General features: G+C 49.3%; 7 protein-coding genes across 8 annotated transcripts; 2 read left to right on the top strand and 5 right to left on the bottom strand.

The window, feature by feature from the left end:
• Nucleotides 1-6,531: 6,531 nt before the first annotated feature.
• Nucleotides 6,532-10,132, bottom strand: LOC128725732 (glutamine synthetase 1, mitochondrial-like). The gene is made up of 2 exons (XM_053819499.1): nucleotides 10,030-10,132; nucleotides 6,532-9,635 (listed from the first exon to the last, which is right to left on the bottom strand). The coding sequence occupies exon 2, from the start codon at nucleotides 9,042-9,044 to the stop codon at nucleotides 7,836-7,838; it is 1,209 nt and encodes a 402-aa protein (XP_053675474.1). The 5' UTR covers nucleotides 9,045-9,635; nucleotides 10,030-10,132; the 3' UTR covers nucleotides 6,532-7,835.
• Nucleotides 10,133-32,986: 22,854 nt separating this feature from the next.
• On the top strand, nucleotides 32,987-41,915 carry LOC128726906 (ras-related and estrogen-regulated growth inhibitor-like protein). The gene is made up of 4 exons (XM_053820752.1): nucleotides 32,987-33,062; nucleotides 38,220-38,533; nucleotides 41,504-41,672; nucleotides 41,779-41,915. The coding sequence occupies exons 1-4, from the start codon at nucleotides 32,987-32,989 to the stop codon at nucleotides 41,913-41,915; spliced, it is 696 nt and encodes a 231-aa protein (XP_053676727.1).
• A 7,904-nt stretch (nucleotides 41,916-49,819) lies between these two features.
• On the bottom strand, nucleotides 49,820-52,143 carry LOC128723178 (phospholipase A2 group XV-like). The gene is made up of 4 exons (XM_053816894.1): nucleotides 51,972-52,143; nucleotides 51,052-51,426; nucleotides 50,458-50,980; nucleotides 49,820-50,390 (listed from the first exon to the last, which is right to left on the bottom strand). The coding sequence occupies exons 1-4, from the start codon at nucleotides 52,141-52,143 to the stop codon at nucleotides 50,159-50,161; spliced, it is 1,302 nt and encodes a 433-aa protein (XP_053672869.1). The 3' UTR covers nucleotides 49,820-50,158.
• A 1,110-nt stretch (nucleotides 52,144-53,253) lies between these two features.
• LOC128726208 (CDK-activating kinase assembly factor MAT1) lies at nucleotides 53,254-54,318 on the top strand. The gene is made up of 2 exons (XM_053820002.1): nucleotides 53,254-54,101; nucleotides 54,222-54,318. The coding sequence occupies exons 1-2, from the start codon at nucleotides 53,254-53,256 to the stop codon at nucleotides 54,316-54,318; spliced, it is 945 nt and encodes a 314-aa protein (XP_053675977.1).
• A 2,954-nt stretch (nucleotides 54,319-57,272) lies between these two features.
• On the bottom strand, nucleotides 57,273-67,322 carry LOC128727154 (prohormone-3). Of its 2 annotated transcripts, none has more exons than XM_053821030.1 (6): nucleotides 67,161-67,322; nucleotides 64,692-64,812; nucleotides 59,841-60,045; nucleotides 59,294-59,342; nucleotides 59,059-59,115; nucleotides 57,273-58,925 (listed from the first exon to the last, which is right to left on the bottom strand). In XM_053821030.1, exons 1-6 carry the CDS (start codon nucleotides 67,320-67,322, stop codon nucleotides 58,866-58,868), a joined length of 654 nt encoding a protein of 217 aa, XP_053677005.1. In that variant the 3' UTR covers nucleotides 57,273-58,865. The 2 variants fall into 2 exon arrangements, with proteins under 2 accessions (XP_053677005.1, XP_053677006.1); XM_053821031.1 differs by having other exon boundaries at nucleotides 59,841-60,030; nucleotides 67,161-67,301.
• Nucleotides 67,323-77,653: 10,331 nt separating this feature from the next.
• Nucleotides 77,654-109,836, bottom strand: LOC128722796 (serine protease filzig). Its single transcript, XM_053816477.1, has 8 exons — nucleotides 109,737-109,836; nucleotides 80,915-84,015; nucleotides 80,641-80,830; nucleotides 80,344-80,530; nucleotides 79,523-79,707; nucleotides 78,991-79,106; nucleotides 78,713-78,832; nucleotides 77,654-77,818 (listed from the first exon to the last, which is right to left on the bottom strand). The coding sequence occupies exons 1-8, from the start codon at nucleotides 109,834-109,836 to the stop codon at nucleotides 77,654-77,656; spliced, it is 4,164 nt and encodes a 1,387-aa protein (XP_053672452.1).
• Nucleotides 109,837-119,168: 9,332 nt separating this feature from the next.
• LOC128723219 (mucin-5AC) lies at nucleotides 119,169-132,899 on the bottom strand. Its single transcript, XM_053816937.1, has 10 exons — nucleotides 132,755-132,899; nucleotides 126,264-126,421; nucleotides 124,892-126,188; nucleotides 124,156-124,782; nucleotides 122,975-123,742; nucleotides 120,016-120,193; nucleotides 119,801-119,953; nucleotides 119,622-119,737; nucleotides 119,399-119,554; nucleotides 119,169-119,329 (listed from the first exon to the last, which is right to left on the bottom strand). Exons 1-10 carry the CDS (start codon nucleotides 132,897-132,899, stop codon nucleotides 119,169-119,171), a joined length of 3,759 nt encoding a protein of 1,252 aa, XP_053672912.1.
• Between the last annotated feature and the right edge of the window lie 9,047 nt (nucleotides 132,900-141,946).

Here is a 141,946-nt window from a genome sequence, read left to right as displayed (position 1 = left end):
ACCGAAGCTTGCACACGAATAAAAGTTCGAACGCCCTGAGGACACGTTTCCCTCAAAGGACCGGAAACGTGCCGTTCACGTTTTGCGGTGTACGCCGTCTTGTGTGTGTGTTTCTGCCGGAGCGTGAACTGAGTCAACCCCGTGGGTCTCGTTTTGTGGGTTTACCTCGGTAACCGTCTCGACCGGCTAACACCGGCGTTTCTTGGCACGCGAGACTGTGCACGAAAGCGCCAATTAAATGGCTGGCGAGGCTCCAACAAATGGATGGGGAGTTTGGGACGGTTGTTCCGACCGCTGTGTTTATCGGCTAATTAGCACCAGTTGGCAGCAAACTAATGGTGTCGATGAACGTCAATCGGGCATCGATTTCATTCTAGCGTTCCGGGTGGCAGGATGTTAATTTATTCTTCATAATGGCTTTCGGTGCGTTGGATGACACGTGATAAGGAAAGCTTCCATGCGACATAACTGCACTACAAATATGATCATAGTTGTGCATTGGATACATATTTTGAGTTTTTTTAAAGTAGCAAACGTGTGAGATATAAAAATTATCTTTAGTAAATTTGAGAAATACAAAAAAATACCATACCATATTTTTGTCGTATAAAATGGGTCTGAAAAACATACTTTCAAACGTCTAGAATACATTTTATGCTATATAATTTGCTACTTTATTATATGCTTAATATTAATTCAGTACGCATTTCTTTTTATCTTTTATTTTATTTATTTCAATCACACTGATATCAAGAACATATCAGTAATTGATGTTATGTAATACATGCTTTTAACAAAAGACACCGCACTTAATTATGTAATTTTTATGTGTTTTTCCTACGGATTTGTGAGATATCCCAAATCAGTGTCAATGCCAGCAAAAATAAAATCACAAAACAAACAAATTTATCAGCCCATTCCTGTTAACGCTTGTTTACACAATGAATGACACAAAACAACCCCCTAGCTGGCGTAGTAATTGATCGATGTAATCGATCAAAATGCAACCCCCAGTAGCCGATCGTGTGCGTTATTAGCCTCACGCTGATTACCACCGTACCGATAAGCGGTTGCATCGACTCTCGAGTGCATTCGCCAATTTGTTTAGAGCTTAACATTCCGCTGCAATCGAAAGCAACGTTCGTCTCGTCACGGGGGAATAGTTAGCCTCGCGCCTTCGGGCCCAACAGACAAGGGGTTTTCTTTCGCTGAATTCAATTTAAATCGCTCCGATCAACACCATCCATCCGATAAGGGATGCCACACGTCCCCGGCAAGGCGACGACACAACGGTGCTCGACGTAAAACCGACCCGACGGCTTCTGACGTGGTCCAGTGGCGTTCTAATCAGCCGTTGACTACGGCCAATTTTGCCAATCCGCCATTTGTTTTACGCTCGAGTGGCCCCGAGAATGGGAAACCGATCGGCCATCGTCATTTGAAGCCTCGTGGCTGATCATCCTTAATCATCACTTCATTTTCCCGCTTACTCATCCAACCACGGTGGTGGTTTGCGTTTACAACCGTACCGTTTCTTCCTTGGCTACTAATCGCTGATTTATCACCGTGAGCAAAATGGTAGAAACTTGCTACTTGCGAGCTCCCGCTTCATCAGCCGTTATCGGTGGCTTGTCAGCTCGCTGCCTGGAGCTAATTGGAGATATTTCTGGTACTAGTGATCGCCGGAGACACCACCAAACGGTGCGTGCGTGCTGTACCCCGTTGTAATCCACGTTTCACTGGTCAAGGGCTTTTGTGGGAGGCGGTGTGGAGCATTCGGGAGACAACGGCTGATAAGGGCGGCTGATGGACACCTATTGGTAAACAATGGGCATTCGACGTGTCGACGGGTGAACGAAAAAAAAAGGGGTAAACCGTAAAACGCTCGACCCAAGGCGACGGAGACAGTGAGTACTTTTGACGGTGGTTTCAAGATCAGGAGATAAATCGCACAAACCCCGGGTATGGTTCCCCATTACGCAACCATTCGATCGGTTCGAGGGAGCAGTTTTCGACGCGCAAAGGGTAGGGCGACAAAATTTACTTTTAGCGCGGCTATTAAGATGTTACCGCTATGCAAATTTGAACTGGCTTTAAAACGTGCTAATTGATTTGCAAATTTGACATTTCATGTTGGCGCGTTGGCTCAGCGCCGCGGCGAGTTTGCGCTTGAGTGGAATAAATAAAAGGGAAACTTGCGCTCTCTAAACGGTGCGTTTAGCAATTGTCACCATCTGTTTTGTATACTTTTTTCAGCGAGACAAAAAAAATCATTTCATCCTCTGCCGATCGTATGTTATTCGTTCGACAGAGTGGCGTGATTTTGGGCGATGAGTTGGGGGTCAATTTTCTGTTTCTTTAAGCCAAAAAAAACAAGTCCCACCACCATCAGTCATTCGACCAGCTGACAGAGTTATTTCTGTCGCGCCTGTGCGTTTCCGTGCGCCACAAAATGCCGTATGGATTGGTAGAAGGTGAAGATGATGATAAAAATGGCTATGATGTCCTCACGGGTCGTGCCTAACCCGTTGACGGGGTGGTTATCTGCGCTGGCAATGTCCATCTCCGTGAGTGTGCCGTACGCTTCCGCAAGGTAGATAGCATCAGAACGATTCGATTCTTCGCCTTTGTACCAATGATTGATTTTCATTTTTAGAAACGTAATAAAACACGCGCCACACAAGCAGCGTGCTTAGCTAGGGGTGGTTATGGGGTGCGCCTTTTTAAGAGTGACCGGGACGGATCAAAACAAATCCAACCGCGCAGTGGAGCGGGATCGCAAGCGTGATTCGCATAATTTACACGACGCGAAGCAGAATCAGTAAATACCTGGTGGGATGTGGTGTGCGAATTTCTTTATTTTTTGAACGGAGCACATACTTTGATCCATTCCGTGCCAGCCGCTTCTGCGGGGGATTAAATTCCGAAAACAAACACTCCTGCATGGAACCTGAAATACCGGTTTTTCCACCCCCGAGTCCCGGTGGTTTGGGATGCAAATATTGAAACACAACGCAACAGTGAGTGCGAAAGCGAGAGAGAAGCGAAAAAAATAAGAGTTTTAAGAGCGCATGTTTGAACAACGCTAAAAGTTGGACCCGATCATGGTGCGAATGAGGATCACCAAAGGAGGATGACTGGACTAAAACCACCGACACCACACGTCGGCATTAACACCTTGCGTGCCAAGCGTTTTTTTAGGAAAGTGCACAAAATGCCACGATTCAAGCGATTCTTGCTCATACGTCAGAGCCTCGGTTGCACTGGCTCTAATTCTTAACGTTCTACGTTTGTGATGAATTTTTGGTTTTCTTTGCATTCATTCGTATTTTTATTCGGTCACAAATGCGATAAGTGAGAATAATAGCTGTTCTAAATATTCAAAAATTGCATTTTAAAATGATGCGTTTTTGCCGTAACCCAAAAATGGGTGACATGGCGTTTTGTAAAAATTTACATCACCCACTTTTTGGGTGATGTGGTACTCAAGGTGTTAATCAGAGCACGAATTCGAAAGGATCGAACGGTTCAGGAAGAAGAGCATCTAGTGGGCCGTTTTGCGTGGTGAAAGCGAAAGGCTCCCCGGATTGATTGGTTCGCAATCACTCTCGAGCGTGTATTCGATCGGCCTGCTGCGATACATTCGCTTTAAGCACTGCTGTATCTATTCGCCTGTCAACTCGCCCGTCATTTTTTTTTCAGCTCCAACCGAAAGGACAAAACAAACCACCGAGGGTGGCAGACACGAGGAAACTTCTATTTATGTGGTGTGGGTGGTTCACAATCACGACCATATCAGCCGGCCCGTTTTGCCGCTGGGCAGAGACACGTATAAATATTTCAACCGGCGTAACCTAGATTCGATGACACGCATTTCGCGGCTAATCGCTCCCCCTGACGATGGCGAACCCGCCGTGGGGGTGAGTTTATTATTCGAGCACTCGCCGCGTGCACTTTCGAATGGACGGTAACATTTGTTTTTTCTTGCTCTATTTTTTGGGGGAGCATTTCACGTAGTAGAGCCGGATTCCCCCAAAAAGTCTGCGCTGGTCGACCGTGAACAGTGTGCAGGATTGTCTCAGGTTTGGCGGCATAAAAAAAAGGCCGAGTTATAAATATCGCTTGGCTTCGCGAAATGAAACGCCAAATTCATAGCGTTTTGAGAAGGGTTTCTTTGTGTGTGTTTTTTTGTTTTTAGTTCACCCCTTCGGTACGCCTTCCACGGAAGATTACTTCCAGCTGATAATGAAGAGGGCTTTGTGTTCTCTGCTACGGCTGATACATTCGGCATCGCGATACTATTTGGCAAGAATGGGACCCGATAAAAAAAAGAAAACCACACGCGTCCACATTCGGTCCGGACTTTACCCAGTTTCGATCAGCTGGCGACCGCACGACGATGTGTCCCTATCTTATGCTCGGTTCTTCGTTGTTTCGTGTGTGCTGTTGCTGCCTTCAACATTATCATCGCTTTCCGCGACCCCGCTCAAGTTGGATGTTTTGACTGAACCGCGCAACGCAAACCGAACGTGGTGTGGTGTGCGCAAATGGCCACGCTTCCACCGTACGCGGGTTCGCTCGCGTTCCCTTTCGTTGGGTTGCGGCGCGAAATCATCTGATTGCCGCGTGCTTCGGTAGCGTTGGTCGCGCGCGCGCGTGTTTGCGTTGCGTTGTCGAAATGTGGGGTGGTTGTTTGGGGCGTTTGAAAACCCAGGGTGCGAGCTTTACGCCGCTTCACGGGGATGGTGAGCTCATCCGTGTTGTCGTGTGCCACACCATGCAAGGTACACTTGGTTCGATGCACTGCTTTTCGTTCACTTTCCGTTCCCCTGGACGGACACAAACAAACCGGAAAACGAGCGTTGAGGGTTCTTCAAAACGTTTTCGGTGTCGCTTGATACTTTGTACGATGGATAGCGTGAAAATCAAACGCTTGAAAGTGATTGCGTGCTCAGTGGGTGCAATTTTTTGCCACTACCGCTTACTGGAATACTTCATTCCTGCCCGTGAACCTCTGTTACAGACAGTTTCCATGAACTGAGCAGATTTCGAACAACAGCAAACGATGATGGGACGCTTGTTTTCCCAAACTTCCCAAAAGACGCAGTTTTCGAGGTCAACACAGCCGCACCAGGAAATTCGAGACGCATCCTGGCATGGTTAGATAATAGCTACCGGAAACCGTTGAATGATTTCGTAATTCTTCTTCCAATGCGGCAATGCCATTATGAGGTATTCGGGTCACCATAGCAACGGTGGAACTCAATCCGCTTACAGGCCTACAGGCGGGAAATAATTATGCCTGACACTAACGATCGGATCGCCGTTTATTGCTCCTAAACGCGCGCATAACGAACGCAAACGGCTTTGATTCCCGGGACGCTGTACATCGTGTTACATAATTACTGCCAAAAATGCGTCCCCGTTCGCTGTACACGCTCCCACTAGCGTAGGTCATTGGCCGCGAGGCAATGGACAAAGTGAGAAAACGAACGCCATCATCACCATCAACCCGTCAAGTATCCTGTGGGTATTTTTGTTTGGCGCTTTTTGCCTTCGTTCACTTTCCGTTGAAACCCCCCGTTTCGCATGCAGCTCGCGCAGCATAATGAGCTTACGTAAGTTTGACGAGTTGAATATTTCGCCAACCATCCATCAAACCGCTGGTGAAAGTGCACTTTTTCTTCGCCCAAGCTCAAAACCCTTGCGCGCAAACCTATCAATCGTAGCCCGAAACAAAACCTTGGCCCGTACCGTGCCCTTCCCTTGGCGTTGAACTTTGAAACACGGAACGACGCCTTGACAGGGGTGCACAAGGACAACCCGCTGTGGGCAGGAAGCAGTACAATGGCCACACGAACGCGAAGGGGCGCGCAATCGATTTTGGTGTTTTTCCACGGAACGTAAACAAAGTTTTTCGCGCCGAGTTCGACGACGGTTCCGATGAAACGCGATGACAGTGCACCGGAAAAGGACACCAAGCGATGGGTGAAAAGCAGCACTTGTCTGTCCTGAAGTGTGATCGGATTAGGTAGAAAAAGGCCGACGTGTCACCCGAGCTGTGCAACTCGACCCAGCTGACTAACGGAAGGGCCTCAACAGTGCCGATACCAGGGGGTTTGCTTACGTGTGTTGGCTTGGTGTAGAGAAGCAACGAAAAGAAAAATAATCTCCTCTCGAGCGAATATGACGACCGTGGGGTTGGTTTCGTGATGGCGATCGTCATTAAACCGGTGTCCACCGAGGATGTCACACGAGGTTGTCCCGGTCACCCGGTCGCCGTGGCGGTGGTTTTCCTTCTCCCGTGTGCGGGAGTGTGATGAGTTTTGTTATAAATAGCGCCCGCTTTCCTCCCTTTAAGTAAGACCCGACCAGAAACACATTCCATTTCACGCCGGCTGTATGCAGGCGAATGTTAGAAATTTGCTTCTCGAATGAACCAGATGCCGGTAAGCGATCCACGATCCACGGTTGAATACGATTTGTTCGATTTCGGTCCACATTGAAACACTCGAAGACGGGCAGTTTTCATTCAGTGATGACGTTTTCATTTTATTACCGGACGCCCCCACGCTACTCGCGCTCTGATATAACCTTACACTTGGACTGGACTTACATTCTAAACAACAAGTAATTAAACAGCTACGATAATTTTTATCTTTTTTTCTCTCTCTCTCTCTCTTGCTCTCCGGCGCAAACGCACGTACGCTGCTGTGCTCCTTATGGCTTCCATGGCATTTATGCTTCAAGGTATAAATTTTAAAATCCTTTTCCATTCTTCCTCCGAATGGCAACACACTTCAGTTTGCATCCTGGCACTGCTGCTCGTTGGCTTCGGCTCAATGCACATTGCTGTCGCTCTGTGTTAAATATCCTTCAAGGATGCTGATGTCCTTCCTCTAAAGTGTGCCCGTGTTAGGTGGGTAAAATATATCTTTCCCTTTTGCAAGCAAATCGTTTTAAGATAAAATGAAACGAAAAACAAATCAAAAAATGTACCATCTTTATAAACAGATGAGCTTTTTTTTTTAAAAAAAAACATTCCAACCCGCTCGAAACCTGTCCCGCTATGCGCTTTTGTACGATCGCTTGCTGCTGCTACTGCTGCTGCTCCTGCGCTTGTAAAATTGAAATACCTCTCTGTTGCATTCTTGTAAAAACACGCACACATACACTCATACACGTATCTATATAAAAGCGTCTCTTGTAAAAAAAAAACTGCGTCCCACAAATGTACGCCATTCCCAAAACATGCACCACTGGCATCCGATCGGAACACCATCATCAGTCCATCGAATTTGCATCGAGAAAGTCTTGGCACGCGGCAAACGGCCTTCTCCTACAACAGCCTCCATCGAGTGGGATTTCTTGAGTCATGACCCTTTTCTAACATAACTGCACGATTAGCGAAATGACCTTCGGCAACGTAAAACGGCTTTTATACACAAAAAAAATAGCAAACGTATACATAACAAATTTTCCATCTTCACATCCTTATCGTGCTGCGTTTCCCTATCTATCTGTTTCACTTTTACTATCTTTCTTTCTCTCTTCTAGCGATAGGCAAGGCTATCGATACCTAACTCGGCTTGGGAAATCCGTCTCAAGGACTCGTTTTTTCCTATCTTCTTATCTCGCTCTCTCTCGCTCTCTCTCTCGTGCGTTCGTGATCTCTGTGCTGATGTCTTCTAGTCTTCCATCTTCTGAGTGGCTGTGAGTGGGTTTGTGGGCAGGGATACAGCGGTTCCAGGGGAAAAGGGGGGAGGCAAAAAGGAGGCGTACGCGAAGCAGAAGTGTCTTTTGTTTCAACCCCGTGACCCACCCAAAAAGGGCGCCTACTCATCCAACAAGCAGGTCGTGAGAATGGCGTTACACACGCTGTAAGGATCGCAATTCGAGCTCGGGCGACGATCCTCCAGATAGCCCTTCTTAGCATCGGCAACACCGCGTGGAATACGCACCGAAGTGCCCCGATCGGCAACACCCCAGCTAAACTTATCGATCGAGGACGTCTCGAGCCGACCAACCAACCGACGCTCGTTGTCCTTTCCACCACGCGGATCGTACGCCTTAATGTGCTTGTCGTGCTTCTTCGACAGCTTCTCGATCGCGTGCTCGATCGCTTTGATGCCGTTCTCAGCGCGCATCGGCTTGGTGGAGAAGTTGCAGTGCCCACCGGCTCCGTTCCAGTTGCCCTCCATCGGTTTCGGGTCGAACGTCACCACGACACCGTAGTCCTCGGCGATGCGCCACAGGATGTACCGCGAAAGCCACAGATCGTCGGCACACTTCATGCCAAGAGCCGGTCCGACCTGGTACTCCCACTGAGCCGGCATCACCTCGGCGTTGGTGCCTGCGAACTGAACGCCCGCGTATAAACAGGCAACGGCGTGCGCTTCAGCGATGTCCCGAGCGACGACGTTCTGCGCTCCGGTGGCACAATAATACGGACCCTGAGGTCCTGGGAATCCTGCAACGGGCCAGCCAAGTGGACGACCATCCACATCGAGGAAGGTGTACTCCTGCTCAATACCGAACCACGGCTCGAGGTCCTTCGTGCGGTTGTACGCGTCCTGCATGGCAGCGCGGTGGTTCGAAGCGGTCGGCTTACCGTCCGGTTGGTACGTGTCACACAGCACGATCACGTCATTTGCGCCCGCCTTGAACGGGTCCTTGTAGAGCGCGCGCGGAACCAGCTTCATGTCGGAGTTGCCACCAAGCGCCTGGTACGTGGAGCTACCATCGTACTGCCAGGATGGCACGTCTTCCGGCGTCTTCGGTACGTAATCGAGCACGCGATCCTTCAGCCGGACGTTCTCACCCGTACCGTCGATCCAGACGTACGTGACCTGCACGTACTTGGGGTCGTACTTTAGGCGCGTGTACCGGTCCAACAGCGTCTTGTTGAGGTGCGCATTCGGTGAGTGCTCCAGGATGCGGGCACAGTTCGGTCCACGGCTCGTGCTGATCATGCGCACCGATGGCTTGCTGGCCAGCCCAGCCAGCTCCTGGCGGATCATCATACCAACCACTCGGAGGGCCATTTTGCACTTGCACTTGCACGGAACGGGGGTTTTGCAAAACGAAACTCACGAACGAGAAAACGGCTTTGCGGCGGGCGATTGTTCCCTTTCTTTGTCCTCGTTTAGCTGTCGCCTCTGCTTCCCGGCGTGAACACAATGAATTTTTGTTAGCTTTGCTGCTGCACTCTGAACGCAAAAAGGGGCGAGCTTCCACGGCGAAACAATTTGGCTACCGACCGCGACGAAATTCTATCACAAAATGAAGTCGCGAACTATCGCTGCTCGGCGGGCTACTTCGATTCCACAGAGCGGGCTACTGTCGAGTAGGCGAACGCGCGCACACACCACTAGAGCAGCAGGGCTTTTCTCGTCGTTTTCATGCACGCACACACACACACACACACTCACAAATACGGCACACACAAACGCAATCGGTGGAACTACTCGCTGGAGTGTAGTAGTCGTTGGTTGTGATGTTGTTCTTTTTTTTTCTTCTTCTCTCCTTCTTGTCTGCTCGCAAAGGTCGAGGAGTTTTTCTCGCAGGACTTGGAGCTCGCTGGCCAGGGGATCAACAGTTGCCCGTGTGGTAGCAAATCTCGTTCCGGTGTTATCCTGCGAAACAGATGGTGGGAGCAAAAAAAAAAACGAGAGCCTGTTAGAGCGCGACGGCTAGACACATTTGGATGGGGACGCTAGCTCAATTTCCAGCGTTCACACGCTTGATTTAATAGCGAAACCATAGGGCACGGATATCACTGCAAAATTATGGATGCAGCACAAAAGCATGGGCGATAAACGTCACGCTATCGACGGCTGGGAGGTTACACGACACGAGAAAAAAAGAAAGAAGAAAAACCACACTTTCCTACGCGAGGCTGGCGAGGACACGCAGTGCGGCGAAGCGGAAGGCAATTCGGAAGGACATTTTTAGGGCACGAGATTGCAGCCACCGAAATCACTCGAAGGACACACACACACGAAAAAAGGGAGGGAAAAACTAACTAACCGGCTAAAACTGCTACAGCTCCCTGCTGTTGTTGCCTCGAAGGAAGTTTGCTGCTGCTGCTGCTGCGAAAGCACGCCGCTGCTTCGTAACGTTGCTGTCACTTGAGTGTGTTCGCTTTAAAGCGCGTTTCGTCTACTTAAATCACACCACGCACTGCGGGTGTAGTCGTGCGGCCACCCTATTGGGGAGCCGCTGTTGGGGCCTGTCTTCATAGTGGGCCATCCAGCCGGAGCAGGGATGCGTAGTAGTAGTGGCAGAGCACCCTACACTGTGGGGAATAAGTGTAGTCGCATGCCGTCGTACTGTAGATGGAAAGCTTTTAAATTACTATTTTACAACACTCACTTGATGCACTCACTACACAATTGAGGAAAGAAAAATGAATCTAAGGAATCATTATTGTTTTAAAAGTTTTATATCCATTCTTCTGGACTCAGGTGACAAAATAATTAGTATATTACTAGTAATTCGAAACATATTTTAAAGTCTAACATAAGTGTGCTAATAAGGTTTTGTACGAATAATAAATAGTACTTAACTTACCTTTAACTATTATGTATTATTGTAATAACATAAAAACACCTTAACCTCATATTTAGCACAATATATTAATCTAGTTAACATACATACAATACTTAGCTTTCGGCATGGAAAACATGCAATTCTTCATCATGTTTGGTGCATTTTACCGTTACATTTATTTACACGAGTGTACCCTGCACTTTTCATGCGTGCATCCCTTTTTTCTCTCATATATTTGACTCTCATCGTCTCTCTCGCTCTCTTTTTTCCATTTCACTTTCGTTGCAAGTGCTGCTCCCGCTCTCTTGGATTAAACATCGAATCTCCCCAAACATTGGAGCATACGATATTTAATCTACCCCGAGCTCTCTTTTCACGCTAGTTACTCAGGCTTATGCTACACGTCTCGCTTGCTCTCGCACACATCGCCTAAGAAAGCAACAATAACAATTCGTGAAGCATGTTAAATTATGCAGTTTTGGATGCCATTCGATAGCGTGCACCGATGGGGGCGCAGATGGAGACGCGGTTCGGCGTGGTCTCAGAGCACAAACGTGCGATACTTTAAGGTTTCGCGATAGCAACACGCAGACATGGTTTTGATTTATATTCATGCATGAAACGGAGCACTTGTTTAAAATTTTCTATCTTCCGGATCAACAAACAATGATTTGATGCTACGTGGATGTGCCGAAGATCGTATAGCTGGCAGCATGAGTAGAGCGCATCAGCATTTTCTCAGAAAATTACTTGTCTGCAGGATAACCGGCCAGCGTCAAAAGGAAAAAAAAATCTCAAAGGATAGTGGGACATGTGAGGGATAATGTGGTTAAAAATGAGTTTGAGAAGGTGATCGTTTCGCGATCTGTTGAACTAAAGCATTGGTTTTTTTTAATCAAATTGTTGAAAAAATAATCATCCGCTTTTATCCTTGACAGGAATTAGTACAATTTATCCCGATTGCTTCTTTATTACCCGCTTTAAAATTAAAAGATCACGATTAAACACCTTTATCGTCTGGGACCGATTTGAGGCCATCGCAAGGGTAATTTACCCATAATTCTTAACGAAGGTCATGGCAGTGCGTGGCCCGGCTGTGTTTACCAGAAAGAACAAAAAAAAAAGTCAACCTTTACTGTGTGGGTTACGCTTTCTTTCCCGAAGACCGGCGATCTCTTTTGGTTATCTAGAGATGTTCTGCCTTTTTACACGTTCTCTCCGTTGGGACGCAGCGTTTCTACACACCGGTGCAAGGAAACTGAGTTTCCCGCGAGAGTAAACGCCACGCCAGAGAAATGAGAGCGTACCCGTTGCCGTAGCCAGAGTAGGTGTAATTACTATCTGTCACCGGGAGTCGAACAAAGAAAATCACACCCCCACGAAACCGCGAAACAACGACATCGACGGTGATGGACGCGCGCCACCGGCTGCCATTGGGATGGGGATGGAAAGTGGGTTGTAAGAGCTTTTCCCTGACTTCCATTGATCCTGCCGATACGATCCATGAAGCCGTCGTGGTGTCGTGGTGTCAATTCCAACGCTCCAGTCGGGTTTAATTTCCGGGGAAAGGCGAAAATTCTAGCACGCGTTGGTGTTGTCCCGAGAGGGTGTGCTAGTGTGTGGGAAGCCAGCAAGGCGAGTTAGTAACGTACAAGAATGGGTACATAAAAGCTTCATTTTCTCGCTCGATTCCGCTTTACTCGGTGGACGCGGTATTACAGCGAGAATGCGAGCATGCTAAGGGGTGTTATTTATTGTTTGATGTTTTGCTTAGCCAACCGGTCCCCGCAACAGCTGAACAATCGAGCTCGGGTTGGCCGGTATGCCGGAATGTAAGGCGATAAGCAAGCTATGCGTCTGGGTAGGTGATCAGTATGGTATGAATCCAGAACGTAGCCTTGTGGGTATTGTGGTGTGTTTTTTATCAATTTTTAAACGAAAAAACTCACGATAAACTTGTCGCTAGATACGTTTCTTTTTGATAATAATTTAGAAAAGAAACCATCACATCCAATCCAATTAATTCCATAAAACTCCAAACCCCAGTGGGGCGGCGGATCAGCTGGAGAATCATTTTCTGTGCCCCCGTGAAACTCGACCACCAACCAGCACCGGTACCGGATGCATTTGACAGCCTATAAAATAGCTCATTCCAATGCGAACAATACCAACCCACACTGCACATACGCGTCCCACGTCGCCCCTTGGGGTGAGTTTTAAAGCCACCCACCTCCATTCGCATTTGCTTATCGTGCTGGCATCCATTAGCCTGTGTGCGCCCGCGTTGTTATCGGTGCCAGCAGCATCAAGAACACCACACACTCACACAGTAGAGGCAGCACATCAACGTCGGGTCGGGATAAGCGGCCACTTGCCGTGAAATAGAGCGCCGAGTGGTGATTGGTTGGGTTGGGTGCGGCATTAATTGAATTATTGGTTTTCCAACCGATCGTTGACGGTTTTCCGGTGGTGCGGTTCTGCGCCTCGCACAAGTCGACGGGAGACGAGCGATGATTGACGAGAACCAGCTGACAGCTGACAGGATCCGATGCGTCGCGCGGGAACCAACCGATGCGGTGGTGTTATCACAACGACCGTGCGCTGGAAAAGCGCTCATATTGATAGCATTGTTTCACTGGTGCGCCATTGTGCTGGAGAGCGCTTTAAGATGGGCTTCCTAAGCCGGTAGCTATGGGCTGGCTGCTGGGGTGTGATGGGCCGATCGTCGTTATCAGTAGACATGTAGATTGACTGCAAGCCGTTCGCATGCGTGCCATCGTTTGCCGAGGAATGAAGCCGACGTTTTAATGCTCTCCATACGAGAGATGGAGCACTTTGTTTTGTCGAAAATGTGACATAAAAGTGGCCGTAGAGGAGAAGCAAACAAATTTGAGAGCAATAAAACGAACGATAATCGAGCTATTAAATGGCTGGCAGCGGCTGTTCTGCATGATCATTTCGTGACCTAATTTTCCGTGCATAAAAGTGCTATCAAGTAATAAAATGATGGCATTTTTTTTGCTTCCTTCAAGCACTTCATTTTGCACCGTGCTGCGCAAGACGATCGGACGACGACGATGAATAGGATCGGTGACAAGTTGCAGTAAGATCACCGGGATCGTCGATCGTGCGCTGGAGTTAGCTAATGAAGACAAACAAAAAAAAAAGAACTCATCTCACTAATTAATGGGAGCAGCGCGGCAAATAGTTCAGGTCGTAAATTTCAATATAAAACCCCAAACCGGTCACAAACAGCTGATAGTGGAGGCACAAAGCGCGCCGGCGAAGGCAACCGCAACGAATCCTTTGCAAAAACGTCCCAGTTTCCAGCGGCTTCCGATTGTGCACGCGGGCCACAATCAACGCCTCGGGCCGGGTTTCACGTTCCAATGACGCACATCGGTCTTGCTTGGCCAGCGAGCAGAAATCAAACCGCGGCACAATAAAATGCGGACGATCCAATCCGGCCAGAGATAGATGATAAGCGATGGTTGACCTTTTTTTTTATTCCTGACCAGCACGTCCCGCGAACGTCTCGTGACCGGTGGTGTGAAGTAGTCGTCCGAGAGAAAGATCATCAGCTGAGTAGCTTTGGGTTCACCGGGTGGGGATGGATTTCTCAACATTGCGTTTTTTTACAGCACCCCGAAAAGTTACCACAGCGAGACAGCGAGAAGAATACGGCACGATGGAAAGCCACAGCACGGTACAATCGGTGTGGAACCAATAATTGAACACTCGCTTCCCGGTCCCAGGGCCAGATTACCAGAACGCCAAAGAGCGATCTAACAAATTACCATTACATAAAATTGCCGTTTAGCTGATAAGCCACAGGGCGCGATAGGTGGAGCAAAAAAGAGAACGAAAAAGCTCGAAAAAAAACGGAGTGTATTGGTGGGTTGCCAGGTTGCCAGCAACGAAAGTAGCACGAGCGATCCCTAGCTCGATAGGTATCGGGAATTTGTGTTTAAACTAATCCTCATTTGCAGGCAGTGATTGAATGGGGGGGTAGCCTACCCTTGCGCGAGTGAACCGGAAGCTGCATCCCAGCTGGTGGAATAGTAAATGCAAGCAATAAAACGCCACCAGCCAGCCAGAAGGTCCACTTTGATGGATGTGACCTCCGAGGCTGTGTCACGCGAGGAAGCTAGGAGAGCGGAAAGGCGAGATAGGTGATCGGGTGGGGTTGATGCCTTGCGCGTGGCAAAACTCGACACAAGACACCCGACGCATGGAGGTAGCCTTTTTCTACGTTTACGCTCGGCAAATGGCGCCCAGGGGGAGGACCTTATGTAATGTAGTTCAAGGAAACTGTGTTAATTGATCGGGAATGCAACCGTCAGGGGATTGTGGGAATCGAAAGATCGACTTTCAAACCCTTCCCACCCTTGGGAAAGCTTCATGGTTCCGTGATTACAGGGATCGGTCGGTGGGAAAAGGGTGACAAATAATGGGGGTGTATTTCGACCCCTCGATGGTATCCTTGTGTGCGTTCGCTGGCGGAAGCTCAATTTACGGGTTACCGTCGTTTAACAAATGTGTTCTTCCGAGGGCTGACTTTGCGGCCAAGGAGAAATCCTTCACTCTCCGTGCCGAGAATGGTGCCGATAGTGCCTGATGAAGGGGATGGTTTTCCTCCCAGCAGCTGGAGGGTTTAATTATTTTCCATTTGCGCCTGGCGTTATGCAACACACGTAGCACGAGCGAGCTCCACTTGCAACGCACTTCGATTGCGTTCGAATGCACTTTTATGGAAAATGCAGGAGGGTGTACACTTTGAATGGGGCTCACTAAGCGGGATTTATGATTCAGAGAATGTACGAGAAGGGGTTGCGCACTAAAGCGAAACACTGCCGATGGTTTCTTATAATTTTGCACTGTACGTTTTGTATGGATACAAAATAGATGAAACCGTTAATCGTTCGTTCGTTTGTTGAAAGCCCAAAGAATGGTTAAAATGATATAATTTATTTGGAACATCGCAATTGCAGCTATGCTATTCATACTAGACTTATTGCACCACACAGAACTGCAAAACGAACAGATATGAGGCTTGACATTCTGCGTAATACGTTTGATTATTAGTTCATATTTAGCTCATGAACTGCAGCCAGCAAACCACAAGATGTAAGGCTCGCCTCAGTGAAGTAATAATAAAGGTTATGATGTGAAAAACTTGTGTACGAAGTTTGCTTTTAGCACACCGCACCGTGCTATAAATACAACTTCACTGCGCATAATCATTACGGACATCCTTTTCCGAGCGGTTCTCTTAAAAGTTGTGATTGTTGGTATTTGTAGGACTAATTTCCCGATAATGGGATAGCGTCCTGGGAGTGGCTGTATAACACCCGATACCAGGTAGCTCCATCTGCATGTTATTGCATCAAGAATACCGACCGCCGTGTCTGGCCGGAACGATTTCCCGCAAAAAGGACATGCAGCCTGCACAACTTTCTCACGGTGGCGTACGGTGGCTTACTTAACAGCGGCCGCATGTGCGTCGTAAGGACTCGCCCTCCATAACCGGCGCTCCGAACACCAGAGCGGAAAGGTCACGGAACGGCTAACCCGGTCGTCGTAACGGGTTCGCGCACACCCGGTAGCGATTGAGGCATCGCCTTTCGATGGCGTAATTTACTTACCACGCGGTGTTCCGAGCCCATGGCATAAGCGGCCATGTCTCTGGTGCAATCATACGCTGCGTAAGGACGAGGCATCCGGGGTGATTGGGCCCACCCGTGAGGAAACCCCAACGTGAAGAGTCTCACCGGGAGGGTTTGTCAGTGCAAGACAATTTTCTCAACCCGTCACCGAAAGTGCGTTGCTGGAAAAGCCGGTGCCGCGAAACCTGCCATCCGCAGACGGGCGCGTACCATCAACCACAGCCACGGCTACTCACGCTCGCTACCGACGTCTTTCCGCCGGGTGTCACTGACATAATCCTGTCTGGTGTGCTGCGTTCGGGAGGAGAAATTGGGCAGGACCTCCACGCGCGACGTGAGCCTTTTAATCAGCCCGGTGAAAGAATGTAGCTGTGGTTCGTTAGAAAACTGTCCCTTTTCAAACGCGCTCATTCGATTACGCACTCGATCTAATCGATCGATACCGACGAATCACGCGCGATCTTCGGCACGATCACCTCCCAGCTGGGCAGATTCCTTCCGGTTCAGGGACACCCTCACTAATGGGGATTTTGCGCACCGTGATCGCGCTAGCACGGCTACCAGTGACTGTTTACATCGTTATGAGCTCATCTTTCGATGTGCCACTCTCGGAATTCGAAAGGTCATCCTCCGGCCGATGAAAGCGACTATGGATGAATGGATCGCAGCGACCGCTCGTGTGAGAAGAATGAAAATTTATGCCCCCAGAGCTCTGAAGTCGAACGATCGGATCGACTAGATTCTAATGTAAACTTCGGCAAGGGCAAAGGGCTGATTGGATGCGTATTTTTTTTTCCGTCAACCTTGGTAGGGTTTAGCTAAAACTAGGCCGATTGACTTAGTCTACGATTGTAGGGCAGCGAATGGCTTTGTGCGAACGACGTTATTTTCATTCATCGGTATTTTCCCTTCCATATAGCTCTAAATGGTCTAAATCCGGGGATCCGCTTGACTGCTCTTTTTAGCCAATTTTCACTCCAAGCACGTCCACATCGAGCGGATGTTTCGTTTCGAGGGAATCGCTCGGAAAACATCTCAGTCGACGCCGCTAGTGATCGCGGAAAAGTCATAACATTATGACCACGGGGTGCGCTGAACGGTCACCTAACACGGCGGCACGGATCGGGCAGCTGTGTGATGCATTTGTTTGCATTGCTGCACGTTGCACTCGGAACCGGTGCCATAAGGGTGGACCATCGAATGCAAAAGAAAGGGTGCAAAAAATATAAATGAACTGAGTAAATGCATCTTTCAAAAAGCCATTGCCCAGAGTCGTTTTATGAGCGGTGTACGATTCTTGTTTGAAAGAGAAAAGCCATGTAACGGGTATTGAATAAAAGTAAATACTGCCTATTTTATCAAAATTTGTGCCACTAGGATCAGGATATGCACGAGCATTTTAACATTTTTCTAATGTAAAACGATTCAAAACTTTAAAAATATGTGTCAATTTTTAAAATATTACAAATAAAACCTTCGTTTTCAATCATGGTACAATACCCATTGAAGTTATTTACTATTGCTTCTGTTTTATGAGAACGAATAACAACTGAGCCATTAGGATTCGAATAGCAAAGCAAAAAAAAAAATTCACCTTTTGCAAAAATTTGATCAGCAAACCGCCCGTTGACACTCTTAGGGCGATTCGAGCTTCTCCAGGCAAACATCTTTGGTCGATCTTCGGACCGGAAAATAAAAAGAAACAAGCCGTTACTGCCAACTCACCTTTCACCCCGGGTCCACCGGTGAACTACCGGAGCAAAGTGGTCGACCTCGTTTGTTTACGTTTCGAAACCGATACGTGACTCGGCCGGTTTGTGGTGGGCACCAACATGAAAGGGCATTCGAAAGGAAATGCACCAGAGCGGTAACCTGGACAAGGAGTAAGTAAGGAGCAAAGACTGCTGGATTGGAGGAAGTTCGATGATTTCGACGATGTCTTGACCCTAGCTAACGCCTCCGAGCAAGCGCCGGTTGCGCTGGGAAATGAGCTTTCCGCCTCGTTCGACCATCCACCAGAGTGTTCAGGAAGTGGCGCCGGTTGGTAATGGGTCGCTAAATGCGCACTAAGGCACATGCACGGCACATGAAAACTGTTTGCGGTTCGTACTGCGAATCGGGCGTTCTTTTCCGGTTGGGGATAAGATTCACGTTCGCCTGGTCAAGGCAATTAGCAGCGGATGGAAGAAAGCTGTCAGACGTGTCGGAGCGCTTCATCGTCGAAGTTCATGCACCTGATGGAGTTATTAAATGCAATCCTGGCCGTCCGAGAGGTTTCAGACTAACCAGCGCTTAAATCAACAATGGCGTCAAAGAACAGGATGCTTGTGGATTGGCTTGGTGCGATTTTCCGCCTGGGAACATCGTTGTTTATGCAACCTGGCAAATTGTCCATCAACATATCACATTCGAATGCAGTTAGATACCGATGGATTGCCTTAAATAGCACGGAACAGCTCCAAATGTTGACGGTAATAGCGTCTTGGTCAAGTTCAGTGCCATTTTCCGAGCACATGGAAACAACGCCGAACGATGGAATCGAGCCTGTTTAGAGCAAGACCCATCCAAACCAGATGTCCACCGTGTGTACGAAATACGAAGGGCCATTTGAACTCTACGTTTGGTGTATACATATTTCATTTTGAGTTTTTCCAAAAACGTACACGATGAATGTGTTTTACGATCTATTGCGTTATGGCTTCCGTCTCCGTCGGGTGTAAGCGCGATCGGTTGCTTACAATCAGCCGCTTCTAAAAAGGGGTGATAAAGCGAAGAAAGAGACGTCTCAGTAAGAGAAAACGAAGCGCCGTAAGACACGGGTACGATGTGATTGTAATACCCACTCCACCGTATCAAGGTTAAGCGTTTATCTAAAGAAGACACATTTTGCATTAGACGCTCGGGGCGCGATAAGAAGTTTTAGATATCGGGCCCCAGACCATGATCGTTAGCCATATCGTCTCTTGGTTGTCATCGTTTATCACGTGTACTGCAAACACGGTTGACTGGGACGATGTAAAACGGATTTCTACCTCGAGGTGACATGTTTTGCCGTCAGCTGGACGTTGGTTTGCTATTCGCTGCATTCCTGGATTGATCCCTCACGTGGAGGAAAAAAAACCACCGACTTAAACGCGGTATCTTGTGTAAAGTGCATTCGTAATTCCAATGGAATTTGTGCAGTCTCGCACAAAAAACCTAGATCAAGAACATTCCAATGGGATGAGAACACTCACAAATGTTATAGTGGAAGTATTAAATTACCTAAGTTGGACATAACAATTGAATGGAAATATAATTTTACTTAAAGTTTTGTAAGCAGTTATTATTTGGAAAAACTATTTTAAGGAGCCTTTTGATAAAGATATCATTTGGCATTATGAAACAAAAATGAAATAAATTGCTAATTTTAAAATTCATCAGATAATCTAAGAAAACCTCTTCTTCCAGATTGATTAATTCATTACATTTAAATCTTTCTTTTTCGCGTCGTCTGTTCGGATTTTATAGCATCTGCTATAAAATAAACCGCTCTCGGAATATAAACTCAACGCTGCTTTCTCACCATTTCCCACGGTTCGGCCAGTTCTCGCATTTTCCGGCGTTCGTTTCTCTCGCACTCGGATCATCCTGCCGCGTACAGATTTCTATAAATGAGAGTCCACTTCGCGAACCGGTTTCAGTCGACCAGCATAGTTTTCCCGGTGCGCATATACGCCCACCGTGAACCACGCGCTACCCGACGTCCATCCGTGTGCGAGCGTTGGATGCAAAAGAAAGAGTAAAATAAGAAAAACGTAGCTCGTCTTCAAACCCGCCAGCTACCGCACTGACGTCAGATACGCTCCGCTTATCGTGGAAAGCGTCGTGTTTTGTGGTTTGCCGTTTTCTGAGCAGTTCGTGTGGCAGATATCTTTTTGTGTGTGCTAGCCTGTGCTGACCGTAAAGCAAAGACTCTCCTCGAAATTGATCGTGCAGTGAAACGCGGCATGCAACAAGTTGCCACCGGTGTATGGTAATAGTGGCAGCAAACTCCCAACGCGGCCCAGACGTGCCGTCTCTTTGCGGTGTGAAAAACAGACCTTTCCAGTGGTCAAGCTGGACGGTGGTTTCGGTTGGTGAAAGTGAAACAGCATAAACAGCATAAACAGAACCCCTCGTGGGAGCGTTTTGGTAAAGCGAATGTTTGGCATCTGGTGCCGGTTCGTGTGGTGAAGGTCGATAAAGCACAACAAAAAAAAAATCGCCACAGTGCAATTAAACTGTATCGCTTTTCAGCGGGTGGTTCGCGTGCGAAAATCTGCGTCTCCCAAGGGACATTCATTCAGTGGCGTGTTCCGAGAAGTGAAACGAATTGGCTTGCTATTCTAGTGACTTTCGTGACGTGCAAACGGTTAAGGTGACAGTTGCCATAGTGCCGGTGTGAAGTAAAGAAAAGTAGTAGCGTAACGTTGCCGCAATCTCAGCAACCATTGCCGGCAGGCATCTTGTGGGAACTTGGCCACAACCGGTCGTTTGCAAGCGAAACCTACTCCGAGGCGCGTAGGAGGCTCGAAGAAATAGCAACAAACCCGGCGAAAAAGGACGACTACGGTAAGAATTTTCTTCAGCAAACGAGCTTGTGGTTATTTCAGCACTGTGCCGTGTGGCTTTTTCCCGTCCTTCACGAACGCTTTGCATTGCCCTTCGGGACTTGGAAACAACTGGCAAGAGGTGTTTTCATTTAGTTGTGTTGCTTCTAAATCTCTCGTTGTTGATCAGAATTCATCGTTAGCCCTTGCGTGGGATCTTTCTTCCTTTCCATCGGTTGCAACGAAAACCACAAAAAAGGCACAATGTGATTTTGCTGTTGGAAGCCAACAGTTTTTAATCGCTTAAATGTCACTAGCTCTCCCACGTGGCCATAGTCGCTTGATGTTGCGGGCTTCTCGAATGTTCCGTGACCGGCTGAGCAAAATGATGCTCTTATCAGTGCGCCCACGCACGAAACGGTGAGAGTTTATTTGCTCTAACTTAATATTCACATCCACATGAAGTAGCAGTTTTCGGGCGAGCTTCCACCCACTTTCATAGCGGAGTGGGGGAGTTGAAAACCCGAGCTCACGTCGATGAATGAAATGATGCTCCCATGATTCATTGCACGACCCATCATGCGTCCATCGACCGAGCGAGCTGGACCTAAAGGCGAGTTGTTTTGCGTGCGCAAAATTTTGGCACCGATACGCGGCCAGATTCGTGTGGTTGGGTTCGTGCAGTGGGTGGACGGAAAGTGGGCCACTACGAGTGATGGAGGGAGAGTTAGAAATTTATGGAATGAGCGCGTGTATGGGAGCAGGCAAATTGGCTCTAAACCGGGCGATATTCTATCCCACTGGCGGTGGTTTATCATCCGTGCATGCAACCGAAAACGAATTGCATCTAGCTCGGTTCGGTTGACGCAAAACGGGAGTCATAAAGGTGCATTCCGTGAGCTTACGTCGGCATGCATTTTGCTTCGCTTTGGAAAATGGAAACCTTTCCTTGTAAGGCCATTCAGCGCGTTCTCGCTATGATTAATTCCTATCGAGAATGGATATTGAAAAGCACTGCGTTTGTTCCGTGGATAGATTAAGAAGCAAAGAGCGCTTGTTGAATAATGATTCAAAGAAGCAAAGTGCCATGAATACTTTGTAAATTGTGGGAAATTCTATAAGGGGAACGTTGTTTTTTTCCACTTGACTCACACAATCCCACGCTTTCGACCGTACCGTTTAGAGTCTGAATGCCTGAGAATGTTTCAAATGCCAAGGTCACACCACATCTGGTTCGGATGCAGAGGCGTTCGGTAGCCCGCATGTTGGAAGCATTGCTTTATTTATGCTACATCAAAGAGCGCAACCCACAAAACGCCCAGTAGAAGCAACAAGTTATGAAGCCAGGAGGTTGCACCACTTGTTTGCGGTGGTCGGTTGATTCCGTCCCACAACCAGGCGCCTCCATTACGATTCACCTCATTGATGGTACCGGCGACAGTGTCGTTCTTTGATAAAGCGATGAAAAGCACAGCGCAATGATCATCATTTAAGGTGTGCTGAAGCTTTTTCCGTCATATTGAGCTGACGTTGCAATACCATGTGATAGAAAAGATCAATGAAAAGGTAACTTTTCTTATCGCGCACGCTACAGGTTCTCGTGTCAAAGGAGAGCAATATTTTTCCATTATGCTTGCGGTTCAGGATCGAGTTAATATTTTGACGATTGAATATCGCATGTTACAACACAGGTTTGTATGTTTTTTTTTGTTCGAAACCAAACCAGACCCAACTACGGGTTGATGGATGGGGAAATTGTTGCGGCATTTTCACAGAAGAGAAACAAAAAATCCTCCTCGAGAGAACCCCTTTTAGGCGGCACGCCAGTTAGGCAAGCATGCCCCTCACCAGACCGTCTGGGGGTCAGATTTTCTGGCATTGTCGCAACAAGTAGTGCGCAACGTAAGCCGATACGCTCGTCTTGGGCAAGCACGCAACCGGAGCAACTCGAGCCGGTTCGATGAAGGGTGCTTGTTTTGGGCGCTGCGCGTGACTCACGCGCCTGGTGTTCGGTTCGCTAAGTGAGCCCGTATCGGTAGATAAATAATAATTGCGAAAATCCACATTCCATCGCGAGCGTGCGGGTGGTGCATCCCGGAGCGTTGAACACGGTTCGGTTGCTACAACCGACCAGGCGTCTCCATCGGAAATATTTTCCACCACCACACGCTACTCGGGGAGCGGATTTTCGAACCACGGAATGTTTGTAAACACTCTGGGAAAACTTCAGTGCGTTTGTTCGCTCGCGGGGGCAGCTGAAGACGACTCGCAACGACTATTGGGACTAATGTTTGTGGGGTGGTTTCGTGCCGCGGAGCGGATTTTTTTTTATTCTCGCCTCTTTTCGTTTGTTTCACTGATGGGCTGCCGGCAACCGAGGTGCCTGAAGAAGCGCATATTTTAGCTCGTTTAAGCCGCCCCGGTACGATTGAGTAATCGTACCCGGCTCCTCACGGTTCGGCGCAGCTGCGGCTCGAAGCATGAGTCGTCAGGCATCACTGATTTGAGCTCATTATCGGAGGAAATTTATTGCTTCGACCCAGAATTCGGCTGACCAGCGTGCCCGGTTGAAGCGCGGTGTTTGATTTACTTACGAACGACCGCGCATCGGAGCATTCGAACATTCCTTGGCTGGGTCTGTGTCAGCATTCCAGCCGGTGGTTCTAGATGACCGCACGGACCAGCGAGTCAGGTGATGGACGCGCGAATGGAAAACAGGATTACCCGAGCAACCTCGACGGTCGGGAATTACAGAAATCATCGCACGCGCTATTGCCATCGTGGGTGCCGCTGATGGGTAGCGATTAAACGCGGGTTCGGTTTTCCCTCTTTCCGAGGGCCTTACCAAGCCAGGATTCCATGGCTTAGGGCTCCCTTTTTCTAAAGCGGCTTATCGCGACGTGACGGTTTCTCGCTTCATCAGACTCGTGTTGCTTCTCACCGAAAGACAGCAGCGCGAGCGATGTCCGTGAAACATTCCGTACCGTCAGTCGCGTGAACAAAGCACTGGCTGTCCGTTTGCTGGAATGTTGTTAGTAAAGGGAGGGCTTTTTTCACTCGACTCGATCCGGCATCAATAACCGACGCGCTTCTCAGCCAACTGCTGCCGATTGACGAGTCCTTCGTCGGTGAGGAAAGATCGGGAGCTAAATTCATTCCCGAAGGTTGACAACCCAGCCCTTCCCTTCGATGGTTTCGGGGCCAGAAAGCCCCGGGTGCATTCTTCACAGGGCTGCAGGAAAATTCCTCACCACCGGGTACATGCTTGACAATTGTCACGGATGCATTGTGTGTGTGTGTGTGTGCGTCTCGAGTACGCATTCGTCTGCACGGTGTGCTAAGAGTAGGCCAGCGGTTGTGGGAAAATTATTTAGGAACTAATCAGGGAGAAAGCAGAGAAAGCAAGCAGAGAAAGCGGATGAAATTCTTGTGCGAATCGCCCGCCGGACGAGTCCCGCTTTCCCTGTCGCGCGTACGTGAGCGTTTTTCCTTGAACAAATCCATCGGCTTTCGGATGCACTCGCGGGTGCATTCCGCCGTCAGCGGGAACTGCCCCATGCACACATGCATGCACACACGCGCGTTCACGCACACGTCGAGTGCGAGTTTCGAGCGGAGTTTCGATGCTAGATTTGGATGCTATTTTCGAAAGCAATACAGTGCCGCCGTCAGACGGACGCCACTCGACGACGCATGAGCGCTCAGGATGATCATCATTACGGTGATCATGATGCTGATGATGATGATGATGATGATCTTGTCGCCTGTGTTAGCTGCGATACGGGTTGCATGGCGATTTGCCGCTCACGCTATGCTGCTCTTTGATGCGATGCTCATAAATTCCTTCGCGGGCGTATAAATAGCAGCCGGGTCGCAATCAAATCTCGCACACGCACAGGCACGGCAGCATTCCGTAGCAGCCGGGAGAACAAGGCAAACACGGGGGACTCGTATCGCTCATTGAGAAGGAATCACGGTTCTTGGAAACGTGTCTTTAAGAGAGCTTGAGATCGGCGGGAAAACCACGAAAAAAAAAACATTCTCACATAACGGTGAAGTGCAAGGAAAACTGTTCTAGTACACGGGGATTGTGGGGAAGAGATAAACAACCCACGCTCCTGTGGGTGGTAAGCTGGAAGGGTTGGGAGGGAAAATGTTCATTCATATCTCAGTTGAACCTCGTGCGAAAACGACCACCATCGTTAAAATAGCACCAAATGTAAATTCTATCGCGCGGGAGCACACAGACACAGATGCGTGTTTGTTTATTTCACCAAACGGTAAACGAGTTCTCTCTCCGCCCCCCGAGGAAAACGGGGGAAAATGGGGGGCAATTTTCCACGCGCAATTATCCGGCACCATGTGCGGAAAAGGTGCCCCGTTGGCTGGATGGCACTTCCTGAACGTTTTGCTTCCGATGAAGGAGCGTAGGATAGCGAAATAAAAAAACCGGAGTGCTGGAAAAATCATTCACCCGTGGCATAGCAAGTGGGGCATGATTTACCTTCGGGCTTCAGCTCGCACAATCGAACGCATTTTCTTCAGCTCGAGAGGGCAGAGGTGTTTTTTTATTTGCTTGCCGACTCAATGGGAATGGCGCGCCGTTACTCATAACTGGTTTGAAGCGGCTTTCTCGTCGTAGCGCGGTTTTCTGATGCTCGGAAGCGATTTATGATCCGACATTAGCGATCCGCCTGCCCGGCCGAGTGGAGAACTCTTCCAATTAAGCCATTCTTCATCGCTTTCATCACGCCATTGTGCTTGTTGTTTCTGGTTCGTTTCAGCATAACAACGTTTCTTGCTTTATGTTGTTTGGATACGTATTGCTGCTGCTCCTGCCTGCGGTTGCTGTCTGTAGGGAATGTTTTTCCAACGCACAATTCGATTTCGTCCAATTTATATTCGTTTTGATGACGTGTAATTGTAAGGTGCAAAGCAAACAACTTTACAATTGATTGCTTTACAGGGAAAATTCCGCATCCGAGCACCTGAGAAGCGCGAGGCGTTCGCGAGAAAATAATGCTGCTCATTTTTCGGTTCGCGTTTCATTGATTGAATTGTGGCCCGTCGTACTATCGGCAAACCGATGCGTGTGGGATTGAGGTGGAATTTCGTGGTACAAATGCGAGCGCGTGTCATTGGCGCTCCGTGCCAGGTACTACGCCAGGCGTTCTTTGGCTCCAGCAATGCTCCGGCACCGACAGAAACGATTATTGTCAGTAACTTTCACGCTTACCGCGGATGTTTTGACGAAATAAATCACAAACACCCAGCCCTGCAGCTCTTATGAATGGCTGTTTTTCCGACTTCAGTCTTGGCGCATGGGGCATTTTCCGATCAGACTCGCTTGCCTCTGGGAACCGGTGTTGCCCCATCTGGAGAGTCCCACGTGTAGTAGGACTGCTGGTTGTCATCTTAATTAAGCGTCTTAGCGTGCACGGCGTGCGGCAGCTGCCGGTTGCAAGGGCGTTCGTTTCTCAGCGATGATCCCACTACCCACTAAGAGGCCCGTCCGCTGAAACGATGCAGCGTGTGCCGGGAGTCGCTGATGAGATTATTAGCTTGAGATAGGGGGAGATTCAAGGCAGGAATGCCATCCCCAATAAGTGAGCTTCATCATCCGTGCGAGCACGCAGGAGAATAGTTTTATGGCCGTCGCGATCGTTATACGGCCACGATCCCCTGTGGCATGGTCGGGGAATTGTGGGGAGGATCTAACTGTGGGATCGTTTCTAAAACTTTCAACCAAAACCCGAGCGCGGGCGAGCCGTAAATCCTCGCTCCATCCATCGTCAGCTCAATGACACGGCCCTTTCGTCCAGGGCTGGCCGGCTTCGATGGTCACTGGGGGGGAAGGGGCGAAAAAAGGGCGTGGAAAACCACTCATGGTCACGGTACCAACCCGGGGTGCACTCGACGCGCTGGTCGGAAATTAGGCCACAGCTATAAAACCTTTTATCGGACCAACGAGTCAAATCGAGAGAGAGAGAGAGAGAATCCCTCGCACCTTTGCTGGGTGGATATGGGAGAGTCACACCGGGAGGGAAAAGCGACAAAACATGGCCGATAAACAACAACAACAACAAGGACCACGCAGTTTTACCCCTGTCAGGGTCACCGTTCATGGCATTTTTCGCACCACCCGAGAATCGCCCCGAATAGGCCATGCTGGACATTCCCTTGCCGTTGTGTGACAAGCTAATTCCAACCGCCCTCACGGACAAACATTATGCTTTAATTCGTTCGACCCTGAGCGGTCGGTGGGCCGGACAGTGTGTAGGTGGGCTCGAAATTACAAGCACCACAAACAAACAGATCGATCCCGATCGGCTCATCAAGGTCAGCTCGTGGGAGGGGAGAAAAACAAAAGTGCATCCAAATGGCAAAGGGTTGCATCGGATGCACCGGATGCACCGGATGCACCGGTTGCTACAATGTTCCCTGCAACCCGCGGGAAACCACAGTTACACTTTCAGTGAAGCGCAAAAGGAAAGGAAACTCCCGTCCCGCGATGGGGAACGTGCACGGGGTGCAATTATGCAAGCCTCGGTGGCACGATTCTGCAACGATTAGTCTCCGACAGCTGCAACCCGCTTGGAAAGGTGGGTTGTCTCCAGGCTTTAACGAGGACATCCCGGGGGGGAGCGAATAGTTTATGAATTATTTATGAGGATCTCGACGCGTTGCGCCATCCGCAATGGACGGATGGACGCTTTTAGATTATTGTGGTGTTTATTATCGATATATTACGGTTACGGTTGGTGGGTTGGGTGGTGGGAGGTGATGGGGGAAAATGGCGGGACAGCAACCGTCACACATGGCTGGCCGTCGTCGGCTGGAACTGCGCCAGCGTCGAGAGGTGCAGAGAGAATTAAGCGTCAAGTGGAACGTCAAACACCGACGTCAAAAACATCTTCACTTGCGAAAGGATAGTAAAAACGTACGCTTGGGCGGTGTATGTGTGCGTGTGTGTGTTTACAGCACAACTACGGCCACAGCTTGAATGCATGTTACAGGGGCCGGGTTCAAAACGACGGTACAGGCCCACAAATTGGTCGTTTTTATTGAGACGCGCGCAGCTCGTTACTCACTTCACACGATCACTATGCGAGCGCGCGTACGATCGAGTGAGTGCGTGCGTGTGTACGTGCGTGCGTGTGTGTATGTTAATGTGTCGCCAGTTTGTCGCCACGATGATGTCGTGACGAAATTCCGATCCCGATCCTCACCCGAGGGTCCTCAATTCACACACCTCCGCTTTCTGCAGCGCTTTACCACCACACGATCGCGATCAGGTGAAAATCGGGTAGTGGTCCACCCCGATCGCCGGCTGGCGCCAGTTGAGCACGTCTCAACAAATCGCTTTTCCGTGCGATCCTTCCGACACGCCGTGCGTCGGTTGGGCCGGTGGAAAATCGGCCCCGTGCGGGAACGGAAAATTTACTACCAAAACACAATGCAATAAAGCGCCACGATCCACGGTGGAAAATCGTCACAGCGTTCTGCCTTATCCCAACACCACCCGCTCATAATCCATAAATTCCAACTATTGCCACAGGGTTCGAGCACGGCCGGGGTGGACCAGCCGCGTTGACTCGATGACAAATGAGCCCCATTAGAGAGTGGGTGGAATTTTCTCGCGTCCGAAGTCGTGGTGGTGGGTGCTGGCGCGACACACCGCCTGGGGGTGGTTTCCTGTGGTCGGCAAGGGTTCATATGCACAAAGCCGAGCACGGTGACAAATCGTGTTTGCATTCCTGGTGCAACTGCGGCCTGCGGCCGAATCGAGCGGAATGGGAAAAGTCTAGGCCGGGCGATAGTTGTTAATCATGGTGGCGACTTCCGGTAGGAAGCGTTCATTGGTAATGCATTTGGAGGTGGGATTCCACCCGCGATGGGCAATTAGTCGTGCACCATGTGGGGGTGACACGATGCAGTATTGAAACAACAGTCGTGTTGGAAGGAGTCTCTCTGAGATCCTGAGAGGGATCTTGATCTGTTTGCATTTGCCCAGCCAGCCAGTTGCTTGTATCGCGCAGTTCAGTCACTGCTGCGCAGTGCACATCAAAAATAAGCAAACCCAACCGCGATCGATAGACGCAGTGGCATCCCGTCTCGGGGACGTTGGCAGCTGCGTTGCTGCATTCGTTGGCGTGGGTTGTGTATTTTTAAGTAGCCAGCAGCAACATCGACGAACCAATCGAAACTATCGCAATAAGAGGTGGGAAAATCACGCTCGCAAACAAATGGCTGCAAATGAAAATTTGTCCACCTCCTTTTTGAGGGTGGCATTGATATGAAAACACTAACCGTTGCTCAAACTGAGGGCAACAAACTTGCGCGTTGTTGTGCCGCAGTGATGGAACGCAAGACAAAAGCCAGAAGTAAAACGCTCCGGCTGACGAGCAATAAAACAACACTGCTGGAAAAGCAGCGCAACTGGAAAAACAACCGCATTCCACGGCAGACTCCAAAGCGAGGTGAACAGTTTGCCAAACTGTCGCTTCCAAAACTAGGTTAATGGCTGTGTCATCGAGCTGATGTTTGGCACCGAAGAAGGCGCAAGTGATTTTTTTTTCGCTCTCTCACCCGCGAAGGTCCTTTTTGATGATGAGGAAGCCCGGAAGCAACCCCGGAACACTCACTGGCACTAGTTTGGCCAGCTGCCAAAGCGGTACCCGTGCCGGCTGGGTCAAATTTAATGTGATTGGGTCTTAAAAAATAACGATCCGGTCGTTGACGGGCTGCCCGACATTTGCCAATCAGACGACGCATACTACTTTTCCTTGTGACTGAACTGAACGAAACAAAAAAAACTGTTCCCCAACCGGTCAATTGACTAAAGGAGGTGGCAAAAACATGCCTGATTCGATGCGAATTTATTGGAACGCAGCCCCGTCGCGTCGCTGGTTGCCAAAACTAGATTTCGAGCGGATCGTACGCTTTCATCACCCAATTTGATTGGCCTACGAATTGGCGAGTTGGACACGATCGGAGCTGTCGCTGCGTGCGTGTTTTCGCGTTGTTATTGAGTGTGGATTTGTCGTGTTTTGTTTTGTTTGTTTTTTTTTGCTTTTCTTCTTCTTCATTTCGTCCCAGTCCTGCACATCCTGCCATGTGAGAGGAACATAATGCCAACCAGCCTAGCCCGACAGCCAAGCCGATGAGTCGGAGCGGAAGAACCCTTGTGGAAAATGCTCGAAATCGACACAAAACACGGTTCGGGGGTTTTCCGATTTTTTCCCGCGCTTGGGTTGGGTTTATTTAAAACTACAAGCATACCTCTCATCCCGATCGGTGTGCGCGTGTGCGTGTGTGTGTATGGTTGGGAGGAATTTTTTGTCTGTCTCTTTCTCGCAATCCACTGCTTACCTCCAATGTGCCAACTAAATATAGCTTCATAATCCGAATGAAATGTCACTTGTGGGTCCCCAGTATGCTCGATCCGTTCGTGTGAGAAGCTGTGATCGTGTGTACGTGAGTTGTGTGTTTCACCCTCTCGACGTATTCACGGTTTTTTTTTCACAGGGGGCCCGATCAGGATTGCCCACCTCAGATGGGTGTGCTTGAAGGTGGATTTTTTTTTGTTCCCATCGTTCCTTGTTCCCATGAACAATAACCAAACCGTCACGATGCTGAGGTTTTTCATCTCACCATGCGACAGTTTACGTCCGTTATTCAACTGGGGGATCGCTGTGAAATACAAGCACCCAATACAAAAAAATGCACCACCCCAAAAACAGAGCAGCGGTGCGTTTGTTTACGTTGATGGTATTCGCACATAAATTGCACACCCCAACGGGTGGGAGATTTTTGCATGTTTGAATTAAATCACAGCAAACGATTGAGAAAACAAAAAATGCCACCCAAAAGGACAACTCGAAACTGAATTGCGACGCAGAATCGAGCACGAATTCAGCGTTTTGTCTCGCTTCCGTCGGGAATGCGCTCGCAGGAATGTGGCGTCAGAACATCGTCATTAGCGGCAAAGGATCGGCGGTTAATCATAAGCGTGTAGCAGAAAAGAAAAGACATTTCGCGGAAACAATACGACGCTGGTCAAGCTTCATACCAACAGTTCTCATCACACATCAAAAGGAATGCTCATCCCATCTATTTTTGAACCCTCGAGCATTCCATGTCCGTTCGTCCGTGGACATTTTTATTGCAACGTTTTAACGATGCACCACAAACTGGGGGAAATTCATCCCACAGTGAAGTAAAGTGGACTCTCTCTCTCTCTCTGACTTCCCTTTTATGGAGAGCCAGCTCTCGACACGTCGATCACGCGGTATTTTCATCAAAAGCGACTTCCCGGAAGCACGAACGTATCATGCAACCGTTTAATGACGCCATCACGCTGACCCAACATCGGACTAGATCGGTTTCCAGAGCATTCGAGATACACCCACACGTCCGGCCGGTCGTGGGTGAACCCAATTCGGACCGGGACAATCCGGTCCACGTCCGGATTTGACATGACAAGCCACCTAATCACACGCCGCTATCTATCGCAGAGATTATAGCTAATGAACCAGGCGAACGTAGCAGCCTTCGAATGGGGCCGGTTCGCTTCGAGCCACCGAACACGAGACACGTTTTCGATGCATTTGCCCCGTGCGCTTTTGTTGGTGGCTCGTCCTATTTGAGCATGACGATTGAGCAGCACGGCACGAGGCCCGTTGGTAGCGATGAATCTGGAGCCGGATTCTGATGTGGTTTCGATTGTCTTCTTCCGAACGACACCCGCACGTGACATGGGCGGTGTGGATTTTTGTGTGCGCCCTTCGCATTCATCACTCTTGTGGGCTCTGTTTCGCAATGGGTCCGCCTGCGTGCCACAGTGGACAGTTCTTGAGCTGAGGCTCTGCACCATTAGCTTGGCGTTGAGCGAACTCGTGCATAAATGAGCCCACGATGGAACGTTCTAGCAGCCAACCAGAAGGAATTGGATCGAGTGGCTCTCGGATCGAATGGCAACCGAACAAAAAAGCAACCAGCAGGATTGGAATAAAGGACGCACGTTACAGTTATGACGTCACAGCGCTACGTCACTGACAATGCTGGTGGAGCCGTTGGCGTCTGGTGATGATGGGGGTGGATTTTTGATCCTTGAATCCAACCGTGCTGAAGTCACCTCCAGTGGAGCCCACGCTGTGCCAACCCAAGCGGTGTATGAAGGTTAAAAAATGCCTTCACGGAGCGTTTTTGTTTGCTTAGTGGCTGATGCGACAGAGGGATCCGAGAAGGTTGAAGTGCGGCCCGATTGATGTAAAATTATGAGTTAATACGAAACGAGCTTCTCACAATTGGGACGAATAATTGAGCACGTGTTCGACCCGGCGGCATAGGGCGAACGAGCAGAAGAGATGGGCTGAAAAAAGGGCCACACGAGATGGTTCGTGAAATATAACCCTCAAAAAAAAAAACAGGGGCTTCGGGCAACGCATCTGATCGTAACATTCGGATGTGTGCTATTTTTTTGTTGTTGCTGGCACAGTCACACACCAGGCGCCTCCATTTCGAGCTACTTTCAATGGGGCGCGTTCGGGTGGGGTTGCGTTGGTAGGTAATTGGAATCATTTTCGATTCCCATGTGATTTCTTTCTACTCTCAATCATTGTCCGCACGCTTTCCGTCCACAAGCGAGTGGAAAATGGAACGTTTTTTTTGAGCCTCCCGTGTGGGCGTTGAGTCAGCTTCTTCACTCCATGCATCCCATTGCGTCGTGTATCGTGCTCCTTCTCCTTCTCGATCGAGGGTAGCGTTTGCGTTTCGTGACAATGAAAGAAATTAATTAAACACGTTCAGGGACGCTCACGTTCCGGCCTGGCTCGAGGTAGCCACGTGCGGCTGATAACGATGGCGGCGCGCTTGGAACGCGTTGGGACGTTGATTTACTTCCCATCTTGAGCGTCGATTGAGGGCAAGTGTATAATGAGTGTTTGCCATTTTTTTAATGCATTGTTTCACGAGCAAACCCCAACAAATTTTGGTTTGTGATTGAACGACGAAAAAAATGCCGTGCCAAGTATCCCCTATGAGTTGTTGCTTCTCATTTTCCAACCGAACGTGAGCCAGCAACATATTGCAATCCCATTCTTTGTGCTTTCCCAATTACCATTAAAATAATGTTTTTGTTTTTCTTCAACCATTTCATCCATTTTTCACACAGATTCACCCAGCAGCCGGAGCAGAATGAAAACGGAGGAAAAAACAAACGTACCCCGCGTGCGGATAGCCGTGCTCGGGAACGTCAATGTGGGAAAATCCGGTAAGTGACGGGTGTTGTGTTGTCTTTCCGAAATTCCGGATCCGCTCAAGGGCAAGGTTCTCGGTTACCCTTGAAGCCGCTCCATCTTGTGGTGTTATTATTCAAAACCGGCTTGCCAGCGAGGAGAAGAAACGATTCGCACATGCTGCACATGCTTGGTGGCCACCGCCTTTAAATCCGGCTCGAGTCGCTCTCGATGGTCACTTGGTTAGTTGCGAGCGCAGTCTCTATTGTTTGATAATAAACAATGGCACAAGCTTCCGCGGGAGCCTTGGAAACACGAACCAACTGGCGTGGGGATCGTGGGTGGGCGAGCTTGTGGTCGATCGCACCGTATGGGCGCAAGATGTTGCATTTGCATGGTTACCATCACCGAAAAAGAAGCGCCATCTCACGGCCGGCGTAAAAAGTAACATTTTTGGACGCAACGGACCTTCTCGGGTGCGAGCGATTGTTGGCGGTTTTGCCTGTTTGCTAAACAACAGCGTCGACGGATGGGGCCGTGGGTTGGCTTCGGGGAAAACAGCTTTCCGGCACGTCCTTCGGTGGCCGTGGACTTGAAGATCATAAAATTATGAATCGATTTGTTTTTCTTTCGCTTTCTCTTCGTCCGCGTAATGGCCCCCTGGGAAGGGATGGGCATTTATTGACACGAACGAGCACATATCATGGTGTCGTGCGCGGTTTCCTCGGTGGGTTTTTGATGCTTTTTTCCCTTCATTTTCCAAAGCACGCAAAAAACAACCGAACGTGACCTGAGTCGAAGTGGCCGCCTACGAGCGGCTTGCAGCGAATGAGCGATGGGCGGCTCATTTTAAACTGGCACCGCGGAAAACACTTTCCGCGCGTTCCGAACCCATACCGTTCGCAACACTGACGAAACGCGAGATCGGTGTTTGGTTTCAGCTCGTTCAGCTTGGAGTGATTCATCCACCCGGGGCGAATGGAAACAAAACCTCGCAGCGCCAGTGTCCGTTCGGGCTTGTCGCGAAGGGTGCTCTTTTAAATACACACCACCGGCCCAGGAGCTGGGGTACGTGCTGCTGGGCGAGAATGGACCAAGAGTAGAGCAACAGCAAACAAAAGAAAACAAAAAACAAAATGGCCACAGCAGAAACAACCGCAACCGTTGCGAACTAGTTGGCAAATGTTCAACAATGGTGCGGATGGGAAGGATGTTGGGCCGGAGAGCGCGTAAACTGTCGGAAAAGTCACCATACAAAATGAAGCAAGCAAAAGGTTGGCTTGTGAGAGTATGGTTTGGTTTTTTTTTTTGCTTCTGTGTATTAAAAACCGTATGAAAAACTAGAAAAATCCTCAGCTCAGAAGAGCGAGCAAACAAAGGTCGCGTTTCGCTTCCTTTCGCTTTATCCTCGGCGGCAGAGCTGTCGACAGCCGAACATCTTCCTCTTCGGTGACTGGTTGGCCCTTTGCATTTATATATATTTCCCCCATCGTTTGCTGGTTGGTTTCGTTTCTTTTTGTCGTAATATTCGGGGCTACTTTTTGGCAAGAAACCACCCAAGCCAGCTGGCACGAACTGGGAACCATTTTGTGACAATTATGAAACCGTCACTCATCAGTCACCGCAAGTTCGCGCCGTACGAACGTTGGTGAAACCGTGCCAAAACACGCCCGGGAGCCGCTGCCAAAATGCTGATCGATTTGCTGTCCCTTCCACGGGAGGGGTTTGGGATTTTTCCGTTTCTCTTCCGATATACGAGAAGCGCGGGACGGAATGGGGCACGGGATTTTTATCATGATTCAATATTTGCTTTTCGCCTGTTTTTTTTTGTCACTCGAAACGGAACCGATCGAGGCATTCGTTGAGCCCCGGGCTCGGAGATTATTTTTAACTCAAAAGAGCTCCAAAAACTGTGCCCGATGGCTGCTATCTGTCGCCGGTTCGTTCATGTGGTGTGTTTGTATATTTTCTTCAGCCTTTCAACGGTACTGATTAGTGTGAGTGTTTTTTTCTGGACCGCAGTTTGGTGGACGGAAAACGAGCTAGCATCGATCGCGTGCACTCACCTGCATCCTGCATGCGATCGTTTGAAGTCCATCGCCCTTTGAGGCGGCATCGTTTGCAACGACGTCCCGGGAACGACGAAATGGCCGGCGATCCGGATCCGGATTCGAGGGAAAAGAAAATAAATATGCGCTTCAAAAGCCGGCTTGCGCTGAAATCGAAAACCGAAATATCGTTCATTCGGCTGGGTTTGGTGGTGATGGAAACTTATAACAAAAAAAAAACCAGCAAAGCAACGATGAAGCAGTAAATGCACAGCACTCACCCTCTACACCTTTACGGTCCTAAATCTCCTTAGCCTTAAGCAGTCAGGTGGAAGAGCTGGAACGTGCCCTTGCCTCGCTCGACATCAGTGTTTTCTCGCTCCATCAGCTGGTAAATATTGCACCAAGCCGCGATGTTTACGTTGCATGTGTGCACATTTTATCTCAATGGAGAACTAGCGCCCCTTCGCGGGGGCGAAACAGGGTGGCCACCCCCCAATTCACGGTTTTTGAATGGCGCAATGGCGCATCTTAACGACGGCAATAACGCGATACTTGCGATGCAAATGAAATGCATCGCTCTGCTGCGAGTTGCATCGCGTGTGCATGTGCGCTAAAGCGTGAGATTATTAGTTGCCAGCATCATCTTTCACCCATCGGGTGGGTGATCGTGACGATGGGTTTTACAACAGTGGCAACGGGGAAGCGAAAAAGAAATTAAGTAGTATGCGAGAGAGAGAGAGAGAGAGAGTGCGGAAAAATGGCGCGTTTGAAATTGCGTCTAAATTCGCGAGTAGTGCAATGCAGTTTAGTGTGGGTTTTTGATGCGCGCAGCTCACTACGTGCCGATACGGGGATGTTATTTATTTTCAATCGAATTTCTCTAAACACCACCGCATCGGGAATGATCCTGGGGTCGGATCCTGGTAGAGGCACTTTGATTACACGATGTTCCACCCACGGAGGGTACGTGGCTTCCGATGTCGACGCGTGAAAGGCGCTACAATAGTAAACATTTATCGTTTGCCCACGGGGAGGCGATCACGCTGCGACCGAATGCACATGCACTTGTGGTTGGTTGGGCGAGGTGTCGCAGGTTAGAGATTGGAAAGTTGATTTATAGCCCACCCCGGGAGAGTAGTGTTCACTCCACACGCTCGTTCCGTGCTCGATCAAACCGCAATTCAATCACTCAGCAAGGGGTTCCGCGCTACGGGGTGGCGTGACATTGTGACGACTTACATCGGCGTGGTGGCCTTCCGTGACCATCACACGGACTTCCTGTTTGACGCGGCTGGAAATGAGTGCCACAAAAATGAGGTTAAACTCACCCATTGTCAAGCCCCGGGGTGTGCGCTTTGTTCGCACGATTAGTCGCCGGGTCATCGAACGAGCGTCCGAACGATTAATCGACCATCGGGATCAGAACACGACCCCAGCACGTACGTCTGGGTTGGGAGTTTTCCAAGCATTCGTTTGACAGGTGCGTTGTAACGACGGCGCGATAGTTTTCGTGCCAACAACGTGGCCGAAAACCGATCTGCCAAAAAGGGGAACAATACTTGGCTGTGGTGGCTCAAACGCAACCTCATTTATCACTCGCATCCGGGGGAACGCACGAACTGTCCGGCCTCCCGTTGACAGCTCAATGAGGCCGTTGACCTCAATTATTGTCCACCGAACGCGTTCACCTGCACTGGCCGTCGCAGCCGAACCACGGGCGTCCTGATTGACAGCTCGATTCCGGTGACAGAGCGCTCGGGAACGAAAACAAACCAAAGCAAACCCAAACCGAGCGAAAAGAAAAGCTCGATCTCTGACCGATCGCGGTTAAGATGTCGCTTCCCACACCGGCCCATTTTCTTGCGGTACTTGAGGGTGCGTTTTTTCTTTCCACCCATTTCCACACACATACCACCGCGAGTGTATCACTTTTCACGGGACGCCCGCCCAGAATTGATCGCTCAATCGGTCGCTCCGCGATTGACATGCATTAGCCACCGGTTTGCGGTGCCATTTTGGAGAAAACGGAAACCTTTCTGACGATCTACAACGGGCACGTTGAAATGGCCCCTCTGCAGGGCGCACAACATGAAAGCGAAACTTCACAAGGTCACCGCCGGCAGATGTTTGTCAAATTTATCAATTAGCTCAAACAAACCGACGTGCGCTCGCGCGGTTCATCGGTGGCGGAAGATAAATACGGTCCCGGACGCGGGTTAGCAGCACCGGCTTTGCGGTGGGTGGGTTATCGACGACGCGTCTTTGACCTAGATAGCGAGTCCACCGCATTTTGTCGGTGGTCGATTCGCTCAAAAAACCCACCTCGCTAACGGGGAATGGTCGTAAAATGAGCGGCGCTTCAAGTGCCACCCTAAGTGGTGCCCATTTTCCGCGTGTCCATTGGCGGCAGGAAGTGGGAAAATTTTTCATCACACCCACTGACGCGTACGGCGGTATTATGGCGGCACTTGCCACGGGTTCCACGAACCCGGACGGTGTTGAACGGGTGGCGTTTTTTTTTTTCTGCGTACGCAATTGGGAGTTAATCTGCGGCTTCACCTCGGTGGTCGGTTTTTAATATTCTCGCCCGTTGGCCACGGGCCTAACTGTGGTATGGAAAGTAAGCGAGTGGGAGGTGGAAAACCTCCCGATTTCCCGGGCATACGAGTTATTGAGGTTAAGGAAACACGCGCGTACATACGGCGATTGGCACCGGGCTGACTAATGTGGTGTTGTCGTTTTTTTTTCGTGTGATCCTTGCTGCAGTGGAAATGTGAAAAATGACTCGAAACATTTGCGATTAGCTTACCGATACCGTTGTGGATGTGAGATGCTACAGAAAAGGCGAAAAAACAGCGACGTGTCTTTGAGACGAGCGTTCGTTCACTTTCCAGCACCAGGGCGCCATTTTGTGGGCTCATTCTGCGAAGCTTTCCACGTCCTGCTGAGCGCCCTACGACCCGGCTGAATGTTTCTCGTGTCAGCCACATGTCGTCGCAGGTTGCCATGGTGAAGACACGTGTAGCCGGATCCGACGGGGTCATGGATTGCTGGGGTTTATAAAATTGCTCTCGTACTGACGGTCACCGGCACGGAGACCAACCATATCATTAATCCGATCGTTTGTTTCACTACTTTCAGCCCTCACGGTACGCTACCTGACGCGACGATTCATCGGCGAGTACAGCTCAAACACGGACCTGCTGTACAAGCAGACCGTCACCCTTGACAGTGGCGTGCTGGACGTGGAAATTGTCGACATTTCGGCGGAGAACGACAACGGTTTCCCGGTGGAGCAGATTCAGTGGGCCGACGCGTGTCTCATCGTGTACAGCATCACAGACCGAAGCAGCTACGAGTACGCACAGCGATCACTGGCAGAGCTGCGTCAGCTGCAAAACGCACCCTCGGCATACCTGGTCGGCAATAAGGCCGATCTGGATCACCTGCGAGAGGTACGTTCCCATCTGGGTTGGTGTGCGCGCGTAGAAAGCCAGGAAACCCAAAGAACATGCCCTCGATGTCCTTCGAGTTTGCTTTGCTGTAAAACGAAACGGCATATCATTTGGGGCATCACCCGTCGCAGAATGGCGAACTCTTGAAGAAAAAAGGACTCACACAACCTTCACGGGTGACGTTTCATCCATTACGTCCGCTCTGGTTGGGGTTGAAAATTGATAATTAAGTCAAACGTCGTCGTCGTCGTCGTCGTCTCCGTCTGCAAGTTTCATCTTGCGACGAACGGATGGCATGTGTGCGTGGTTTTTGCTACCGCTACCGATCGCCCACTGGCATGTGGCACTTAACCTTCCACGCTGCGTCTGGATTATGTTGCGAAAAAGTTCATTTTTCACCGCCATCGTGCGCTAGTAATGCCCTGAAATGATGCTAAAGGAAGAACGAGCGAGAGAGAGAGAAAAGCGTCAGTGAGCGAGAAAAATCTGAGACCGAACGTAACATGCGAACGCCAATTAGAGCGTGACGTGAAATTTAATCGAACCACGCGCGAACCACGCTGCCGGCAAATTTTGGAACCCCATTTCTTCTTTTTCTTTCTACTCGTCATCGGTCAGAGCCGGGCATCTGGCAATGGTTGGGGGAGTGCTTTCGTTCGTTTAATTTGCTCTCCTGTCGAAATTCATCCCAAATTTCTGATTGAGCTCTGCTTCGCTACGGTTACGCGAGATCGCTCGAAGTCTTGCTAACGAAACATGTTAAGATCGGTTTTCTTTGTTTCTTTTCTTCGTGCTCTCTTTCTCTCTTTGTCTTTCTCACGTTTACTGTCTTTGGGATTGCCCTCTGGTGGGGCAGATAATGTGCTCCCGCTATCGCATAGTCGCGTCCTGAAGCACCATCGCATTCCGTAATGGTGCCGTGAAGCGCTGTGGGGATAGGAAGGTTGATTTTCCCTTCCATTAACGATGATTGGAGTTTGGATGATACCCACGGTTAGTGTGCTCGAACGTAAAACCACATAAAAAAAATACATCCCATCGAACAGCTATGCTGCTGTTGCCAGGTGAAGCGTCATTAGCGATACCGTGAAAAACACCATGCGCCTCCATCGGGTTCGCGATGCGTTAAACATGAGAGTTTAAAAGTCTCCGTCGATCGTCTGTTTCTCGCTTTGCTCAATTTTTTTTCCTTTGTCACGTGATCACAAGGTGATCTCGAGAAAACCATGTGCATGCTCCCAAGAACTGATGGAAAAAAGGATGGTATAAAATAGCGAGGAGATTCCCGCGTGAAATAAATCACTTATCGATTCGCTACAAAGTGGTCGAAGTGGCGTGAAATGGTACCAACGCTGGCCAACTCATCGATAAGGTGTGAGTTGTTGGGTACGTGTTTCGCCTCTTCTCGCTCGTGCACATTTTATGATCACCATCGCAAATCGGCCGTGTGTGAAACGGTCGAGGTTATGCTTTGCTGTTCGTTGCGGGTTGATGCATTTTGCTCACTTTTCGGCAGCTACACTTTGTTACGCTGAAATGCACACAATGAAGCAAGCTGCAATGGCACTGCATAGAGAGTCTCACATCAGGAGACCGGCGTTTTCACGATCGTATTTACACTACCGCAGCGGTACCCGAACCGAAACACAAAAGAAGCATGCGAATAATTCACACCGACCGTTTGCCGTTTTGTGGCCTACATTTTACGACCCAAACGGACGGAAGCGGACCCGGCGATGGTGATTAATATGCATCGTTTGCATCGCCGGTTTGCATGAAAAATGAACAGCTTAGGGAAACGGGGCCTGATCAGGCGCCGATCGGGGATGGGCATTTAGAATGGAGATAAATATTTAGCAAACCGATACCGCTGGTATGCGCCTGCACTGGAACGTGATTTTGTTTATTCAAAAGGGTTTTCCGCTTCCATTATTTACGTGCTCGAAAAGGACCGTAACACGTGCACGGAGCATGATACGTGGATGAGAGCGTGAGTTGTCCCCGGTTTACGCGATTGTGAGGAAAGCATTTTCATCCCTACCAAGGGGCACCTGTTGTGGCGGCTCTTCGTTCATTCATTAGTCACGGTTGGTTCGTCCACCCGGACCACCCCCCAGCCAAGGTGGCAGCCTTTTGGGTTTGGGATGGTGTATCTGGTGTCCCCACGTTAAGGCCGGCCAGGTCTCATTAACACGTGTAATTTGGCGAAGTGTTTGCCAAACCGACGATGTCAATTCCCGCGCCCGACAGCCAGTGCGCGCTTGTTAGTGGCTAATCGAAATTAATTATGATGCCAATCCGGGTCGAATGTGGGCCGGCCACATTTGGCGGGATACGTCGGCACGTCGCCACAGTGACATTATCCAGAGTGGTATCTCGTTGACCCACTTTTGCGCGCCCGACAGGCGAACACGCGCTCGCGAAGGTTTCTTGCTTTTTGCGGGGTGCTTTTTTTTGCACGCGCGCGCTCGCGCAGACAAACCGATTAAGATGTCACGCGAAGGCTGCTCTGAGCCGGGGGATGGCCCGGGGGACCGGGTCGTTGACCTTGGGTTCACCGCGGGATCCAATTGGTGCCAATTTGTTAGCATGACGGGCCAACGGGCCGGCTCGTTCACGGTGACAGATGCTTTGTTTTGATCCTAATCCTGCCCCGAGCAGGACCCTCATGGTGCTCATTAATTTCACGACGTTTTGGGGGAGGAAATGGAAACATGTTTGGAAAATCACGGAAATCAATGGCCGAGGGAGAGAGAGATAGAGAGAGCGCGAAGAGAGTGAGTGTGGGAATTGCCAAGAGGGAAGAAAAATCACCAACAAATTTCGCGTGTACAGAGAAACCCACTTAACCCAATTTCCGGTGGCCAATGGACCGACCGGGTTAGTGACAACTTCTGTGCAAGAATTCACAAGCCCTCCCACATCTTTACTAACCTCCCACCGTTTTGTTTTTTCTCCCCCCTCAAACAGGTCCAGGAAACAGAAGGCGCATCATTGGCCGCCTCACACGCGATCGGTTTCTGCGAAGTCTCAGTCGCCGATAACACGCCCGCCCTTTACAAAGCCTTCGAGCGGTTGCTGGTCGAATCGCGAGCCCGCCCGGTTAAGCCACGCAAGTTCTCCGTCAGCAAGATGTTCGGTAAGTGGCTGCCTCCGAGGCTTTTGTCTTTGTGAACGGCTTGCACGAAAATGCACCTTAACTGATGGCGTTTGCTGTTGCTTTTTGTATGGTTGGCTTCTTGCAGGAACGCTGATCGGTAATAATGGCACCCGGCAACCCCCAGCGAGCCAGGGTACGGTCGTACCCTGCCACAAGGGTGAGCTGCACAAATCGCGAGTGATGAAGCGACGTCAGGCCTTCACCGCGACCGCTTCCCTATGACCGACGTCGACGACGGCCGAGGACAGCAACTAAGTGGAGCACGTCTCGTACACACACACGCCGATTGGGCTGTATGAACGACGCACGAGCAGACGTTTGGCTGGTAGGAGAATTAACTAAAAACCAAAAAAAAAACACACACACACACACCCACCCAAGATAGTTGGCGGAAAAGATATCGGTAGAAAAAGCCAGCCAAAACAGGATCCCCAGGATGAAGCGCGTGGGGACGCTCGTGTGAGTGGGCGAGTTAGTGGGGCTCAACAAAATTTGTGATGATAGAAATAATATTGGAAGTGATGTCCTGGGCCCCACACACGCCCCCACACCCACCCCACACCAATCCCGGCGAGGTGTTGCCGAGGGAGAGAGTTTTCCGAGATTTTGTTCCGCTAAATTGGCGCGTCGAATCAATCTCGTTTGCTCAATCGATTGGGCCGGCTCGTTGTCTAGCGTCTAGGATTCGTGCTCCCCATCCCCATATACCACCATTTTCATCCTTTGATTTCGTCCTGCCGGAGGAGAGAGACTGAAAGAGAGAGAGAGAGAGAGAGAGAGAGAGAGAGATCGAGAGAAAGCGCTTGCTGCCTTGCGAGCCTTCCGCGCCATGGTACGCCTTTATCGTTTTAGCTAAAGGAAGTGAATCCTTGGCGGCGGTGGGTTGGGCAGTTGGAAGCATTTTCTTTTCGCGGGCGCGTATGTGTGCATATGTGTGTGTGTGCGTGTGCTGTTGTGATCATTTGCAAATCGCCTTAAAAGAGCGCGACGTGGTTCGCGATTCTCGGTACGGATGGGATTATGCGCGCGTGCAGCAGGTTGTTTTTCACGCTGGCTGAGTGGAACGGGGCGTTCCGTTGGTTTTCCACCCAATCGAGCCTCATTAGTGTCGCATTGGAAATCGGCCCGTGACTTCACTACAGACCGTGCAGGGGCAGGGGGCAAGCAATGTGCGGCCATCGAAAATGGGAATCGAACGCGTATGGTTCCGCGTTCACTCGTTCGATTTGATTTGAAGTCGAACTACGCGTGCCGTTCGCATTTTCATTCCCCTGTACGATTGATTGTACGTTTGTTCTCGCGTTACATGCGAGTTTGGTTTTGTTTGTGCGTGTGAGTGTTTCGCTCCTTTTATTCGGTGTATTTTGTTCAATTTTCTTGTGAATTTCAACTGGATAAAACATCGATAACTATGGTGAAAGGCTGACAATTTATGTCTTTCCTAGGGGTGTACAATCGTTCGGGATATGTTCGAGAAAACGATGGTACGGAAAACCATCTTCCATGAAGGATTCTGGATCGGGACAAGAATGAAGAGCGAGCGAACTGAATTCTATTGCTTGGAGTCATGTTAAAGTCCCTTAAAGTTATGAGCCCCGGAGCAGTTGCACTGAAACTGTTGCTAGGTGGGATTAGAAAACCGTGGAAAATCATGCAGGATGGTTGCTCCCTGCTCCAGCTGTTTGAGTGATAACGTGATAACCGTTCCGGTAACGGCACTTCAAGTGGCCGCTTTTCCGGAACCGTTACTGACGAAGGGGCTAGCGCAAACAAACCGAATGCCCGGTCGAGTGACTATGTTTTGCCGGGAAATCCAGGGACTTTTCGTCGGAGAAAATGATTCCCTGAAAAGCCCTGGAACCACTCGAACGCGTTGCCAGGACGAGTGTTTCAGCTTGCACATTAAAATGGTTGCCGGTTGGGTTGTCGTGCGTGCTTATCGGTCGAAATGTGCCATGTGTTATCATTCGGCTGTCAGCAGCCGTTAGCGACGGGTTCAGTGAAACACCATCACCGGCGACCAACCTAGAAGCCGTCATCGTATTCATTGTTCTTCGCTATCTCTGTATTTGGGGGGGTTAGGAACTATAGTTACCCTCGAACCGTTTGGGAACGCCGGCTTGCCCAAATTAGCAGACCATGGGTATTTTTACCTTGAAACTGAAGTATCCTTGAGCTTGCTGGTTTCGTACGGGAACTCCAGTCAACCGTTCAAGTGGATCCATCCGATCGGGTGTCGCAAATCAAACATGACCGCTGGCGAATGCGAGGGTGTGTCCTGTGAGACAGGTGTTCTATTTCCGAAACCGTTGTCGGAAAATCTGTGGTCTTCCATTTGTCCCGGTCGATTGTCTCCTGCGTTGGTTTGCGGCTTGGAAAAATAATAAATAGCTCAACCGATCGAAAGGGTCCTCCAAACATCGACGCGTACGGAGCCAAAGCAAAATGATTTCCCTTCTATCGTAGGGCCATTCCGATTCAACGAACGAAATTAGTATGCAACCGGAAGCGGGTGTGTGTTGCGTCCCGGAGCCGTTTGCTTTCGTTTAGCTCTTTGTGAGCTTGCGGTTTGACGCAAGTGCGCATCCGTAAGACCACCGCAAACGGAACAGCAAAATAGGAACCCCGGGACGGCAGGGAGGCGAGAAAAATACACACGCAAACCGAACTGTCAATGGCAGAAGCGATCGTTCGGTTTTCCCGCGGTTCGCGAAGGGATGGCGCTCCGGCTTTGACTCCGGCTTTGACTAATCGTAAAAATAGATCCCTCCACCTGAGCACCGGGGGTGCGTTTTTCTTGGCTTTTGCGAGCGACCCTGCTTGCGTGTGTGTGTGTCTGTGTATGCCTGTGTGAGAGCGTGTGTTTTGAAACGTTTCCCAGCCTCCTGCGCGAGCGTTTTGTGACAAACGTCAGTAGCGAAGGAAATGGCCCGCCTCCCCAGCACCCAAGCGTTGGCATTTCCGGCTTGATGATAATACACCCGGAACGGCGGTGGAAAATTCGTTCCAGCATCATGGGGCGATCGCGGTCGCACGTCATCACGGCGCATTGTTTCGAACGGGCCTCCTGCCTGTGTGACGGTGTTTAACTATTTTCGAATTCCTCCCATCCTGTCCGGAGATGAGTAAGACATCGCGAGTTGGATGGATGGGTGATGGGTTTTATTTTCTTCTTTTCTTTTTCGGTTCCATTTCCACCCCCACAGTAGCCGGTCGTCGGACGTCATCGTTCGGTGCAGGAGATGGGGATAGGGATATGGGGCAGATGAAAAACGGTCCGTTTGTTTGCAGTTTTCCACCGGTTCGAGCCGATCACGTTCTCTGATGGATGAGTGTACAGAATGTTTGCCGCTTGATCTCTCGTTTGCGTTGGGAGCAAATAATGGCGGATGGTACCGTTTCGTTTCGTTTCGGTTCCGTTTGCCTGTTTTCTGCTTTGGTGAAGATTGGTGAAGATAGCAACAATGAATGAAAGTACGTCCTCTGTTGCTGTACGCTGGCCGGTGTATGGTGCTGATGGGCCATTCATAAAATTAGACAAAAAAATCCTCACCCGAACTTGTGCTTCACGGTATATTTACGTCGACTTAACCAGCCGCTTGAAGTGGTTGTTTTTGTGTTGAGCGAAGTAACGAACAAAAAAACGGGGGAAATCAACCAGGTTACGAAAGCAAGTACCATTTTTCTTTTTGTTACCAAAAGCTTTCGAAGTGGGTAAACGAATGATAAATGATCAAAGAATTAGCATCATTGCTATCGCACTCATTCATACGTTATTACTCACTCTTTCATTATCATTCATTGAGTTGTTAGATTAAATAAACGGATGCGGTTTTGATTCCTCTCCAGCCTCGTATAGTTCTTATACAACTGATGGATTGGAAGAGGTAAAAGGAATAGAAGGTGAAAGAAGGGATAATAATTCAAGTACGGCTGTGAGTAAGGATAAGTTTCGCGCGTGGCATCGATCCTTCGGCATGCTTTTGAATGGAAAACCATTGCGATGGGTGTTGAAGTTCGTGCACATGTTTTTGGTTCGATAACGTTTTGCTCTTGGGAAAGGCTCTCCGAAACACACGTAACAACACGCGCCAACACGCATTTCACCTTATAGTTAACGTTTCCCAACACGCTTCCTTCGTCTCTCTCTCTCTCTCGTGTTCTCTCTCTTTCTCTCTCCTTGTTCCTATCTCGCATGTAACCTGTTTTTCTTGCACAATCACATGAGTTTCCGCGAAGCCAGGGAAACAACATGCTTTCGAACACTCTTGGTGTGAATGTGAAATTAAGCGATACAACAGGAAGTCCCCACTACAGGAAATGTGAAATGTAAGTTAACACGTAGACGGTTTCCAGCGTGAAACCAGGAGCGTATAGGATCTTAAGCTATTAGGAAAGCGGCGGTTACGTGAACGGAAACAATGTGTTAAAATAGGAAATCAATTCTCCCACTGTTTACAGTGGAACACGAGCCTAATATCAAATTATATTTACTGCGAATTAATAGAATAGTTGTTAGCACCGTATAAGAAGCCTATTGGACGAGTCCATTTGTCGGTGCCCAAGGGGAACGCTCGCCTACACTAGCAAGAATTGTTCAACTATTGTTGAGTTAAGAAGCAGCAAGATTAGGAAACGAATCGAGGGCTAATTTGCTAATCGATACCGTTGGGCAGCTTTTCCCCTGTTCGTTGGTTAGGTAAGGCGTAACATTGATAGCATTAGTAGCGAGTAAGAAAGCTGAACGGACACCGAAACCGACGGATTGTCCCGGATAGCCGAGGAACGCATTTTCGCACGATCGATTTGATGTCGTTTTTCTCCGTCTTTCGTTTCCCTTGTTCGGATACGCGCGTATCCTGACCGATATGCATAGTTATCCTTCGGATACAAACCACCCCCGTAAGGGTACCCCACTCTTGTATTATTATCTGGTAAGTGTTTAACGATTGTAAGCGCTGAGAACTGGCTCATCATTTAATGGAGACGCCCAAGGGCTGAGTGTCCTTTTCCGCTCCATGTAACAATTTCTCACGGTTTCGGCGAAATAAAGTTTAGAAATTTGTACTAAATGAAACAAATACGTTTTTTGCTATGTTTGAAATTGAGTTTCACATCCGAAAAGAAAAAACACAGTAAAATTGAACTGGTAGCACAATATCACAACGATATCACAACAAAGTTCTCTGATTTAGGTTCTAATGAAGGTTAGATTTCTTCAGCAGTATATTCTGTTTGGGAATGGAGAAAGTTCTATTTAATGAAAGGAAAATTCTCTTCTACTTGCAGCTATGACGTTCCATCGCTTTGTGTCAAATTTAAGGAACGAAGGTTTTCCTAATCACAACCGAGGCTGTAAAATCACCTCCCGGTTAAGCATCGAGGGCACTGCAAACGTGCATCATAAATCATGGGGCATTTCAAACGCCTCGAGCTCGCCCGTCGTTCAATGCCACCGTAATCCTCGTCACGTTGTGTGCGAATCTGGCCGAGCTGACCCTACCATCGCACAACGCACGACCTCATTATCCACTGCATCGTGGTCAAGTACCACGCTCAAGTACCGCCGCTAATGGCGTCGAAAAATAAATACCTAATGTTGCCCCTGCCGGGCGGATACTTTACGCTAATGTCGACCGATGATGGCCATACGCAACCACGTGACAACGCGGTCAAAATTCACCCTCGAGAGGCACGTGAGGTTGTGGCTGTGTCGCGCGAGATTTAGAGATAATGGGCCTAATTCGATGTTGGAATGCAAATCGTCGCTTTGTCACCGTCTGATGTCCTTTCACTCGGAGCGATTATCGGGGGAAAGGTCGTGGCCTCAGCCTTCGGCCTTTCGGCAGCGAGCTTTTGGCACGTGAGACTCTGGTGGGATTGACACGAGCTGAGGTTACTGTGGAAATATCCTTCGTAGCCTCTTTTCACAGCCATTTAGCGAACAGGTTTTTTATATGAACGCGAAAGGACCTTCCCTACGGGCCATATAGCAGTCTAAGAAGCGGAAGACTTTTTCCTTTGCACTGATTATGGGTTTACCACATTCATAGAATGAGTTGATTACATATCGATCAAACCTCCGAAGCGGCATACGTAAACCCACCTGCCACACGTTGCACTGGAGCGTGCGGTGAAATAGGTGGAAAATCAAACTTCATCGATTACGCGTCCACTGCTTCCTTGCGTTAATTGTGCAGACGTACGAGCGAAAGCAATCGAAGCAGGCTGTAGCTCTGTAGTCATGGAATTGTTTTGATTTCCCAAACCAATCCAATCGAACGAGGCGCATCGCTTTCGACACGTCCCGTTGATGGAAAGTCCAGCACTTTCCGTGGAGTGATAGATGGAGAGAAAGCTCCTGCAGAAGCTCCTGAATCCACATCTCGTAACATCCGGACAAACAAATGCTCGCCGAACGTCGAGGAGCAAGTTTTCCTGCTGCCGACCGTAAAACTTTATCCTTCACCGGAAGCCCGACCTGGCGAGGCGTTATCGTCGCGCTAGGACGCAGCAATGTGGTAACAGCTCTTATTGCGTCGTGCGTTTCACGGGTTATCAAACTCCGGTCTAGGGAAACCCAAGGACCAACGAACACACTCTGGCTTTCGCCACATGGAAAGGACACATTCTACAGGTGTCCCGGTGGTGGTTCGGGAATGGAATCGAGTACACGGCAAATCCATTACGCGCACACGCCATTGAGCCGGTTTCGACACGCGCACACGCTGGGTTCAGTTCGTGGCCACCGTGGCCCCTTGGGTGTGCCGGGGTCGCTTGATGGGGTGCTGTGAAAATTGCGATCCATGCCGCGACTTGCTAGACGAAGGCGCTACGGCCCACGTGAGGTGGCGGCGTGGCAACACATCCTATTCGATCCGGCGGGCTACGAGCACGTGGCTTTGGGTGTTGCCAATGGGCCAAGGCAATGACCGCGAATTATACGCTGTAGGTAGAGGAACGAGAGAAAACAAAAAAAAAAACGCCGGGAAAACTCATAGGTCGCGTGTTTTCCTTGTAAACCTTCCACTGAACTTCCGACGGCATGTTGTGCTGGCATGGATATAAACGGGTTTGGTTGGAGGAAAAACATTACTCCCACCCGTCGTCTCGATTTAAGGATGAAGCTATTTTGTCGCTTTCAAATTTACGCACTACTCGTTATAGTTTGGCAGGTAGAGAATGGGAGATGAAAACAAAACGAAGAAATCACCACAAATAGGTCGTCGCACACGTGCTATTTTAACCATCTTGGCCACGTGTGGGAAGGATTTTTGAGGTCTACAGTCGTTTTGAGGTTTGGTTTCTCTTTTCAGGGATACAGTTTCACGAAGTCGTGAGATAATGACGCTTTTCCACAGGATCCACGCTGTTCGGTTGTAGCGTGTTGTTGATACTCAGTGGCGGATTTATTATCCGTTCAGGTTTTAACAGTAGGAAAGCCTTCGTGGGCCACATCTCACAGGGTTATTTCAAGGTTCAAAAGTGGGTCTGATTAACTATTTTGTTCTGTATATCTATGATTATCTATTTTGCTATTATTTTTCGAGTTTGCGTACCATACCCAAGCGTCAGTTAACGACCACCAGAGTTTTGAAGCACTGATTTTTGTTGCAGACCTGTATTATCATTTATCCGGATGGCCAAGAAGGAACTTCCTGTTGACCGAAACGTTACGTAGCAGCGAAAATTTGACTGAATTCGTCGCCAAAGTACGCACGCATATATCCCCATGGAAATGCCACAACCGTTCTGCATATAACGTCCATCCCGACGGACCGTGCCGTGTTACGTAAAATGCAGTCTTCGTTCTTTTATGCCTGCTATTCCCCCGGCACCCGGCACATTCTACACCCCAGCCTGTTCTGCTGTGTGCGAAATCCTGAAGCGAAAAGGTCACCGCCGGCTGTGGCATTGCAGCGGTCTGGATTTACCTAATATACGCAACTGCGCACCGTTTCCCTGCCGAGTGCCGTAAAAACTTTAACTTTGTCCGGAAAGTTGCGCGCCATTGCCATTTGCGGACTGGCCGCACACGTCACCGTCGCCGGTTGGTGCGGTTGTGCAATCGGTCAACTATTCTTTGCTGCATCGATTTTTAGTCTGTACACCTGGAGAGATTCTATTGCTAACACAGCTACTTTATTGAACTTCTTTAACGAAATGGTGCAATTGAACGGACACACGTACAGCAAATTGACGCGGGCGAGATTCCGTGAGGTTTTGTTTGCGCACGATCAGCACCAGCTGGCTGCCGTGAAAACACAAACTATACACGAATGATATTCGAGCTAAAATCACATACATTATTTCTAGTCTTTGCGTTGGAAGAGTCTTTTCTTACAAATAGGTAGAGTGGAAGGATGGCCGACCTAAGCGAAAAGGAGACTCACGAAAAAGTAAAACCGTAACGCACAGGAATGGCACAACACGTAATGGCATCTGGGGCTCTGTTAGGTGTGCATTTAGTTTAAGAGATCCGATAACAGCAGCTTGACGATGTTTTCGATGACGTTCACGTTCGACAGAATGCTCATGTGATCGGCTCCTGGGAACTCTTTGGCGATGATCGGCTGCTTCTGCTGGGTAGTCCATTGCTTGCAGGCTTCAAGTGACCTCGCGTTCACCGTGCCATCGCCATTGCCCATTTTCAGCACCGGTGTGCCACTGAAATCGTACGATTTCTGGTAGTCCAACCTGAAAAAGGGAGAGAATCGATGACGCGATTTTCTTCATAGGCCACGTGCTGGTAGTAATAGCTTACGATTCGACAGTATTGATGTTGCTACCGTACAGACAGTGCAGCTCGACGCCGGGCGCAGTGAAGTTCATCGTATATGGCAACGAATCCTTGCGCATTTCCCAGCCCTCGCTAAAGTCGAGATCGTCGAAGAAATCAGGCATCTGTTCCATTGTGTACGTGCGAGATTGCGTCCGAGCGAGCACCTCGTTGGGTTTCCAGAACAGTGGCGACGGTAGAAGCCACGCCAGCGAGGGATTGGTGATTTGTTCTGCGCGCATCACCTTACCGCTCAACGCGAACGCACCCAAATCATCTCCGATGGCGTAAACCTTGAGGGCTTTCACACTGCCCGCCCAAGCACCGGCTAGCGAAATTACCCGCCGGACGTATTTAGCCTTCCAGTCGGCGGATTGAAGCTGCAGAAAGTGCAGTGTCATCGGAGCACCCATGCTGTGAACGATAAACGTTACCGGCGTTTCTTGGTTCAGGGCGTATGTTTGTTCGACTAGGTACTTTAGCGCAAGGAAGAAATCCTTGTGTTCATCTGGAAGCAAGCGCAAAGGAATGCAGTTTAAATCGGTCCCTTGTGGACACAGTATACGGTACTGTACTTACGTGGACCCTTTCGAAAATCGTATGGTGCCCCAACGATCGATTTATCCCGCATGTATCCATTCGCGACGAGTGCGTTTGCGATGTTAACGAAGTACGCACCAACCGAGGCATGCGACGGATCAATCCATTCAACCGTTTCCGACTGTCCGAAGCCTGGCACGCGTGTAACGACTCCCGGTGCGTTCCTTGAAGTGCGCGTATTGTTGTCGTATACCAAGCGGATGTTATCGATCCAGCAGTCGATCACCAACGGGAGCAAAAGCTCTTTGTTGAGCCAAATGTTGAAGAACGTCGTAGTGTGCTTCTGACAGAGGATCGATACCTTGTCCGGTTTGTTGATCATTGCATCCATCTGACTTCCGCCATCGCCCGGTACTGCAATACGGAAGCGAATAAAGGACAAAAGTTAATAAAGATACGAGAAAACGAATGAGGTTCCATTGGCATCGGGGACGAACCGTGGCAAAATAGGGTACCCTAGACCAGAGTAGCCCCCTAAAGCGAACAATTTTCGAATTAACAGCAAAATGTAAGAGCAAAATGCTCTCTCTATTCAGATTTGCAAGGACTCGCATGATAGCCATGGAGAGACTGTTTAGCTAATTTAGAAAACAACTCTTTCTAGATGTCGCAATCAACAACGAGCGATATTGTGCGGCATTGACGTATTCCGGTGAACGATCGATGTTACTTTACCCCCGGATGATGCGATCATCGTACGATCATCGTTTACGTTAATTTACTTTGTTTGTTTTGCTTTCAACCGTTGACCGTGATTCACAGGCGGTTGTTCCATTGATAAGCGGTTGTTCCATTCTCGCCACATGCCCCGACAAATGCGTCCCTTTGCCAACAGGATTTGCCAGACAAAGAGCCGAATGATTGACCAAATTTGACAACAATACAACCCGAATACTTACCAAAGACAACGGGAGACAGCTTGTGGTCTGGTTTCAGCAGATGGGAGTACTTCTTGAAAATATGCTTCAGCGAGCCCAAATATGTGCCACCATGGTTTAAAAACACGGCGGATGTGAGAGAACAGCAGCAGAGCAGAAGAAATGGAAATACCAGCAGAAAGCGTGATCGCATTTTGTATCCCGAGTGCCGATGAACAATATTCGGGAAATTTTGCTAATCTAATTTGCTAATTTTTGGGAGGACCCGATCGATTCAGATTACGAATGCAAGCAAAGTCGCAACAAATCAATACTGCGCAGACAAAGTCCAGACCCGTCTTGATGTAGCTAATGCACTAACAAAAAAATTGCGCTCAAAAAGCGCTTAATACGCATAAACTTTAACTAACAGTTACAACGCACGCGAGCTGTTTGTCGACGCTACTCGGGCACAGATTTGATTTTCTGCTTGCTTCGACAAATACCACAGACTGATTGAAACAAAACAGACGCGTCCGCGAAAACGCAGACGAGTGATAAGTGTTCACCGGAGGTCGTAACGCCGCCGACAAACGTGCGGTTTGCTTGATAACAAAAATAACTATTCAATTCGAGCTTATTTTAACAGTGATAAGTTTGATTTTGTTTGTTTTCTATCTGGTTAACAAAACAAAATATTTTCAATTATAAAAACAATGTTATAATACTTCTAAAACGATTTAAATGGTATTCACTGATGCTTTTGCGTCTATATTTAACTGATCTATTGGGAATTATTGATGTTTACCCCTGAGAACCCGTGTTTACCTGTTTGACAGTTGGCACAGTGCCTGTTGTAAAAAGATGTGCACCACATGTGATTTGACAGTTGTGAATATCCTTGCGATAAAACACTTCTCAAATTCTCGTTATTTGATTGCTTTCACGTCATTAAAGTATTCAATGAATACCATCAGTTTGCTCTGCTAATTTTGAAGATTTCAAATATTACTGACGTGTGAGTAAACTGTATTTTATAGTAATTTATTTTAAATATTATTTGGCTGACGCCTGCGAGATTCCGGTGTTCATGTCAAACCCATATGTCAGTTCAGGCGGCAATGTTTATTTATTTCTCGTTGCGCCAGGCGCATTTTGTGCATAAAATTGGAAGTTTCAGAAAGCCGCGTCCTGCGAAAATGTTTGTTTCAGTTCCGCCATAATTATTTTTATAATAACCACCAACAAGATTATAAGAAGCTTTGATTTAGCCGTTTAGTCGATTTTTTTAAGTGTAACATAGCCAACAACGAACCAAGGCATCATGGATGACCAGGTGTGCCCGCGATGCAAAACCACCAAATATCGCAATCCGTCGCTTAAGCTGATGGTGAACGTTTGCGGCCATACGCTATGTGAAAGCTGCGTGGAATTGCTTTTTCTCAAGGGGTCGGGCTCGTGCCCAGAATGTAACGTTGCGCTGCGAAGAAGCAACTTTCGAGTTCAGTTGTTTGAGGATTCGAACGTCGACAAAGAGGTACAGATTCGCAAGCGCATCCTGAAAGATTTCAACAAAAAGGAGGACGATTTTGCAAACCTCGACGAGTACAATGATTATCTGGAAATGATCGAAGAACTCGTGTTCAACCTATGCAACAATATCGACATCATTAACACAAACAAGCGGATCGAGCAGTACAAGCGCGATAACCGAGACATGATCATGAAGAACAAGTTGAAGCTGAGCAAGGACGAGCTAGAACTCGAGCAGATCGTAGAGTACGAGAAAGAGCAGTTTGATCAGCGCCGAAAAGAACAGGCCATGATCGAGGCGGAAAACCGGAAACAGAAGACAAAAAATAAGGAAGAGCTTATCGACTCCCTGATGGCCAGTTACGAGGATGCGAACGCCATCGTGGACAAATTCACGCAGAAAGCTGAACAAGCGCAGATTCAGTTACCTAAACCGGTGGCACCACCGCCCGTCGCTAAACATACGCACTTTTCGTCGGGAATTGCGACTGGATTCCAGGGCCAGCACGGTTTTCTGGCGGTGCCAAAGCTTGAGGAAGGCCCGCTGTACGTGTACGAGTCACAGGAGTTTTCGACGGATGGACCGACGCCACCATCGTTATCAGAAGTCATTAAAGATGGTTACATAAAGCACATACGGTAAGCATTCCAAACCGCACAGCCTAAAAAAACGTACATTACACTAAGTGGTTTCTAAATACGGTCAGGCTGTTCTTAAATAATAATAACCAAGCGGGTGTTTTATTCTATATTTTGTAGGCCTGAGAATCTGGCAGAGAAAGCTGGTGGTTTTCAAACGAATGTATCCTGTCTGCGGGCTATCCACGAGGCGTTGGCGGGATTGTATCATGGTTAAGTTAGGTAGTTGTGTAGAATTTAAAATAAATGCAAGCTATTTTTACAAAACTGAGCGTGGTTTTAGTTCCAATGGTCAAAACATTCCACTCCTATTCTACTCACACATTCGTTCGTTCGTTCGTTGGATGAGTAAACGATTCGAAGAATGGGAAGAACGTTGAGGAACGTTAGTATTTTAAAAAAAGTTTAGACATATGTTTAGACGGAATGGGTTCACACCGGAATAAACAAATTCCATACCAACGATGTCAAACATCGAAGCATGCTGTCTTTGTATCGTTGCCCCTAGTAACAGCTGCTTGAATTTATAATAGCCTTAGTAGCTCTCGTGTGTAACTTGCGCCACTCTGTTTCACGTACGTTCGTATGCACGAAATTCTGTTTGTGTGAAGGTGCTTCGAGAATAATGTTAAGAAATCGAGTTTCGGTTTTGCGAAGAGCGAAGTATTCGGCAAATACAAGCACTCCTCTGACGTTTCCACACACAACGAACGATGGTGGCGCATCGGGTGATGGACCAATCAGCAGTACCACGGTGGAAACACTCCAGCTCGCCGGTTCCAGCCTGCCAAACGAAACCTCGTCAGTTGCGATCGGCTTGAATACGATGGATATCACCAACCTGGAAACCGGTGGAACTTTTCTGCCATTTTCGCTGAACGACAGTGGTGAAATCAAGGAAAACGAGCTGCGAGTGGACGATGATGATGACGACGATCTGACGAAGGATCTCGACTTCAGCCACACTGTCTCACCGGGGTTGTTTTCGTTGCCATCACCTAAAAAGGCGCGGTTGGTTTCGCCACAGGAAGTAACTCAAGAGACGCCCGTTCCCCGTGCTACCTTATCCAGCCGGCGTGCCACACCGCGTGCTCCATCAGTTCAGGTGTCAGCTTCGAGTTCTTTTAAAACGCCGCTACCAGTTCCACCGTCGGTTCAATTTCAGGTCACTGTACCCGAAACACCACAGCAAAACGTAAGTGTGACACCGCGCTACAACCGCCCGGTGTCGCAGCAGGCTGAGAGATTCAACCGCAAATCGATCGCCGTTGCGATTGACGATTTGAACGAGATGACGGAGGAGCTGATAGAATTTATCCGGTTTTTCGAGGAAAAACATCCTCCAAGCGAGTAAATGAACCGATCGGAAGCTTGGAACCCTTCGTCTTTCGGTTTCGGTTTGCATTTTCGGAATGATTCCAAATAAACACCCTAAGAGTTGTTGAAGAGATGTACACATATAGTTTCTATTTGTTTCATTTTTGTTTTGTTTCTTTCATAACTCTATATCTCTTTTAAGGAATGCCAGTGTGCCCGCGCTGTACGCACGAAACATGCCGAAACGATAGCGTTGTTCGTCTTGAAGGCAGAGTTTTTCTTAGATATGCAAGAAGGTACCAAATGAAAGATACCTAACGAATGGCCTGATAGCATCGCGTGGGTAGGAAACTGAGGGTAAACGTGACCCCACAGTATGAGTTATGGATATGATTCAAATTTCCAAACCTAACATCATCGGAACCCTGATAATTCGAAAGAACATTAGATAGGGCATTGAATTGTGCGTAAAGCGCCGGCACAATGTGCCACTGTTAGTACGTCTTTTAGGGATTGTTGCCATTCGTTAGCAGGATTTCTCTATCGAGAATCTGATTCGTGTAAACCGTTTTTTAGTCACGTCTTAGCTTAGCTATTGATATGTATGCACTGTGCTGGTATTTCTCTATTCCTGGATTTTTTGTTCGCGTCCGTTTGCTTGTAAGCCGTTCGAATAGAATCGTAGTTTTGATTTGCATTTTCTTACCGTTATGCTCTGGCCCGTTTGCTCTGCATGTAGGTGTATTGATATGTATCGTGTTTGTTAGGCATATTATCCTTTATTTTTCTTCCTCCCCTTAAAACAGCTTCTTGTAAGTTTTGCAAAAGTCTGGATGCTTGCGTGCGCGTAGTATATTTGTACACTGATATGTCGTTTGATCTCAACCATTGTCTCAATCGAAGGGCTCACTCATGATCATAGTCTAAGGATGCTTCCTTATCGCGGTGCTCGCTGGCCAGGCTCGATCCGGATGCGCCATCCGTTGCGTATCTCCTTCGCTAGCCGGGTCCACGCTTGGTGCCGATTCTGGTGGGAATTTGGTATCGAGATGGGAAATCGATGCCGTTCGAACCGAATGGACTGATCGGGCACGATAACACGTGCCCGGTACCGCGGACGGACGCGTCCAACAAGGGGACGAACGGACGCACGTGTTGACCGGATCGAGCCTGAACGAGAAATAAAGGTCTCCACTCGCTAGCGCGTTTCGGCCTAGAGCCCCCTTAATGGACCGTTTCGTTTCGATTGGGCGGAAATCAGCTCCGGTTGCCCGCGTTTCGTTTTTGCGTCGTTTTCGAATGGAAATATTTGTAATCGATGGCGTAATGCTGGTGTTGTACGAGCTGTCTCAACCGGACACTAGCTGAATGATGTTTAGTAAACGCGTATGCTGATTTTTAGCAGGTTCTTCTTCTCTTTCACTTGAGAACCACATTGGCCAATCGGAAATGAAACCGCCATTAATGGGGTCCCGGTACCAGAACGGGGCGAGGAAGGTGCAACTGTCTTTGGGATGTACCGTCCTCTATCCGGTTGAAAGAGAGTACCGATGGGAAATTTTTCATAAGAATTCTCCTTTGCGACAACGTGTAGAACAGAGGGGTTTTCTTTTTTAGTAGGATATACATAATATGAACAGCGTTTGCTTGCCTTTAACTTTCTTAGCGTCGAATTCAACCATAACTTCTTCGATCGTTCGTTTGTGCAAGTGGAACTTTAAATTTACGTTTTACCCTCCTCCCGGGCGACCCACAGTCTGTGGTCTCCTCGGAGGTCCTCGTCCCTCATCTGTAGGTCTTTTTGCCTGCCTGCCTTCGCGAACTGTAACTCACCGTGGAAACTTTACATTAATTGTGTGTATGTGTAGAAGATTAAAAGTTCAAAATGCCTCAGCCAGTATGAATTTATGTAAAGGTGTTGTGTGTTTTTTTTTCTCAAATAGTTTTCCTTTATTTTGTTCTTTTTTTCTGCTTTTTTTCCTGGGAGTAAGTTTTTCATTCACTTCTACCAACTTACAACACTACTACCAGCGGTTTTTTTGTCTGTTCATTCCCTCAACTTTCTTAAACTAGAGCGGATTGTTTGCAACGTTTTGGATTTGACTTCTTAGCTGATACTCTTTTCCATGATATAACGTTTTGTAATAGTATGTATATATGTATGTGTATATATTTATATATATATATTTATATTCATGTATAACGATATGTATTGTTTGCATAAGAACCGATTATATCAGCAAGGTTATGTTATTGTATTGTTTTCAATCAATATTATGCATTGGTAGTAATTGTTTGTTGTAATGGACGAAAACGGTGAAGCTAGCTTCCTGGTTGTGTATTTTTGGTTTGTTTTTTTTTTCCACTTTTTCTTTCCCTTCGCGATATCACCTCTCAAGCGCTATCATACAAGCCAACGGGTTTGAACAACTAGGACGAATGGAGCATGACACAGCTGCAAATACGCCACGAGCAAAAGTGTGTGGCTAGCGGACTATCGAGAAGAGAAGAGAAGATTACATTTACGTTACGTAACTTGTGTGGACTGTACACTCGGCGCCAAATCACAGTGGAACGTTGAAAGATTGATAAAAACATGTGATATATTTTCGTTAACCACCCTTCCGGCTTAGTTGCTTTTTCAACCCGCAATGGCAGAACTTGCACAATCCTTAACCATCGCTTTCATTCAGTTGTCTCCGTCGGAGAGAGCCAGAGGTTTGGATAGCTTTTACAAGAGCCGAAAGGTGCGTATTGATACTAACTAATCGTGTAACTCATGCCATTGATGTGCTCTGCTTTCCCGTCCGGCTCGCCAGAACGGGGAGCGGAAAATGTTATACGATAAAATTGTAAAATTGCCCTTTGAAGTGCGCATTGATATGTATTCGTTCCGATAGATTTCGTCTGAAATGCACTAGCTGGCTTGCTTGCTGCTGGATATGTGTTTGAATGTTGTTTCATTTCCCTCGCATGTAGGTACTTTTCTCTCGTTCCTCCTGCTCATCGCTACTTACTTAATGCACCCTCACATCGTTCGGCTTGCTACAGTTCAGTTGATATTGTTTGATTAATTTTCTCCCACCTCCCACCGGCAAACCGATAACTCGATTCCAGTGCATGGTTAATTTTCAGCTTCAGTTATGTCGTTATGTTGCTTCATTTCTTTTTGTTTTTTTTTGCTTTCATTAGGGGAAAATCAGTCCTGATGCGGTGGTTTTTTCACCAAACCTAACGCAAAACCAATCACTAATCGCTACAACACAAGAGAGTGGATCACTTTCTGCACGCTTTCAGCATGCGTACGTGGTGCGTGGGATGTGTTGGAAGGATCTTTATTAGCTATTCCAGAGATTACGCGATAACTCCCCCCCTCCCCTCCCACCGCCCATTTCCTTCCGGGGTTTTTCCGGGTCCGGAGTTCGCATGCTTTGTGTTCTGATACGTTTAGTGCTTACTGTAGATGATGCGCTTCTCGCCGGCCGTATGCTCGATCTGGTGCTTCACCTGAGCGTTTGGTGGGAGGAAAGAAAGCAACGGTTCGGGGGGTTAATGGCCACAAGGGCTGTTCCCGGTGGTTGCCGGGTGGGAATAAAATTCTGTTCGTCATCCATACGTCACCGCCAGACGGCACGCTTACCTGATCGGCGGCAACCGTTCCGACGCAGAGCAGTGGGTCTTTGAAGTACGAGCAAACCTTTGGAAGGGCGGGAAAGAACACGAAAAAGAGTTAATGGTTGCATAAGGATGGCAAATATAACAATTAGGGGCGGCTACCCCCTCAGGAGATGTGATCGAGGTTAATTGAAATGGCTCCCAACGGTTCCTTTGGTGAGGAAAATGATTTGATGAGTTGAAAAGAAAACTCCCCTTACCTTGCGAGGCACTTGCCGATGTCTTCTCTGCACCTGACAGCACAATCCCCTGCGGTGTGAGGCCAATGCATGTAGGTGGGCGAGGTGAGCAAAAGAAGAAAAGAAGAAGGATAACGATTCGGATCAGTCGACCGGTTTTTGGGATTGGTTTATCGACGTTTCCATCATTCCTAAACGAGACCATGGTAGCGTTTTCTCGGGTATAGTACAACCAAAGTGATCTGTCGGCTAATCTGTTACTCAAGGGGATTATCCCATCACGGGGCAGGTTGATTACTGGATGTTGTGTCTGATGTTAAAACGTTCATAAGGTGGTTATAATTAATTGTGCTTTAGCTGGCACAGAAGTTCCTTTATTGTTATTCTGCCTTAGTGAGTTTAAGATCTCTTTTTCATATTAATTCGAGCAATGCGTTATTTATTATTCTCTTGCTATTTATACATGAAGGAAGATATAGCTTTCGTGCTCCTTTTGTTATGAAGCTAATTAGTTAACCTTTCTGTTAAAAAAAACCTCATTATTTCAGCTTTCGTTCGGTCCACTTACCGTGTAATATCACAGTCGCTGGAAGTGATGCAATCTTCCCCGTACTGCTTCGCCACGATGGATGGTGGTCGGCACACGTTGGTCCCGCTTAGGGCGGAAATGTCGCACACCAGCCCGGATTCGCAGTCGGAATCGTGCCTACACAGCTCCCCGTACTTGCGCCCGTACATCGGCATGCACGCGCCATTCACTGAAAAAGGTGAAACTTTTTGTGTGTTGTTTTGCGTTCGTTTTCGTTTACAGGGTTAGTAAAACAAGCGGCCAGTTGGCCATGCGAAATGGGCGGTCGAAAAAATATGGGAAGAGAGAAAATGGCTTCGATTAGTTTTTCCTTCATTCTGCGAGGATTTCCGGTGGACAACAACATCGATTCGCGCATCAAACGTTTGCACGATCTAGGCACAACAATTTACACCGAAACAGAGAGAGAGAGAGAGTATTGCAAAAACGGACAGAGAAAGCAAGAGAAAGAGATAGAGAGAGCAGTATGCGATAGCAAAAGGATGTGGCAAACGGAAGGATGTAATTAGAAAAGCAGGTGTACTAGATAGAGACAGATAAGTTCAGATGATGTACGAATGCATGAATCTAATTGGCACTTAATGCATAATCTAATTGGTGCTACGTCCATACAATGTCACTAGCTTACACAAGTAACATGAATATATAATTCTTACGAGACTCATTTACGTCGTAGCATCGTGGCTGGCTCGTAAAATAGATAAGGGGTTCACACGCGAGCCGCATTTTAAATTTGTTTAATCACCGCAATTAAAATTCATTATTCACCTAAAGTGATTAGGGAGTGCTTCGGGCGATTTTTCTCGTAATACAACTTACACGGTCACGCTCAGATCATTTGTAGTACAAGGTTTAACGAGAAATCTGTTTTACTTAGCATCAGAATGAATGACACTGGGAGAATGTTAATTGCATTTGCATTTTGGGTAATACATGAAGGCTAATACACTTCGTATGGCGTTGGAAAGCTCAATTTATGCGAGCCAAATGTTCCGTGATCATCTCGTAACGCCTTAAACGACATTTCATCAAAGCAGAAATAGTTTCGAAGGGAAAAGACAATCAATCATGATGGCGGAAATTAGCGAATGTCAAAGGTACACGCCCACACCGTCAACTGATCTTGGCGATGGAGGCGCCTGGTGCCTGCTGGTGACGAAGGTGAGCTATGATATTTTTAGCCGATTGCGATGCCTACGGATGGACAGCTATCACGCTGGCAATTGATCATTTTCTTGTTGACCGTTCCGGGCAGATAGCAAAACTCCGATCGATTGAATGGCACAGAGAGAGAGAGAGAGGGGGAGAGAAAAAAATAAAATAAAAGAGAACCAAAAAGGTTGCGTCATTCGCTACCACGGTGGAAAATGTGACATCATTCGCATAGGCGTTCGGAGTGAAAACCCATTGCCAGACGTTTGACCGATATTTGACCCTTTCAGTGGGAAGCGAAAGTTTTGAAAATGTTTCAAGAAAGTATAGTAGTGCAATTTATTGATGCCACATTGGTTATGAATAACCTCTGCGTCCAGCCCTTCAGCTGCGTTTGTGATACTCTATAGCGAATACCATTCACGTGCATGCTCAGAAAAGTTATATCGTTCGTTCTCAGCTGCTATCAGGTAATGGAAATGTTCTCCCATACGTAACTGAACCGGAACTGGAAGCAATAAAATTGTCCACACAAACCAATCGATGCTCCACTCAATGTGAATTGTCTTTTTCCGTTACGGTGTCTTTCCTCGCACAATCAAACAAACCCACCATGAGTCTCCTGACCGTAGCGTATAAAATACGTCCCATAACAAGTTATGATCGGGGCCTTCGCGTTGCTGTAAACTCCAAGGCGGGTATGATAGAACTGTTTCCGTCCTCGCGCACCACAAAATAATGCCAAGTGCATTGTTGTTGCCCCCTGCAGGAAACAACACTCGGATGTAAAGGGCAGAACAAAGAAATGGAGCTGGCGTGTGTGTTTTTCTTTGCCTGCTTTTTTCCCGATCGTTGCTTTATTTTTCACGATGGCTCTTGTCGAACGGCACTCTTAAGAGCTGCGGTCCGTAAGGGTTAGCGTGAGTTGACGCCGTGAGATGTTCGTTCGTTCGCCTCGCAAGGGACATGTCGCGTTTGCTGGCACTGCTCATCGATAGGGCCTGTAGGCAGATGGTTGGCGTTCTGACAACAACCACACACGCCGCTGCAAAGCTGCAAAGCGTCCCGTATGATGGCACAATTTTTGATGGGGAGATCGCACAGCTGCGACGTGCAAGCCCCAGAGACGGAGAACGTAAAAAAGGAAACAACAAAAAAAAAATGAAAACCCGAACCTCTCTTCCAGTGGGAGGGATGAGGATGTGGAAAATTAAAAGCCCCTTCGGGGCCTTGTTGCGAGGAGCGGTTGTGACGAGCTCGTCCTACGCCAACGGTCCATAAAACATTCAGCCCAAGCTTCTCACGCTTGGTTCTCGTATGGTTCTCGTACGGCTGCCGTTCGGCTAACCGTTCGTCCTGTCGACAGTAACTGACAGCATGCAAGCGCCAGCAGCGACCACCGCAATACTGGGGTCATGTTTGTGCTTTGTGCCGAATAAACTCACATACGCGTACAAGTACTGCCTACATGAGACGAGCAGGCGTACGAGCAATTTTGGGGGGTGTTTTTTGGCCGTAGAGAAGAAAGATGATTTCGATTTGCCCGCGGAAAAGCGGCGGATCGCATGTTTGTAAATCGAGTGTGTATGTGTATTTCTTTTAGCCGTTGTGTTCTTTCCCTCGCCAGCCCAAAGGCTGGAGATCAAAATCAACTTTACTGCCTCAGCAGTGCCCTCGCTTTGGCGCATAACGTTTATGAAGTCACACATACATGCACTTGCAGGAGCTAGGATGATGAATCGATCGATATTTTTTGTTATCTCATTTCGGTTCTTATTTCATGTAAATATATGCGTAGGTCAGATCACCCAATCGACTGCATCCGTAGGGTATTGTTTCCAAATCCAATTTTACCACATATGAACCCATCAAAGCTACTCGGTACTTGAAGGTTGATTTGGAATGAAAATATGTATTCACCCAATTTACGCATTATTTTCACCTTTCAAAGCTTCTCATTTATTTCCCAGCCACGTACTCAATTCCGTCAACCATTCATCTTCGATGAAATCAATTCCCTTATCCTGATGTACGACCAATTTCTTTACTTTCACCAACCAACGCCGAAGCATTATCGGGTTATCACCTTTCGCAGCGATGATTCTGCGAGCCTCAGCGCGTTACTGCCCACTACGCTGACAGACTACACATGAGTTACAGTCCTTTCTAGGCACCGGTTTGACGGGCAAACAATATTCTAAGACCGGTCTTTCGGTGCCGCAGCTCGATCGGTTCCAATCCCGACACCCCGAGCCCCGGTAAATCACAGTGGGTCTCTCACTAATAGGGTTCTTAAATGATGAAGGCTTAATGCAGGCTGACGTGCATTGGGTGGCAGCTTTCAGGGAAAACGTCTCGTGGTTTGGATGGAACTAAATTCCGACAAAAAAAATGAGAGAACGATGTACAACACATAATACCTAGCTGTCATAACATAGAAGATTGAGGGCGACTCTGAACAAGGTAGGGACACAAAGGAAGCGTATCGTCTGAAAGCACTAGAGCCGCGTTGGAACAACAGAGAAAAAGAAAAACAACAGTGACAAGGGATAAGGGTCAACAACGGAACGTAAATTTATCATCCCATTTTATCCTCCTAAATCCAGCCCATGTGCAACGGAATCGGGCGAGAGAGTGGCGTACTAAATTGATCCAATAATCTAATCGCCAATGTATATAGCAACGGAATTAGCATCACCTAGTTGAGGGTGGTTCTCCCACGCATTCCTTAAATGTGCAAACGCGAATCAAAATTAATATCCAACTTTTCCCACCAGCCCGTTCTTGCGGATAGTCGGAAAAGCTTGTGCCTCGTGAAGGCCTAAAATATGGTCGCAATTTAATTCCGCAGCCTTCCCACGCACCGAACGAGGTGCGCCCGGCTTCCGTGCAGGAAGCCTTCTGTTCAGGGGATTTTAATCAATTCACCCTTCGCGTTCGGTCGCGCGTCGCGAGGCTTCTTCCCAGCTCCAAAGCCAACTTATCCCCATGGTGGATGGAAATTGGCTCCGGCTGCCATGGCAACGCGACGAAGCACGACGATTTCATCCCGCTTTTGTGGAAAAGGTGCTCGCTGGCGTCATTTAGCGTAATGCAATTATGAGCTATTGCTCGGTTCGTGAAAGGCTTCACCAAAGTTGAGCTAACATTTACAATGGTGTGCTGATGAGGCGCATCAGAGATGGGCCAGCAACAATGAAGCCAGCGGCTCCCGTGGGAAATAAAAGTTCGTAAACTGTTCCCCAGGATTTCTGCTCGATAAATGGCTGGAAATAAATTGTATTGAGGCACATTTCTCGTGTGATTATCTGGTTGCTTTGAGTTTCAGTCTTTTGGGAAAGTCAAAGTGTTGTAATGAAGCCATTTTAAAAGTGGGTTAGTATTTTCATTAGCGTTCCGTTTGTTGAAGCCATTCAGGGCTAGTCTTTTCAAAGTTACATCCTTCCGGTTTTCGGATGCTCATTGACCACTACTAGCACGATAGGATTTCTCATGAAGAAAGCTACAGTATAAGATCGGAAAGGCAACATCGACTACACAAGAAGCACACCGAGACAGACAGCGAAGAAAAGAAGTGTGGAAGGACACGGGCGAGAGAGAACAAAAGGATAACAGAAGGAAGGAAGTCGTTTACGACACAAATGCGAACACGTCACGCTTTGTCTTGCCGGCTCTTACCGTTGTCTATGATTATACAGATAAATCCTGGGCAGCAGTACTCGTTGGCGGAGCACGCTCGAGGATAGCACTCGTCCGGTTCGTAGCGTGGGCTCTGCTTTTCTTCATCGAGGATCTCGTTCTGGAAGGAAAAAAACAGACACGGGAGGCCACTTGGCGTTAGGTGATTTTGCTTTCGTCCGTCACGTCGGGTGGCTGATTAGAGCCTGATTGTGTAAACAATTTCGGATGGTATATGACAATTTGAAACCATTCTACACCGGTGCGATTGAGCATGAACCAATTTAGCTTGATTGGTAATGCACATGAAAAAAAAAATAAGTGTGTAATTATTTATTCGCTCAAACGCTCACAAAATGCCTCTGAAGGGGTCCCGCGGAATCGCCTCATTAAACTTGTTCAATAAAAAGAAGTTTCAAAATACCCAAATCGGGGCATTTGAAATTCTTCAAGTGGAATTGGTTGACCTTTGATTCCGATTGAGGTGCCATTTTTTGTTGCCTAACCGCAAGGCTCCGGCATTCGCAAATAAGTAACGAGTAAAGTTTTTCCGTTTGTTAGAATTTGCCGTCCCCATCGCACGAGCTGAAGGGTGTAATGAAATTAAACCTCCAACGTCCGCCTGGACGTCCCTAGCGCTCGGAAAGTGATCGATATTTGCGTTGTAATATGAGGCCCCATGTCGGGTGCCTTTTTTTCCCGAGCCCAATTTTCCCCTGCGCTTCATTTGCATCACGACACTCTCGGCGAGATAATGAAAGTGGCCACGGTGGCTCCGGTTGATGCGGAATTTTTGAAACACCCGAAAATGCGAACCATGAGGCAATCGTTTTTGGGGTCGTGTGTCGGAAAAGCGTTTTCCTGCAGCATCACACGCCGGCAAAAGGCCCCCTAAAAGCTGAGCGAGGACGCTTACGTTAGAGCGAGAGTGGTTGGATGGAGTTCGGTGGTTGATTAAATTACCATGTAAATGTTATTACCCTCCGCGATGCCCTCCTCCCACTTTTGGGTGGGTTGTGGGTCGTAGGTATAGTTTCACCGGTCGGTTGATTCGAAATTCGATATCGTGACGAAAAGTTGAAAATCGTTGCGTGATAGTGTAATTAGTTTTGGGCTCGGGCAACGAACGTGAAACAAAGCGTTTTCCGCTAGCTTTGGTACCACCGCCGGTGCGAGAGATTATGTTCTCCGGTTGGCGGAGCTAATTCGGGGAGCTGGAAAAGTTGCTCTGCTCTCATTTGTCAGTCACGGATGGTAAAGCATGGGTACAACTGATTGCAATATTTGAGCCATGCGTGGCTACTAATTGAAGTTAGAACATTTGTTTCTGAGTAAGGAACTTTTGATTAAAAAACCGATCCAATTTGGACATACGATTTGGTGCTTGCTTTGAAACGTTATATAAATAAGATCAGTTTAACTTAAGCGAACCATTATTTGTATGTTAAAACATTTGCTTATGATTGTACAGGTATAACACATTTTTTTTGTTGAAAAAGGAGAGCGATAAATCATTCAGTTTTTGTTCACATGCCACGATTGTTACGATAGCAATATAAACCGCACCTATTGTGGGAGGAAATCGTTTCATTTGTCTACCTGCGATGGGCAAACAGAGCTCCTACGGCATTCGTTTTTATTGAGCCAATTACAAGTAGGGACCAGTCGGGACGGGAGATATTATTCTACTCTTTTATAACATCCCTCCGGTCGACATAAAAAAAGGTGTTCCGCATAAATAAGGAGCAAAACATGGGCATGGGCACAAAGAAAGAAAGAATGTTACACAAAATGCGCCAAATGGCAATCACATTTTATTGGACGTGCGGTCGATGAGCTCGTTCCCTCGGATCGCGGTTGTTGTTCTGTTGATTCGGTCCCTGTGTAAATGTTTATTCTACCCCACCCGCAATGGTAGTGAGCATGAAAAGCCTGTTGTAATCATATGGAAGAAAACATGATAAAATATCGATTCGGGAACGGTAAACAAATGAAGGAAAAATTAATTCATTGGATGATTGGTTAGCATTTCCCCGATGTGCTTGTGGCACATGTGGCGATATGGCACGTATCGCAACAGATTTGTAGTGATAAGGCCAATCTTGTGACATTTAGATGCTTTTTGCTTTAAATGATGCAGGTAGCGTGGTGCGTGGTTATTTTTACATGAATAAATATTAATAAAACTCTCGATTTATGGAGTGATTGTGTAATTTTACATTGGTTTGCCTATGTGAAAGCCTGAGTTTTTGGTTAATACAATCATTACGTAACGTTGTACAATTGAAGGAAAAAGAATTGAAGTATAAAAATCATTACTTTATACATATTTAACTATTCAGTCGATGTTTGAGGGACATATTTTGCACCTATTTTAATAAGAAGTCACTGGAAACTAGTTTCTTCGATATGAAATGAAATCTGATCATCAGAACAGAAATATCAATATTAATATTTTTTTATACACACCTGGAGGAACGATTGCGGTCGATAAGAGCCTCCGTGGCTACCGTAGCCCATGTTTGCTAGCATTTCCGGCGAGAACCTATTGAATAGTCCACCCCATGCGTTCACACTTCCGCCGAGGAGTAGAATCGCACCGATGGCCATCCACAGGGCAGGAGATTTCATGTTGAAGATAATAACGCTGAAAGAACGAGAGACGAGCGAGAAATCATTAAACAAGGCAAAAGCACTCGAAATATCGGTAAAGTAAACATCAATCGAAGTAACCAGAGCCGTTGCTAATGGAAAGCGCTTGAAAGCTGTTGACCTGAAGTGAAAGCTTACTCGAGAATTTTAAGAAAGCGTCGTTATTTTCGCGATGGAAAGTTTGAAATGGTAAAGGTTAACGAAAGAATAGAGGTGTCATAGCACTCGAAATGCTGTACAGGTTTTGATTTGCTTAGAAAATATGTCACTATAACTGCTAAGTGTTTTTGGATTTCCTATTTAAGGCTAAGTCGTACTATGAGCTTTGAGCTTAGAGTTCATTAGTTTGAAAGAATTTTGAAGAAATCGATACCAGAACACTTCTTAAGAGTTGGTCAGTCTTGAATACTGAAGAATGTTTTGTGCTACCATGAAAACATCACGAGAAGTTGCAACTTTTAGTGAAACTATTCAATTTAAAGAAGAGTTACGTATATAAAGATACGCTTAGTGGAGCTCTATAACCTGTGCTTTGTACTTTATTTTTAAGTTGAAAGAGCTTTTACCATTACTCAGATTCAAGCACCTTTCTGGTGCAATTTTGCGTTCACTTACGGGTGAAACGTTTCAAAACTTTGAAGCGGCTGATTCACGTTACACTAACAAAAATCTACGTCCATCAATCATGATAAGTCACTGTGGCAGTGCAGCACGTACATTCGCGTGGTTTTGCATGGAGAGTCGCTTCGGAATCGCTCTTTTTTTTACCTTCCTTTTCAACACAAAGTTCACGTTGCAAGGACCGTAGATTTATTTCCCCGACACCGCGCAAACGCTTTCCTGAGCCCGTGGCAACGAGTGTCAACCCGTCGTGGCAGGTATTTATGCGGAATGTATGCAAATTACTTGCCCGTTCAAGTGCACACGGCCAACCATAAACTCAGTGAACTTGAATCTCCCAACCAACCCGTAACTTCTGTTCTTTCTTCGCTTTGCCCGTGTTCTCACTCGCACACTCTTTCTCTATCCGAACTGTGCTGCAGTGCTACCAAATGCAAGTGGTGCTGTCGCTTGAAGAAAGGGAAAAAAACGCTAGGACGCTCTTTTTTTTTTGAATAAAATACCAAAAAAAATCAACTTTTGCAACCGACGATAGTACGACCGTACCAACGTAAAGGACCCGCCAGGACTCGAAATGACATTCAAACAAACGAGCCGCACCTTGCACGAAGGCAATGGACGTGTGTTGCTACGTTGACGCGATTCGTAACATTGGCCGATGCATGGCAAGCGATGGGGGAAAATTTTTGCGCACGTCATGCGGAAAAGCGCTCCCGAAACCAACGACGACAAGGATGCTTTACTGCTGGTGGGGAATATGGTTTTATTGTTTTTATTTTGACATGTTGAAAAGTTTTTGCGTTTCTGCGTGCATCATTGCTGGTGTTACCCGTTCGTAGATTTGGGAGAAGCATTTCGGTGGTTTTAGCTCGGAAACAAGCGTGAATAACACCAGAATCTATTGGAAAACTTTTCTCCGCTGAGGGACGAGTTAATGATGCAAGGTGTGTAATTTAGAGATTTATAAAAACAAAATCACACGCACTAGTAGGTGGCTAAATAAGGTACAGCACGTATGAGTTATTGCCCCTGCTGCTGATCGGTGAAGGCTAGAGAACATTGCAATACAAACGCTCATTTCCTGCGGCGTAAGTTTCTCCTAACGACCCGGTGCCCGGTTTCCGAGGCGCAATAAGGAAGTGAATAAAATTGAACGTTCCTCCGGGGAGCTTTCTGGGGGAGGAACCCAACACACGGAAACTAGCACCTTGGGTGAGAAAGCACGGCACGTATAGCTATATGGCAGGACGCATGAGTATTTTAATTACAGCCAACCTCTTTCTTCCACTGACTGATACCCCACCAAACCACCCCATCCATGCAGGATCGTAGTCCTGCTGAGATGATTATTTGTTGACTTCCGTACGAGGAGTGAAATAGAAAATGAATGGCGGCGAAATTAATACCGCACGTTGCTGGCGTCGTATAAGGTTGTGGGAACCGGAAGCTAGCAGCCTTGGAATCGTTTTAGCATGCCTCCTGGTAGTTGTATAGCAATCTTTGCAGTTTTTAATAAACGTCGGAAGGAAGTTATATTCCATGGAAACTTTGCAATCGCTCGGGGTGGTCTGCTGGTAAGACAAAAAAAGGGTAGAGCTGGGAAATAGGTAACGGTGTAAATGGGCGAAAAGATGTAAGTGATTTATTCGGACAATGCTCCTGAAGGAAATGAATTTAAAAAAAACTCATAAACTTCATCATACTGTAGAATGATGTTCTGCTCAATTTTCTAATAAATAAAATGAATGGGTCGAATAGAAACGTTTGCTGAGGGCTAATCTGTTTCTCATAGCGAGAATTCTCAAAAGAAAAATGGGCTCCTCCTGTGTGCCGACTCATCAATCACACTGCGCGTGAAAAAAGAAATGGAGCATAACGACTTTGTGAGTAGGAGGTATGTTAGCATCACAAAAAAAGCATAATCCATATCATCAACAAGTGAGAAGGTGTGTTTTTGATGAATAATGGTGTGTCAACGTAGAGATTTTTCCTCATTCCATTATCATGGCTGGAAAACGAGACTTGCGAGTTTCTTAACGACGCGTGGAAAGGAATGCAAATGGAGAAGAAAAGGAAGAAAAAAGAACTGTCCAGTCATGCTTCGTAGTGGCGGATATTCATTGAAGAGTATCGCGTGTTCAACGTTCAAGCTACTGCAAGATTGGTCAGGTAAACTGCTTTGCAATAATTCATCAGAAGGATGTTTAGCTAAGTTCCTGCAATTTTTTGATAATTATCATCTTTTACGCTGTTGTAACTTCACCTTACAAATCGCTTCAAATGTATCAATTGGCGAAGTTTTTTTTTTCTTTTAAGTAATGCATCGATTATGCTCATGTAACGCTTGAAATCATCTGCAACACTTTACCGTCTCTGAAATATCTATAATTTATTTCCCAACAGCCTTTTTGAACTGTAAAAATTAACATGACCATGCCCTTGCTTTTATCATATTCCACGTACACAGTTTGCTATTTTTTGTGTGTGGATAGGCTTTCGATACAGTTAGCCTCAGTTTGCTCCGGTGGGCTGTAAATGCCAACATTAATTATAAATTTAAACCCAACCATCGACATAAAAAGCCCTAGCGGTGGTGCATTTTTAATTACAAAAGAAAAAAAACACACATACACTGCGGGAACGGAGGTCTCGATTTAAATAATTTAAATACTGCCACCGACGGGTTGCTTGAATGAGTTCATGTGGTCACAAGCATCCACTTCGTGCCTCCTCAAAGCCCCATTGCATAACGCCGTCGCAGATTACCAGCTTCTTTCTCAGTATGGGGCACATTTGTTTCGTGATGTGGGTCATGTTTACTGTGGCCTATGAAGCACAGTAATCTTCAGCCGTCGTGTCTGGTCAGCCACCTGTCTACAGTTTATCCAGACGCAACGCGCAATATCCTGCGTGTCCTTTACCTTCTTGCCAATGTAATGGTGCCGCTTTCCAGTCACGCCAACACGGCTGCCGGAAGGTTGCGCTGGGTTGTTGAGTTTCGCGGAGAAGACGAACAACAACGTTCACCGACTTCCTTGTATTTCTGCCACTAGCTCACTGCCACTGCTTTTCACCTTTGAATCGCGTGTGTTGTTTTTCTAATATTCTTCGAATCACCACCTTTCTCGTGCTTCAACCGCGCTATACGAAAGCTACGACGTACTTGAGCCGGAACAGGCGCTAACAACACGCACTTGCTCCTTGGCGGAATCGACGCACACACTCACGTACTCACAGGCACGCACGCATTCGCACGTGGTCGGCGGCTGCACTCACGACACCACACGCACGCTACAAACACTCGTTCGGCACGAAATAGGATATCCTCCTCCGTCAAGGGCAGCAAAGAGGGCGTTCCGAGGATGCACGAAAAGGGGAGCGTCGTCCTGCCGGAAGCTCGTCCCAGGATGCTAAGGATTAACGGCACTGGCACGGGTTTTACCTTTCACCTTGGGCTTTGGGCCTTTCGGGGCACGTTGCTTTACGAATTTCGCACGGGTCAAACGATCTGGGGTTGTGCGTTAGCTGGCGTTCGCTTGCGGGAACGCGTTCTTCGGTTAGATGGCCTGTTTCTCGGCGCGCTCTGCCAAGCGAGCGTTCCCACGGTCAAGAGTGAACTGGTTGCCGCTGGTAAGGGCTTCCGGAGCTAAATGGTCCGCCGAGGTTGTCCTGAAAGCTCCACCGTCTAACGAATATCGTTGCGGAGAGTGAGCGAGCACCGCGAGAGGGTCAAAATTGCAGGAAACAACCGCGTCGGCCGGAAGCTTACAGCTCAAGGGAGAGAGAGAACGTGAGAGTCGGATTTTATTCGGTGTGTTGGGAGTCCTTTTTTTTCAACAACTATTTCATGATTTTCGTTCTACAACGTTACAATTACTGTAATATGTTTTGATTCTTCATTCTTTTCAAAAATATCTATATCTCAATTTTATTTTTAGAACAAATTTTTAGACCACCATTAGTAGCTTTCCAACACGTAAAGCTTCCAGAACGTGAGACGATTGCAGTTAGCTTCGGGTGGTGTTTGCCATTTCTGTTTAGAATTTACTTTTTTCTGGGCGTAATAGGAATCTTATCCTAGGAATCTCACCAACCTACCCGAAGTGGATTTTGGAAGGTGTTCGCTCTAATGATGAAAGAGAAAATTTGACGAATTCTGAAGATGTCGCAGGTGAGAGCCCTTGAGAAGCGTCTGTACGATCACACTACTGCATGGGTAATCAAATGTTGATTATATACACCCAATAAGAGTAATAGATAAGATGCAGTGGATTACTAAATAAAAGTATATAAGAAGATTGTAAAAATAAAAGTAGATAAGAAATCAAGTGAAGATAAATAAGATTAGACGTCAAAGGCATCCTGCAACTATTTGCTGGAAGGCTTCGGTCTAGAAAAGTATATTTTTCTTGTAACGACCTATCCTAATGAGTCTGGTTTGGTCGAATTCATACGTGAATCTGTGCAAAAAAAAACAATTGCCCCTCGGCACTCAAGCAGCAACCGATGGATGGCCCTCGTTCGGAGGGGCGAAAAAAAATGTATTGGACCGGGTAATTGAAAGGCTTCCCATTTGGACGTTCTTTTCCGGCCAGGCAAGGCTACGGCGAACGTATCATTGCTCTTTCATCTACCGCGGAATAACAGAATTCGGTGTGGCGCTGTTCTGGTGTGCGTTGATGTGAAAGGTTATCATCTCAGACCGAGCTCGTTGTTGCCTAGCGTTGGCCTCCGGATGGTGCGATGTGCGCATACTCCACCGCGACGAAAGCTACCGTTGAGACGAGCTGAAGCTTTTCCGACACAGCAGGCACTGCCGTGATGACTGCTGCGATGGACGAGCACGCTAGCGCTCCGGGAGACAGCCCGCAGCTTCAGTCAGTTGGGAATATGGAATTTGAAATAGGGAAACGGGGTCGATCAAATTATTCGACCGCATTAACTTCCGACCTTTTTTCGTTAAATGTCACAGCACGGTTTATCGTATTATAGTGTCTTTTACGTGCTTATCTCATACGGATAGATATGAGTATTGTAGTAAAAGAAAATCATCAGAAACTTATCGAATGTCTCCTGTTTCTCGATTCTTTTCTTTCGTTTAATACATTTCATTTAGTTTGCCATCTATTTGCTTTGAATGTATAGTACGTTTATTAAGAGAAGACTGTATTATGACTAAAAGAATTCATTTGTAGACGTTAGATACAGTTCTATTTAATAATCATGACGAAGGTATATGAAAAATTTAGAAAAACTTTCGGTTGATATCGTAGGAATAATAAGCATTTTCATCTTGAACATGTTTGTGAGGAACGTTGCTTTCGAATAGTAATTTATTGTTTTATATACCATCAAGGATATCCTTATCATCGTTAGGATAGTTCTGAACGGTTCTATGATGCAACCAAAACTATTCGGTTTTTATCTATCAACAGCTGTAGAAAAAATTCCTTTGTTAATCATGAATTGTTGCCACGCTTTGACGGTTCGTTACGTTACGTCACCTCGAGGCAGGAAAAACATAAAATTTCGTAAGTGCTGATGGCACTGAGTAGGCACTGGAGCAAAAACAAAGCTGTCAGCGTGGGTATTTTCTGGATGAAAAAGCGATGTTCTTTTGAAGATGGAACGGCAGAAGTGGGAAAGCAAACAGTTGGACATTGCATCAGCTCGTTACAAGTTCGGTGCAGACGGGAAGGAATCGTTTTTGTCGTTATTAAATCGCTCTTTCGTGGTTCTACTACTGCGCTATGAATATTTACAAAGCATACCACCGTGAGGAATTTGAGATTGCTCGTTACTGATAGTGGCTGCAAATTACTTCCAACATTCGCTAATATATGTACGAATGCTTTCGATCTAGAGAGCGCGGACTAGGGGGGACTATTACGCCACCCACAAGATCAAGAGCATCAAACGAAACCGTGCCCGTTTCAACTGCTCATAGACAAACAATACGTGGAAACTTAAGTTTGTTTCATTTCCTAATAAGCGAAAATGCGCCTGTATACGGTAATGGAGTGGAATATGTTCCACAGAATGGTTGCGCGCGAACCATCAGTCGAGATGCATGGAAATAGACTCGTTAACCTTGCCTGTTGGGAAGTTTTGTTCAGTGGATCATTTCCCCGGACGGATTCTCGATAAGTGGTAGCGAAAAAAAAAGCAATAAAGTATATAGAAGAAAACCTCGCTTCGCAGGATGTAACGCTCCATGAAAGGCGGTACTCCATTTCGGGGGCTATTTGTTCGCCCGCGTGGGGTCTGTTTTTGTGTTCAATATTTTTGCAAATCCGAACCGATGAAAGTGCCCTCGGGTAAGCTATCGGAAGAGGTGGCGCGAGATTCTTAGATGGGAAAACACCAGCCCGAGTGGCGCGCTTTTTTCTCTCCTTTTTTTACCATGAAACATTGCGCCTTGAAAGACGACACGAGGATGGAAAATTGTAACAGCAAACAGCGGAGCGTAGATCCGAGAATGAGTGCGGATGGGGTTTGGCAAACTTTTACCCCGTACGGTTGAGCCATAGAGCCAGCTTTGAACAGCCGAATATATATATCCTTTGCTGGTTAGCGGATAGCTTTCATTCGTTTTTCTCAATGATGCTTCGACTCGATGGTTTTGTTCCGCGAACGGTTTCTTACAAACAAGCCAAGCAAGCCGTGTTCCGAACGCAGGTTGCACCATTCCGGCACTACTATGTGCTCGGAAGCACCGTTTTCGCGCTGCTCTCGTGGCAGAGGATACGTATCGAGTTCGAGTGGCGTGGACACAACTTTTCATTTATGCAAAATTTTCCACCCACTCCCAGCCGGTGCAAGGCGTGCACCATTAACGTCATTGTTGTTTTTGCGCTCGAAACACGCTGTGCGCTTGTTGCAAATGGCGTCCCGGGACTTGGGAATTCACCGAACGGGAACGGGGAGCGAGCTGAGGGTTTATTTTCTTTGCGACTTCGCTGAGATTTTAAGCCAATTTACTGCAACGCATTTATGCCCGCTACTTGAGGGAGCGTGCTGAAATTAACTCGATGGGTGCATGTAAATTTGGGTTTATTTTAGCATAAATAATCCACTGAGTGAGTGAACGAACATCGGCCGTGTGTTCCGTTTGCGGAAAAGGTGCATTTCATTTGCAACTCCGTTGCGCCCCTGAAAGGCCATAAAAATCGAACCGAATCGAAACGTAGCAAACGTTTAATCGCTAGCAATCAATTTCGGGCTTAATTGCGTTTCTACGATAGTGCATCTCGATTTTTTAAAGCTCTGCCACAATCGAACCTGCCGCCGAACACCTGGGTTGCATCCGCATCGGTAGCTCTGCATTTATAAATTGCCCCATGCTCCATCGATGGCGTTTCCCATTGTTTTATCCATGGCTGTATTCGTGTGCATTTCAAGCTGCACGGTGAAGTTTCGAAGTAGAGACGAGCACCGTGTCTGTGCGATCGCCCTCCAGCCCAATGCAGAAGGAGCCAGCTGGCCAGGCAACCGAGCACGAACGAGGCACAATTTCTCATCCCACACGCCGGGAGTTCCTTTTCCAAATGGCAATTTCCATTCCCCGTTCCATCCCGCCACAGGCTGCATTCTCTTTGCACCCCGGGTGACGTCGCCGGAGCTTAACGGTTCATTTGATCCTGGCTGGGAATTTGAATATTTCGGGCTCGGGCAAGAAAAGGATACTTGATTGGGGTTCGGCACCGTCGGCAGACGTCGCTGCTGGCGATGATAAAAAGGTGCTAAAAATTGATTGGCCACTTGTGGGGTAGTGTGCCAACCGGAGTTCTCGAGAGTAGAGCGTGAAGCCTGGATTCTGGAACCGCTTTGAGCAGTCGAAGCGAACTTCATGCTTCGATTATCAAAGCAATCTCGATGTTGATCAACCAACGAGAACGAGCGCTGGGATGAAAGTCTAGGACGTTCTGGAATGTTTGTTTGGTTTTGTGTCATTTGGCCAGTTGTGATCATTCGTTTTTCAATTCATACTTACTTTACGCAAGCTGCGAGGAAGAAAACACACAAACAAGCAGTTGATTTAAGGTGAGTTGCATAAGTGATCGATGCTTTGTTCTCGACTTTTCGTTCCATTTTTGCTCCCCTGACAGATTTATAGCCTGCTCGCGCTGCTCCGAGCACTGCATTATCGGGATTATTCCTACTCGCAACAGGTCGGTCCTTCGGTGTTTGCGCCAAACCCCTTACGAAAGCTCAACCACAGCTCCCCCGGGGGGGAAAGTTCGCTGGTCGAACCATCTGGTGTCCAGTTCAGGCGGTCCGGTGAAGATAAAAGGGACAGCACGGTGGATCCGTACGGCGGTTACATTGTTTTAAATGGGCATCCGTCCATTATTCAGCACCAAGTGGTCGTGAATAAGTAAACGGGGCTGGCGTTTTTAATGCAAAACACACTTCACTCGGACGGGACGGCGCCGGTTGCTGATCCTGAATGCCAAACCGAGAGAGAAAAACAGTGTGAGAGAGAGCGAGAGAGAGAGAGAGAGTGCCAACCATGGATCGACCTGTTGCGGCGCACCCTTTTCGAGAAGAACGGGCAAGTTTTTCGCGCGAACGAACGAAGAAGTTGGAATGATCCAAAGTTAATTAGCATGCATTTTTCATGCCAAGCTGTAGCTGGCCGTCTTGCGGTAACGCATGGGACAGCAAGCGTGTAAACAAGCGTGTTCGGATGGTGGCGTGAAAAATAAAGCATGCGCTTACTCTTTCTATAACGACAACGACTTTTGTGTGTGTGTGTGTTTTTTTTTCTCTCCACAATTTTAACCACTCCGTGTTCCGTAACGCGTTTTGTCTTGCATGTAAAATTAAAATAATCACATAATCGTTTTTCTACACCATTTTTGTTTTGCTTCCATCATCCCTTTACAGTTGTTGATTTTTTTTTATGTTTCGTAAATCGTACTTCTTTCCTATCGTTTCTTCCTTTTTACCTCACCTATCGGAAGCTGCCGGAAGCTTAAGGTATAATATATATTTGTGTTGTTGTTTTTTTGTCTTCCGTGCGTGCCTTTTTGCAAGTTTTAATAAATAGCTTGAACCACTAACAACAAGTTTAATAAATAAGTATAAATTAAGGCTTAACAATGACTCCGAATCACATCCTTTCGTCCCTACGAATGCACTGTTTGCTTTCGATTGTTTGTCCACCCGCGCCCCTCCATGCTCCTTCCCTTTTTGCTACGCTAATGCACGGTCGGTGAAACGCAAGCGCTCGATGCAAGTTGGGTTGCAGCTGCATCGCCGCATTCCGTGCCAGCCTAATGTGCAGCAGGTTAAACCTAATCCTTTCTACGTGTTACACACTATCTCGTGGCTTCGTCGCGGCTCACTCGCACCACCAGGCTCGGGTTCCGGTTTCGTGGGATGCTGGAGAGGAGGATCTTCGGGACACCATTCACACATACACGCATCCATGCATCCAACCATCCACACACGTGTGTGCACGCGCTAGCTGCACCCTGAAGCTCGAAGAAGTTCACCGTGAGCTGGCGAGCATCGAGCGAACCTTGAACTGCTGGAGCAACTCGCCGACACAGACACGCCTACCTACCGGGCACAAGCACACATAGCCACACTCACAACTGGGTGCACACATCCTTTCGCACGCATCCAACAGACACACTAGCACCATGCATTTGCCGCCCAGCGGCTCACCGTGGGTGGGATCGTTATTTCACGCCAGTAACGCTCCGCAGCCAGGGTTTGTAGAAGGTCGTGCGCATGTAGACACCGGGCAGGTAGGGTGCGGCACACCGGATGCCATGGGACACGGTACCGACCAGCTCGTACCGGCCGTCGGGACGCTGCAGTACCAGCGGGCCACCGCTGTCACCCTGCGGAAATGGAATTTAATTACATTAAAGTTTGGTGCGCGTTGCTGACGATCGATTCGTTTTAATTATAAGCGTAATGTCATTTTTATCACCCACCCCGGCGTGAGTTTTGATGGCGCCCACGTGCTGCATGTGCGAACGGGCGCTCTGGGCTTTTGCACAAGCGCTTATTTCGGTAATTAGTGGGACGCACACGAAGCGGACAGTTGGAAGTACGCGCGTTCATGAGAGGCGTAATTGCATCTATTCAGATCATTCTCCTGCTTTGTGTGGGTGCGTCATTAAACAATTGAGATACGCAAGCGGAGCAAATTGTTTGCGTTGGGTCATTACGCGTGATGCAGCGCGATAGGGATGCGTTCAACGGGTCGAGTCAAATATCCTTCGATAGTGCAGCAAATTGCATACCTTCCGGCGCAGTCTAAATTCGAACAAGAATCTATCAAGCTCGATGGCGCTTCAAAGCTTCACAGCAATTTGTTTGATTTTCAACAAGTTATATAGTTCCCCAATGGACTGAATTAAGTTCTAAAACTCAATGTGCAATATCTGCGCTTCGTAGGTATTTTTACAACGTGCAGGCGTTGTGATGAAAGCCACGAATGAATCGCATAAATTATTCATGCCAGGCAAATCCTTCAATCAGCTCGATCAAGACGCATCCTACGAAAGAATCACGTTCCGAAAAGCATCAAAACGCGTCCCTCAGACGATAAGGACCGGTAGTCTGCTAGCCAGCGATGAAAGGAGCGCAATATTTGCTGATTATGCTAATGAAATACTTTCCGACGATGACGGAAATTAATTAACCGAAGCCCCCAATCAATAATGCGAACGTCGTTCTGCACGTCCACGTCCACTTCTCGCCCATCCCACTTGGGACCACGTACGTACCTCGCAGGAGTCTCGCTTGCCGTTGGCGTAGCCAGCGCAAACGAACGACGGCAGGATCTTCTTGTTGTGTCCGGCCATGTGGAACATCTCCTGGCAGACGCTGTTCTCGATGACCGGCACCTGAAATCGGCACGAGCGAAATCCGTCGGGACGTTCCAACCAGAAGTGGGATGCAAATGATGCGCAGGAAAGCGAACCAGAAGAGTGGAGAGAACGCAAATCTCATTAGTTGTAATGCGAATTGTTATTTGCGAGGCGATGATTTAATGTTTAATTACCTGAACTTCCTGCAGAACCGAGGGGACACCGCCGCCGTACGTCAGTCGTCCCCATCCCGTCACGGTTGCCATGCGCCCGGTAAAGTCGGCTTCATCGCCCGGCATACAGATTGGCACTGTGGGTCAAAATGCAAGAGGGCGGAAGTAAGCAAAAACGAATCGGAACCAAGCAACAACAGCGAACGTTCGAATGGTGGATCGCCCCCGGAACTCGGCTAATGGCGCGTAATCTGGAGCGCACGAGCGTGGGGCTGCTGCTGCTGCTGCTGAGATTTGCCCACGTAATGGGGCGGATTAAGATGATTATGTAAAGGTTTTGCGAGCGGCTGGGAAGTCTGAAGCACGAACTCTTAGCAGCGTAGGCGAAAGGACCTGGTCTCGCTTGATTATGGCGATCGATGATACGCAGATTGCATACCAACAAGGCGCGCATTAGACATTTCTCGCAATCACCGGAACTGCTCGGTGGAGCCCGTTCTTTCGATTACGGAGTGAGGACGAAAGAGAAAGCAACCTCTAGACCGGTGCTTACCTATGTGGACGTCGTAATGGATGGGGTTCTCCAGCTCCAGGATGGCCAGGTCGTTCTCGAAGGTAGCCGCATCGTACTGCCGGTGAACGATGACACGTTTCACGTTCTTCGTGACGGACCGCTTCGTCTCCAGGTCGCTCGAGATGTCGAACTCTCCGAACACGGCCACAAGCGAAGCGAGGAAGCTGCCAAACGAGGGAAAAGGATTCGTTTTATTGCGGTCATTCGAGCAAATCAATTACCGGCGTCGGAACCGGCAAAACGGGCATGATAGTGCCGGGTGAAACGTTGCGCTATTGCACAGCTCCCCTAGCTTTCTCGGACGCCATTGCTTTATGCGGCAGTATGCCAGGACTCCCACCTTGGTGAGCTACGCGTTTGTGTGCTAGTTTGTTTAAGAGCACATTTACAATCCACCTCATTCTTGGAAAGTTGGAACTCATAAAGATATAAAAGCGAACTTGGAATGAGTTTATTCCGCGGAAAGTAACGATTACTCTTCCGGGTTCGTGCTTTCTTTGGCTTGGAAGTGTTACGAAGAATAGTGGTTTCAACAAAGTTTCTGATCCTAGCAACATTCGCTGGTGGATGGTTGTGCACTGTGAGCATGGAATTAATTCAATCCCTTTGATCCATTTAATCCAAGCAAGCGGTGGAACATTTTTCTTACGTGATAATATCAACTTTTCCATCGTTTGTTGCTTAAATTACGCGATCTTTAAGGACGAAAAAGTCTCCATTATGTGCTCATGCTAGATGCCCTCTTGATTCAAAAGTATTCCGTCTTTTTATCCCCATTATAAGGAAAATGAGCGCCTTACCCGGGTTGACAGTGCGCGGCTGTGATGACGTACTCGTTCGTGATCAACACTCCACCGCACTTGTTCTTCGTAAATAGCCCAAGCCAGGTGGACTCGCGGACCAGGACCTGCCAGGGCCACTCGCCGAACTTGGACGCCTTACCGCCCACTACGCGTCCGCTCTTCATCAACGGCCGCTGGCCACAAACTGCAGCAAAAAAGAAAGAAAGAAAAAAAGACCCCAACACCAACACACGTTAGTACGCTCGCCTCAGAGAAACAGCGTGTCCTGAGCACTAGAGTGCAAGTAGTTCTTACGGATTTTTCGCGCTCCAGCCGGCTGCTGCCCCGCCGTCTCGTTCGTCTCCTCACCAACGTCCTCGTCCTCGTCCTCATCCTCCTCCTCACCGTCGACGGCGTTCTCCTCCTCGTCGATCGTCTCGTCCTCGGGTGCGGCGGTCGTGGTGGTCGTCGTCGAGGCAGGGCGTTTGGTGGGGCGCTTCGTGACCTATAAGAGTGGTTTTTTCAACTGATAAAAAGTGGAGTTTGCTAATTTTCGATCATGCAGGCCAACGTTGGTGCGCACACCTACCTTGGTGGGTCGGCGTGTCGTCGTCAGCTGGGTCGTTGTTAGGTCGGCATCGGCCAGCGTAGGTCGCGGGCTGGGTTTACGTGTCGGTTTCTTCGTCGTGGAGGTACGTACCGGCTTCTTCGTGGTGCTGGTGGCCGGTGGTTTTGCGGCCGGTGGTTTCGTGGGCTTCGAGGAGACGCTGCTTGCTGCGGCCGTCGATGGTTTTGGTTTCGTCGATGGTTTAGCCGGTTTTACGGGCGTATCGCTTGCGGTCGGTTTGCTTAGGTTCGTCACGCTAGCAGGCGTTGGTTTGGAGGCTGGTTTAGTGGAGTTGCTAGGACGACGCACCTTCGTGGGTTTCTTGGATGGGCGTGACGAAGGTTTCACTGAGGTGGCATTACTCGCCAGTCCTTCATCGGCCAGTGGAGTCGGTTTGGTCGTACTCGAGGGCTTCTTCGTAGTGCTGGTGCCATTCGTTGGCTTGCGATTGCCACTCGGGCGCTTCTTCTTCTTCTTGGGCTTTGGCGTCGTGCTGGAGGTTGGTCCTGAACTTCCCTGATCGCTGGCGCTAGACACCGTCATGGATGCAGTCGTCGAAGTGAGGTTCTTACGCTCCTTCAGGATCTGCTCCAGCTCCTCGAAGTTACCGTTGAACGTCTGCACGATCTTGTTCACGAGCATGTTCACTTTATCTTCCTCGCTGGCTGGTGCACCGTAATGGCCACCAGTGAGCTTTGTCACATTGGTAGTACCAGTCGCGTCCGTGAGATTTAGATTCGGGTTGCGAACCGGTGGGAAGTTGTTGATGTCATCTGGCGTGGTGTACAGCTCGTTTTTCAGCGTCGACGTCTCCACAACCGCTGGAGGTCCGTACGTCTGCAAGCTTGGTCCTTGGTTCGCTGGCACGCGGTTCAACAACGGATAGGAAGCCGTCGAACCATACGATGCTGTCGGTCCATATGGAGCCGCGTACGTAGACGAACTACCACCATAGTTGGCACCGATCTTGTTGCCACCGTCCACGATCGTGTAGATCGCGGTTGAGGAGACGGTTTGATCCAACGCCGGACGACTCGTTGACCCGAAATATCCCTCATCCGCAAAGTCAGCCATCGAGGACAGGTACACTGGAGGTGTGTTTTCGTAGAAACCCGGTCGTGAGCTGCTTGGAGCAGGCACAGAGCTTAGCTTGTTGCTGTTGGGACCGTTCCACGTGGAGGACGTAACTAACCCAACGACGGGCTTTGGCGTGATGTGTACCGTAGGTGATGGGCTATCGGAGGCACTCGCGATCTGCACGTAGTTGACGTTAGCCAGGGTGGATGGATTCTGGTGGGAGAGTGTCGATGACTGCACGATGTACTCCGGCAGCTTGATCGTCGTTCCACCCGGTCGTTTGGTCGCGATCGTCGTGATCTTTTTCGTCGGCTGTACGGATGAAACGGCCACGGTCGAACCGGGACGAGTTGGGCCAGTGTAGTAGCCTCCATTGGCCAGTGTGTCCGTCGTGATGAGGATCGGTCTCTTAGACGTACTGCTGCTAGCTGTCACGATGATCTTCGTCGGTGGAGGTCGGTGTGTGGACGATGGTTGTGCATCACCGGAAGCTCCTCCACCGTAGCTGATGGCGCTGTTTGTGAGAAGAGTCGCTTGCACGACGACTGGTGCTAACGTGGGCCTTTTTGTGGGTTTCGGGCTGTAGACGTAGCTCGTCGAAGGTACGTTACTCGTGGTGTGTGTCACATCACCCGGTGGGTTCGTTTTCTGGGGCTTCGTGATGTAGAAGCTGGTAGGTCCGTATCGATCGTAGTCGATCGCAGATGTGCCATAGGTAGACGCCACGGTGACCGCTTCGAATTGAGGTGCCTTTGTGGCGTTTGCACCGTCCGTTTCGTACTGTGGACCCACACTCGAGTCGTTCAGCATCAGGATGATGGACTCGATCGAAGGGATGTTGTTCATCGAAACAGTCGGTTTTGACTGGGTGTTGTTGTTCTTCGTATCGTTCGTGATCGTCTGCACAAGTACGTACTGAGCGCCATCATTCGTCGCGGCCGGAGTTGGTTTCGGGCGTGGTTTGAACTGAGGCTTTGCGTAGGTCACCTTGACGGGTTTGGCCGTCGGTAGGGACGTTCCAGAAGCCGGTGCTACCGGGGATGCTTGCGGAACACCCGAGAAGTCGTTCGGATTGGCGTAGCTCTGGTCGAGCGAACCGTGCTCGTTCAACAAATCCGTCTCAATGGCTGGGTGCGTGATGTCACTGTGATCGAAGAACTGACTGTTCTCCTGGAAGATCTGGTTCGCGATTTGCTGTACACCGGTAGCCGTGATGTCGGTGCTTGTCTCCGTGGAACCAGCAGAAGCTGAACCGGGCGCAGACCCTGTGCCAGATTCACCTGAGCCAGCGTCACCGTAAGCGCTCAGTAGCGATGGGATCTCTGCGCTGTATACACCATCCTTGTCCACTTTCACGTACAGACTTTCGGAGGATTCCGTCGTTGATGATGGGTAGCCTAGTGAGGACGAACCCACCTCGTCACTTTCCGTCTTCACCTTGTTCGTGGAGGGTGAATACACCGACACGGCATCACTCGCCACGTCGTACTTGTTCGCGCTGATGCTATTCAGCACAATATCCTCATCCAGATCGTCATTCACGATGTAGTTGTTGTTCTGGATCTTTGTGTACGGTGGTTTGATCTTCTCGCTGCTCACCACGTAGCCCCCACTTGTGTCTGTCTCGAGCGAGTCCTGCTTAAGCGGGGCGTCCGCGTCCAGGGCTTCCGCGCCATACCCACCACCGCCAATCTGACTGCCAAACTTCTCGTACTGACTCGCGATGGCCGAACTGAGCGAAGACTGGCCCGCCTGTTCGGTTGTGTTGATTTGCTCCATCAGCGGATCGGTTGCTAGCGTGTCCTTCGTCAGTGGCAGCTCACAGCACGTCCCGAACAGGAACCCGTCCATGCAAGCGCCCACGACCTCACCCTGTCGCTGAAAGCACTCGTGATTGAACATGCAGATCGTTGGGCCACGCCGTTCTGGCTCACGTTTCAGCAGTGACCTCGTAGCATTGCAGAACTTTGGCGTAATTCGGTAGCCACCGAAAAGTTTCCGGCTCTCTGCGAGATGATGGAAGAAGGAAAAAACGAGAGCGATGAAAAACAAGCTAAGAGGCAGGGAAAAACAAATAAAAGCACATGTACACGACCTCCGAGAAGTGGGAGCTCCGAAAAGGTGCTGAAATGCTGTCACAACTTCAAACCGGCGTGGCGAAAGGAGCGCAGGCAAGCGGCGCAACGGTACGTGACTTGAAGCCGAACGGAACAGCCGGCCTTCCACAGCCCAGAAGGTTCCAGAGCCCTCGTTGCTGCAGTACGGTTGCAGCAGCGATGGGTAGACGGTAAATTTTACTGTCAAGTTTCGAATAAAAATGGCAAACGTACGAAGAAGCAGCTCGTCCCGGCAGCCTTTCGCCCGCAAGGATATGGATTTTCCCGTACACAGCCTCCCATTTTTTGGGTGGGTGTATGTGTATGAGCTGGTGACACCCACATGGGACGAGCTTTTACCTTCCGGTTTTGTGCTGTTCGTTGTGAAACGAAAAAAAAAACAAACGTATCGATTTTTCGTGGGCGACTGAGAATGTCCTTGTGCCATTGCGTGGGGACGAGGAAAACGAGCTCGGTTGCATTGCATTCGTCGAGGGTGAGTTGGATCCTTGTTTTGGGGCGGCCGTGGAATGTCCCATACCTTCAGCAAGCAAAATGGCTTCATTCCAGCACAGTAACAACCGCTCCGGAGGTCCTTTGGAGTGTGTGTGTGTGGAAAAGCGTGAAAACCCTTTCCTAGCCGTGAATCGTGCCCACCGTGGGATGTTTGTTTTTATCCCGGGGTGATTCGTGATGGTTCGAGCGCACTTTTGGCTGGCCAGCATGGTCACGTAGTATATTGCAATTCTAGCGCTGGCCGAGCTGGACCACGACCAGGGTTCCGAATCGTACCGCGTACTTGAGATCGGGCTTTCGGATAAGCCTGGCTCGGGCACCGTGTGCACGAAACATGAACTCCGTCGCATACTAAACGTCCCGAGCAATATCGGGAAGGATTATCAAAACCAGTAATCGCAGTAAAAATAATTCCTACCCTAACAGGAAAGGTACAATGTTATTTACGTGCCGCTAGAACGGAAGCAACAACGGGAATCGTTTAGATTTTTTTGTGTAACTACGCGTGCATATTTGATGGGTACTTATGTTTCGCTAAATCGATTGCTTTTGCCCGAAAAGACGTATTTACAGATTCCCATCCATCCAGCAGCCGCCGGAGCAACCTCCTGAAGTGCGTGCAATATTTATCCTTAGGTCCTTGCTCGTGCTATCGGCCACAATCGGTAACCGTTCTATATTAATAAACCACTCGCTAGCGCGTTCAACTGGCGCGTGCGGCGTGGGTGGCATCGTCCCAAGCTGCTCGTGTGGCCGGAACAGTGCGAAGGCGTACGCTATCCGGAGCATAATCTAGCCGATGGTACGCCCGGTACATATTTATTCTATCGCTGCGTGTTTATTTTTTGCTCACCGTCTCCGGCGTCATCATCGCCATCCGCTAACTTTGGTGCTGCCCACCGGGGGGTGGGAAAAAAAAGGAAACCGGAAAAGGTAAGGTTCTTGCCACCGGTGGCGCCAGACGAACCCGGAACGTGGGTTTTGGAGCAGGTGCAGGACAAGGAATCGTACAATCAACTGGCGGAGAAGTCGCGCACTACCGCGCACTGACGTCATGTCGCATCCGTGGGTGGGTGGGTGGGTTATCGTAAGGAGAGAGCAAAAAGGACCTTCACTCCGAATTGAACACGCTGCTTGCAGGCGTGAACTGTTAGCGTTTGAGTGCGAGGGTGGATGTATATTTCTTATTTATTGTGCCGCGTCGTTTTAGTTTGCTCACCTCCCCGGGTTCCGTGATGTCTCATTAAATATGAGCCCGAAAAGGAACTTTGAAACGAGTGTTACTTTCTCCCTTGCGTACTTTCGTTTCGCTGCCACAGCAAGCATCTCTACCGATGGGGACAGATCGCACGATTGGGCTCATAAATCGTCAATGAGTGACGCATAAAAAGGCGGAGCAGCAGGCACGAGCGCAAAGTGGAAAAGATGCGAACATCGACCGTACCCGGGGGGGCAGATGCTATCGATCACGGGAAATGCCACCCTCCCGGCTCGGGAGCGTTTAATCGCGTGCCGGAGGGCGTATGCAATTAATTTTCCCCCACCCACGGGGCGTCATTTGTGCGCCCAAAGTGAGTGTAAATTTCGCACCCCGGCAACGAAGTAAACGTCTCGCGCGTTCGACGAGCTTGCGACGAGCTTGGGCTGTTTGGGCTGATGGTTGGCAAGAAAAATGGCGCCAAACAAACGGGGGATGACTTGCCTGGGAAGGTCACCGGCACGAGCATCGTGGGAAGCTTCTCGGGAGGTCGCAAGAAGCGTTGATATGCTAACGGACGGAAAAAAAGCTACACGTTGAGCCGGCAGCGGGAACCAAGCGCCATTAATTTCAATGTTACATTCTTTGTTTTATGGGCGTGATGCGTTTGGGTCCGCTTCGTCGGAAGACCTTGGGGGTGAAAAGTGAAATCACGCACGCGAAAGTGAAACCCTGGGGGAGGACTTTCTTGTGGGAGGCGATTCTGCGTACGCAAACCGCGCGTTCATGTAACCAATATCACCGCGTGGTTGATGCAGTTGCTCCGTAGCTCCCGCAAGGGACATGGTTTTGTTTTGTTACTTCAGAAAGCTTTTTATGGGCAGCCTCATTTGCTTTATTCGGCTGTAAAGTTTCTCACAGTATGGAAATTTCGCAAATTGCAATGAAGTGTGCCTTATATAGTCACCAGAGAGGGCATCACGATCAGGAACAAGCACTTTATGTCCATTTTTGTGTTCGTTTATGTCACCGCTTTGAAACGTTTATTGGTTTAGCGTGTTTTGACATATTTTATATACAAAAACCGCTTGCAAAAAGCTTGTAGTTAAATTTTATATAATAGTACAGGAGATTCTATAGAATGTGTGCCTTTTTTTTTGGTAGCTTCAGATAAACATTTGCTTTCTGTAAGACTGTGCCCATTTGTCGGTTTCGGGTAAACCCCAGCAGCTACGCCCGTAAGCCTTGGCTAAGGATAGCAAAGCAAAACTCCCAAAGCTCCTGTTCGAAACGAACGCTTTCCCACCCGCACAACCGGCGACAAATTCCATTTAATTGTCTCCCGACACTCGGGGCTGTTTGGAGCCCATCTACCGTGCCGGTACGTTCCCAGAAAATTCGCCATCGCACAGATCCACAGCACGGATAAAAGACAATTCCATTGCAGACACGGACCGGGGGCGAAATGCCACCCGAAATGGCATGGCATTTTCCACGGACGGGGCCTAGGCAGTACGGCAACGAGGGCGAACTAGCGAGGGCGAACTGGCGAAAATAACCATTCTACTCCCACCCGGGCTGACCTGAATATTCTCTCATTAGCCCGATTGCCTGCATCCCCGAGTGCCGGATAGGTGCGCCTTTGCGTGTCCTTGCGTGTCCCGATCTCAATCCCAGAGGCTTCAGGCGAGAAAATCCATCCACCCCCTAGTTGCGGCGTTTCGGGTGTTCGGGTGATCTAATTCTGATCTATATGCAAGGACCTTTGGCGGGCGAGCGAAAGCTTGCCGAGGGGTGAAACCACCCTCGTGCACATTTAAATGCCATTCCGATCTGTCTTCATCTGCAAATCCCTACCGTATAATCCGCACACGGCACCGACACTCGACAGGATCCGGCCCACTAGCTTAAGCCATGGCTTGAAGCCTACTATAACGAAGCCTAGGCGTTCGGTGAAAGCGAACAAAAAGGTCCTTGCGACATGGCACTCGCCGCTTGCTGCCGTTACTGACCCGATTCAAACAATCATCGTTTGGCTTTCATGAATAAATATTTTCCCTTAGCGCTTGGGCAATATTTCCGCTCTCGGAACTGCGCACCAGCAGTGGACCATTAATGAGTTCGTGCAAAAAGCCAGCAAAATTGGTAAACCGTCGCAGGACGCACCGATACAAACGATTCGGCTGGGTGCCAAAAAAACAATTCACCCTGGCTCGCGTTATGCTCCACGGGCACAAATTATGTTGCTGCCGTTTCGCGGGACCAACTGCCGCTACCAAGATTGGGTGACGCGCGAGATGAAGATAGCGCGGATTAACATCTCGGTGCGATATTTTTGACGCCAATTATTATTCATTTCCCTCAGCGTGGTTCAGGTCGGTGGTATTCACGAGCCAGCTTAGCTGAGGTTAAGGAGATGATTGGGATTAAGTTTAATAAGCAGCAGCTGTAAAAAAAACAAAAACACGCACACACAAACGCTGTTTGATAAACGACGCAACAGAGCCAACAGAACCGGCGTCTGATGGATGCGTCCCGGGTTGTTCCCGCGTGGTTTCGTCCTTGGTGAAGGGAAACCCCTGAGATCTAATTCCTCGCGTTTCCCGACCGATGGAAGCGGAGGTAAATAAATAAATTGCACTTAGGGGAGAACGAATGGGCCGTAAGTGATCGAAATCAATCGAACGCGCCCGGTTCCAAGACTCTTAATTTCCCCTCATGGAGGCCTATTAATCATCACCCAGCTCGGTCGGTCCTTCTGGCCCGGGGGGAGGTTGGTAATTAGGTTGGGAAGGGCGGACTCCGATATGAAGATATTCTCGAAGCTTCCGAAGCGCGCCATAAGCCGGATGCCCGGCTGGGCGTAACAAATTTGTAATAAGTTTTCTTCCACTAAAACGCTCCACTTAAAGCCACCAGGTGGCCACCGACGCGAGGGTCCTGGCGAGGTCGCAGGCCTGTTCCGAACCCGGAGTCCATTAATCATTCGGGTAATTGGGCCAAGGGTTCACAGGTTGAAAAATCGGTTCAATTCTCGCCGGTGGCTCTCGGGTTTAGGCAACGCTTCCCAACCGGGTGCAACCGGGTTCGGGAGCAATCTAGCAAGACCTGGCCAGGCTCTAGAACTGCACCATCATCGGCATCTCGTCTAGGTGGAATCGGACGGACGGAAAAGAACACGCTCCTCACGTCGGTGCTTGTGGATGAATGCCACCGGTGGCCTCGTTTAGTTTGGTCGCTTTAATCGGTTCTTGCGTGGTTCTTGCGCCCTCAAGGTGGTAGCCGAAACTCAATTTAGTTGTTTTAATTCGCCCTTACCACCTCTGCTCAAAAGGGAAAACGGGTAGCATGGGTGGATGAGAGATGAAAGCAAACGCAAAAAGAAAACACACAGACAGACCACCTGTGCTGGGGAGGAACTTAGTTGCCTCAACGGTGGGTTGTTCTAGCAGCTACGACTACGCTTACGCTTCACTAGATGCTAGACGGTTTCAGTTTCCATTCTGTCGTCTCACATTGCCAGCCAAAAAAAAAAGCTCTTTGAGTTTGCAAAAAGAAAAAGAGAAAACTATAAAACAAAGCACGATCGGGAAGGCGTCCTTTCACATCGTCAGCCACAGCCCGTGCTTTGCCCGAGGGTTGAAATAAAAAGGGCACCGACCGAATCCGGCGAGATGATGCGGAAAATTACTGCCATGTGGGTGGCGTCTGTCTGTCGTGGGCTTCCGTCGGTTGTCGTCGTGCGCTGTTTGTATGTGTTTGCCTGTTGTCTTAGCGCGAGCTCGAGTCCTCGCGACCGTGGGCTTAGGCACGTTTTAAAATTAATGCGTTACCGAGCCGGGCGAAATAAATCTCCCGCACGTTCTGCTGGCTAAAAATAACTGTTTGCACTTTGCGATGTTTAACGTCAAATAAACGTTATTGGGGCGCGAAAATGGAGTTTTATTAGGGTGTTGTATTTTGTATCCTTGCCTACCGGGTACCGGGTGGCTTTATCGAACGCACGTGTGTGTGTGTGTGTGTATTTACGGGAGCTTTTGCGACCTTTAAGCCGGCTCCTTTTCAAACGGTGGTTTGAAAAGAAATGTGTTTGCTCTTTCGACACCGAGCTTGATGCGGAACTCTCAGCGTCTGTGAGCTTATGCCGCTATAAATCAGTTTAATTATTTATTGGTCAGCACGCCGGTACACCGGTAATTATTAAACAATCAACGTGGAAAACACACACCCACACGCATGAAAAGCACCCCACGATGCTGCGTGCCCCCAAGCGGCCGGTTCGATTGGCATCTCGCGTTAATTAGACGTGAAATAAAATAAAATCTCCAAACAAACTAACCCGCCACCTCGACGCGGACCATCCACTCGGGCATTTTTCTCCATCTCGCGCCTAATCTCGCGCTTCCCATCGACGCAGCCCATCACCACCCATCAGTCAATCCGATCGCATCGCAACCTTGACGGTCCTCCCTCGAAAACATCGCGCCTTCGAGCCGATACTGCTGCGGGGCTTTTTGCTTGTGTGCGGCTTTCTCTTTTGCCGTCATTTCTTGCTCTGTTTATTTTGCTTTCCATCTTCGAACCGTGGCCGCCGGGTTCCGTTTGTCTCGCGCTGGGCGGCCACGCACAAAGCTCAACGAGCAAATCCACCCACCGATCGCGCGTGGCGTGGAGGGTCACGTAGGGCCGTCTACAACCGTCCATTGCCCAGCGACACCACACGAAAGCATAATTGATGATAAGCGGTGCCGTTGGGCTGAAGCTTTCGGGGGGTTTTTGTCCGCGAGCGACGTAATTTTTGATCGTTTTCTCGAACCGAAACCCGTGGGGCCTGTTAGAACGTTTGACCGTTTGACTGACTGACCCCGTCACCTGGTGGGGCTCAATCGGAAGTCATAAATCGAAATCGTTCGCTTGGAAAGGGAATTAGCCGGCTTCCATTCCGGGTGGCGTGTCGTCGTTGGTGGTTTTTCCCGACTTCCTGGGTGTCCCGGAAGTCAGGGTGTGATCGAAACCAACCGGAAGCACGCCATATTCGGCCTGTTTCGGGATGACTGAACATGTTCCCTTCTGAGCTGGGGTTGTGGTGCCAAATTTGGTGCCCTCGGCAGGAGCTGAGATGCTGAAAACCAACCCCAAATCCAGCCCCCGAGCAAGGTGTGATAATCTCGCCAAGTTTTGCACCTTCTCTCGGGCGCGTGGAGCTTCTGGAGCATATCGCACCACGGGACGGTACCGGCGCTCAGGTGGATCGGTTACTTGGGCAGCTAATTTACGATGGCCTCTCGTGTGCGCTCTCGCCGGACGCCTCGCTTGGCACACTATTGGGGTCAACTGTGGGGCTTCGAGCGTGCGCGCGCGCGCGCACTCACACGCCAGATGACCGAGTTATCACCACACGATGGACTCGCGTGCGTGCGTGAAACCGGGTCGCTACGACTGGACAGTACCGGACTCCCGGGGGGTTTTTTTTTTTTTCATCGACGAATACAACGGTTAATTGAGCTGGAGAGCCCTCATCCGCAACGGCACCTGGCTTACCCGGAAGCATAATCCCTTTATCCCGCAGCGTGCGTGAATGTGGGGTTACGGGGTTGGGCACACCTTTCCCGAACATGTGTTCGCTTAATTGGGCTGAACGCAAATAAAAAACAAAAAGCCGTAGGGATTTTGGGGCCATCGGTGTGCATCGGTGAGATGCGCTTTTAGTACGGTACGGTTGCCTGCCGACAGATGGCTCTAATGGATGAGTTTGACAGATAGGTGAAGTTCAAACGGACTGCTAGCTATTGGGAAAACTCTGTAAAACGCTAACTAATTCCTGTTTCATTATCCAGCGCTAAAGAAAGTGGTACAGCTCGGGTCTTTGAAAGGGTATGACTGAATGTGTACATCTCTACGAGCTCGCAATCATCTCGAAAGGGCCAAACTGTGTACCAGCGTCCAGCTCGACCGGCTTGCAAATGGTTTGCTACTTTACGCGAAATAAATAAGGGACGCACAACCGTTCCGTTTGCAATCAATCAATCGAAAACGGGGGTTTCTATTTAACGTTCGCGGCACAAGCCGAGGCTAATTTTCAACCTAGATCGCGTTTGTTATCAGCACCACTGCCCCATCCCATTCGGTGTGTGGTCCGATTTAGATCGCATTAAACAAAGCCACTATTTTACGCACGGTAGCAGCCGGGAATTGGCTCTTGCACACGTACGCAAACAAAAGCAAAAAAAAAAGGAAAAAATCGCCACCAACCCCGCGGCGCCGGAACGTGGCATAAAACATTACGCATCGTAAACAGCTCGCACCGGCCAGTAACAGTACTCCTGATGAGCTTATTGTTGCGCCGCGCAGCTTTATATCTCCATAAAATTGATCCATTATGCTCGCGCCAGGCCGGCGTTGCATGCACACCACGGCTAGAACGTGCCTTGTGGCCACTTCCAACCAGTGACCCAGTTCCTGGTTGCCCTGCGCTGCCCGGCTGCCGGGACCTGTCGATCGTTTCTGGGTCACGGTTCGGGACTGAGGCCGGGCGAGAGCTTTTGGAATTCTTTTCTCCTTCACCGGTGGATAGCGATGTTATTCTAGAGCGTAGTGTTATCACAACGGTATCCGTTGGCCTCAAATAGCCAAAGGTACGTTCCTGCTAGATAACCATCGATTGCCTGATTGCACAGAACGGCTCGGGTTGGTTTGGGGAGCACTTTCGGAGCTTTTGACTTATTATTTTTATGCTGTTTTTTTGATGTTGTTGTTTTGTTCTTTTGCGTCTTCTAGCGCATCCCGCTAGAGGCGAGTCGGGGGATAGCGGTATTGCCCGATGGACTATAAACTGTCGGGGCAGCCGATGCAGGTGAAACGGCATTTCGCACGATCAATCGATCGGGCTCTCGATCGGACGCCCGTTTGATCGCTGGCGTTTTCGTCGGTGCTTTTTGCGAGGTAAATTCTCGCAGCCCTTTTTCCGTTTGATTTTTCTGCAAATCTTTCGCCCATTATGAAGCGATCAACTCGCAGCGGCGGAAGGTTCACACATCATTAACACCGCACTCGCACCTCGCAAATTGCTGCATTTAGTAACGCAACCCGCGCGCGGACGTGGGAAATATGGCCGCTGGGGTGGAACATTTTTTCGCCATAACTCGCCCGCCCGATCGTACATCTAAACGATGTGAACGAGCGGCAAGCTGTTCTTCCGGCAAGCGCGTCGAAAGTGGCCACCAAGGGCTAACTGTTCCTGTTCGCGATCGGTGTACGATCGCGCGAGCATGCATAATATGCGTTTGTTTGGTGGTTGTTTTTTTTTTTTCGTTGCCGTCCAAGCTTCGAGAACTTGAATGAAAAACAGCACAGAGTGAAGAAATCCTAGCGAGTGCTCTTAGGGCCCCAAACGATTTGCTTCTCTTCCCGCGCGTTATCTGCGCGTTCTTTCATTTCGCTCGCATCCAGCATCCAGGTGGCCTTAATGAGCTAAAGTTTTGAGAAAATTATGCTGAAAACCGTTTCACACCAAAGTGCGGCTCGGGCATCCCTTCTGCTACCCTTCGAAAAACCTAGAACGCAACGAACAGACACGAATTGATACGGGACGGTGGTGTGCGATTACCGTTCCATAAGCCTAGAACCAGATTCTATGATAATTCCTCGAAAGCAAATGCAGCAAACAAAAAAATCCAAACCTCCAATCGAAGTAGGCCACCCGAGAACGGGGGTGGGGACGGGGGCGATGGCGCGTGATCAGGGGTGGTGATAATTTGCACCAGCTCATCCCTCCACCTGCCATTTTCGTTTGAAAAGGGGTTGGGATGGTGGGGCAAAAATGAGCGGGTTTTGGCGTGAATTAGAAATTATAGAGACGACCCTCTGACGCCACTCGTGTGGTGTACGATTTTGGGGGGCCATTTTTTTTTTCTCGTTTTCTAGGTCAACCTTCCACTGCGAGCCCACCGGTGGGGCTGAAAGTGAATAGCCCGGAATTGAAACGGGAATTTGATGACATATCGGAAAGAAAGCGACCGATCAGGTGGCTCTCCCAGGGAGCCAAGCGAATATAGGCAATTGGTGGCTTCGAAGGGAGCACGCATGCTGCGCGTTGTTTAAACCACCCCTTTTTAGGGGGGGGGATGCGCGCGTGAAACGGCATAAAGCCTGGCAGCTTGCAATGATTACCGACAAATGAATAAAACGGTACAGAACAGGGTCTATTAATAGAGGCGCAATCGGTGGCCGCGCGCGAGAACCACTGGGGTGTAATTTAACGATAGAAAAAACAAATAAAAAACTAAAATGCCCATTTCCGACAAATCATCCCGCTCGAGTGGAAAAGCTTGACCCGATTCTGAATCACACCCGGGAGGAAAATGCCCGATCCCGTGGCCGGATGCTTGCAATCGCTGCAGAACAAACAATCCCTCCTCCCCCCAAAATCCCAAAAAAAAGCGTGATCAAGAACGATCTTCGGTTTCCTTTCGCAAAAGCACGGCGTGGAGGGTTGTTTTTTTTTTACTGTTTTTTCACCTCCCAGTTTTCTCGCCTCGCGCGAGAACCATAATCGGCCACTCCGGTTCGCCGGTATGTAAATTAACCGCACCAGATGAGGGCGCTCGTGCGAACAACAACCTCCGTTTCGGGCCGACGACTTCCCGCAACGGATTTCGTTTTCGAAACCGATCCACCCTCGGTTCTTGCTGCTGCTGCCCCTTTTTGTTTTTCACCCAAAGGTTGGCTCACACAGGGCGTTGTGGGTGCCTTGAAGGTGCCAGTTTGTCAAACCGCTCAACAACGCATGCCCCCAATGGATGGGGGTGAGTTGAGCAAGATGCGCCACCAAGGAAAAAGGGTGGCAACGTGTGCACGTACCGTGTGTGTGTGTGCGCGCGCGATCGCGAGCCTCGCTGCAACCGGGCACTAACACGCGTACACGCGCTGGGTGTCGGCTCACCCCGACTCGTTATTCCCGTTATGTCCTGGATTCCTCCACCCGGTTTTTTGTCCGGCCCAATGTGGGACATGTTGGCCAGTTGGATGGGTGGCGCAAGTGCGCTAGCGAATGCGTTTGCGCGAAGGGTTCTTTGCGCGACAAACAACGCGGGAGTATTCCGCGCACGCAGTGTTAAGGTGGACCTGGAGCTGATCGCATGGGGGTTTGCATCCGCATCGGGACGCGACCGGACGTGATTGATTGCACCCGTTGCAGCGGTTCTGGACGTGTTTGCCAACGATGGGTAATGAATACCCATCTAAGGCTCGTTCTTGGTCGTCCCTTGGTCGTCCCTTTTGCTCGAGAACGCACCGTGAAGGGCTTCCGACTCGTTGTCCATTTAAATTATCGTCATATTCTTGGGTTCGCTTGCAGACGCGCTTGGTTGGGGGATAGCTACTTCAAAGGTTTCCAGCGCGATGCGTTGCGTGTCGAGAGACAAACGATCGTTAGGGCGGTGCTTGAGAATGCGATTCATATTCAGCTTGTGGCTCGAGGAATCTATTCCTGAGAAGGGTGGCAACATTTGTGGAACCCGTTGCAACATGTTACCTCACGGCAGGGATGATCAGTGCCCTTTGCTTTGAAGCTGACTGCAATCCATTGTTTGTACGTTCAAGCGAAGCGGTCTTACCTGAAAGTGGAGGAAAAAACAACAACAACACGTAAGATTAGTGTTTGAATGATAATAGAACGTTCAAACATTCGTTGAGCTAATTATGCATGCTACCGTTCGTTATGAAATGTTTGCTTATGCATTCGAAACCCCACGTAACATCAGCCAGATCGGTGATGCACAGCTACTCGCTCATAAACGCGAATCGATACGCCCGTTTGGGGCCGTTTTATCGTTCAAAATATAACAACAGCCTACCCAAAAGCCCGCCAAACTTTGCGAAACGGGTAGGACTATCGATTGCAAAGCTGCCGCGTTGGCTTTTACAACGTCTTATTTATAGCACATCGCTCGTAAACTGTCCGCCCGTTTGTGCGGAGGTCATCCTTTTACGACTCGTGCACTCCATGTTCCGTTATGAGCGATTTCGCTGTCGTATTTCAGTGATTATAAGCGTGCGGATTGCCGGTCTCAAAGTGCCAGTAGCACTGGTAGGACTTTTTATTTTAGCTAAGCAAACATCGATGCTCGATCGGGGTTGCGCTTGGTGGGAATTGGTTTATGACGGTCTAGCGGGGCGTTAATCGGGGGAGAGTTTTTTTTTCCAACCGCCTGCCTGTGAGACAATTTTAAATGGACGAAGAAAAGCTGGCAGATAATGAATTCCCGTTCGGCTGATTATGACGCGCAGGTCGTTGAACGAACGGTGAGAAACTGATCACTTGGACCGTTGGAAGAGTTTGGGAAAACAAAAATCACGACGGCCAAAAATATACCTCGTTTGTTTGTTTTTTTTTTTGGTTTCCGCTCGCAGGATATCGTTTTTCGGTACCGAGATTGAAATGCAAATTGAGGGTACGGACGTGACGGTCGGAGAACGAAAAAAAAAAAACAAGCAGGCAAATCACCGCAAGCTCTTTATAATTGTTGCCCTTTTACGCCCACCGGACACACCAGGGTGAACGAGCGGTGACGAGCGGGAAAACGTACGTAATTAAAAGTTTTTTGCGTTGCTGCTGCCACCGTTTGGCCGATCCACGCGAGAAGAAACTTTCCCTCTCGCCAGATAAGCCCCCGGTCGGCTCCGAGGTAAATGGGTGTAATTTTCCAAAAATAGCAAACCCCCCCCCCCATAAAGAGACGGAAATTCGGCCGGTTTGCTAATTTTACGATCGCTCCGTTTGGCTGGAAAAACAATTCCCCGCTCACGGTGGAAGCGGTATTTATTTTGCGTTTTCAACGAACCGAATCAACATTTTGGGCCGGATGCCGGGGGAAAAAAAAAAACGACGCACTCCCTGCACTGTGAAGGATCCCACCGGTAGGTGCACCAAACCGAGCGGATGGGGATGAAAGTTGTCACAATAAATGATTTGCATAATTTGCCGTTCGATTGGAAAGAAGCCCAGCACGAACCCGAGCTGGTCACGGAATGGAAAACCAAACACGCACGGGTAAGAACCGATCCGAAATGAAAGCAAAACCGGGTGGAAAGCGCCTTGCGGAAAACCACCCAACCGGAACGCCATTTTTTCACCCAGCCCACTAGCCACCCAGGTGTCCCAGAATGGGGCCTACCCAGTGGGGTTAGGGTTTTTCCTTTCGGCGTTAGAAAGCGTTCAAACGGGAGCACGGAAGAACAATCCGCACGAACCGGCGCAGGAGCATTGACTGCATTGACTTCACTTTCGGGCGTGCGGTGGCGTGAAAATTTGTGCGCATTCGAACCGAACCCAGCGCGGGGATGCCCGGGAAAAGTAAATCGCTTCGTTCCGAGGCGAAGGGCTTAAAGAATGGGCTCCGGGCAGATCGAAAGCTCCACCAAGTGATCAGTAATAGGCAAGCCTGGATGGCCTAGTTGCTCACTGTTTGCTTTAGATTTCCCTTCCCGATCGATGCCGGTACTCGAATGATGAACCGGTGCACCGGTCTCTCTTAATCCCGCACGCGCGATTAAAAGCAATCAATTGGGCTTACAAATCTCATTTCGTTGGGGCGAGAGTTCGTTCCCAGAAATGGGGGTAGGTTTTTCTTTAATGGTTGAAAATCATAAAAATGCCATTCATTAATTAGAATGGTGTTTAAAATTGATCAGCTTTCGGCGGTGGTGTTCCGATTTCGTATCGAACCGGGACGATGGCCCGTTAATTTGTTCCGCTTCCGAGAAACAGCCGGTAAGTCCGGTATCAAGTGTGGTGTTTTCCACGGCAACCCCTCCCAAACAGCGTGACAGTAATTCACGCGCGCGATTATCGATGAGAATGATTGCATTTTACGGCCTCGTTACTGGGAGTTGGCTGGTTGGCTTAGCGCCAACCATCACGAGTTTCGCGTACGGTTCATCCACGATGGCGCTGGGAAAAAAAAACCCCAACGCCGGTGGTGAAAAAGAAAATGAAACAGAACAAAACAAAAAAGAAAAACCGACCATGGTGCAATCACGAGCTGTAGGGAAAACTAGTGCCAAAAATGCGACCATGTTGGGGACCATTAAATGTTTTATGCCACCCAGAAGCGTTTCTTCGACCTCGACCCGTGGGGTTGTGACCGAGACCGTCAAGCCGAGCGGTCCAGACCGTTTTCCCGACCGTGGCCGCGGCGCGTAAGTGGCCAATGGCGTGGGGACCCATAAAATCACCCACCAGTCGGGCTGCGCTTGCGGAATGACAAACTATGCCAGGCGGCATCACGTGAGACCGTGTTTTTCGACCAAAAAAAATAGGCCCGGATGCTTTCCGGTTTCCTAACCAAGCCGGTCAGGGCGAGCCAGCGAGTCGAGACGAGACGGGACGTTTTTTATGACGGGGGCTTTGCGTGTTTGCGTTCTGTTTTGAAGGGTTTTCAAGTCTCCCGCTTATGTGTGTCGTGTCGTTTTCGTCTACACGTTTTCCACGAAAATTCACGACCCCGCGGATGGATTTGACGGTTTATGATTTCGGTCATCCGGCTGCCGGTGTGATGTAGGTTAGTGAAGTGAAGCAGCTGGCAAACGCGCCCCCGGGTGCAGTTGTGTTCGCGAGTTTCGTTTACGATCCACCGGAGATCTGTGACAAAATGGCACGGGAAAGCGATGCGCTGCGACGAGCTTCAAAGGCGTGCGTTCTTTTATGCTCTCCTTCGGACGGGAAGAAAAATGAAAGGGAAATTAATCGACGCTTCCACCGTCGGGCGAACCCATCATTAGTATCGGTTTGATGGAGAGAAAAAAAAGGGCACGTACTCGCACCGTCCACGAAAACAATCAACATCTCGCATGCACTCGTGAGGTGTTGTTTGAAGCAACACAAAACGTCTGCGTCATCGGCCAGGAAGGCGCCCAGTTTCATGATCGATTTCACCTTCTCCGGGCAGTGGAAGTGGAACGTTCATTATCGATCACGCCAGGAATGCCACGCCCGGGGGAGGACAAGAATCGAAAGCGATAAAGTTGTATAATCTCACGTTCTTCGGGGAGGGTTTTCTTTTCACCGCCAGCCCAACTGCAGGGTTTTGCTTTGTTCACCACCAAAACACAGCCGCACGCATACCGTGGGCGAGTTTCGAACGGGCGTCGTAAAGCGCAGCATCGCAGGACTGGAAACAATAAACCAACGTAGCTTTCGGAACGGCCATCGTAAAGCCATCGGTATCGGGGCATTCTCGGTCCACGGCATCGGCAAGGGTCCGGTCCCTTCCTTGACCGGTTCTCTCGCTCTCTCGCTATTCTGGGTTACATCCAACCCCAGGCCTCGATTTGTTTCACGTTGTGTGTCTGTTTTTTTTTTCGTTTTCTCGTTTTGAAGGCCATTTCTGGTCTGCTTCCCAGTTCCCGATAAGCCTCGCGTACACGCGCATCCGTCCCGTACAGGATGGCGGATGGGAAAATGAAGAGCAAGAAAACGAAACATCACTGCCGGATGAATTCCTTTCGGACACCTCGAGTCAGCCGACGAAGGAAAGCGGAGGTAAAACATTGCGTTTGCGTTTGCGTTTGCGTTACGCGGCAGCGCATTAGTCACCGGAAAGCACTCGGGCTTTAAAGCCAAGTCATGGCCTACTCGCTCGCTTGTGTACAACTTTCTCCTCGGTGCGTGAAAAACGGCGTGCACTCGCAGGGAAGCAGGACATTCACGAAACACACGCCCGTTGTTCGTGATCGAGAACGAACCGGTTTCACTCGAGCCACGGTGATTTCGATCGACATTTGGTCCACCACCGCATCGGGTGGTATCTCGTGAGGATCTTGTGCAGGATTTGGGTACGATATCCCTTTCCATTGGGGTGACATGGTCCTCGACAAGGGGTGCGTTGCCTTGTCTAGGTTGATAATCAATGTTTCGTGTTGGACAACCGGTCCACTGGTTAGCGAGTTCAATGCACCGAACCCCATGCGTTTATCCACTTAATCCTGAATCGTTTTATGTCACTTAAATTACCCCCACCGAGTGGTGGCTTTCGATAATTATGGGAAAATTTCTCCATCACTTCCTGGCGCCTTTCACGTCGGTGCGCCATGGGCGCAGACAGGTTTTGAAGGAGGGCAGATGAGAACAAACAAGTGGTGGAAAAAAAAGCCCCCATTTTCGAGCACAACAAGTTGGGTTTTATTGTCAGGAGAGCAGGAGGGCAGCAAAAAAAAATAAGGATCACGGAACTGGCCCGCGAGTGCGTTGACACCGGTCGGAAGATGAGCTCACCGACTGGCGGCCTATTATCGCGAAATGCCAGTGCTTGTTGCGCCGAAAACAAGGAAACAAGGCAACGCAATAAAAAAGAACCCCCCGTTCGGCACGCCATAAATAACCGGCCAGACCGGAGTTTTCACTTTCCACCGGAACCACCCTGGTTGGTCACATGGTGGAGGTTTGGGGTAATTTTTGGCCATTGACTTCGGCAAAAATTTGGGCGCAATTCGCCGTCACCTCGGCTGGCCGGTGGGCTTTGAACCAATGGAAAAGAAATCGAAACCGAATCACCACGATACGACGGACGGCTTGAGCCCTTGCGTCAACGTTGGTCAGGTCGTTAGTCGGAGCCGCGCGTGTTTCGGAATTACGCCTTAATAATGCTTCCAAATTTTCTGTGTGAGTAGGTATTGGATTTTCCACCCAATACACGGCCATTTCCTATCGCCACCACAAGTGCATCTATCTCGAATGTGGGGTTATGTGCTCGCGTGTGTGTCCATCCGGTTGCCCGTTTAAGGAAACGATCGGAACCATCGATCGGAGGAAATTGAGCTCGCTCATCGCAACGGCACCGCTTTAAGAATGGAAAGTTCCCCACCACTCGCCGGTGGGAAATGGGCGCCACACGAAATGTGGGTGGGTGGAAAAAGCGTGACGCGATGCAATCCCGAGTTTCCCGGTGCTCGTTGGCTAAACGGACGGATTGGATTAAACCCGATTAACTGAGGGCTGGGTCGTGCGCTATCGCTATCACTACACCACGGGCCGGGTGGAAAATCGATCTGCTGGCAGCCGCCATTGCACAGGGTGGCCGTTGTCGATTTTCGAACCCACCCAACGGAAGCACCGATACGGACGCTTTCTCTTCATTGGCGATGCACGGTGGAATTTATGCTAGATTCGTCAGATTTTTTTTTCCTTCGTTCGTTCCATTATTATTTGTTTTCATGTGTGATTTTCTCTTCCTTCTCTCACTCTCTCTGTCTGGGTTTCAATCTTTTTCTTTCTCTTTGTACTTCACTTCACACATGCTTGATGGTGACAAATGGGCGTAGGGTGGTTTCTGGGCGATGCGCAAAAATAAAAAAAAACTAACAGCAAAAGAAAAGCAACGTACTGGTTCGCACTTGTGCGATAGTTTGGCACGAAAAGTAAAAGTGGACATATTTGCATACCGGTGGTGGGCGAAAAGAGGCAGAGGAAGAAAAACAAATGGCCAAGAAAAAGAGCCAAATCAGCGTCCTCCTCCTCATTCTACATGCGGATCCGAAGCCACCGTACTGCCTACTGGGAAGCATCACTCAAAAAGCGGCCGAATTGGAAGGCGATCCGTTTTCAAAGGGGGTGAGCTTTTTTTTTTCTCTTGTGCCGCTCCCACCCAACCACGCGCCCATTATCCGGCTCGGGATTGATTGGGCGTCCAGCCGGGGCGTCTAATAATAATAAAGCGGATTCACGCGTGGTTTGTTTTTTTTTTGTTGTTATTATTTTCGCCCAACGGACGGGCTAGCGTTTTTGATTCGCTAGAAACAAACCAACAGGCGGAAGCAAACAAAAAAATCCCTCCCAACCGAACACGGACCTTTTTTGCCTCCTCCCGGGGGGGAGGGGAGCGTGGGCTAAAGTCCCGTCCTGGGGCGCAGGAGGCCGTTAGAAGGTATTTGACCTCGCACCCGTTTGGCACACGGCAGCCCATCCGCGTGTGCTGTTTTTACCCTCGATGGAGAACACTCTCTCTCTCTCACTCTTTCTCGTTTTCTTTCTCGCTCCTTTGGGCGGGAGAATTCTGAACGGTGGGTTCTTTCCGGGAGCTTCTCCCGGGGTCCCGCTAGTCTCGCCCGTGATTGCGGCGGTGAATCCTCCACGGGCTACAATTAGATGTTATTATTTCACGAATTAGCGCACTCAAAGTCGGCTAGAACGTGGCCCCGGTGAGGTTGGTGTTGGGTTGATTACCAGCAAAAAGGAGAACACAGAACCGGCGAGCCAAGAAGGAAAGCTGTGCTCCACATCGCAGTGGGACTGTGTGTTTGTGATTGACGAAACTGTATCGCGATGTAATGTTGCACTGTACGTTACAGAAATACATTATTTATGCCACTCAGAGTGGATGAGTTGTATTTTTATGAGTTGCTTTCTTTCAAAGTGCTATGCAGGGTATTGAAATGTCCTCTCCAAGGATGAGGCAAGTGCATTAGTTGCAAATTTGCAAACAAAAAAATATCCTCTCATACGAATGACTGTTCAAAACCCACAAATTCAATCACACTCAATCCAAGCTGACTCTCCTAAACCGCCAATATAAGCCCCCCTTGAGGCGCACGGAATTGCGAAACGCTCAAAAAAACAAGCCAAAAAAAAAGAAAAGAAAAGAAAATAAGCCCATCTGGAGCCATTTCTCGATTCGTCCTGTGTTTCTCCGCTTCGCAGCGCAAAAAAACCACCCCAAAACGCTCGCATCCGAAAGCGTCGCCACAGGACGATGCATAATTTAGTTGGCATATTAAATTAAACGAAATCCTCATCACCTAAGCGCTTCCCGGGAGACGCAACTTACTGCAACAGCGGCAGGAACCAAAAAAAGAAGGCAGCAACGCTCGGCGACACAACAATCCTGCCATTGAAACCGGATCCGGATGCCCGGGCTGGCTGGCGTGGCTACATTCTATTGTTACCGATTTTATGTTCCCCGAGCTCGGCCCGGGCGTATATCGATTTCCTGCGCGCGCGAGCCAATTTTGGTCCGTGCCAAATGCGTCGCAGGGTGGCTTTGTAGGTGGGTGGGAAGGAGGAGGGCTTTCACTTCACGGGTGGGGGTACTCCTGGCCCCCACCGGAATCCCGCACCGACAAGGCAGAAGATGACGTATGTCAACCAACCGTGGGTCACATGTCGCGTGAAATCAAACCATTCGCCCATCCGAACTGGCCCAAGGATAGGTTGGGGAGGCTAATCGTGTGTGACGAGGGTTTTGGGGTAAATCCTCTGGACAATTTTTACCATCCCCCATTGCCGCCAAACCAAGCCAAACCAAACCGCGGTGGCTTTCTACCACGTCCGCTTGGTTCGCGCGCCGTCAAAGTGAACGGCTTTCAGTGTCAATAGGAGAACGATGAAAGTGAGTTAAATATATGTTTATCAAGCCGCACTTACACAGATGACTGTCACGAGTGTCTCGGTGGGTTCCGGTAAGGTTCGCGATCGTCCCTTTCTCGCTAAATCACCCCCTCGTATCCCAAGGTTTGACCAAATCCACCACTCAACCGGTGGGTTTTCCTCGAGCGCCTTTGATCGTTCCTTTTTGCCTGTGCATTATTTCAGCTCCTTCAGCACCGGACGGACGGCGAATTCAACGACGATGGACACGGCATTTCCATTCCCTCCAACCCACACTTCCTCTCCTCCTTTACCCTCCCAGGACCGGGTGTAAAATGTGAAAGTGAAGTCGCGTTGAGCTGCCGGCTGTGGCTTCTGAATGGAGGCGCGTTTTCGATTCACCCGCTGCACCGCCGGCTCGGACTGTCGGTACACTTCACAATGGTAGCATATTAGCGGATAGAAAGTTGAGTGAGTGTGCACCACCAGGGGGGAGAGAATTGGGATTGGGTTTGGTGGGAGTGGGGGGTCAGAGCCTGACTCGTCTGGCTGTCCATTTGTTTTTGCGTCCGTTGGCGACGCATCGCGGAATGAATGCACCGGGCAGAAGGGCAGCACGGGGTTTGCGGTGGTGTGAAAGGGTCAGCCCGAAACGAAATTCAATAAACACTAAATCAAACTGAAACATTCGCTCGTACGGAGTACCAAGCATTCAACTGATTGTGAAAGAGAGAGAAAGAGAGAGAGAGAGAGAGAGTCACGGCGCACGTGGCTTGGGCGCCTAATGGAGCTGGAGCGTGGGAAAACAAGGCTTCAGGGTACGATGGAAAAGCATTATCATTGACTAGTCCTTTGGTGGAGCTGCGTCTTAATTCAATTTAAATCAGTAAATCAATTTGAACATCAGTTACTTGAAAACATTTGCAAGAAATCTGATGCTCGATTCGCGTCATGAAGTGAACCCTTGGTGACGTCATTGAAAACTGTTGCCATAGTAACTGGCGTACATAGAACAAGTAGCCGGATTTTTTTAATTTTAATCCGGCATTTATTTCATCGATCCGGATTAAGGTTGTTCACAAATTAGATGGTACAGTATTTAAACAGTCTCCTGGCGTTAAACGTTGACATAAATGAGTAATCCTTCCCACATCATTGATCTGTTCTCCGAAACCATGCGTCATAGCACATCCTTAATGAATTATTTACGCCACGAGGATTCATTTTCACCCTCCCCACAAATGGTAAATGGTCGCCGCTGGGCACGGGAGATGAATCGCTCGTTTGCGCAAAAGTTTTCGAAGAAAATCCCCCTCATTCGCCAACGCCTGCGTCACAAAGCAGGCTCACGCGATTCACACGAAAGGATAATTCCCCCCAACAGGGACGCAGCTGGCTCCAATCAAGTGTGGTTACATCTCGGGCGGTGCGGTTTTGTACCGTTGTAATTCGCGGTGTTAATTCCTTCCCCTGTGGAGCCAAACAGGCGACATGCCAACCACGCCATGTGACAAGTTGCGGAAATAGCCCGCGGCCAAGCCCTCGGGTGGATCTTAACGGCGTTCGTCCGTGGGATGCGCCTGTCGGGCTACGGTTGCGTAATATCCGGCCCGCGTAAGAGCCGGTTGAGTAACCGCCGCACGCTAATTGATAACATCCTTTCGGGAGCGGCTTAGGGCTTGGACCCAGCGCCAGGAAGCCGAAGCCCGGTGGCGCGGAATTCTAACAGTAGATGCATTCCCGGCCTGGCCTAACGGTGCACCGGGGGGGTTGATAAGAACTCGTTCGCAAGGAAACGGTCACCGGCCGACCCAGATCCCGTGCCAAGCCGTCTCTGGAACCTCTGGCTCTCTGGATCGATCGATTGGACGGATCGGACGGATCGGACGGACCCGTTGACAGTTACGGCTTCATTTGGCGGTGAACGAGCGAGAGCGATTAGAGCCACGGTGAAAATGGGCCCCCGCTAAGTAGGGTAATCAGTGACTCATTTATCGAGCCCGCTCGATGGAAGGTGGAAATCCCGGTTGGATGATTTATCGATGAATGATTTATGATGGTGGTCGGGTCGGGTTTCGCCGACCATTTTGGCGTGATCGTGGCTCGTTAGGGGCGGGCGAGTGTGACTTCCAGCGTCGGCTTTCCACCGATCTCCATTGTCTTCCGAAGGTGCGCCGAAAGGGGGCCTTCTCAATTGGTCGCGATTGAGTTTTCACTCGATTGTGATGATTTATCGCGCGAGCTTATCGTCTTTGCCGCCGGTCACGGAGCGCCAAGGCGCTAGGTCGTGTGATCGTTCCGTTTCCACGGGGCGTTGCTTTAAAGGATCGTCGCGAGATTAGGCCCGTTCAATGTGCCTGGGAAAAAGCCAAAAGGCCCATGATTGATGAGCGCACGACGAACGACCGTAATCAGCTTGGGTTTTCCGCCCCTGAATAGAAACAACGATCGCGATGCGTGCCTTATTGAGACCCACCGGGCTGGGGCTGGGGTTTTTAATTGATGGACGACGAGCCAGTAATTTCTGTATTATCCGGTGGTTATTGTTTATGGTCGAAAAATGGTGCGTTCAATGCTTATGCCGTATGTCGAACCGATTGCAGCGGTCGAAACCTTTCACCGGTCACAATGGATCGGAACGGTGGCACGGAAAATCGCTCGTTTTCGGTCAATTTCATTTTATTTGAGCCCGCCGGTCCGCCGGTTTCCGATTTGGACACATTTACAATCAACCATTAACGTGCTTCGGGGTGTGAAATTAGCTATCGTTTTTGGCTAGTTTGTGACCAAACGAACAAAGTGATCATGGCGATAAGAGAGTTTGGGAGGGGCAAACAAAAAAAAAAACGCCAAACCACAATCATACAACCAAAGGAAAAATGGAACGCATCTTCCATTGGTCCATTGGTTCGATCTTTCCTTGCCGATTTCCACCGTCGAGGGGAATTTTAATTAAAAAGCCTAACGAGTGCCGCATTCCGGTCGCGACTGCGCTGGTTACCCTCGTTGCCACTACTCTCTCTCTCTCTCTCACCAACCCTCCTGGGATCCGTGCAAATCGCATTTGCATCAGCTGTTGATAGATTTCCATCCCCCCGTGCTGATTCGCTTCTCGTTGGCGCGCGAAAGTGCCACTCGTTCCCATCTGGGCGTGCGCGTCCCGATCGGTGCGCGTCCCAAAGCAATCGCGTCAAAAAGGGGGCTGGAAAAAAAAGTAAGCGATCGATGGAATGGAGGCAAATGGACAGCGCTCGAGAAGCGGGAGAGAGAGTGAGAAATGAGCTGCTTCAAAGCCACCCCATTGACTGGCAAAAATTACCGACGCCAGGCACGAACTTCCCAATTCCTCCGTATCTTAATTTCAAATGATTTGTGCCATTTCGGGCGCGACGATGGCGCTCGACTAACGAAAAAAAAAAAATAGAGAAGCATGCCATCCATCGATCGTGCACCGAAGAAGGCGAAGAAAAAAAGCACGGGAAAAAGCGCCGTGAAAGGAAAACAGCCCCAAAGCCGGCGGGGGTTGATGCCGAGTGGGTGGGATGGGGAGAGTAGTGCGGGGGGTGGGGGAATGTTTTCAACTCGACACCGAGACCTACTTTTCGGGTGGCTTCTTACGGATTCGCGCCTGTAGGGCGCGGCTGGGCTCCCGACTGGCCGGCGCGCGGCAGGGAAATCGATGGAAAAATGTGTGGATATTATTCGAGCCAGGCAAGCGAAACCAATGCACTGAGCGGGTGGTTTCGATGAGCGGGGGTGGAAAGGTGGCGAGGAAGCTATCTGTAAAGAATCTGGGGTCCATTTTCGGCACTTACGGTGAAGTGGGATCGAGGGCTACTGTTCTCACGCCCAAAAGAAAAAAAAAAAGGGCCCACCGTGAGGATAAAAGCGAGCTCCCGGGAGTTTTCCAGCCTCCCCGGTGCGCAAAACCTTGACCCTGCTCGGCAGCATAATTGACCGGCTGACCTCGGAACGGACCAATCACGGATCCACGGCCGTTACGAAAGTCCGTAGAATCGAGCAGGAAGCTCGAGAAAGGAACGCGATGCAATCCGTGTATTGGAAGGCGATTAAGTTTTCCCCACGAACCGTGACGTGTGTGAAGCCAGCGGGTTTCTCTCTCTCTTTCTCTTCTTCTCTCTCTCACACACACACCCTGGTCAATTTCCACCCAACAGTAAGTTTTGTTTTGTCCGATCGGAACGGTTCGATTCCGGAATGCCGGTCACCGGCGGGCCACCGAGGTTTTTCTCCCCTACATTACGTAAAGAAAAGCGCGCGTGAATAACGCGGGAAAAATCAGATTAGGTCACCGCACGAGTTCCCGCATTCCCGTCCCATCCGCCACCCCTCAACTTTGGCTCAATCAATTTCTAATCAAAACTCAAACAATTACCCGCGAAAATGATCTTTCGCGCGGGTTCGGCCCACCCCGGTAAATGCGCGGTGGGGCGTGCTAATGTCACGCCTGCCAAAAAGGGGCGGCTTTCCCACGGCCGATGGGCGGAAGGGCGTGAAAACTGCGCCGAATCGATCATGCGCTTGTGGGTAGTGGCGAGGGTTTGATTTTTTTTTTCGGGCAATCCCACGGCACGGTTCCCGATTCCACACGCCGTATCCTTGCGTGGCGATCCGTTACGTAAATTGACGCAGGTGATCCGAATAATGGCGATAATTAAAAGAGGGGCACGAAAAAGAAAGCGCAACCGATGAGCGCGTGATTAATTACCGGACCTGCGGTGGCTGCGTAAACATCGGGCGCGTGTGGGTGGAATGGGGAAATAAGCTGGTGGCGTTTTCTGGAGCATCGGGCCATCACCGGAATCGAGGTGCCGCATGATGTTCGACGCGGGCGAGTGGGTGGTGGAAAATTGTGGAGTGGAAATATTATTAAGAAAAACACAAAAAAAAATAATAGCAAAACAGCACGCACGAAACCGGCCCACCTGGCTGCGTACAAAACTTGTTAGATGGCACCAGATAGCCTCCTTCCGGGTGGCGCGGTTGCTCGTGCCATCTTGCTGGAAGGAGAAAAACAGCTGGCCAAATGCGAACGCGGGACGATCGCTTCCTGTTTTTGCGGTGGATGTTGATGAACCCGATCGGCAGCATCGATCAATTATGCGCAGATTGCGGAGAAGATGCAAGAGTCTGAACGAGTGGGTATGAGAGAGAGAGAGAGAGAGACAACCAGAAAGGGGTGTTCTGGTGTGATCTCGCCTATTTTTCTCGCACACTACGCTCTGGCTCGTTAGAGGCCACCTCGGGCTCACACTTGTTTGCACTGGGAGGCGTTTAGGCCCCGAGGCGTGCACACGCGCGCGCGCACAGACGAACCACCAATTATCCTTATTGGCGAGGACAGCGCGAAGAAAGCGCAATCGTTGTATAATAGCCTAATAGCTGGTCGTGCGTTCGCTTCACCCATGCGGCGTCAGCTCAGCTGCAACGATTCCGCCGGATGCCTATCGCCGGACGTGATCTAATAGTGGCAGATCGCCGCTAACTCCTGACATAGATCTTGATTTCACCGACGCTGGTGAGGGGATGTTTTATGCCTTCTTTTTTTTTCACTCGCGCTTGAGGCTGGTCAGTGATGAGGCGTGAACTCGATGACGGTTCGATTGAAATATTAGGGTTTGATTTGAAGTTTGTTAAATATGTTCAAAGTTATCCAGTAAACAACGGTATGTGGCACGGATAAAAACATTTGGGAACATGTAAGGAGAGAATTGAATGTGAAGTAATGAGAATGTAATGCCCGATAAGAGTCGATTTTCCAAGGGTTTCCTTTCAATCAAGATCATTAATGACAAACAAGCGAAAGCCCTTTAAATAAGATGCTGATGCGAGCTTTCCATTTACTCGCATAATAAACCTCCCCATGCAAATACACAAAACTATAAATTACAAAATTCAAATCACCCGTATGAGGGGAAATTAGAAAGCTTTCCAGCTTATCAAACTCTCCTTAAAAATAATATATGATCACAGCTTAGGGTACGTCCACATGCCATTTGCATCCCTTGCGCGTCAGCCATTCGGTAAGGAAGCACAAAATCGCTAATGAATCCACTGGCATCGAATGGAAAGCCAACGGATTTCATGTGTTTCCATATTATTATTTTGCCTCTTTTCACATTTAACCTTTCCGAGGCGCTTCGGTAGATCGAATGCGAATGCAAATGCATGCCAATGGGGCATGATTTCGCCACCCCCCTGGGGGATATGGGACTGTTAAATATTCAAATCGATATCAATTCGTCGATTTCGTATCACATCACAATCAAAAAACGAAACTCTTACGGTCGTGCTCCGAGACGCTGCTTTCGCTACAACCCATCTCGTAGGTCACGTCTTGCGTAACCTGTTCGAGATCTGACCGATAGTGTCAATGGAACAACGATCTGAACTGTCTGCTACCTCTTTCGACCTTATCTTTGCGAGCACACCGACGAAGATCACGACTTGAAGATGACCCGAAAGCGAACGGCTTGACAGCCAACTAACCCAAAACACCTGATCAACCGGAGACCGGTTTGGAGCGTAGAGCCTTACCTCTTTCACCTGTTGAACTTAACCCATTTACGGACGCGGTGGTCCCGGCCAGGATCGCTACCAGCAGCAGCATCCAGGCCGTTTGCCGGTGGTTCGCCATCGCGAAGGGCACCTGTTGACTCGGATGAGTTTATCACACCGTGTTCGAGTGCGGGAAGCTAAAGAGAGGCTGCCTAAAAACACTCGCACACACACGCGCGCGCGCACCACACCACCACGAGTGGCCAACGAGATCACGATCCTCCTCCTGAGCCTGATGTCCGTCCGCGTTTGTCGGCAATTCCGACACTCAAAATCGAGCGGGTGCCCTCACCAAAGGGCACTAATCACACCCTTCCCGGTTGGGGTTAATTTGACGGCCTGGTGCGATCCCGACGGCACGATAAGCCGGCCGGCCACGTCCCAGATCCGGTTCTTCGGTGACGTTCTACGCACCTCGCGGTTGGTCTGCTCCCGAAAAGTTGGGGAGACCCAGGCTGTGGGCGTGCTCGCGACGCGTCACTTTCACCCGAGATGCCAATGGTAAGGGAAGCGAGAACCTTGAACTTTCCCTTACGCGCGAGTTGACTTCCTGGCGATCGGCACCAAGATCGGGGCTTTTCCAGGTGTTCACCGGCCGAGTCCGTCTCCCCTAACACTCGCACACGTACACGCACACACCGCGAGTACACACGCACGCACGCACGCACGCACACGTACCGGTCTCGTTCTGGAGGGTTCGCGAAAGCACACAGGACCTAGAATAGCAGGCGTTCACTTCGTACGGGCGCGACCAAAAACAAGAAACAAAAAAAAAAACAAAAGCACAAGTGGGGTGGTTTTTCTTCCTCGATCGCGAAAAAGAAAGTAGCACTCGCGCACGACGCGTGTCCGGGCTCAACGGTGTGGTTCTCTCCACGCTTGTTTCGGTCTCTTGCGCGGCTTTCGTTGGAATGACCACGGTTGGTCCCGGTCGGTACCGTTCGGGGGTCCCACTTTGCGCCGGATCGAGCCGGAGTTTGCGGGCGCGCTTTCTTTTTACCGCTTCTCGCGTGTGCGCCCGGTTGCGCTCTCTCGCTCTCTCTCTCTCTCCCTCTCGCTCGCACGCGCGTTTTGGCTCGATCGCGCGCGTCTCACTTGCTCACGATCCTCGCGGACCGGGGCAGATCGCTTTCTCCGGTGTTTCGTCGATCGGGGAACGCACCTCGGGAAGCGATCACGTTGCAGCGCTTGTGGCCGTGGTGTTGCGTCGTCGCGGTACGACTAGAAAATGGAGCTCGTGGTCGCGCAACATATATAATCGAATCCGTTGGAGCTTTGCGCCCGAGAGAAAGCTCTCGCTGCGATCGCGTTACGCTGGCATGCTGGCTCTCTGGGGCTTTACGCGCCTCGCGAGCAATTGAAACATCATCGAAGTGATGATCCAGCCGGGCTGGAAGAAGATATCGGCCTCGGTAGGGCTCTCCCGCTCAGGGCCATGGCCATTGGTGTGTGCTTCGGCGAATCTGGCTGAAGATGGCCCTAGAGCTTTCGGAAGGTGTTTATTCGCGGTGAAGGTGAAAGAAATGCCTATCACCTGAAGATGCTCGTTCGATGCTGCCAGGACTCCCAAGAAGCTATCCGATGATCGAGTGGTGGACGCAAAAAAGCACTCCCGGGTGAACTTGGAGTGTTTTCTTGAGGGACTGATGAATTGTGTACGGTGATCAGGTGAATGTTTTCCTGCGCTTTCATTCGAGAGGCCACTGGATTAACTCTGGAAAAGAATCTCTCCGCACTCGGGCACTGCTCGAGAGCGCTATACGAGTCGTAAGCTCATGAAAGCCCCCGGTCCCCAGCCGGGTGGTTGTGATATAATTTATGTTTTCGTATGAGCTGCGTGTGTTTATTTGCGAAAGCGCACCAATTGGCTCGGGGGCTGTAAAGTGAGCTATAAGCGTTTAATTTAAGGTAAAGGTTTGGTTGTGCTCATTCGCAACCATTCTAGCGAGATGAAGCGTGCATAAATATAGTCGTAAATATGTATCAACGCACTCATTATGTTTGCTAGAAAAACTCAGTGATAAAACTTTATAATCGTGATTTTTCCATCATAATTTTTCCCCACCGTGTTCGCTAAACGAAGCAAGTGCGTGTTCGACCCTACGGTAGAATGCCATTCTCCACCGATAATGGCAAATGGTTATGACGATGGTTCAGCCACTTCCGATCATCGTGATCATCGCCGTTATTATGCGTGGATGATGTATGCTGCGCCGCTTACCGCTATAATGTGTACCAGTGGCCCATATTTGGTCGATGGATTGCGTAGATTCCGCACGGGTTGCGGCTCAGGTGCCGCTGCCGATCGTGATCGATCGACCCTTCCTTTGTTGCGTTGAGCGAATTTTCTTTTCCGCGCGAGCATCGCAAACGCCTCGGTGGGATGAGAAAGGGTGTCGATTTAAAATGTGCACACATATAATTTAAACCGCATTCCTCCTTGGAAGATTTTCCTTCCTTTTCATTTACGATGTAATTGTTGATGATGCGCAATTTTATCTATTTCTCCTCACACACGACATTTGGGAAACTTTTTGCGAAAAAATCCATTTTCAGCTTGTCTGGCCATAGCGGCGAGTGGTACACCTGGCGCACCATCGATGGGACATAAAAAAAAGCCTAATAACGCTCACTTTCATGTTTCATGTTGCGTTTTATGTGGCATGAAGGTCAGAGATTTACTGCATGGCTTAAACGACCGTACGGAACGGTTTTCCAGCCGCGTGTGCATTGACATTCCCGTCGAACGCGGTGCCTCCGCGCAGGAACATGGAACGGAAATTGATGCCTTCGTTCCCAGCCAGAGCTGGCTCCTCCAATCTGTCCCTCTGCCCAGAAGGAAATCCGTCCGGAACGCTCTCGTTGGCATTTATTTACGACAATGGGTCTTTGGTTCAGCAGGAGGCAAAATGTGGGGAAAGAAAAAAAACAAACAAACCATGCACACATTACAGGCATAGAAATATATGCACGTATCTCGTATGCATAAACAGCGCGCGCGCGGGAAATGCGATTTTTCTGCCCCCTGCTAAACGACGATCGAGCGACGGGTAGGAAAATGGTGAACACAAAAAAAAAATGGCACACACGGCCAGGCCGCCCGGGTTGCTGGCAGAAGGAAAAAAAAAAGCGAACCCAATTGAACCGTTTTTCAGTGCATACGACGGGCAAGCTCGAAGCCTGCTGCCATTGCACTTGAGAGAAAGTGCACATGTGCCGCATTTCCGATCGCGAAACGCATGCGGGTGGTGCTCGGTAAATTCGAGGCATAGAACAGCTTTTCCACGGTCGGCCGGCCTGGGTTTAGATGCGCTTTTCAGCCGTCACATTCTACCTAAGGTTGTAGCTGTGTTTTTTGCCAACCCGAGCTCTTAAATCACCCGCTTGCAAAAGAAAAAAACGAGCGTCCCATGTGTAATCGAGTTCGAATTTCGATAATTTCAGGCAGGAAAGCAATAATCGCGCACCCGACGCGTTTCCAGCCAAATAAAACCATCATGCAGAATGCCACCGGTTGATTGCATTTCCCGGGTGGTGCGGCCAAATCGCACGGCGAATGAAAGCGCCCGGAGCGCGCCGAGTTGATTGTCCGTGCGAGTCGTGCACTTTCCCCTTGCGCGAGCATCGGGAACATCGGGAACCGCGCATGGGCCCATGGCAGATAAGTGGATAATAACATTATTTCCAAACCGACACGATCGACGGGAAACCCGTCCCGTCGAAGGGCGTCCACGCGGTGGGGGAAAAATTGTCATCTTTGGTGGCGGTGATGGTCGCTGGGTTAGGCGCGGGGCCCGGGAAATACGATCGTTGACTCGACCGTAAAGACGACATTGTTGAACTCTTATTTCCAACCAAACAGAAATGGGCAGCGCTTTCGGTTTCGCTGGACTTCCTGCTGCGCAAATGGTTGCATTTTTTGGCGTATATTGCCCAATAAATCGTGGCAGAGAATTACGAATGTCCAGAGCTTTTCCTCTTTTTAAAGCGGGCTATGGGCCTTCAAATCATTGCCAACTTCTACTGGGAATCCTGCAAAAAGAAACCCCAAAATTAGTATATCATTCGAAATCAAAAAACCGCTCCCAAAACAAACGACATTTATCCATACTTTCTAAGGTACATGTACTTATTTTTCTCATCAAAATCAGATAAATCAATTTTGCTCATAAATATGAAACGTTGCACATGGAGAAACCCGTGATTTCGATAGTTTATCCCAAGCACACATATCGTGAGAAAAACCATACGCGCCCAATGGGCCGTGTTTGCAAAGGTGCGAAATAAACAGTTGCCACCGATTACGACCGCGGGCGTGCTGGGGCAAGAAGCAAAAAAACACCGAAGTTATAATAAATACCCCCTCAACGCTAATCGACAAGAAAACGGTAGCAATGGGAAACAGCCGCAGCCACAGCCACAGATGCAAATGGGCCCCCGAGGGGAAATTTATTCCCTTTCAGCATAACGACCGCCGATGGCTGCTGCATTGGTGAAAGAATGTTTTCTCATAAAACATAAAAATAAGCGGGAAAAATCCTCTCGCTCAGCGTCCGGTAAGCACCGTATGCACCGTATGCACCGTATGCACGTGTGCATCCGCCCGCCTGCAGTGTAATGGAACTCTTTTCGATTGTCGTCGGTTTCTTTAACCCGTGCGGTGTGCGCGAGACCCTGTGGGGGGTTTCGTAAAATTTGCATCAAAAACATCCCTTCTCACGCGTGCCCGGTTTCAGGTTATGCAAATCGGAGCTTTCGCATCCGTGCGCTATCGTGTTGTGGGCATCCCTGCACCGACGTAGTGGTTCTGCGCCGGGAATGCAAATCGGCCACGCGGGAGGATAATTATGGATGGGAGTTTTTTTTTTCGGGAGCATCAACAAATGCACCCACATAACGCGCTGTTTTGCTGCTGTATGCGTTTCTTTTCACCGTGGGCCGGATTGGCGGTGGCTTAAATTGTTTGCCATTGCACATTGTTCGTGTTTGCCTGGAAAATGCCTGCTTGGTAGCATAATCCCACCCTGCGAACATATTCCACCTATTCGAGAAACGCACAGTGATAGTGTAGACATGCAGCGGAAAGTTGAGAGCAACTGCAGTAGGCTGTGATGAATCTTTTTTTAAATGTTGAATATGCGAACTGATGACAAATGAGTGCTTTGTTTGTTTAGTACATATATTTGCTCATATTTAAAAACTCATTTCAAGTGCAGCTCATTCGATGGCACTGATATACTACCACAGGTATCCAATCTTTGTTCAAAGTATCAGTTATCTGATGAAAAATATATTTTCCTCCATGGATGCACTCTGAACACGTGGCTTTCGTCGGTGCATAATATGCGGATTAATTTCCACCCACGGGTAATTTGATGACCACAGAGATACAGTTAATCAAGTTAGCCGACTCCAACACCGAATCAGGTTTCGAATGGTGGGTGGATTCACGTTGGTGGGAGGCACATTTTACCGGTCAGTTCACCAGCGTTAACGTTGATTGTTAACGACTTTCGCAGGTAGAAAATTGGATTGCAAAAAGTACGAGGGATTAAACATGAATTGCTGCATCTGATTGGTGGTGAAACACAATTCGCGAATTATGGACTTACAACTAGTGACCCGATGATTAATAATACGGTAATGCACATTCGTCCTGCAACCGCTAGAAGAAAGGTGAAAGGTTTTCTTTCATTATTTTATTTTTTGCATCATGAAACATTGAGTAGTATTATTTTTTAATAAAAAAAAATCAAAACTAAACTCAATCACGTTTTGATTGCAAAAAAAAATATTTTCCAATCGTGCCTCAGTCCGCAACATTAATTGTCCGCCATGGCATGAAGTCACGGTTCGTTAACCTTCTCCCATTGAATGGCAACAAGAAAGCTGTAAAATCCTTGTCATGTTTTCATTTTTTTTCACCTTTCGTCTCCTCCATTCATTCAAGGGGCCCCACGGCTGGCATGGCTCGAGAAGATCCCCACAGAAGTTCCCTCGAAATTCCGGCCTCGTTACGGAAGGGAGGGAAAGTTTCACTCGTGGCCCGGCGAAACCGTTTTTCATACAGAACCGATCCTTCCGGAGCCCCCGATTGGCACTTTTACCGGGCCAACGGCCAACGGCAAACGGCCCTGCGACAAGTAGCAGTTTCACTTTCCAGCCATCCACCTTAAGCCCGAATGCCTTCCGCTTCTGCTTCAGGGTAATGCGGAACGTCGCCACATGTGCCGCTGCGTTCACTTGACACGCTTCGTAATGGGTTGGTTTGGAGTTTCCCCATTTCGTTTCTTCCTGATGCTGTCTCGTTGGTTCCGGTCCTTCCGGGAGGATCGTGAGGCTCGGCGCACTCGGTTGGCCACTACGTTTCGACGAGCCTGGATGAGAGTCGTGCAGCATCTTGATTTCCGGAAAATTGAATGGTCGCTCGAGCGCCTCTGAGAACGGGTGCCCTGTTGGTGTGATGGAATGGGGCGAATTTCTCCCGTCGCCCTTTCCAATCGGTGGTTGGCAATCGATTCACGATTCACGCTGATCATCGTTCCGATTGTTAGTGGGTTCCGAGCGCACGACGAAAACATTACCAGGTGTGGTATTATTTTCGCTACTTTCAATTGATCGTCGGTGCAGATTTATTGCCGAACGGGAGGTGGCTGGAAATGGAGCAACGTTTCGAAATGTGAGGGCTCTCGATTGGCTCGTGCGCTCAAGGACATGGCGCAGGGCATAGGTTGGCTTAGAGTCGTGTTTAGCACATTATCAGCTATAAAGAGCTGTATAGTATTCTCGTTCAAGGTGCTGGAGAAAATATAGTTTGGTCGATGTTGACTGATAATGGTTAATTACTTTATAATTTGCAGTTATTTTTCAAACGAAAAAATACTGGTTTCTTTATTCACTCAGGGTAACGCTAATATCCTAAAGCCTTCGTTAGAATCGGTTAACATTGATTTGGATATTTAGTGTCAGAAAATCTAGTTCACATATTAGGTTGAACATAAGGAATCAAATTGCCTCTCGTTTCAGCGCAAACTAGCAGGATTCTGGAGCACAAGCAAATTGTGGAGAATTCTGGGAACTATGCGAAACTCCGTCAAGCCCGCTAGCCAAACGAAGATCTGGGTCAAACGCCCTGAAAAAAACACTTTCGGTTCATCAATCGCCAGTAAAATCTATCGTTTCACCGACCACCGGCCCCCAGACGGGCAGCTGATCGACCGAAGGAGCGAAAAAAGCCGAAAATCTAAATGCTACTTTTTAACTATCGTTTTCTCCATTAAGCCAAGCGCGATATCGCTCGATAGCGGTGACGGCTTAATGACTTCGGAGGCGAATGCCCACCGTATATGAGTAGCCTTCGCGCCGCGTCTAGTGTCAACAAACGAATCGGTAATGCTTTTTTAGTTTGTACGGCGTTTCCCTACGACGTGCTTTCTGGCTGCCTCAGCTGCGAGGCTGGTTGGCTTTCTTGCTTTGCCCGGAAATTACCATCCATCCTCGCCCGCCACAAAAGGGAAACATTCCGAAAGATCCGTCAATTGATGAGCCGCTTTTATTTGCCGTTCCTATTTTGGGATGTTTTTTTTTTCGCTTCCAGTGTGGTTGGTGTAGTTTTTCTCTCCCTCTTTCTATTAGCCTGTGCTTTTCTTTCCCTTGACAATCGAAAGTTTTCCTTTTGGGCCGAAAACGACTAGAAAAGTCCATCAAACAACACTGGGGGAGAAATCTAAAGCAAAAGTTTCGCGTGACATTCAAGTACAACCGTGTACGCTTGAGAAACATGCCGGTTCAGAGCCGTCGATGCTGACACTTTCAAAGTGTGATTTTACTAAGCGGCTCTGTGTCGTTCGACGCATCGTTAGCGTGGTAGCAGGTGTTATTTTGTTATAGTTTTAAGATTCTTCGTTCGCTTATGATGCTTTACTCGTTTTATGCGCTAAACATTGGGTGAGGTCATGTTTTTTTATTCGAAACCGTTCATTATGTTTACTTTTATTTATGGGAATATTTTTATTTATGGGACATTACATTATGATGCTGGAAGCGTAACATAGCAACTCTAAAGAATATACTTAGAATATCAGCACATGAAGCACAACATAAACTACATAATTCGAGCAGTTTGAAGCATAAATCGATTTCTCAACGATCGGATAATCGATGAAGAAAATTGGCATGAAAATTGCATACATTGAGGCGTTTTGAAACAAACGATGAAGATCACACCATCCACGAAACGATCTTTTCTTTTAATTTCGTATTGATTTTTCACGTTTGATTGTTTGAAATAAAAAGAACGATGTAATATTTATGTATATTTGGCTGGAGATATCCCCACGCAAACGTTATTCAAATAGGATTGGCCGAAACAAAAGAAAAACGGTAACCAAGAATTGATTGTTTTAAAATGTTTATTTGAAAGTATAGTACAGTTGAAATTAAATACGTGCTGTCGGTCTGCATTTGTTTTCTTACGTTAAAATATGTACAGGAAAATTGTCATACACTATCTGAAAATCTTGTGCCCGAGGTGACGTCAACCTTCGGGGTTTACTTGTCTGTCTCATCTTTGCCTTGCATTAGCAGTAGCACCGTTGGACGGCTCAGTACGCGGCTGCCTATGAGCTGTCCATCCATTCGGGGCGTGTCGGTTTGTCTGTCGTTCATTTGCATGTTTTGAATCGGTCCCTACTCTAGCCCAGCGACGCTACGAAATGTGTCTAATGGAGTATAAATAAATAAATAAAGTCGTCTTATGGTTTAACGCGTGTACTGTACTTGCGAAATAGTACCTAACTACCGATAGCTGCCGTAACTCTAGCCTCGCGTTCGTTCTCAGACGGGAATCTCTCCGATGCGCGTCTTTGCAACGTTCACGAGGCTGCATTTAATTATCACAACGTACGTTAATTAAAATCTGCGTCCTTTGCGTGCCGGGGCAAAGTATCCTTAGTAGTAGTGTCGGTTCATATCGGGGTTTTCGGTGACCATCACGAGCGGCTGTGAACGAAATGCAAAACCCTTCCCACTTCACAACGGCTCACGAAGTAACTTTACCGCTTCCATCTGCCTGCTCAAATCAGGCGTGCTTTCTAGCTTAAGATTGTGCCATTCCCTCACTGGGTTGCGGATGCTTTGAGCGTAATTTTGGAAGTCGCGTATCCTACCAAAACCTATAAAACTCTACCGTATCTCCGGTCAACTGCCACGTTCTGCAACACACCCATCAAGGGGCGATTGCTCGGTAGCCAATGCGGCTACTTATGAAACAGAATGCTATCAGTAAAAGTAGTATCAAACATCAACAACCATGAGCCGGCTGCGACGCGGTGTCACAGTCAAACGTGCTTTCTCCCAGAACGCACGCTTCAACGCTCGCTTTCCATCGCCTCGAACGAGGTGGTTGGGGTTTTAGAATTGCAGGATCTGATTGATCCAGTCCCGGAACTCGGATATCCTGGTGTAGACACCGGGCTGGTTTGGCTCGGCGCAGCCAATGCCCCAGGAGATGACACCGGCCAGCAAGAACCGTTTGTCAGGGCGCTGAATCACCATCGGGCCACCGGAGTCACCTGCGAGAAGGGATGTTCCACATTTAGTGACGATTTTCAAAAACACCTTCCAAACGATCAGACACAAACCTTCACAGGAATCATATCCACCCTTCTTCCAGCCTGCGCAAATGAAGATGTGCGGAATATGTTCGATGTAGCCCGCGCTTCGGTACATCGTTTCGCAGATCTTGTTCTCGATCACAGGGACGGTGACCTCTTGAAGCACGCTCGGCAACGGACCATCTGTAATAACACCAGAATGAGTTTAATGGCTTGTCTTTAGACCTATTAGCCCTGTTTTGACACTGACCTTCATATAAACGACCCCATCCAGTGACAAACGCCGTCCGGCCGATAAAGTTCTCGTCGTTCTCGGGCACACACACAGGAATGATGTTCGGTTGGAAGATGACCGGTTCGTAGAATCTGCACCGAAAGCGAGATGTTAGTGCAGCTCTAAACGCCTTTTGCTAGCGAATTCACACTTACCTCAACAGCGCCAGGTCGTACTCGAAAGTTCGCGGATCAAACTGTGGATGGGAAGCCACAATCTGTACACGCCGCTCCTGATAACCGTAGGGTTCTTCCTCGAGTGCAAGATCATACTCGCCTAACCGAAGCAGCAGATCCGACGGTGGCACACTGTCAAGCAGAAAGGATGCGATAGGAATGAGAACGATCTATCGGATCGTGCGAGTACTTACTTGTCCACACAGTGAGCCGCCGTGATGGCCCAGTTTTCGTTCAATAAAGCCGCCCCACACTTGTGCAGGTAGGTAGACGTCCTCCACTGACGAAGCGATATCTGCCAGGGCCACCGACCGAACGCCGCCTTCGTACCGCCGACGATGCGTGGCTCCGGGAACATCCTTTTACCGCACACTGGATGGGAGGAGAAAAATAAAACTAAAATAAACATCCACCCGAAAGACGATAAATGCAATCGACGTCGCAACAGATCAATAAGACGCGCAGCCATTTTGTCCGTCTCGCCGAAGATGCGTGCATTAATGAGCCCCTGCGTTCGGCAGCGGGGATGAATGAATCGTAATTATGTTGCCATAAAAATTGTAAATGATCCTCGCCAATCAGATCCGTACGATCTTGATAGCCGGGTTTACGTTCCCGGGCTTCGGGGCCCCCGATGCCTAATGGCGTGGTGCGAGCCCGCTGAGTGTGGGAACCTGTTCCTTGTTCCTTCTTTTTTTTTCACTTCAATTCCATCTCCACAGGCATCGGAACTCCCGCCGGGAGAGTGCAGCGCGAAGATTAATTCTTCGCCTGCAAGGAAGCGACGCGATCCGAACCGCAAAAGGGTCACTCGCAGAGGCGCAGCGTGCATAATGTGTAATGAAACTCGACTCGCCCTTAGAAGCGCTATCAGGCCCTGTCCCTTGGGTGGGGATCAGCTTGAAACGAAACCGATTATCATTAGACGACCACGCCAGGGACACTACTCTCAAAGAAGCTTCTTCACACATCCCGACAAACATCCGGCCGGCTTGCCTAGACCCAGGTGCAATTAACCAAGCCGGGTCTGTCGGCGGCACTGGGACGTTACATTTTTTAGCTGTCAGCGAGGGTCTTGCGTTTCAGTTACGCCCGATTCGCGCTGGACTTCGACGCTGGCAAACACTCAACGCGCACCGGAGGATATCCTTGCTCGTATGATAAATGACCCGCCACGGTGGGCGATTCATCTTGCGGGAATTGACCTATCAGCGAGTCGGCGGTGCGCAATGGCGTGAAAATGGCGCAATGTAATGGGATTACAGCAGAACCCACCTTCTCCATCTGGTCGGTTGGACAGCTGGCTGTAATTGAAAACGGACATGCGCCAGTTTCCGATTTCTTAAGCCGATTCTCAACGGTATTTTACGGATACGCGATGCGTCACCATGCCGCCCTTGTTTGTTCGCATTTTGCTCTCGATCGCACGCATAAGTCATCGAACCCCTGTGCAGTGCCAACGACACGCGTGTCAGTAACCGACCCGATCCGTCACGTCGAACGCCCTGCGGTTACAATTAATTACATAATGTTTACATGCGACGAATGCGGTGCGATAAGCCACCGAAGGCCGTGCACATTCCGCCCAACGGGGCTGGATTCGACACGATCGACATGGCGGTGGCCTTTTTTCTGCGATCGAGTCCTGCGGATGTGCGTGCACCCGATGCAAGTGTGAAGCGTACGGTGCGAGCCCTGTGGCGACCGTAACAGCAACGGCGACACCGACAACAGAAAAGGGCAAAACCGGATAACAAACGGCCAGTCGAATGTACGTCCAGCGTCACGCAACACGCCGCCGAATGGGATATAAATCAACATTGCCACTGTGATAGTAATGATACCATTAAGTAAATACAAATAATTTATTTTATTCTGGTCCGAAAAAAAAAGAAACCAGTAAATCAGGTGCCCGAGACACGTCCCGCGCTCGGTTGAGGATGCAAAAAACCGCGATCGCAACCACGCCGTGCCTCCAGATGATCCCTTTTTTCGTCTTTGCCCAGGATGCGATAATATTTCATACCGTTGCGAATGGCCGAAGCGCTTGAAGCGATGGAGGCGATCGTCTCGGCTTGGCAGGCGCAGGATTACAAACGTACAGTGATGGGCGTTATGTTAAGGCTGGGGAGATTCGAATCCGGATCATGACGCATCCTTGCGATACCCAAAGATCACTTTTCCCAACCAATGGGATATATTTTGTAACTTTTTTTCAAAGCGAATGACGCAAAATGGGAACCAGTTGATATCCTTCAAACATTATTATTAAACCTTTCAAATATGAGGCTGCCAAAAATTAAATAGCACTGCCATGATCGCTCTTCTGATCGTATTGTTTAGTCGGGTCTTCATGGTGAGACTCACCGATGCACACAAAGCTAATTTATCAGCCAATCAATCACCGAGACCCATTGTTCGGTTCGATCACACGCCCAAACCAGTGCAGGAAATAGAGAATCTACCTGCCGATCGCAGCTCGCATCGATTTCGAAACGGATCGTGCCCAACATGGCCTCTTTCAGCTGCCCCAGGGAGCACCACTAAGAGTGCTTTTCCACCACACGAGGCATTGTTTATTTTTCACAAAATGATCAACACATGGAGATCGAGAGGAAAAAAAAACAGCTCAAATGCCACCAGCCTTTGCCTCCTTTTCAGGATGTTACCGCAAGCATTCTCGCACGACGATGGAGGCACGAGATTTCCTCCCAGAAAACCAGCATTAGGCAATAGGGCATCTCCGACACTCCTTCTCCGTGGTCAGTGGTAATGACAAAGAAGCACACCACACCAGAGCAGAAGCATCGTGGCGTCGGGATGCGCGCATTGTTGCGCGATGAGAAGAGAGCAGAGTAACGCCCGATCGGGATCTTCGTGACCGCCGGGCCGGTGTTGGTGATGGCGTGCGGTGGAAGCATTGAACTTGCGCTCAAGGTTGAAATTGTTTTATGCTATTATCAATTATTTATGTTATATTTTTATGACCGCTGCATGGGCACGGCATGGCGGGCCCTTTTTCGTAATGAGACGTAACGTGGCGTTTCCCTCGCGCGGTTGGATGAGATAATTTTCGGCCGGCCGATCGCGATCGTGATCGTACGTTTATACCTATACAGCCGAGTGCGGGTACGGAAGGGTTTGGCTACTCACCGGATCGGTAATCGATGCCCTCGAGGGTGGGCAGCGTTGATGTGGTCAGAAAGTCGGGCGCAAGCGTTACACCGTCCGTGGTCACGTTGGCGAGCGACGCGAGCGTCGTTGGTGGCGAGGACTCCGGGAATTGGATGGGCATACCGGTGGTTGTGGTAGAGCTGGAGGACTCGGTACGTTCCGACGTCTCCGTTGGCGACGTACTCGACGAAGCCGACGTCGACGTCGATGACAGCGTTGATGAGGATGAGCTTGCGCTTGTCACGGAACCGGTGGAGATCGAAACCGGTGACAAGGTTGAGGCTGTCGTGGCCGTGCTTGATTCAGCCAATGTTGTCGAGGTCGAGGACACTGTCATGGTGGAGGACGCGTTGGTTTGAGTACTTGCCAACGGTGTCGTCAGCAGCGTCGTCGTCGTCGTCGTCGTCGGTGTATCCGTTGTCGATATTGCGCTTTCGTTTGCCACCTTCTGGTGGGAGTTGGTCGTGAGGTCTACCGTCGTTGTCGCCGTTGTTGATTCTTCACTTTCATCCGTGCTCTCTTCTTCTTCCTCTTCGCCTTCTTCCTCTTCTTCTTCTTCTTCGCTGGAACCGTCCTCCCCACTGCCGGATCCCTCCTCACCGCTGCCCTCTTCGGTGGCGCTCTCGATCGATTCCGTCGTCGTCGTTGGCGCTGGTGTCGTCTCGCGAACTCCCAGTACAGGTTCCGTCGAAGATGGCGGACGCCTGGTAGACGATCCTGCCGTCGTCGTTGTCGTCGAAGATGTGCCTGTGGTTGCGAACGAAATGAACGGTTATTAAAAGCCACCCGTTTACGAGTCACCTCTCAGCCGGTCCGTTCACCGATAAGATCCTGCGAGGATCACGGACGGCTCGAGAGCTGCAAGAAGTGAATGGGCAAATGGCGGTTTTTGGATGGTGTTTCGGAATGATACATCGAACGGGGCACGCGAAATGGAAGATTAATGTAATGGAAATCCCCTCCCACCCTCCCTTGACCACGTTACCCCGTAATGGAACCTATCAACCTCGCGCGATCGTGTAATCCCGCATAAGCTCGCCACGCGGAACACCGAATCGAAACGTGCCGCGAATTATGTTATTAATGCGTGCGTTTACGAGTATGCGCTCGCGGGCTGACGTCTCCGGCAAGCGATTATTTTAAAAGCCAGCGCAATTTACCAGATTCCTCGCTCGATGCCGCCTCCAAGCCCGAGCTCGTCGTCAGTGTCGGTGGTGCGGCGGTGGACACGAGTGTAGTTCCAGGACGAAGTGTCCCCGGAGACGATAAAGTGCTCGCCGACTGCGTCGTCTCGAGCGGAACGTTTATCTCTGCCGCTTCGCTACTGGGCTTGGGATTGGCTTCAGTGCTGGACACGATCGATCCTTGCGTCACGGTCGACTCGGCTGTCGAGGACATGATCGATGAGTGTCGCGTTGTCGTGGTGCTGGTGGTTGTGGACGAGCCATGGCTTCGTTCGGAGGTGCTTGTGTCCGGTTGTAGAGAGCTTTCGGTGGTTTTAGCAAGCGCCGCAAAGGACACGCCCGTCACAGAGCCGGTAACCTGCGAGTGTGCCGATAAGTCGATCGAACCATCGATTGGGACCGTATCGTACACGTAAGCCGCCTCCGGGAGTAGGGACTCGATCGGGAGCTTCGTGTCCTGCGAGAAGGACACCTCCACGGAGACGGTGGGCGCTTGGGTGGATGGCGATGGTGATGGTACATGCTGGTTAGTGTGATTGGTGGTAATGACCTCCTCGGGGGTTAGTGTTTGGATGAGTATCCAGCTGTTGGAGGTGGTCGGGCCTGCAGAATGAGCATGATGGTGAAATGCGCGTGTGAGAGAGGGCATGCATTAATGGCATAGCTGAATGGTCGTTAGAAGCTTGTGAGGTGAACAAACGTGGCCACCTACCTTGGTTGGCGATCGGTCGCTCGGTGGACGTATCCTCAAGGATACTCGTCCAGGTCACGAGCCCTGGACGGGAGAGTGTAGCGACATCTTCCGGATCAGGACCGAACCCTAGCGAAGACTCGGGAAGTCTCACAGTGGAAGATTGTACTGTAGGCTCCGACAGAGTGGTCCGCGTCGTGGATGAACTCGTTGTCGATGTCGGTGTTGGGGTCGGTGAGGTGGCTTGTGTCACCTTTACTGTCGTTGGAGGATAAGTGGGCTTGGCGGTGGTTCCAGACTGACTGGTGCCGGAAGATTGCGATTCGATGAGATGATCCAACGAAGTCGCCGGAACAGTGGCGATGTTGGACGTTGGTTTGGGTCTCGGTCGAGGAGCACGTGTTGTATCGGGCACAGCTTCCGTAGACACTGATGTCGTCGTCCTCGTAGTCGTCGTCGTAGGAGTAGGTCTTCGTCGATTCTGGGTTGGCTTTGTCAGAGGCACCAGCGACGGAGACGTCGTTGGTCGACGCGAGTACGTCACGGAAGGTGTCGTCGATTCGATTCTTGGTGTTGTCGGAGTTGTCGCATTCGTCGACGGCCTTCGAGAGGCGATCGTTGTTGACATCTGGGAAGTAGCACCTGAGCTGGGTGGTCTTCGAGACCCCACAGTGGGACTCGGTTGTCGAGTGTTTTGTCCTGTGGCTTTCCTCGTCGTTGATGGAGGCGTTGTCGTAGGTGCTTCCGTGCTAATCGCTATCGGTTGTACAGGACGTCGTGTAGGAGCTCTCGAAGGAGTCGTTTTGTTGGGTGTTGGACGTCGATTTTTGTACGGTTTTGACGTCGTCGTTCGAGACGTCGGTCGAGTACTCTGCCCAGTCACACCTGCACCTGGACTGCTGGGACGATTGATCGCCGATGGACGTTTGCTCGTCGTGGTTTGCGACCCGCTTGCTGGGTTCTTGCTGCTCTGCACGTACTGGAACGTAGTGAACTCCTGGTACTCGGTGGTCGTTTGCAGTTCGTCCTTCTGCTGAGGCACCTTAAGAGCTGGGGTCTTCGTCGTGCGTGTCGTTGTTGACGTCGTGCGGCGGTTGGATTTCTGTGTCGTTCTGCTCGTGGTTGTTGAACTGCTAACCAGCTCGTACTTGGTGCCGTTTCCGGACGACGACGCAGTCGTTGGAAGGCGCGTTTCCGTGAGCGGTGGCTTCCGATGCGTGTTCATGACGGATGATTGCGGGAAATGCGGGAAATTACCGACCGAATTGTGGTCTATGCTGTTGTCTGTGATGTCCGGATCGAACAGCAGCCGGTCGTCCTGTTGAGAGCAAAGCGATACGCCATTCGTTAGTGAGCACCTCCAGTGGAAAACCGAGCTAAGAGTAAGACTTACGTTGACCTGACAGCAAGATCCGAAGAATATCTTGTCGATGCACACGCCCAAATGCGTGCCGTTCGCTTTGAAGCAGTCGATCGCAAACATGCAAATGCCTTCTTCGCCGGTGTTCCGCACCACACATGGCAGGTGTCGTAGGTTTCTGCTAGCTTGAACTGAAATCACGTGGAAAAAAAAAAGAAAGAAGCCCTTCGTTAGTGAGCGCACGTGCTCGGGAAATGGATTGCTCTCGACATCGTGAGCACTTTTAGGGCATCGATGCCTGCGATAACTCGCCCAGTCCCGTCCATCGCATCTCACCAACTCGGACTAGGTCAGTGCGTCATTTTTCCGAGCACCATATCTCACGTAAAAATCTCACAGCCACCAGCAGAGCGAACTAACAAAAAGAAAAGAAAAACCCTAATTCCCCATTTGCATTCGCTCTAAGTCCATCCGATAAGGAAGCCGGGCGGCGCACGTCTCATGGCAGCCGGTAGAAACGAGTCCGCTATACTCAAGCTACACGTCGGCGTAAACCAAACCGTGCCTTGAACCAGGGAAAAGGGCGAAATGCCGAGCTCATGAATTCGTGCTGAATGTCGCTCGTGTTCCAGGAAACGGCTGGATGCTGGGCGGAATTCGAAATGAAACCAAGCCGCTCCCATTTCGCCCGGCTCGCGAACCGGTAGCCACCGAAAGTGGGTCAACCAGGGTAGCCGTTTGGCCCGGATTTATGGATCTTATACAATTGGCTTCAGTCGGTTGGGAGCTCCCGAGATCGAACTGCCGAGACGTGAACTTCTCGCCCGGAGAAAGGGAAGTCGCTTTTTACTTTCCTTCGCCAACGACGATGTTGAAGGTTGCTTCCTCCGGGTGGTCTTGGGTGGGTGAGCAATGTGACTTTCTTTTCCACACGACACGCCGTTTGTCACCGTGAGCAACCTATCACCACGAATGGGAGCGATTTCGACTTCCGGTAAAAGTGAGAGGTATGTTGCTCGAATTTAGGGAGACTGCATGATGGATTAGCTCATAAGGAACGACCGGAAATTGAGGAGTTACGAACGCAGTCGTTTAACAACGCGATCGTTTCCGACTTCCAACAAGCGGAACGCGGAACATGAGCCTCTCATTGCCAAGAAAGGGCATCGAGAAAACTCCTGGAGGTGCTCCGGCGACTAAACAATACACCATCACCTGTGATCCGGAACTCAGGCACGTAAGGTGATGAAGCCTCCTAGAGATGAGTGTTTTCACACCCCGCGAGGCCATTCGAGGCTCGAGCTTAAGTCTTCACTTCCAGCTGTCGTCGAGCTCGTTACTCGACCAACTGCTGCCACTCTGACCGTGGTGACAGAATTCTGAGCCTGAACTCGCCCGACAATGGGTTGGAATTAACTTTGTTTGTTTTCGTTGTAAAAACCCCGCGGATCCGGATCGATCTTTTGCGAGATCTACCCAGGGGGTGGGTTTGCATAACCGAAACCCGTTTCGACCGGTGATCGTGGTGACCAACATGCGGTCGCGATCAACCCTCCACGGCATGGCGATGGCAAACGGTAGCGATGGCCACGGCGAGCGGGTTTTTTTTTCTTCTTATTGCCCGCTACAACGGCAATGGCGTACGATCTCCTTTTGTCGTTCGCGTTCGTGTACCTTTTGTTTTTTTCGTAGTTCCTTTTTCCTGTGCTCGAGCGACCGAGCAGGGGTTCAAAGTCAAGTTCACTGGCACCGGGGCACCGTTCGGTTGCTTGGTTCGTTCCGCAGCGAGGCGAGAAGTTTTTCCGCGATCGTTCTGCGACCGGAGCCCGGGTGCTGGGAACGTGTTTGTGCCATAATCGGTTGTCTCCGCGACGGAAACAAGCTGTGAGATGTAGCTACATTATTATGTTTCGCTCTGCTCGCCGGCGAGGAAGACCGGATCATTTATCATGCAGCTGGGGGTCATTTTGGAGGCATCGTTTAGTACGTACGCTTGGACTCGTTCGTAGGGGTTGTGTTTGCTTTACGATCGATGTGATTCTAGGTGTTCATTTGCTAAAACGATGGAACTATTGCATCAGCCGAGTTCGAGACATGTTCTAGCTACAATTTAGTCGCGGTTGTAGCAAACAATTTGCCACTCAATTACGGCTCGATGATAAGGAGTTGGAAAAACCCGTTGAGTCACCATCATCCCTCGTCCTTGTCGTGTGTGTTGTAACGGTGCTTATTAATAGTTGATCCTCCCAAGCCATCCATTCCCGGGGGCGAATTTCGCAACATTGACATGCCGTGCGCGTGAATTCCCAAACCTACAGGACTGACCCAATTTTTGATAATCGACAACCGTGCGTAGCACACATGAACATGAGCACGCTTTTTTCCCCCACCGGACGATGGAAATGGCACGCAATTTGCCAAAAACCCGTCACCGGCCTTGTGGAAACCCTTGCCGAAACCGGACGGCAGCAGGAATGTTGGCCGGATACTTGCGCTTTCGAAATGAAACGCGTGACTCAACCCCGAGTCCCAAGGGTGTCGTTTAGCACACTTTCACGCCGGGGGTTGAACCATAATCCCGTACCTCCCTCCGGTGCGTCACGGAGAATCCGGTTTTCCGGCATCCCTCGCGTCACCGGCTGGATGCCGGAATTGGCACGCCATTTGACGGGCTGACAAATTTCGCCCCTAAAAACTCGCGCGAAACCAACGGACAACGCGAACGAAAGTGAACGCACAGGGCCCAGAGGGTCACGAATGAGGCGCGTGGGTGCGAACTGGTTGAACCGGGGTGGTGGCCGTTGTTTCGCCGGTGTTTGTTGTTGCGCTCCTTCCTGCTTTCCCTCCCATTATTGGTCCGAGCGAATATTGCCGATTCGATATTGGCGGTGGCGCGACTGAAGAAAGTAAATTAACACCCGGGGCCTCCCCGGGCGCGGTTCGGTTTTACCCAGTGACCTGAAATTGCGCGAAACGCGCGAAAGCAATCGACACGGTGACGCTTCGGGCGATATTCCGCCGGATTCGATGCCCCATGGGGTCTGTGTCAATTACGCGTACAACTCCTTCTCCCTCCACCGGTTGCTAATGTAACACAAAGAAAGCCTCCCCACACGAGTAAAAATCCGACCGAGACGGCGTACGGATGAGCTTTCCGCTGAGGCTGGTAACCTCAATTCGGCAGCCACTCCGAAATGGCCAAATTGGTATGAAATGAGCCAAAAAGGCTTGCACGAAAAAAGCCTTCCGTCTGGCGTGATAAGCCTGCGGCCGAAGGCGGCTAACTCATTCGATGGGATGAAGCAAAAAAAAAAATACAAAAAGCGCAAAAACCCACCTCACGGCAGCGAAAAGCGAAATCGAAATTTCACGCAATTGTCCATTGTGCTGTCTGTCTGGGTGGGTTTTTTTGGGTTTGCCCCCTGGCAGCCAAGTCAAGTCCATCATCCGGCTGCCGGAGAAATGCCGGCGCGTCCTGGGCGCACTGGGAAGCACCGTCCATCTGTCACGCGCTGAAAGATGGCCGCATTTGGCGTCGCCGAAAATAAACAGACTCCCGAAACGCGCTGGGAAAGATCTGTTTCCGCACTTAACGATGCTTAACGCCTGTGTGTGCGCGCGCGAGGGTTTCGCTTTCGTTTCCGTGTCGAACTAGAATGGGACATTGTTTGCCTCTTTAGGATTTTGGCTCGGTTTCGACCAGGTTTTGCCGGCCAAGGGGGTTTCGTACTTTCACTCCCAAACCGAAACTGGAACGTGCCCGAGTGCTGGAAATCGGAAAACGGAGCGAAAGCGTCACGGCATGCGAGGACGCTCGGGAATGCTCACGGGGTGGCAAAGGGCGATCTCAAACTGTAGCTTGATTTTATTTTTCCACCCAGGTCCCAAGCGTTGCTAATGAAGTAAATATTGCCTCAAAGTCTCTTTGCATTAATGATCGCAAATGTAAATGATGCGAGTGCAAATGAAGCGCGTTGGAAAACTGTCGCTTTTAATCAGACGCTAGTTGGCAGTTAAATACGCTACTAAAAGGGGTTCGCCTAAGTAAGACGCTTAAAGTACGATTTCTAAGCAAGCAGACTCGTTCCGTCAATTTACGGCGTTGACACTCGCGCGCGCGAGCGCGAAACAAGCTCTCGTGTGGAAGGTGCATTCTTTTTGCGACGACGGTTTGCTCCGTTTTCCCGAGCGTGCGTGTTTGGTGGACATTAGCTGTGATGCGGGCATAAATAAACGCAGAACCTTCACAGCTGCAGGGCCAAAATTATGCATGCTTTGGGACGAATAAAGAGCCCAAATGAAGTTAGCAAAACAGAAGTGTAGTTAAACGACGAAAAAAAGCACCAACTTTTAGCAGGGCATGAAAGGACACAAAAAGAAAATCTATAGTCTATGAAGCAAGCTGCGGAAGGACCCTCTAACGACACGTTAAAGCATTCCGTTGAGTGAAATTCAACGAAAGTATATGGGTAAAAATATTCTTCCTCTTCGAGTTGTTTCTCCCAAAACGACCTCCACGTCGTAATGTGGCCGTTGGGTTTTTTTTTGTTCATTCTTGCGTGGGAAGTCCGCTCGTGGAAAACCACTCGCCGGGTAAGTGAACGCGTTCTTGATCTGCTGCCACCAGACAGTTGGCCAACTTTATTCGTTACCATTACGCTTCTCACCGTCACCGTCATCATCATCATCATCATCGCCGCCAACGTAGCCATAGTCATTAACAGGGCTATCACGTTTAATGGTCGCATTTTTTTTTGTTCTTCTACCAGACGTTGGGACCCAACGAGGTGGGTGAATTTCTCACCACCGCTGGTACCACCGGGTGTGGATGGAAAACTGGCTTTCGGCAAATTCTTTCAAACGTAAGTTCGCTGCTGAAAGAAAAAAAGGAAATCTAGCCCCGATGCGCCACACGCGGGAGGTCGATAAACTGCACCCAGGCCAGAAGCCGGGGGCCTTTTTTAGGGGTTGGTGCAGCCGTACGGTTTAGAGGCGTCTTAATCTGCTGGAAACCGCCCTGTAGGTGGGTTTGTTATTATTCCGGCAGCATACAGCCCTCGCCCCGTTGGTGGCACGCGTCGTCTAGCGTGAGTTCAAGGAGGTGATGTTGAAGGTGCTTACAATACCTGTACAAAGAATGACCTCCGGTGGGGTGGGGTGGGGGGGGGGCGGAGAAAGAGGATCTAAGGAAGGAGGAAAAAGTCGTGCCATCCCACCCCTGGGAGTAACGCATCGTAATATGGCGGATCCACCCGTCATAATCGCACGACATGGGTTCGAGCCCTACGGTTCGGGGACGAAGGCATAAAGAACATCCCCAAAAAATGAACATGAAAAAAACGCCCACCCCCCATTATCCAACGGTATGGCAGGCACGAAGGGGATGAAGCGAGTACGGGGCGGGGCTCGATCGTGTCGATTAGAAGTTCCGTAATGAAACGCACCTCGATTCCGGCCCCAGTGGCGTAAAGTTTGACGGAAAGCTTCGTCCGGTCGGTAAACGGGAAATGGGCTCACTTTCGCTGCGACGATGGCGACGAACAATAGTGAGGAAGCAGCAACAATAGCAACAAAAACGCCTCCAAAAATCCCCTCCCCCACACACCCACACAGAAGCTCGTGGGCGTACGGGAAATCCAACCAAGATGGGGGAGAGAAAAACTGTTCCCTAACGGTTCTTGCGCGGCTATATTTTTCCTACACCGGACTTCATTACGGCACCGGACCGGGACCTTTGTTTGGCGTTGGCGTTCGGACCGATGTTGGTGTTGTTGTTGGTCTGCGCCTGAGCTTTTGGTGGCCACTTTAGGATGCGGTTTGGCAGCCTGAGCAACCGGAGCGTGCTTTAAATTCTACCGGTCCGTGGCGCTACTCGCTCTATTTAATACCGTTTTGAGTGGCGAATATTGTACCGATTCGACCGGCGCCTTACGCAACAGGAGGCAGATAGGGCGGATAGGTGGTGACGTGATTGCGGCCACGATTGTTTAAAATTCGCTGTTCGCAAAATTTGCAACGGGGCCGGGGCGTGTGTTCGCGCTTTGGAACAATCAAATTTTGTGTCACGATTGTGTTATCGTGTCGATCTGTGGTGTGTGGGGAGATAGAGCCAAGGCCCAATTTTTCTTCTTAATGATTTAATTGAATAGCTCACGCGCGAGGATCATGCGGGAACGATACGTGACAAGACTGGGCAAAAGGGGGCTTTGGCTTGTGTTGTACTATTTTTGTTTTTGCAAGCACAAGTCCCTCCCCGAATGCTGGGGCCGTTATGTGACACGATGGCGTCTTTCTTTTTCGCTTCCGCGGCGTTCCATCGGACGCGAAACGCGGTGGCAAATTTATGTTCGCATAAATAATTCGCGCATGTTTCGCACAAAACACCGGTGGTACCGTAAAATCTTGTCCCAAAACACACACACTCTATGCTTCCGGACACCCGGCACGGAACACGGCACAAATTAAGGTTAGCTCATGTCGCGCGAATTAGTGTGGCTCTACCGACGAACGCTCGTGGTACTTACAGGAGGTGAACGGGAACACGGGACTGGAGCGGACCACCGAAAGGAAGCCCCCGAACAGCAGCACGACGAGGCAGGTGACGCTGGGCTGGGTTGTGCTGCGATGGCTCCATCTCACCGTCCCCCGACGGGCATCTCTGCTGGACATCTGGCCACGAGACCGCGCATGACGTGAACCGAAAAGAAGAAGCGAGAAAAAAGGCGATACAACGTGAGACAACGTGAAACAAATTAAAGCCCTCCCGGCGATGGCACGCCGCGAAGAAAGGTCACAGACGGTATTTGCATAAGGTGCCCAAGGTCCTGCAAGCTGGAGGGTGAAATCGTGACGTAACGCGGGTGGCTGCATCTGGCAGCGGAAAATTAGTCCTCGACCCGTAAGCCACTCCGAAGAGCTGGAAAGCGGGGTGGGTAATTAATTGCAAATTAAAGCAACCCACCGAGTGCTCGTGGCGTGACTAGCCGCTGATTACGGGGCAAACTTTATCGGGGAGGGTGAGTTTTTCCTCCCACGGAAAAGCTCGGCGACGAACTTCGAGTTCAAGTTGAAGGCCAACGTTGCAAGGGTGCAACGGGCAACTCCATGGCATCGTGGTTCGTTCCTCGTTTGGGGTTGGAATTTGTTTTTCAAATGTGCCCTGTGTGTGCATTTTTCAGTGCATTTTGCATCGTTTTGCGGTGGCGAATTTAATTTACTGCCCTTGCAGTGGTTCAGGCCCTCGTTAAAGCCCCCCGATACCGCCGGAACCGGAAGAGACACCGTGGAGCTTAATCCCGCGGGAGCCATCCATCCCGTAGGGTAGCCAAATCGGGGGCAGCTGATTAAGAAGTCATGAGTGGGAATGGAAAATTCCCGCTGGTTGCCCACGGGAAGGCGACCCATTATTTCGGGTGCCCAAATTTTCCTCACCACCATAATCACCACCATAACTTTCACGCACCGGTGCGCACGAATAATGAAGTGAAGCTGGCCATCCGCCCGGGGTTTTGGGGTCGAAAAATAAAAAAAAAGACAGTCCCCGTGAGATGTAATAATTCTGAGAGCGACATGAAGGGTAGATTTTGTGATTGTTTCTTTGTGCTTTTTTTATTTCTTGCAGCTCCCCAAAAAACGCCATTTCACCGTCACCAGCAGCAACGATCGCATCGAAGCAGGCTGTGCAGCAAAAAAGCCACCAAAAAAAAAACCTCACATCAGCAGGCCATGGAGTGGGCCCGGTGCTGCGCAAAATCCTTCCCGCAACTGACGGTGGGTGGGTTGAACGACCGAAATATGTGTATTTTCATCATTTTTCCCGTTTTCCACCGTGACCGAAGCGCGTCCGAATCTTCCCATGAATGGGTGCTTGCGTTCGGGGTGGGTTTTGTGGCGTCAAGTAAAAACTGGCAGAAAATCTAGATTAAAAGCCGCACCACGTCTTGGCGTGCCGTGGCAGCCAAGAGGATGAAATTAAGCCCGGTCGCGGGAAGACCACCGAGCTGGAAAGAATTTCCAACCAACCGGGCACGGTACCCGGAGCAACGCGCGATCCCACACGGAGGAGATGAATTTTATTTATATTTCCCTTCGGTTCGTTCTTTCGAACCGTCTCGGCGCATCCCTTACGCAGTGGCTGCCCCTTCGTGATGAGGTGAGTCTCGGCTTTAAAGAACTGTTGGTTGATTGTGTGGGCTCTGTGTGTGTGTTTTTTTTTTCATTCATTTTCGCAGCCATTTCTTGCCATTTTACAGCAAAGCTCGCGTTGTGTGGAACGGATGGGATATCGCGCCGGCCCTGTGACTGGGAATCGCGCGTGACCAGTGACAGGCGTTTCGCGTTTTTTTTTTGAGCAACCGAGCAAGTGGAACTGTGACGAAGTGGAATGAAAAACCCAGGGCGGTACGTGATTCTCGGAACGCGATAAACCACCTCGGCGACTTAAGCCACCCCATAAAGCACTCTCGAGGATCGCACCCTCGAGAATGGTGGCCCTTTTGCAACGCGCAATCGCAAACGCCCGCCAGTGAGCTTCGGGAGTCGAAATTGCTTTCAGCACTGGGTGGTAATTGCGCCCGACAAGATTAATCGGCCGCAATCAACCGCGCAATGGCGATCTCGAGCGATCCAGCCCCGTGTGTCCGTTTATCCGGTAGGATCGGTCGAGATAGGACTTCCCGTTTTTACTAGCGCGTGGACTAAATTGAGCTCGAGACTCGAGATCTGCCGAGTGAGCGGTTAAAAGCGCTAACAAGCTGCTACGTTTTCGTCACTTCTGTGTGAACCCAAAAGAGGCGGTGCCCGACGGAAGATGCAATTATCGAGGCGATTGTGGTTGAATAAATAATCGCAAAGCGAATCGGCACGAACTGGGCAGGCAATTACAGCAGTGATTGAAATGTTGGGGCGTTGTTTCCGGGCTTGGTTTTCCTTTTTTTTGTGTTTTTGCAAATTGATTTTCTTTGGAGGAATCACAGCAGCTCAGGTATTCAAAAACGGGTTGATCAACCATTTAGTGCTTTTGTAGAAATCTTTTACTTAAATTAGCCTCTTTTTTGATCACAAAACTCAAAGCTTAAGCTTCTGTGGTTAAGTATAATGACCAACGGCGCAGGAAATGGCCCTCATATTGTCCCGACTCGTTGATGACAAAAAAAAACAGCCATTAATTAAACAACCGGGATGATTTAATTTGTGTGAAAATCTCCCGCGTCTAACCATTATCAGTGGTCGCGTCATTCCAATCCCGAACACACGCTGCTCACTCCCCGTTGGCATCTTAATCCGTTCGATAACCTCAATTAAATGCTATCAATTTGTACGGCTTACGGCCGGCGACAACTCTCCCGAGGATTCGAACGGATTTCGGATGGTGCGGGTATTTCCCTGCGGTGTTCTTTTTGTTTGCTTTCTTTCGTTTCCACCGACCGGCGAGCAAAACTTCCTATCAGAGTGACCCTCATCAGTGGTTGACCATGCATGGGTGGCTCGAACCAGGCGCCCCAAACCAGTAGGGGAAAAAGAATGGACAAACAAAAAGCAGAGCATCCCATCGGCGACACGATCTTCTGGAGAGGATCGCCGTAAGAAGCCCCAACGTGAACGCCGCGACGTCGGCGACGGGAATTTGACCTAATTCGATGTGATAATTTATTATTTCACCGCAATCAGCGAAAACCGGTTCCGGATCGGAGCGGTCGAACGAGAACGGATGTATTTTTGAGCACCACGCCTGCACGCGCGCTCGCGCACGGTTGGCTTCCTTTCGTCCACCTGCGGCTTCGGCCACCGGAAAAAAGGTAAAGAAAAATACGTCTCACGGCGCCCGCGTAATAATTACGCTCCGAAACCGCGTCCGGCCATTAGCGCAGGAATGGGCCACTTCGGGAGTGGGGTTGCATTTTCCTACGCACCCTGGAGTTTTCCTATGGGGTTGGAGAAAAAAAAATAGAAAGCTACCCATTGCTCCCGAGCCCGAGCATCCCACTGGAAGGCAGCTGGAAACCACGCGCGATGATAAATCTCGCTCCTGCACGTAATTGCAGCTGTCGCGCGGCCATCGGACGAGATGTGTGCCATCGTACGCCTCGAGCTTCACAACGCAAACGCAACGTGTAGATGCGCAAAACGAGATCAACGCGATTTCCGTGACGATCGGTTTCTAATCGTCGGAAGGCGATCAATCGTTTCGGTCGATCGGTAGCATAAAAAAAATCACAATTACAACCGCACACCGGGCCGTTTTGGTCGTTTTGCCTGTCTGTGTGCCTGGGCATCATTACAGTGCGCCATTATGCATGCGTCGAGAGAGGCACCTATCGCGGAATCGCGCCACCCCCGTGACCCTGTTGGGGTTGATCGTATCGAACCTGACGGTTCACCCTGCTCGGACGCTTTCCCTTCAAATAGGAGGAGATGTTCGCCTACCACGGGTTGGCTTCATCTGCCGTCGAAGATGATGGACGTGTTCCGTTGGATGGTTTTTTGTTGCGAAAACAAAAAACGATTAATCAGCGTCGTGGATGCGATGTCGAGTTTGAATTTGCATTTCCACCGTCGAGGTGGGTGGCTTGGCATGATGCATACGGGTAGAGTTTGGCCAAAAGTGGAGCACGGTAACGTGGTCGGTGTTTAACCTGAGTCTGGCATTCGTTTGCATCTGCCATGTGGCAGCATATGGTATGTAACAACCTCGGTATTTACGAGCTGCCTTCATTTCAAACTCTCAAAGCATCATTTGAGCAAGTTGCTTTAGTTTTTTAGCCATTAAAGTAAGCTTTACTTAAGTTCAAAAACCGCACGATTGTTTGAAGGAATTTTCATTTACACTGTAGGCAGCTTTCTTTCCTCTTTGCTTGACAATGCAACATTTTTTGGAAATTATCTTCGCGCATCTTTGCCTTCGCATATCAGCGTATTAAGACGCTCACTCTCCACTATCATGAATCAGAAAGTGCTGTAGCGCTGATATCACCATCTCAACTCGCGTCAAAAGTGATTCCTTTCCTGAAGAAAATAACTACCAGTTCCACCACCGATAGGCATCGTGTGCGGCAATTCGGCAGCAGCACAAAAAAGCTCACCCCTTGTGCAGCAGCCCGTACCGAATCACTCAAACGACCCGAAACCAGGCTGACTGGTCGCGTCTGAAACGCTACCTCTACGAACATCGACTCACCGGTTCGATGAGTGTGAAATGGAAAATGTTCGCAGTTGCATAACGAGCCGGAAAACGAGCGTTGTTGACTAATCGATGCCATAACCATTGCCCACTCGGAGCCCTGAGTCATCCCAAGCTTCCGCTTGTCCTTTGCCCGTCGGCGACACAGGACCTCGTCACAGTTGCCCGATAATGTGGCGGTCGCGATGATCCGGAAGGAATCACCGTGCCTCATTACGTCGATCGTGCGTTCGTGATACCACCACCGGCGGCTCAAGGATGCCCTGGCCATTGGACGCTGGGTCAGGTTGGGCCCTAGCCATTACGTAAAGCACACAATGCGCGGCTCAAGCCGGAAGAGCGACGACCTGCTTGCGGACACGGCCGTCGGTGGCGTTGATTGATTAGTTGACTGGCTAATGATAGCCGACCGTGAGCCAGGATCCACGCTGGAAACGGCGTCAGGTGCTTTTTTTTTGCGATTTTTTTTGCTTTGCGCAGTGATCCTCACGCACCACCGCAGACAGGTGTTAACAGATCGCCCACCCGGTAATTATGCCCTACCAAGCATCACCGTTCCTCGACTGGAGCACGAGAAACTGCGCGAATGTTGCGCGAATTCTGCACGATTCGCTCGCCGACATCCTGCGGGAGAGGTTTCCGGCAGATCGCGCAGCGTCTTTGTTCTTGGATCGCTTTTGCCCGACCGATCGATGATGGAAACTGGCGCTTCTTCGGTCCGCGTGCTTCCCATCGATCGTCCCTAATGAACGCGGATCTAGCATTGTTCCGCCCGGGACCGTCGTTAGCTCAGCCGCCATTAATTAGTCCACCGATTCTGCCGGCTGGCTGAGCGCTTACCTTGAAACCGAAGCGCGTTCTAGCGCGCCGTTGGCTGGTGCGATCTGGTCGTCTCTCGCGCGCGCTGTGGTTGGGTTGTGGATCGCTTGGTTGGACCGCTGCACCGTTAGATCACACCGGAAGCAACGTGGCGGGAGGCACGCGGGCGCAGCCCGTCAGGTTTCTTCCACGGGGTTCGTCTTCGGGGTGCGATCATGCGATCTTCCCATCAACCGTCGGGCTCTTCGTCGATCGTCAGAAGAACAGCAACAGTGTCTAGCAAAAGCTTGTGGAGTCGTCGGTTTGGGGCTAGGGTTTTGCGGTGCTAACGGCGCATCAGTGGTCCGTTCGAAAAGCGATACCCTAATGAAGCTGCCCAACCGAACCGTCGAGGGCACACTGCTCGATGAACATCACCAACCGGCACGACACGAGAAATCGAAAGATGGCTAGCTCTTTAGGTGGGCTATAAACGGGCACCGTTCTGCATACCGACGAAGGGATCCACTCTAAACTCACTACGGATGACGGATTTCACTTTGTTTTTCCACCACAGACACACACACACACGGACTCTCACAAACGAACACAGACACGAACGCACACGCGGTGCGGTAAGATTTACGAATTTCCACTTCAAATACCGCGTGCTGGTGGTTTTTGGGAGCCCAGGAAAGTCAGAAAAACCAAACGAACCGTTAGCAGCGCGCGCTCATACCAATGCGCTTGCTTCTGGGCTTTGGAAAGAACCGAACGGACGCTAGCTCAGCGGGAGTTTTCCGACGCACGCACCAAGCTCACTCACTCCGCTCTACACACGCGCACTCACACTCGCGAACGTTGCCCACGGGAAAAGCTGGGGTGGGAAATTGCACTTTGCGCGGAATGAGATTGCAACACTGTAACGTTTCCGTTCTGGATCACCGGCCACCGGTGGGTATGAGCTTTAAATGGTGGGCAGTGTGGGTTGCTTTACTCGCTTTTGGGTTTCTTTTTTGCGCTCCAAGCGTTTTGCGCTTCCTTTTACCGAGACCCGTTAGTGGCCACGCAAGCCGGCACTGGCTGGATAAGCGGGTGGTGTGATTTTTAGCAGATTTTTAGTGCTCTGGAAAAGAAGAAAAAGAGAGAGAGAGAGAGAGAGAGAGCACACAATGAGTGGAGTGTTTCGTTTGTTGTTGCTTACTCACACGGCTGGAAAATGGTAAAAGATGGTGTATAAAAAAGAAAACATAGTGCGCTAGCCAGCGAGCCAGTGGAGATGGAAAAATTCTCGAGGTGGCATTCTCGCCTTTTCTGATGGCTTTACGTAGCTCAACGGCAAAGGCAACGATCGTTCGTCGATCATGTTCAGCTGCAAAACCCACATGATCGTGAGGAAAAACCCTTCAACGCGTAAACCGACGTACGGTGCGCTACCGTTCGACCGAAGAATAGCCATTTCTTCCGTTCTTCCACTCGAGAGCAACCGATCCATGCGAATCGAACCGGCATGCACTTGAAACACCCAACACCCCACCCAAAAGGCAGTAAGAATGCGTTACGCCAGGTGTCGATCGCAGGCGCGTGTTAAACGGTGTTTGACTCAAGCACCACCCACCTGATGGGGTGCGATCGCGTCCACACGCCCTTCCGTTACGCTTCGACACCAAGAGAAGCCACGCGAAACACTGGCGCGTGTTGGAGAGAGAGAGAGAGAGGTTATAGCGAAAGAACGAGCGAGAATGCATTCGGCCGTCCTATGCCACAGCATAAACGCGCACACAAGTGTTGGAATTTATAATTACAAAACGACGGCACCAGGCTCAAGCTATGCTAGCTGGACGACGGACGACGACGACGCCACCGCCAGGGCGAAAAAGCACAACCGGAGCACATTTATTTATAAACGATCGTCTACCGATCCGTGGCTGGTGGAAAACGGGCGGGAAAAACCGCGAGCATAATGAACGGTTTGCTCCGGTAACGGTATTTAATTGAAAATCAATTTGTTGCGATGGATGGCGCCGAGGTAAGCGTTCTGCACGTCGCTTCTATGTACTCAAAGCTCAAAGCTGGCTAATATCTGTTCCAGCCAGGCGTTCTCGCCACGCACGTTCATAGAACGGTCATCGCGCACACCCCCAAAACTTCATTTTCCGGGATTTCAATCCTCCGCACCGTTTGGAAATGGGGGCGCAATTTCGAGATTTAGAAGCGTTCTGAGCGTGGTTAAGCGTGCGCGCTGGGTTTTGGCCGGATTCAAATCCGCATTAATCGTCGGTACGGTTAACTAGCGGCGCATCGGCGATTGGGGCAGGAAAATATCCAGAGCATCCTGGCGGAACGAAATCTAGAACAGGTTCTCATTACCGGGTTTCGTGGCGGGTTTCGATCGCGTTAAGTGGCGAGGGAAATGGTGTGCTTTCGAGTCGTAACTGCATTTCTTCCGTCTCCTGGCTTGATATGTGTAATGAGAACGGCTATAAGGTACCGTAAAGAATCATGGATTAATTTCGAGTAGAATGCCAAGGGTGAAATTGGTGGAAAAATCAACTCATCGATTTGTAGGATCGTAAAAAAATCATTTTAGAAAACAATCATTCTGATGATCCTCATGCAAGTTTATGAAATGGAAAAATTCTTACAGCAATGTCTTGAAAAGAAAAAAAACTCCAGTATGCATGCAAAACGTCTCAACCAATACTGTTTCAATTATTTTTGAAACTGATCTTATGTCTCCGAAGCATAAGAAAGGAACGGTTCTCGTCATAAAAGTAATTTATATCTCATATCTGTTGTTGGTTCGAAGGTCCGAAACCATTTACATAATCGAATTGATTACATTAGCAAAAATCGCTGTGCATAACACGATCCCTGAATGGCCAGAGAATGTCTGCAAAGTGTACGGTTGAGTGTCAGAAAGCTTTCAAAAGCACGATCTTTAACCGAGGCGAACCAATTTTACGACAATCTCCAGTTTCCGTTACCCGCAAACATCAGCAGAAGCAAGCGAATGGTTCTCGCATCCTTCGCAACACACTGCCGCTGATGCATTTTCTGGTGCCGCACACACACACACACACACACACGCGCAAAATGCAGTCACCCGGTGCAGTTTAGTGCAACTGGCCATTTGAAAGGCCACATTCCTCCGTAAGGGTTGCAGCTGACTTGCCTGGCAGCAGCTCAAGCAGCCCGTTATCAGCACAAGCACCGATCGCTAACGGTGTGTCCACGGAACCGATCGTCGATCGTCGTCAGTGAAATGGGAAGCCAAAGAAGTTCGGAAAACGGAAAGAAAAACCGATGCTGGTGGTGGTGTTGGTGGCGCTGGTTAGAAAACGGTATAATTGTGCTGGGCGCTCGGCTGCGACACGCGAATGAGCCGCGCGTCCGGAGAAAGCGGACCCCGCTGCGAGCGAACTCCGGGCGCGAAACGCGAAAAGAACACCGCGCAGTGACCTCATATGCCGCCCCTTCCCACTTGGGGTCCACCTCATCCACCCGTCTCCAGTGGGCACTCATGACTAAGCTCACATAACCTCAATACGGGCAGTCTCGTTTCATCGTTTCTTTCTCGCGCGCCTTCGAACCTCTTTGCCTCCCGGACAGGTGCGTGCGTGTGTGTACGCCCCGGATGGGGCTACTCGCGGAGAGAAGAAGAGAGTGAGAGAGAGTGAGAGAGAAAAGCAACCCACTCGAGCCAACGCCACCACCCCCAGCCAAAGGCCAAGATGCG

The sequence above is a fragment of the Anopheles nili genome, chromosome 3 (genome assembly GCF_943737925.1).
Source record: "Anopheles nili chromosome 3, idAnoNiliSN_F5_01, whole genome shotgun sequence".
Classification (NCBI taxonomy): Eukaryota; Metazoa; Arthropoda; class Insecta; order Diptera; family Culicidae; genus Anopheles; species Anopheles nili.
The sequence above is the reverse complement of the archived record's forward strand: the minus strand, read 5'-3'. Positions and strand labels throughout refer to the sequence as shown.

Excerpts from the sequence above, each read along its gene's own strand:
- LOC128725732 (XM_053819499.1), bottom strand. The coding sequence starts at position 9,044 with ATGGCCCTCCGAGTGGTTGGTATGATGATCCGCCAGGAGCTGGCTGGG.
- LOC128726906 (XM_053820752.1), top strand. The coding sequence starts at position 32,987 with ATGAAAACGGAGGAAAAAACAAACGTACCCCGCGTGCGGATAGCCGTG. Across the intron at positions 33,063-38,219 it reads CGTCAATGTGGGAAAATCCG|CCCTCACGGTACGCTACCTG; the intron begins GTAAGTGACGGG and ends CACTACTTTCAG. Across the intron at positions 41,673-41,778 it reads CTCCGTCAGCAAGATGTTCG|GAACGCTGATCGGTAATAAT; the intron begins GTAAGTGGCTGC and ends GGCTTCTTGCAG.
- LOC128723178 (XM_053816894.1), bottom strand. The coding sequence starts at position 52,143 with ATGCGATCACGCTTTCTGCTGGTATTTCCATTTCTTCTGCTCTGCTGC. Across the intron at positions 50,981-51,051 it reads CGATTTTCGAAAGGGTCCAC|ATGAACACAAGGATTTCTTC; the intron begins GTAAGTACAGTA and ends GCTTGCTTCCAG. Across the intron at positions 50,391-50,457 it reads AACATCAATACTGTCGAATC|GTTGGACTACCAGAAATCGT; the intron begins GTAAGCTATTAC and ends TCCCTTTTTCAG.
- LOC128726208 (XM_053820002.1), top strand. The coding sequence starts at position 53,254 with ATGGATGACCAGGTGTGCCCGCGATGCAAAACCACCAAATATCGCAAT. Across the intron at positions 54,102-54,221 it reads GGTTACATAAAGCACATACG|GCCTGAGAATCTGGCAGAGA; the intron begins GTAAGCATTCCA and ends TATATTTTGTAG.
- LOC128727154 (XM_053821030.1), bottom strand. The coding sequence starts at position 67,322 with ATGAAATCTCCTGCCCTGTGGATGGCCATCGGTGCGATTCTACTCCTC. Across the intron at positions 64,813-67,160 it reads GACCGCAATCGTTCCTCCAG|AACGAGATCCTCGATGAAGA; the intron begins GTGTGTATAAAA and ends TTTTCCTTCCAG. Across the intron at positions 59,116-59,293 it reads ATCGGCAAGTGCCTCGCAAG|GTTTGCTCGTACTTCAAAGA; the intron begins GTAAGGGGAGTT and ends GCCCTTCCAAAG.
- LOC128722796 (XM_053816477.1), bottom strand. The coding sequence starts at position 109,836 with ATGGCGAACCACCGGCAAACGGCCTGGATGCTGCTGCTGGTAGCGATC. Across the intron at positions 80,531-80,640 it reads GGCTGGAGCGCGAAAAATCC|TTTGTGGCCAGCGGCCGTTG; the intron begins GTAAGAACTACT and ends TTTTTGCTGCAG. Across the intron at positions 79,708-80,343 it reads GCCGCGCACTGTCAACCCGG|CTTCCTCGCTTCGCTTGTGG; the intron begins GTAAGGCGCTCA and ends CTCGTTTGGCAG.
- LOC128723219 (XM_053816937.1), bottom strand. The coding sequence starts at position 132,899 with ATGTCCAGCAGAGATGCCCGTCGGGGGACGGTGAGATGGAGCCATCGC. Across the intron at positions 120,194-122,974 it reads GGGCATCGATTACCGATCCG|TGTGCGGTAAAAGGATGTTC; the intron begins GTGAGTAGCCAA and ends CCTCCCATCCAG. Across the intron at positions 119,954-120,015 it reads GCGGCTCACTGTGTGGACAA|TGTGCCACCGTCGGATCTGC; the intron begins GTAAGTACTCGC and ends TCTGCTTGACAG.